Here is a 144,179-nt window from a genome sequence, read left to right as displayed (position 1 = left end):
AAAGTGAAATGGTCACTTATAAAAAAATAACACTGAACATTTAATTGCCAATAATTTAACTAAATATCAAATAGATGCTTGTTTTTAGATACGTTACTCACAAAAATAGGTACTTACTACTTTTAGGTCACCAGCTAACAGCTAATCAAGGCTTGTAAAAAAAATCATCATAAGATATTGCAGTCAAAACTGGAATGTAACATTTTTAATTCAACAACTACATGCATCAATAGATAAAAAAATCTGATAAAAAAGAATGATCTGAATTTAAACACTTTATGAAATTCGGTGACGTAACTTTCGCATACATGACTGAGTTTTCCGACATGGTTTGATATAATTAATTTTGTAAACTTCAAGAGTTACAAGGTTTTTATAATGGAAATCGCATCGAGATAGCGTAGTCTGTTCTGTTACAGCCTTTTTATCGTCCCACTGATGGGCACAGGCCTCCTCCCACACGGAGAAGGATTGAGCATTAATCACCACGCTTGCTTATGTAATGAGGGTTGGTGATTTCAGACTTTATAATCCAGGTTTCCTCAAGATGTTTTCCTTTACCTTTTAGTCAGCCATTGGAGTCTAAGATGTATCTACTTAGAAAGTAAATACAAACTTAGAAAAGTTGCATTGATACGTGCCTGACCTGTAATCTAACCCACACCCTCATACTCGAGAGGTTGGTTCTTTACCCACTAGGCCACCACGACCAGCGTAGTCACAATGTCACAATATGTTTTTAACTGTACAACTTTTCGTAAACAAAGTAGATGGCAATTGTTTTTGAATTGGTTTTGAGTTCTTGGCTGTGACGTTAAATTAGGAACTTTCTAAAGAATCAAAGCGTCCGTGGTGCTTCTTGCAATATTCCGACAATTTGCTTTGTAAAGTTGTGAAACAAATCACTGTTTCGTTATGGTTTCGATTTTATAGCTTTGTTATGCAAATGAACGATTTGCATTTTTTGAGAAATGGTCATGTTTTGAATTTTTAAGTGTTGTGGGAAAGTGAAGAAAGTGGGAAAAAAATATTCAGTAAACTAATTAATATCAAAGTTATCAAAGAATAAAAAACAAATAATGACTGTTATTTTTCCCCATATCTATTGTTTACATTCTATGAAAACATTTTCCATGTTCGATTTCCAACTCATAAAATCACTCGTTAGTTTTAGAGCCATATACTAGTACAACAGTTTCATCATACAAAGCTTCAGTGTTGCCTGAAGCAAAAAATTCTTCGCTCGTTAGTAGTACGGGCCCTTCCTGGGCATTGTTCAACGTAGCTTCGTTTGCACCTTTGTGCGTCAGTCCAGTTTCAAATTCAACTGATATGCGATTGTTAGGATCAAACTAGTTTAGTTTTGTGTCGATTTTGTGTTAGAATTTACTGGCTTTTTGGTTTGGTTGAAAAAATTGAGACTGAAAAGCTCGGTTAACTAGGTCTTCAAGGAAGTTCTAGTGAATTGATTGATCATTCCATAGCCAAATCAGCATTTTTATAGGTTGCAATGTAGGCAGTGCTTCAAAAGAATATATTATGATGATGGTCATTCTCATTGCATAGTACCTCTAGTATTTTTTGTTCTCTAAAAATAAATATCTGAATAACTGAAAACTGCAATAATTAAATAAGTGAGATAACACGAAGATATTTCCCGCTCTCTGAATAAATTTTCACATTTCAAAATATATGAATACTGCCTTTGTAGCAGTAATTTGCTTTGTTGTTTTGTACTGAGAAAGATTCGAGGTAGAGAGTACAATAATTTAGATGAAATTATTTCAGTTCAAAACTTTACTTTTATGTAGAACAATTATTTGGAACAGTGCTCACAAAATGCACAGTTTTATCGCTTAATACTGAAACACTACAACTGTTTCTTTTATAAAAAATGTATGTGATTTATTTAAGCTTTTTTTCTTTTTATTTATTTAATCGAAAGTGTGAAAAATATCTTTAGTATTCTTATTGACGGACTTTGAAAAACTTACTAAAAATGTCAACTGCAGTGATAAATAAAGTCTTTAAATGACACACTTTTAAATCTATTCAACGTAGAGATTCTATTCCTATTTATAATTATATTCATTCTATCGCCGAAACCTACCATCAAGATCCCATGCGATATTACGCAGTAAGGAAGTGTATCCTGATTTATTTCCTTAATTAATTTTGATTATTGCAACCGCCTTCAAAACCACGTAATACACAGGAATTATTATAATTACTTCGCTAAGGAAAATCTTCTTCAGTCAAATTAAACAGAAGAGGTGGGTATTATATCTTGTTTAAGAATGTTAATTTACAAAGCTTCATAACAATGTGTAATGATTGAAGGGTTTATTAAAATGTTTACGTGTTCAAATACGTCTTATGTAGGTACATAATTATGTACTGATGCAAATGACTTTTACTTAGCAAGAAAGTTCATTTATGTCGATATACCTATCTGATATAAAAATGTAAAAAAAATATGGAAATAAAGAAGGTTAACATTGCAGTATATAAAGGACTAATATATCAACCTCCTTTCTTTATACTCGTAAAAGCAGAAGAAGTTCCCATAGTTGTCCTTATGATCTATGAAATCTACGTATAAGATATGGACGACATTCAACTGTTTTTTTCCTTAACAAATTAGGGTTCGCGCTTTCGATCACTTCACCATTTTTTTTTGTTAACCCTAATATATAAAAAAAAAAAGGATAACAATATTTGATACGTTCCTATTTTTACACCTAACCTATATTATTAGAAAATCGCATACTTATAAAACAGCAATTTCAATATCGAAATTCAAAGTAAGAAAACTTAATCCGAAACTTTATGAAAATTGTGATTTATACCAAAAGGGGTTCGTGGAATTTAACTCTTGAAGATTAATTTTTGATTTAGTATTCAATAGTAGTTTGCAGACCGTTAAAATCTGAATAATTGTGGGACAGAAGATAAGCTGTAGCGTAATTGTTTAATCGATTGGTAATAGAGATGTCATTGTGGATATAGACGACCAAAGAAACGATGGATGGATTGAAATAAATTCGAAATGAAAAATAATGTTTCTTGTGAGATGGCTGTAGATGGTGGCATACTGCGCCGACCACAAATAAAATCGGGTTAAGGGCAGGAGCATGATAATTAGAATGAAAGTTTGTAATTTGTGGATCAATGTGACTGATAAAAAAATCACTCAAAATCGTTGTTTTTTTGTGTATTTTTTTTTTGTTGTAGGACAAAACAATGTTATTACAATAGGCATTTGGTTTAATAGCTTCAATTTTAAAATAGCTTTTACTTGTATAGGACATTAATTGCTTGAGCACTTAAAACGATTGGTATCATAATGATGCATGAGATAATAATCATTATTACCATAAGTGGCAATAACTTTATTTACTACACTAGGCGTACTCGCGATTTCGCCCGTAAAAATGCTAAAATCGTGTCAGCAAATACTTAACCCCGATTTCTCTAAGAAATATAGATATCCTTACAAATATTCTTAAAATATGCCAAAGTAACAGTCATAGTTGTATGTTTATTTATACTTGAAAAGCCAGGAAAGCACCTAGGTAGCAAGTTTATAATATTTGTTAAAATTTACACGCTACAATTAAGAAAATTCATGATCTATGCTCGCAATAATCTTAAATGGTTTTACATAAAATATCCCGTAACCCCGACCGTTAGTCATAAATTCTATAATGTCTGTTTTATTCCACTTGGGCCCTTAATGAATCCTATAATATTGTTGCTTATGATCCTTGAATTTGTACGGTACAATGTAGCTACAACAAATTTTGTTTGCGCACTTTTTAATTTGATTTTTTTGATGACTTTTGAAATTTTAATCCGAATGGTATTGCGTTTTTGTTTCGTTGTTTGTGTTATATACCATTGTTACATTACGGTTCGCTTTTATTTTTAGAAGCATTTGAAATGATAAAGGCATTTTTCACCAGTCGAGTTGAGTTGGAGAAGACTTGTTCAATTGACCTATTTACAGTATGTAACCTATGTAGTATTTAATTTTTTTACCAGTTTCATATTTTTCCCTCAGAGAGTTTATTCTTATCCTATTTTTGTAGGGATCGATTAGGCTTTTAATATGAAAGCCTAATCGATAGAAGCAGAAACAGACTGAATCTTACAGTCTCCTGATTTAACTATCAACTAAACATACAAACATCCAAACTGAGAACCTTCTCCCTTTGAGGAAATCGGTAAAAATCGAAAACAATGCTAAACACAGGCATTAATAATACCCCCATGTCATGTACTAGCTTATCTACACTAATTGTGACATCAAAAACAGATTAATTAGACAATACAGTTATCTAATCACCGATACATGCTTAGTAACTGTAACGAACGTACTTGTAACTTTAAAGGTTACAAAACATAAAGGTACAGTCGGCTACAAAACTAGTTCAACTTTGGGAATTTTCAAAACTGATTTACACCATAAAGTCGATAACTTTCTAAAGTATTCAACTACTTTTTAAGAAGTTCAGGATGTTAAGTTTATATTAGCGTTTGTTTTGTTCAGAAATTATGATCGAAAATGAAATTACGTTCTGCGAGATAGTTCGAAAGAGTTACCGTGGCCCTGGTACGTAGATGGCTTTAGAAGGAACATGGGGTGGATGGGGTTTTAGTCAGTAAAAGTCTGATACTCCGTCATGCAGCTGCCCCACAGCGGGACGGGGTCATTTGATGATTTCCATAAAAAAATGCATTACTTTGTTAGTGACAAAATTTTGATGTGTTATGCTGCTTTTGAGAGTGACTGTACGTATCGATTTGTAACATAACAAGATAGGTTGACACAATGATGTGTGACGATATCTTTTAGAGATGGATCTCGACAAATTGGGGGATCGCAACTGTATCTTTTGAGAAAATACTTTGAGATTGTAGGTATCGTATCGTCGCTTGGTATCGTGTTACCTATTTTGAGTTACTGTGTGTATCATTGGGGAGTTTTGATAAATTGGTATTGGAATATATTGTGTTATCTAAGGGTCAGTTCACACCGAGACGCGACGCGACGCGACGATACTCAAAGAGGCCAATGATTTCGCGCTGTGCCGCGCTGCGCCGCGCGGCGTTGCGAGACGCATCGCAACGCCGCGAGGCGCATCTTTTAAAATCGTAGCAGGACGACGCCTCGCTGCGCAGCGCGAGGCGCAGCACCGCTCTTGCACGTCGCTCGTCCGGCGATGCACAGCTACGTCACGATACGTCGCGCTACGCCGCGAGGCGCCGCGCGGCGCCGCGAGGCGCAGCGCTGCGTGGTGCAACGTAATCTGAATTCTCACAATGTAATGTGTATCTTTTCGTGTAGTGAATAAAGTATATTCTGAGTCGCTCTGTGAAAAATGTGCGCGCAGCGTCGCGCCGCGTCGCGTCTCGGTGTGAACTGACCCTAAGGAAAGACGACGAAAAAGTATACATAGAAAGGAAAACTTGCATTGAATTTGGTTTACAAACTGCATTACCTACTTACTCAAGTATGAATAGGTACAGTATTTTTTTTATTCTTCAACCAGCACAGTGATACTGTATTATAATTATGCTGGATAAAACATTGTCACATTTTAAAATTATCCATCCGAACTATATGCATCACTGAACAAATGGAAATGATTTGTTTTAATGTAATTTCCCAAATGATGAAACTTTGCTTGTAGATAATGGATTTAAAATTTGAATATTTCATAATATAATATTTAATGTTATACTTTTGCCTATATGCTTATATAGGCAAAAGCATATTATATGAAAATATATTTCTAAATTTGTTTCATGCAACGAGCATACAAACAACTTACCTAGTAGATAATCTCCTTTTTATGTAAATATAATGTTCAGAGTATAATGTATAGAAATGAATAACTGACTGTAATAATGAAAAAGTATCTTTGCATTCAACATTATAACTGTACTATGAGGTCTTATCTGATACGGATCAGTTTTCTGTGAAATCTAACTGACTTTTACAACTGTCATGCTTATAAGTATTTTTTGAAGCATTTTCTATATTTTTTCATTAACCCTATATCTCATACACGTGGGTGCAACGTGCACTATCTACATCAGTAGACATTGTTCTGTAGCCGGCATTGTGCATTCAGTCCGATGCAGTGTTTATCTTCGTTTCATCTAAAGCTTCGTTTCAAATAATCTTTTATTATTGTTTTTTCTTCTATTTTCTATTTTTAGATGCTGAAGTGTGAAGTGGATATAAGTTTGTGTTTGGGTGATGGCAAAATGTGCGAGAGGGGTTAGATGAGACAGATTATGTTAGGTATAATATTCTTATGGAGACTGTTATTAATTTTGGTAAATTAATTTAGTGATGTTATGTAGATTCTAGGTACTTATAGTATTTACCTATGATATTTTTCAAAAAAGTTATATAAACTTTTGACACGTGTCTGAGAGCATAAAATATGCAAACGCGACTGTTTAAAGTTTTGTAATAACACCACTGATACCAAATTCTTGTCTCTGTTTGCTCTTGCTTATAAAAACGTTGTTATTTTAGTCTACTCTAAAAATTGTACGAAACAAATAAAAAGAGTTTTTCCAGCCTTCCTAATCATAAGGAATGTCTTAGAAATCATCGTGTTAAACCATCTGGCTAATCTCAAAGTTGAATTCCTTATAATATTAGCACCATAACCTAATTAAACTCTCTCTAATATTCACAATTCTAGTCAAAAATTAACGGAAGGAAATGACGAAGAATTAATAAAAGCTATTAGTAAGAACAACTGTTTTTGTTTGGAAATTATTTAATTTACGAAATACCCATTTCTAGCTAATCTTTGATTTACCAATACAAAACACAAAATATGTCTATAGAACAAACGCTTACCGAGAGTAGACCAGGTATTTCAACTCGTTTGGGACTAATTACAATTAATTTGAATTTGACTAGCCTAGTTATAATAGTCGCTTTGAAAAGAGTCCCAATTATTCCGTATAAAAAATCGAAAAATATCTTACGATTTCTAGAAGCGCTTACGATGATCATAAAAAGGTACACGTACATTAACAAAAAGGCACTCAGACTATTCAAAGCTATAGAAAAACGAAACTGTCCCATTTCAGAACTTCTGATAAAAGTCACGTCTGACCAATTTTTGGAAATGTTCCCCATTTTCCCGCCACAAAACTATAGAGCTTAGGTAACTATATGGAGGTAAAATCGAATGTTTTGTCACAGCTCAACCCATTGACGCGTGGCCATTGAAAACTATATTGGATTCGCATCAAAAAAGAACCATTAGATTCAAAAGTGTGCGGGATGTTTTCACGCGTAGTTTAGAAGTTTTGTACAAAAAAGACCTATAGTATCGAGGTTCTTAAGCAATTTGTACACGTATGTACCTGCCTAAATTGACTGAGCATTTAATATGTACCTTTTATTATCGAGTACTCCTTCTCTTAGCTTAATAATCGGTAAAACAGTAACATTTTGAAAAACTAATAAAGTAAGTATAAAAGTTTTTAGTTAAAACTACGGCAACAAGTACTACAAATATTTTCTTAAAATGTTTTTTTTTACAATTGAACATTGTTGGGAATTAATTTAGCTAAAGTTATTATCTAGCCATTTCTTCATCATTGCTTGTATTCAGTTTATGCCAAATTTGGGATTTGTGACTGGTAGTTGTAGTCATTTCAGTTTTTTTAACAATGTTTTACAAGTCAAAAAGCGATTTTCCAAAATTAATAGCACAGTTTGAAACCCACAAAAATACACGAATACTGTTTGTTTAACCGCTGTAACAGAATATGCAATAGTGGTCCAATAACAGGCTGTCACCGATGATGGATGACTCCCGTACATATTTGCTGTCTGACTGATTACACGACTTGGCTAGCCCGACTGTAATACCACAGATTGATAGGTTGACGAAAAGTTTTTATTTGTTATAATGGGGTATTTGTCTTTACGAGTATTTTTTTATTAAATAATAGGAATGTTGTGGTTTAGGGAATTAAATATTGGAATCTTCTTACTGAAAATCTATTTTATACATAAAAGACGCTACCGCTACGCCTCTATGAATTACATGAGGCTTAAGTTTAAGTCAAATAACAATATTTTATAAGTATCATTATCTGCCTAGCCTTTTCCAAACTATGTTGGGGTCGACTTCTAGTCTAACCCAATTGAGCGGAGGGTTAATATTACTCAATATCGACAAACACTTTTTTTTCAACGACCATTTTCCAAAAACTCCCCAAAGACACCACGCATACTAGTGGGAATGCTAATTATTTTGGGGACATCAATTAAAAGAAACAAAGTCGAGTCACGTTCCCGCCTTGTTGACAGACTGACTCGGGAGTCTCCACTAATTGTGGGCGACCATTAACTGGCAATTACACTAAACGACGAAAAAAAGGGATTCTAAAAAATACGCCGTTGGAAAAATAATCTGATGCTTTTGAAGGTTTAAGAGATATTGTCGGTTTGTGAGTTAAGCCTTGTCAGGTTATTTGGATTATGGTATTTTTGTATTTTGGTGTACTTATTTTTGTGTCTTCCGGGGATATTAGTGTCAGCAATAGCAGTCAAGCGACTGATTAAAAATGTCAGTCTAGTGATGTATCAACAATTAAGTTATTTATTTTGAAGTATGTAAAGCGCAGAAATTTAGCAAATTAAAATTGCCATTAATGATAATTTTACACAATTTTCTTACAACGGCAACGGGCGCGTCGCATTTCCTGACCAAAATAGATTTTTCGTTTTCTATTCAATTCTTTAGAATTTCGAGTATTTAATGTAGCAATAAAATTTCGCGCTCTGTTGGTTTCCTCGTAATCGTTAAATAAAAGAATTTGACCGCCTTTTATACCTACTCAAACATTTCTTCTTTGAATTTTATTCTGGTGCTGCAAGAAACTTTTTTATGAAAAATTATGTTGATATACCTAGGTACTTTTGAGCTGTTTAATGTCTTTGCATTTAAAATGATGAAATTATTGGGTAAAAAATTAAGGTGTGCACAGTTTTCTATGTTTAGTGCACTGAAATAATGTTTAGTGTAAATAGAATTGAAAGACGATACGCGTGAAATAATTTTCACATAAACTTTGTCTTATCTAGGTATATTTCCAATATTCATTTTTATTATACAGATTTGAAATTAAATGTCTTGAAAGAAAACCAGAGGAGATTTTCACAATACTAATTGAAATCAAAACTTCACTGCCATTTATGAAATTTTATTTTTATTCTTATACGTTTTATTTCCTCGGCGTACAAAGAAAAGAGATAGAGCTGTCCTGAACAACTGTGTTGTTTTGTGCTCATAAACGTACTACAAAAAATGTGCACTAAAATTCTTATTATTTTTTGTAGCTTGCATGGTGACATTTAAGAATATGTTTTATATTTATATCTATATGTTTTTAAGTAGTAAGTTTATCATTATCATAGGAATGTTACTACACTTCAAGCGAGAAGTAGACATTGGTTGTGACAAACCGATAACTTAATTATCTCTGGCCCTTATAAGTATCCAAATTGTATTTATAAAGCTTAATTCTCACAATATAGTTTGTAGCTTACTACATTAAATAGCCTACGCATTAAAATACCATATAGTAAGCAAACCTTTAGTGTAGACTACACCAAGCGGAGCGGAGCGGAGCGGAGCGAAAACATTTTTAAGCAATCAACAGAATTTCGATATTCAAAGATCAAATCTCCGTAGACTCTCAAGTCTTCAAGCGGACAAATTCTACCAGTTGTTTAAAAGCTTCTTCGCTCCGCTTCGCTTTAGTGAAGTCTCAGCTTTAGTAGAAAGTGAGGTCCTGAAACTATCAAAACCGGTAGTAAATGTAATTTGCAAAGTTATCCAGCGAGTTGAAGGCTACGTTCCTCGTTAGTTAATAAACGATATTACTTGCACGATTTAGTCGCACTTACTGAGTTGCTAATCGCTTTATTGTTATAAGTTTCCTGTTAAGCAACATGTTGGGTTTCGACGTAACGATTTCCGATTTCCGAAATAGCTCTCTTTTATGCCGGTAGAAAAAGTTTTGGAGATGAAATTAGTTGATCCAAGCAAAAGTTATTAAATTAATATCAGCAAGCTTATTAAATTAATATCAATTATATACATATAAGTTATTACAAGACCACCAAAGTTAGGAATTAAAGAATATTATAAACCGCTGTATCTAAGTAGGTAAGTATATTTTCTTAATTTTTTGCTGGACCGTCTTCCTGCATTCAAGTAATCAAAATAATCCCAAAGATACTTCCACGAGAACTCAAAGCTTCAAAATCATTCGCATAATTCACTTATAGTTCGTAAAATCAACCAAGTTTGGGCAACAGTTCTAAATGAAATTAACTTCTTACCCGAAGAAAGTAGGGAAAAGAAACTAAAAGTTCATTTGTAAAGTTAACTGATCCTAAGGGAGATGGTTAGTGAAGAGCAGTAAAATTGGGTCACTCACAAGTTAGTAACATTAGTTAGGGTGCATTATAATGAGACTAAGTATGAACGTGTATATTATATGGCTGGGCTGTATGTCCGTCTGTCAACTCTGCGACTATAGTGCCGACTGGTTAATGATTTGAATATGGAATAAATTGTGCTTATACTTTTTATGCGATAAAACCATTTAAAAGGAAACCCAAAGGATTAATATTACAAAAAAGTAGCTTCATGCAATACTAATTATTGTCGTCAAAGCAAGTAACTTATTGACAGAGCAGATTACTTAATGCTGAGTGCCTTTTGTTATTCAACATCAAGAATAACAATTAATGACAAGATATTCGTATGATGTCATTTCTTAATTACGAAGCTCTCTTTTCATCAATTTATCAAAGAAGATATTGAATAACAAAATATTTTGTAAACATCCTTTCTTCGACCAAACAACACTGATATGGATGTAACTACTTTTGTATGAAATTCTTCATCAAAATATTATTATTAGTTTTGCCTTTCAAAGCTTCCATAAAAGGCAGTTTTCTTTATAATCTTTATACGGCAATCTTGTGTTATAAGTCCAGTAAACAGACTTGAATAAAAACCTTTGATTTGTAGGCGTACAAACTTTTATACTAGAAGAAATGTATAAGAAGCTTTTTGTGGCATATAAAAAGGCCTACATCTGAAAGCAGAAATGTTCAAATAAGTCATATAAAATATGACGTTAATAAGTATATTATTTATTTAAAGGCCAAGTAGTTTATTCAGTATATCTTTTATAACTTACCAGTTAAGTCTAAAATCAAACGAAAATCAAAAGTATTTAAGTAGGCACAATAATTTTCAAATAACTTCTTTCTGAATAACTTAAGCAGTATACTCAAAGATTAGAATAGAAGTGTACCACAATGTTCAACACTAAATAAATAAGATAACACAAAGCAACTTTTTAACTGTAAACCAATTTAAATTATACGTGTTTCCTAAGCCTCATCTCTGTAGAAAACATCAAGAGTTCTTTGAGCCAGTCTAATGAGGTTTGCATATGAAATGCACACAAGTTAATGCGATTAGAAACTTTAAATATATTCCACAATGTAAATTGAGCTAGGACTTAAAACTCTCATGGAAATTATAATGCAAAGGTATTCAAATTATCTTATGTATGCATTTTATGCAAGCCTTGGTGGGAAGTGATACAAGTTTTTCCTTGTAGTAAAAGAAATGTCTTGATTTGTTTTACCTTTGAAGTACATCATTTTATTATCACATTTAAAACAAACATTTCACTTTTGTTTTAGAGGTTTGAGATTGTAATTAACGACTACAAAATGAATGTCTACTTTTAACAGAGTCCTTAAGACTATTCAAACATACATCGAAAGATAATTTGTTAAAAGATATAAGTATTTCTTCTAACACAGACGGGTAAATCTTAAGAAAGAAGTAACTATATAGGTAACTACAATAAAATAGTGAATTTAGTGCACGGTTAATGGTTACGTGTAAAGACGAGAAAACCTAATTCCAATTTGGGACGTTGGTTTTCAACAAAACCTTCAGAAAATATAATAAAAGGTGATACCAAATGAAAGAAAGGAACCAGAGAGTTGAAAGGAAAAATAATAACGAATGAGTGAACTTATTTCATATGCTAGTTTACACCAACCTTGTTCATAAAGGTCTAGGTATACCTATACTTATATTATAAAGAGGAAAATAATGTATTTTTGTTTGTAATGGATACAATCAAAAACTACTGGCCCGATGTTAAAAATATATTCACTGCTGGAAAGCTACATTATTCCCGTGTAACATAGGCTATATTTTATCCCAGTACGGGCAGTAGTTCCCACAGGACGCGGTAGAAACCGCGGGAAAACGGTTCGTCTTTATATAAACATGTTATTTAAATCTCATATTACCAACTACGGCACAAAAGCGTAGTACCGAGTCCAAAGGAATAGCTATCGTAGCTGCCATTCCACAGCAAATGCCCATAACTTGAAACTTTAGCGTTTGCGTTAAAGTGTAAACGCGTGGGCCGTAGTAAGTCTCACAAAACGCACGCTGTAACTAAATGTGACTTAGTGACTTGCTGTTGGGACTGTTATTATTAGTTAATAATCAACTTTTTAGTATCTATTACTAGTAATTGACCACTCAATATTTAATTGGTTTCCCTTGGTATGCAAGTAACTTATACCTATGTCCTTTTTCAGGCTCTTAGTAGTAAAAAAATATCGGTTCAGTAGTTTTGGCGTGAAAACCCGACAGACAGACGGAATTACTTTCGCATTAGTAATTTAAGTAGGGATTTGTATAAGGTTTTATAAGCCATTGTCAGTGGGTTGCTTTGATGTTGAACTAAGCTCGTCATACAGAAATTCATAACAATGTATGTTGGCAAAATCTTGACAACTAGTGGGTGAACTTTCACCTCCGCTTACAATGTCTTTGATAAACCCTTATCCTTGTTTTGGGGTAAGTATTTCTTGTTTCATACATATATATTAATGTATAGTTTCAGTTCATAAACTTTATTGTCTATCTGAAATCTAGCGACGTATTATAGGTCAAATAAATTAATAGATAGTGCCATTTCTATAAATTGATTTAATAAAATATCAAGTCGTAAATTCAATAAAATATTAAATAACTGTTACTAAAATAAAATAACAAAGTCACAATAAAATTGATTAATAAATAATATTTCAATATTGTACAAATTGTCGTATTTTAATTTATTTCGTTGCCTTTGAGACAGATTCGTTTGTGTAGCAGCAACTAGTGATATTAATAGATTTTCATTTACTCTTTATTAATTCTTATTATTGAGAGAAACAAAGCGACAATATTATTGTTGGAGCAACTTCTAGAAAATATTAAGATTTGAATATTAGTACCAGTTTATTAAATTGCTATTTATTTCTGACTTGATAATATGTTTCGTCATACACAATTCCTCTCAAAAATCAGACTGAAGTCTAGATTTTTAAAAGGACAAATCCATAAGCCATTGTTTCTTTAAAATATTAGTCATAATTTATTATAGAATTGATGATTATGTTAGACTCAAAAGATAGCAAGACAAAAATTGAGAAAAAAAAGTAGGTATATATGCCTTTGCCTACTGCGGAAATCCCAAACCACAAATATTGAGTTACCCGTTTCTCTTACCAATCAAAATTGATATCACTATTCAATATATTAAGAGCAATCGGCGTTGGACAGACCTACAGGGATTTCACACATGATCTCATTCAATTTATTGTGAAATAATATTACTTTTTGGGGATGAAATGTATCTAAGAACCATCGCGGGTTGGGTAAGTGACGAGTATTTTAGTCAAAGTAGGTATCTTAAATCATAAAGTTGTGTTGGATAGTTTCTGAATGTGTTAAGTAATGCATATTATCGGATTGCCCTGGTAGATAGTCAACCCTGGTAAATAGGCCGAAAATTAATATAAGGAGCCTTCAAAAGACTCACAGAGCTACTAACTGTTTTAATACGCGAATGTAAAATAATCGACTTGCCATATCTAAATGGCACGTCTTTAATTTATGTCCCCATAGTTTTTAGTATCTAACTATTGCATATTTTAAAGTCCGTATTTTACTATTTAAACACCGTAAACAGCCGTTTTATACTATCACTGCGACCACTAAAACTTTAATATCGTTAAGTACATTAATGAATTGAATTATATTCAAGCGAGTCACGTGTTACTAGTTATGTTTTGCGGTTGTTTAATCAAAATAAATTAAATGTTACCACAAATTACATGTAATTTATATGTTTTTGAGTATACAGTGTGGAAATCAATTTAGATTTTATTGTCAGATCCCGAAATTATTTATAGGATATGACAAAAATATGTTGGAATAAATTCAGCATTATTTTCCGATTTGTAAAATAAATGACAATACAATTATTTACAAATGAAAGCTATTTTCACCAGCAACAAAAAAGTACAAAATTAAATTATAATCAAAAACTTTTCCGAGTCTAATCTCTTTTTAAACAATTGTTACATTTGTATCTCATCAATCCTGAATGAAACAAATGTTTCAATGTTCAGGTGCAAAAAATCTAAACAATTTCCCAAAAGAATTAAATGTACGAGTTTTGTGAGGAAAAGTTGCCAACTTGAATATTACTTTGACTTTGTGTTCTATTTTTTACGTACATTTGAAGTGAAATTGTTGCGATTCAACAAGTGTTGGTGAGCAATCTTGGTTGAAGGATTTCTCTTGATTACTTAATCTGGAGTGAGCTACGAAGATCGTTTTTTGCAGGTCTACTAGAAATTGGTGCTGTAAACTCTCTAATAACTCTAGTTTTTCCCTTGCGCAGAGAAAACCAAAATAACTTTATAAGTTTTAAAATTACAGTAACTTTTATTAAATCTTCTTTCTGCGTTTTAGCTTTGCCCCGAAGACATCATAACATTGTGTATGTTAGATAAGTTAGTTTACACACGTTTTAACAAGCAGTCGTTCTACCTCAGCTACCTAGCTCAGTTATGGCATTTAAACCATGTATACCTATGTTGTTCTTACAGTTACCTACTAAAAACGGATTTCCGATCGTTCAAAAGGGACTGAAATCTATCAGAACGAGTCTGACAAACTGTTTCAAATATAAGCACCTGATGTGTTCAAATTATTGCTTCAGATTAGTCTTCATGAAGTAAGAAATGGGCTCAACAAAAAGGTTTGCTTTTATTTCTATCTTGTGTCAAGGCTTTGAGTAGGAAAACCTTTTTTGTTTAATGGTCTCATGTTTCAAAGTGAAAGGGTTTTTTAATAGTCGTCGTTTGTTTTCGGTTTCTTTCATAAAGCGTATGTGAGCTAAACTATTTTTTTCCCGGGTTTCTTGCTAAAAATGGTCATTATAACAAAATACTTAACATTAATAGTCTTTATTCTGAGCTTTATAGAAACTGCCAAAGTTCATAATAAAGCTAAAAATAACTTACATTAATATAACCTTTTCTTACTCAATCGTCTTGTTATTAATAAGTCAGCGAAACTTATTCAAGTAGTACAACTTTGTAATATGCCAGCTATATTTGTTATTACAATATTGGTATAAAAACTTCTTTTATTAAACCTAAAATAAATGAAGGTTGTGGTTATCCTTTTTTTATTGTTTTTTTTTTTCTTTGATCTCAACTACGAGTAAGTTGGCAGTTTAAGTAAGCAATTTATCCGTAAGCCCTTTTTACGAACGAAATAAAAAAAGCAAAAGGAAATGATTATTTTATCGTATAACCAAAAGGGTAATAGTTTTGTTCACCTTCGTTTCCATTCATGCAAAAAAAAACCTGATGCGTTTAATTTACGTGGAGCACTAAGCATTTGTAGTACTAAGATTTTAGTATTTTAAATATTATTGTTTATTGATAAAAAGAAAAAAAAAAAAAATTAATCATAAAATGTCACTTTTTAAGTTCGGTTCATTTTTAATTTTATCCTTTTCAGTTCAGTAGGAACTAAACAAAGATCACAGGTGACAGATTGTGTAATGATAACGGAACTTGACGTATTTTACACTTGAAAAGGGTTTTCAGTAATTTTAATGTAGTTTGTTAACGTTCTGACATTTTTGCTGATATAGAACCCGGTATGAAGATGTTACGCCCATTTGATGTTCATATTTAGAAACTGTCCCTTTTCGACTTTTATTTACCTTCTTTTTGTGGAGAAAAATATATATTTTAGTTACGATTGCCTACTCTTATAACTACTCCAGTATAATCCTATTAAATTAATCGAATGTACATAAGTACCTTTTACTCGCAATAATACTTGATACAGTCAAACTATTAGGTTTCGAACAATTATGTTATCTAGATGAAAGTTATTTAAGCCTTGTAAACCCTTTGTTCGTTGAGTCTTGAAGATAATGCGTCTGGATTATTGGAACTAATATTGTCTCTAATGTAACAATAGCGTTATAAAAAGGCTACATATAAAAATGTGAATAAGTATTTTTTTAGTACGATGACATGTAGTTTCAAGTTCAGGATGACTTTAGACAGACGAGTATGAGGGTGTGGGTTCGATTCCAGGTCAGGCAAGTACCAATGCAACTTATATAAGTTTGTATGTACTTGCTAAGTACATCTTGGACACCAATAGCTGATAAAAAGGTTAGAGAAAACATCTTGAGGAAACCTGGACTATTAAGTCTGAAATCACCAACCCGCATTGAGCAAGCGTGGTGATTAATGCGCAATCCTTCTCCCGTGCCCAGCAGTGGGACGATAAAAAGGCTGTTACAGTAATAGACTTTAGACAAGACTTCTCACACAAACTCGTATGTAAGTTCGTGTACAAATGTTATATTTCTGGATACTAAAATTAGATTCCAAAAAGGTTATATTTTTTGTACTGAACGATTCGATAACGTTCCAATTAGTTATATCACGGTCTGTCACAGAAATGTATGAGCTAATAATACGTGTATTTGGACGGTCGCGCCCTGGAAATGAAAACCTGAATTTATTTCTAGATTTTCTGATAAGAATCGTGTGTTTTTATGACATAAAATTTCAGAGTATATTTTTATCTGGTATTTAAAAGAATCTTATAGGTTTTCTTTTCAAATGTTCAGTGTTATAATTTGCATTTAAAACATGAACTTGAAAGGATATCGAGTAGGGGAACTACTATACGTATCAATATAAAAGTATATATGTATGTATATTTTAGTCAATTCTTTTGTTTGCAGTAGTTTCGTTCCCAAATAGATAACAAATTCATAACAAAATTGATAAGTTAAATAAGAAATGAAATAGCTTTTAAATAAGGTCACATCTTGGTAATAAAATTCTAGAAAGTTACTAGATGAGCTGTAACTTTTTTATGGTTATATAGAGCCTGGACCAAATATTGCAAGAGGGATGTAATAGAGTTAAGGCACAAAATAGGTAAACTGGGAAATATAGTGTCCAAAAAAATGTAGGTCACATACAATATTGGCCTATTCTCACACCTTAAGGGATTTTCAGTAGTCCTTACCTAGAAATATTTCAAAATAAATGTGTTTTACCATTCATTGATAACCTTTTCACGAACTATCAGATTTATATGTAAAGAAGGTATTTATTATGCATTAGATTACCTTATTCAAAATTAGTGAGGGTTCGGATTGTAGGAATTTCTGCAATCTAGCTTACGACAATGCTTATCTCCGGATAGTGGGACTGACGGGCATTTTAAGTCCTTCACATTTAATTTATTTAATGGAAATGTAAATTTAAGGGAGACTCTTTACCGTGATGACGGTATACGACCGTTTTGTTGAGAGGATTAAATATAGTGTAATGTGTAAATAAAATTATTACGAACACATTATGTCAGTAATGTTTTAGGCTGTAATAATTAATGGTTAACTATCGTTCAAATTTTTGTTCGTCCGTTTTAGTTAGTTCAAGTTTTACATAACTTGAAGGTAAATATGTAATAGTTGTAATGACAACATGTCAAAATCAAGATGTTTAGCATTAGTGTGTAGCAACTCAGTGGCGAGGCGTCCTTATAAGCCGATTCCCATCGGCTTCCCTTTCGAATTTCAAGAAAGAAGCATAGGTATAAGTTATAATATAGGTATAGGTATAATTAATATAATCATTTAAACCACACAATTTAAATATGTAGATATAACAAAACGCCTACCACCGTAAAAAAAATTGTCTATAAATTACTTGAAACATTTTGCTCCTACTAAACAAGCCGCGGCTTCCTCCTCCATACAAAACTACGCTTGCGTGACGTCATCCACGCCGCGCCGCGCGAAGTTCGCAAAATAAGGGCGAGCGGTAAGCCGGCTCACGGAGCGGGTTCCACCAATCAAAACTCGCGAGTGAACGAGAAAGAACGCGTCAAGAGTAGAGTAGCTATATCTGTCTACGCGCGAGTGACAGCAGCGCTAAGAGCTCTCAAATATGTAAACAAACAAATCAGACAAATTCACTCTCATTCTCATTGTTCTTATTTTGTTTTAGATAATACCATTAACAATTTGTTCTTTGTATTACTTAATTGAATTTATTAGTGTGTGTATCATTTGGAAATAACATAGTTCGTGTGTGTACCTACAATATTTATTTTTATGTTAGTTTAAGTGTTTTAGTTACATTATGTCAACATAGATGGCGTTGTGCATTTTTATGCAAATCCTGAATCGCGGTGTTAAGATTCTCCGCGATTGAATGACCCTAGTTGGGAATTTATATTTTTATGAATTCACCCAGTATATAATTTTAATTAAATAGTTGGCAGTATCATTACTCCCTACTAATCCCCGCGATCGCACTGTGTGACATGGTACTCAGTACAAGTACAGTACTACAGTGTGTGTACCTAGTGAAAATAGAGATATCTACGTTGAAATGAGTTATTTTGATACGTAGACAGTTGGCATCAGGTTTCTTTTTAATGTAGGTACCTATAGCATTTATCGCATTAGACTGTTTTCCGACGACAGATTATTTACGTTAGGAAGGAACTTATTTTTCAAGGTTAAGTTTTGAGAATAAAAACTTGTTATAAAACTCGGGCACGCCGCTCGGGTGAATTACCTACCAATATTACGTCTATATTAAAAATACTAACGTCCTGACGGATAAATACCTACGATAAATATCAATGGCTAACAGGCCGTTGTAAATTAAATACTTAAAATGTATTGTTTCTAGTGCCAAGTTTTCTCAGATTCTAGTAGTTAATATACCTAACTAAAGATAATAAAGTTTTATAGATATTAATAATCTGCCGAATTCCTCGAGAAAACATGTTCAAACTATCAGTCTCTCAGTCAGTGCTAAAAGGTGGACTGAGAAATTACCTCCATTACCTCCCCATCCCTGAGTACTCCCCCCCCAGTTTTTTTTTTGCTGCGGCTTCCCTATTTCATTAAACCACCCTTCGCCACTGAGCAACCATACTATGAAGCAGCATCCTAAGTTCGTGTAAGTCATGAATGAATTATTGAAAACGTTCCGATGAGGTAGGCGGTGAAAGAGTTGTGAGTGAACTTTGCTTCTGTACGTCTAACGGATGAAAGGAATGATCGCGCCTGGCATATTTATTTCTTTGCACACAGTATTTTTCAAGTTACCGCCCTCAATATTGTCTTAATTTTTTAGGTATGTTGTTGTAAGTATAGTGTATGAAGCGAAAAGGAAAATTGATCTTACGAACGCCTCTTAACAAAAGCAAGTTCAGATAAGCCTTTCAATAGTTCTAATAATCTTTTGATACAATAACATCAAAACGCTAATAGTTCTCATTGTGTCACCCCTTTGTTCTATAAATGTCACCCCTAGGTGTCAGTTTTCTCGAGCTCGGCTTCAAGGGTGACTCGGGGCGAATCTGTGTTGCAATTGTCATGAAGATTGCTCAATGGGTGATAAGCGAGAGATGATCTACCATGGTAACACGGTAGAATAAAATATGTTTGATGTTATATAAAAGTTTGGATGGCAGTGAATTTGGATGGTATTCGTCGTGAAACGAAGACACACTTCGGAATATAATGTTTTCTAAATAAGCTTTTAAGGATTTCATTTTCAGTCAAGGTGAACCTTTATATGACGCGTGTCGTCCGTTATTAAAGTTTTTATCATTTGCGTACGCTTTAGGCAGGTTTCAGAAAAGGAGAAGTTTTTTTAGGGATAAAAAATTAAATATGTAGTTACTAATGTTTTTTGTTATCCAGAAAGAAGAGACATTATTTTAAAATTAGTATTAGAAAAAATACCTATGAGGAACGACAGACAAAATAGGTACCCGAGCATGTGCGTGGGCACTTAGAGCAAACATTTGTCACCGAGTCTATTATTTTTGTGTGAATTTTAAAATACGACCAGTCTTTTTGTTGTATATTCAGTGAAAAATGGTATGTTCGCGTTAGCTAACTCAGCTAAAACGATTTATGGGCTTTTTTTCAGAGTATTTTTTTTTTGTTGGACTGGTGTTATTTCACCCGGATGATGTGAACATAAATTGTGTGCGTAGGCAAAATATACTCATGTTATACCAGTTAGTATTGCTGGGCGAAAATAGTTTTATGATCAATTAAAAATAGAGGCTCTTTGCTACCTTCCAATTTAAATAAAAAAAAAACGCGACATTGACATAAAACCTCACGATGTTTTCCTTAACTATAAGCATACTATAAGTCATACATGAACAAAAGAAAATCAACGATATTTGAATCTAGAATGTCCATTTTCTATTCCCACAAGTTACCTCAGACCCGGATCTGATAGAGAATCTACCACCGTCTAGGCTAGCACTACTAAAGAGATTATCGATACGATGACAGCCGTAAGGCAGGTTGCACACTGACCCATTAACAAAGCGTCGGCTAGATATACGACTTTATGTCATGTCAGTATTGAAACAGTTTGTATTGCGTCTTTGCGAAAGAAATGTATGCTTCGTCAACTTTGATTGGCCTTTTCGAGTACTGGAAAATACACTAATAATATTTACGGAAGTAGAGTATGTGCATATTACAATGTTCCTTGAATAAGTTTTTACAATGGCGACGGAACGTTTGATAAAAGAGTATAACCATGTCCTCTTAAGTAAACACCCAAATAACTTATTTATAATTAATATATGAGCACTTAAACTGAGTTTGCAGGGTTAAATTAAATCAGGCTTGTAATTTCTCAGAAGGAATCTGCAACCAGTATTTATAATCCGTTGGGTAAAAAGTCAAAAGTCATTCACTATATTATTCATGAATCCAAAAATCTATAGAAGGCTTTGTTCTACATCGGAAAAAATATTATAATAAGCCGATATAATTCACTTTAAACTTTTTAACTGAATTATTCTTTCATAGCTCTGTAGCTAAGCTAGAAATTGAAGACCAATTGAAGAAAATCTTTGTTCCTTTTACTGAAACGCCCTTTTACCTCGTTATTGGGTTAACAGAGCCAATCATTTTACAATTGTTGTGATTTTGTATTCAAAAAGAGATTTTACATATTGCTACGATTCGGTGGGTGTGATTGTTGTTTAATCGGTACGTATAAAAATTGGGTAGAGAATATTTGAATAAATTATTTTGTGCTTTAAATTCTATTTTTGTTGTTCCTGGTTTATTTTCTCTTTTGGTAATTTATATACCTAATTCCAATAGCAACGTATTAAGTTCAATTTGTGTTCTTGCTAGGAACGATTAAGCGGGTTTTTGAGTGCATTAATCAAGGTATATGAAAAAATAATAAATTCTAAAATATTTCAATTTACACTTCCTGCCTAAAAAACTACAATAACTATACTAAAGTTGAAACAATGTAACAACCTAAAACTTTCCTTATTAAAAAATTTGCAACAGAATTAGTTGTAAACAAAATTTTATTTTAGAGAAAATTCTAATTGCTTTCAAAATTGTGTGCAGCGAGTGCATTTCTCACCCCCACTCCTAGCACTAACAATGGGTGGGGGAGAGACTGGCTGTTAATGAGACCTGGCCGTTCATTTAAAAGAAAAACAAAAAAATAAATGTTTGCTGAATGGAAATCACCATTTTTGTATTTGGAACAGTTGCTCTTTAATATTGGAATTGGAACAAAACGTTTCAATTAGCTATGCGCTGATTTGTTTTTTTTCTAGAATTTAATAGCTACCACTTTAATCGATTGTAGGAGGTTTTATTTTTGCACTATGACTTTCGCAACTATATTTTTAGATTTAGTTATTGTACCTATTTTTAAAATAAGGATTTTTCTGAAAGAAAAAATCAACTCTTTGTCTCTTCTTTAAAATACAAAAATGAAGTTTCTTCTAAAAAAAAAAGATTAGCTATTTAATAAAATATGATATCGAATTATTCAATATTACGCTCAAACATTATGACAATATTATACAGGGCAAGAGACAATTAGTAGATCCGTCTTAATGCCATTAATATTTAAACATTACATAATTGCCTTAGATTATGTCTTGTCAACTTTGACATAATAATATTGGGCATATTATATTTTGTTACAAATGTTTCCTGCTTTCTATAACATGAATTACTCACTGATACAATATAAGGTGATAAAATTACTACTTCATATACTGAATGAGTAAAACGTATTTCATACTTCGTTGTTTACAAACAACATTTCCTTTCCAAATTAAAACTTCACAACAAAGCAACGTCTTCCAAAGCTGCTTAATTCTACATAATCCTCTGTGGTCTATAAACTTTTAGGTTGGCAGTTAACACAAACACAGTCCACGTCTTTACACCGCATCTACATGTGTCATAAAAAACTCACTTTATTTTCACTTCTACGTCGTAAAGTGACTACGTTCTTCGTAAAAGTGCAAGAGTGCAGTTTGAGCAAATGAAAACATTGTTTCTGTTTCTACCACAATAATAGAGAGTATTTTTAAAAATTGTATTTTCTTCGAACATCTGTGAAAGCTTGTCTAGGTGTGTAAAGTGTGTTTTACGTGTCAACAGCGACTGAGCAAATAAGATTACAGCATGGAGGTATGCTATTGAAGTCGGGTTTACAACACTACTTTGAAATTGTGAAATTGTCTTTTGAATACATACGATATTTGTTTGATTTTATTTTGAGATTTTGTCAATGCAATGTGAAGGTGAACTCGGTATAAGCTTATGTATACTCTCGATGAGAAGTATTAAAATAATATTTAATGGCTTTAAAGTAATTTGCTTTTTAGACTTTGATCTTTTTTTAAGGCATTTTAAGTTATACATTTTAATAGTTATTTTATTTAAATAAAATTGGAATAGTTACCAAAGCCATTTGAGAACGTTGTGAAAAAATTTAAGACTATTTTTATATGGTAAAATGTGAGATCAGTAAAGAATTTGCAAAGATATATTATTCGTTAAATTATTATAATATACTTTATAATTATTTTCTTCAGTGTCTAGGTTTGTACTAGGACGTACACAGTAATAACTATTCTTAGTAGAAAGATATGGTTGCGCTTTAACTTATACCTACTGCTATTATGTAATTTTTTACTTTACCTAAAAAAAAATAACTTATACAAAGCAGATGATACCCAAATAAGAGGAACTTGGAACATGCAAGAAAAGATGTAGACTTAACTTTGTACAACTTGGTAATATTTGGCAATGAGTTTATAACTGATCAATCCATCAATAAACGGTTGATTGATTACGTTTTGTATCCTAACTTATTGATTTTTGATGAATCACATGATGCAGGATGTACGGAAAAACTTCGAGGCCTGATATAATGATTAGATGAAGTCTTCTTTTAAGTCATTATTGTGCTAAGAAAATTATTTTTTCCTGTGTACTCGTAGTTTCGTAGTCGAAAAGCGACATTTAACTTGAATAACGTTATGTACACGTCCTGGGATTTTTGACTTTCAGCAACTGGTTAGAAAGTAGCCTTTTCGATATCTAACAATGAAACGAAATCATTATTAAAATAGGTGCATTCAATCCCGAGATTGGACCCTCCAGCAAACGCCAAAACTTTCAGCTTTGAATGATTGGTATAAATTTACAGGTTGATGTGATAAAGCTTTACACTACTAGAACTTAGTTTTAGGCTCAAAGGTACACTTTTGTAGGTATTGCAATAATATAGGACTGTATGGTGTATATTTCACGCACAACTGTCGAGCTTCTAATAAATTTTGTAAGACTGTAATTCATAGCAAGGTCTGTCAGATTGTTCTGATTAAAATTTAAATTGAATAATATATGTGGGTGGGTGAAATGAGAAATACTAAATTTTGGAATTAATTTGGCAACACGGAACATTTTGTTTTATTAATGTAGGTATGTGCTGTTTTTGTAATGGTACTTATAAAGTAAGGAAGCTTTGCGTTCAGATTGGATTCTACTGTCAAAGTTTTTTCTTTGTTTTCAACTCCAATAGGAAGTCTAAGCTTTAAGTAGTAAGTTTTTAAATAGGTAATTCTCTGATATTAAATAAAGCTGTAGGAGGCTTGTTTAACAAAGACTTAAGTTAATAGTTTAACTTGAGCGTGACTAACAGCCAGGGAAAAATCTTTCAAAACGTGAAGTTTTAAAACCAGATATTTTTATGTATTATTTTATGTAATACTAGCTGTTGCCCGCGACTTCGTCTGCGTGGGCAATTTAGAATTGACAAAATACTATTTATGCCGTATAGGTGTATTCTTTTACATAACAGTATAATTAGGATTACTACTTAGCAGCAGTACGGGTTTATCAATCAAGGTGGTGTCGACGATGTGTGACTATTTATCTAAACAAAAGAAGTAAAGTTTGTGACGTTGTGGAAATCTCTGGATCTAGTCAACCGATTTGGAAAATTATTACGTAATTCTCACAGGAAACAAAGGTCTGACAAAGCTGTCATTTGTACATTTTCTTGGAGAGGCCTATGTCCAGCATTGGACTGCGATAGGCTGATGATGATGATGATGTACATTTTCTGCAGCAGCTGCAACAAATCAGGAGCCAGAAAGTCTGTCAAACAGTTTTACATACCATGGATAACGTGGTGTCTAGTTCACTGGGTTGAAGAGATCAGATGGGCACTCCAAGTAAATATTGGTACTCAAACAGATTCGGTTTGACTGGAAGCCAACACCCACATAATTGGGGAATAGATGGGTGGATGATGACTGAGTCATCAGGCAGGCATTTCACTACTTGTATTTCGGGGATTTTCTGTGCACTCACTCACTATGTTATGTTGGAATTCCATCGAAATGTTTGCATTAGTTCACGATCACGCAAAGTGTACGTCCGAGAGTGTGAGTTCTTGTGTTGGCACTTGAAGCCTGCAGTTCTTCCAAGATTTTCAGAATGTACGCTCGCAATTTGTCATTTCTTGGTGGAGCCAGCAGATCAGAAGAAATATAAGTGCTGTGTATACTGTGCGTCACTACTGCACACCGGTAAAATTTCGCCTTTATAAATAGCACAAACGTTCGCTCTCTTGCGGAGGACGTTTAAATACCATATTTTGTGTCACACGTAGGTAAACAGGACAACAGTAATATTATCACCGAACCGCTTTCAAAGATCTGATGAGCGAACAGACCAGAACTGACTTGATCACCTCGAGAAAATCAGAGCTCTATGAAGCGATCATTCGCTTTGGTTCCTACTGTTATTGTGGTTTCTGAAAATGTATTCAATTAACAAACGATTAATGTAATTCTTAGCAGGCCGGCTCTTTTGACTTGTCGAAAATAACGTTGGTTTTTTTGCAATGCACAAACGGAAATTTGATATATTACACATTCGATATTCACACTTCTACAGAATTGATGTAAAACGGTTCGACAGCGGGCTGCAGTAGCGTAGTTAAACTAACTGAAACAATCTTAGTGATCCTTCAATAAAGTTAGGGAAGCGGGTGTGCATGATGAACACTAAGAGTTGGTAAATACGTGATGAAGACGACCAAGTCCCCGCGACCAAAACTAATTCATTACTATTCTAATTTGTTCATGTACCACAAAACTCAAATGAAGGTGGAGAAAAGGATTACCAAGCTCCCGAAGGCCTGGGCATATGCAACACGTTGCATGGCGTCCTGGAAAGTTTCGTAATTCTCAGTCATCAGTTTGACTTGTTCATTAGAGAATGCAGTCTTCTTTCAGCGAAAATGTGATTGCACTGGTCCTGCTATGGGTGCAGCGTGAGGGAATGTCAGGCTTTGGCCCTGGTGGGCCTCACAGGGGTTTGCTGAATCTCCTTGAGCCGAAAGGTCGATGACCCACTCAAAACTAATCGCCTTCGGTGGCCGGGAGTCGTCTCTCAACATCCGGCTTTTGTGGTGTCTTACCGCAGTGGCTGGGATGAGAGGTGGGAATTTTCAGTCACTCCGCCGCCTCATTCTTTGTCATCCCATTTCTTCTAGCCTCAGACCATGGTTAAAACGCGCACTGCGCATTCAATATAATAACGCCTTCAGGGCGCTGTTGAGGCTTCCACCTTACTGTAGTGCGTCAGGGATGTTCGCGGATGCGCACACTGATGATTATTTCGCGATCATGCGCAAAAAAGTGGCATCAGTGGTACGCAGATCGAGGGGAAGCAGCAACAGCATTCTGAAGGTATTTTCAGAAAGGCTAGAAGGGCCTGTTATGGATAGATTTATCAAGCTGCATGTTAGACATGGGACTTGATAAATCTTCTAATAATCCTGGATGTATTGTGTGTATTATTTTATATTATTTTGTACTTGAGTGTTACTACTAACATAGTTTGTAAGTTTGTACTGTTTACTAACACGCTATGGGCCGTCGATGCCTGAAAATAAAAGATTTTTATTTTTTTTTTTATTTATTAAAACCAGGGCCGGATGCGATAGGTCGCACAGTTCACACAGTGGTGACACCCGGGCGCCACCTCCATGAGATCAGAGTTGGGAATGTATGTTTGCAAAAAAATAATAGTACATTTAGCGAAAACACGTGTGATAGCAATTCTGTTTTTGTAACTGAGTGATATTCAATGATATAAAAAGTGTTTTTTTTAGACACAGTCCGTGGGTCTGACTGTGACTGTTCGTAATTGTGAACGGTGTATTTGTGATCAGAAGTTGAAAGCAAGTATGTCTCTGGTCTGCGATGCGTAATTTGTACGTTTTCAGGGGTAATAAGGCATTTTACGTGCGTATTGTATTAAATCGAGAAAGCTCTCATTTCTTTAATCTGCACTTTGTATCTGAGCTTGTTTCTAAAGCTACAGAAATTTACCTTAACTCTCGCTTAGCAGCTCTTGCGAGGGACATATCTTTCTTCTAGGATCATTAAGCGTTACATATTTTGCACCACACAAAAAATATTTAAGGTCTACTTAATACTACTCATTCAACGTAAGTTGCTTTTAGGCCACCACATTAATGGAAGATTAGCTAAAATAAAACCCCAGCTCAATTTGTTTATGAAAAAAAGTTATAAATTCACAACTCTATCTATGACTTTACGTCTAATAATTTTGACGTTAATATTGTTGACTTATTGTGACAGGTAGTCATTCCCATTGATGTTAATTGTAGAAGTGACACAATGTTTTCGCTCGTATTTTGCCTACATTCTTCATTACTCAAAAAGTATATTAATAAGGCCCTTCTATTTATATGTAAGTGAATTCAAAATAATGTAGGTAATATTAAAACCAGGAACTTATTTTTAAGGATGTTTTAATATTAATGACAATATTTTTTTTTTATAATAATTAAATCTTAGACTTGCAATGCGCTTTCAGTGTTATGCATGTTTGTTATTGGATGAAATGAATGGATATCCATGTTTATGAGAGGTATAGCTTATTTGTCAGAACAACATATTAGGTATGTAGAGTTTTTAAGAATGTGGGGAAGTTCATAATTTCTTCGGGACGTGGGTGACACTTCCCATGGGAACTACTGCCCGCACCGGGATAAACTATACCCTATGCTACTCGCAGATAATGTAGCTTTCTAATGGTGTGAGAATTATAAAAATGACCCTGATAATGCGCTGATATTTATTGTAGTGTTTTTACAGTAGCGAAATACACACGTCGTCATATTATTTTTTCTTGAAAGTAAGAACATACCATGACAAAGTGAAGTCTGTTTTCATTGATATTTTACCTACTACCAGTTTTATGGCACATCTGTTTCTGCATGATTTTCTTAATCAATAATTTTAAGATATTATTTCTTTAAATTCTGTTTTTGCTCAATTTACAAATAAAATCGTTATTTTCTATGTAAAGATTGATAATATAGGCCGATAAACTTACAAAGTTCAACATTCAAATATGTGTCATTATTGCACCCGCTGTTGCAGAAACGTTAACAGAAATTATCGTTCATTGCTCATCCCCTGTAGATGATAGCGTGATAATATATATCCTATATGTTGAACCGGCCCCCAGGTAATATTCATGCAAAATTTGATTTAAATCTATGAAGTACTTTTTGAGTTCAGTGAGACCAAACATACAGACAAACAGACATACAGACAAACAGACAAAAATTCTAAAAACTATACTTTTGGGTTCAGAATCGATAATAGATCACCCCCAAGTATTCTTTTAAAAAAATATTCAATGTACAGTTTTGACTTTCCTATCATTTTATTATATGTATAGATTATATACCTACACTATATTGTTTTAATTTATATTATGAAAGTATCATCCCTACTAATATTATAAATGCGAAAGTAACTCTGTATGTCTGTCTGTCTGCTACGCTTTCACGTCTAAACCACTTAACTGATTTTAACAAAATTGGTACCGATATAGAGTGAGCCTTGAGAAAGAACATAGGATAGTTTTTATCCCGGACGTTTGAAGAATTCTCTTGGAAACGCAATATAACATTACGGGCTGAAGTTAGTATTTTATTTATATATCGAGTACCTGTCAAAATAGCACATCCCTAAATATATGTATCGTTGTCACAATTTCAAAACGAGAGCCGTCCAAACAAATCCTACGTTTACATAACATATACCATTTGCTGCAATCAATTAAACTCACAAAGTTAACAAAACCACACTTGTTGGTTTAGGATCACTAATTCAATTTCTGTTCAACGTAATTCAATTAAATAATGTACTGATACAAATCTGATCTGGAAGTTTGGGAGTTAGCAAAAAGGTAAGTTGATAAAAACTATTCAAGCAATTATCATCAAAGATAGATAAAATAACAAAAGCTAATACAAGAAGAAAACAAAGCATAGGTACCCATATAAATCGGCACAGTAATATATTAACTATTAATAAAAACTGCATCACTGTCAAAACTTAAATAAAATATTCCATGGAAATGTAAAATATCATCTGCACTAAAAACCCACTTTTCAACATGGTTTAACAACAATTAAAATAAGTACATATATCATATGAAAAATGATATTAATAAAAAGTGACCCTAATTAAGTCATTAGATGAAAAAGTCTTTTCATCTCAATAACATAAAACACAAAAAATAAAAACACCTTTAAATTTTAATGAAGAGAAAAACAGGAAAAATGTGGAAAGAACCTTATCACGTTACGAAGTCTGAAGCTTCTAATAAATTGCTAACTAATCTGCTAATTAGTTTGAAAATATTATACAAGCGTTTTTTTTTATAGCATAGTCATCATAAAGCTTGTATGTCAGGGAAAAGAATAGTATTTACCTACTTGGATAGAAAGGGTACTGTTTCATCATTTATGTTTATTTTCATATTATGGTGGATCTAGTCTTAAGAGTATATTTTGCCAGTTAATGGAATTCTACATATATTATGATGCTCGTCATTTGTTTGCCATAATGATTCATTTTATAAACATTATTATTAAATAACTGGGATGAAATGTGAAACCTGATTGTATATACTGCCATATGGAAGTCTGATCTAATGTTTACGAATAAAAGATAGAATTATATGAAGTAATTGTCATAATTCATACAAATCAATAGATAGATCGGTCAAACAAAGCCACTGACAGTTTTGTAAGCTCTGTAATATCTTTAATATTTGGTTCTTACTATATTACTGTGGTGCTACATGGCAAAATTGCTGTTGGAGTCACGTGCCAGCCTAATTCTTCCTAACCCTTTAGATTGGCTCATAAATCATTGTGTGGTACGACAATGATGTCATGGAGAATCGTGAACACATTTCCAAAATATCTAATATGATTCTGTGTTAATTTTGATGATGTTATTGTGTTAAAACATTAACAAATTTTAGTAGTGAGAGAAAATTATTAACACTATACAACATGCAAAACAAAAAAGACTAAAATAATAAGAAGAATAACAATTTTCTTCGATGCATATTAATTTTTAAGAAACGTTTCAATTCAAATCTGATCTTTAAACTTCATTACAATTCCATTGTTATTGTAGAAGTGCTAAATAGATAGAGAAATTAATTCGAATTATTTGCTTGACGAAATTAATAGTTATAATCCGTCATGTTCTAAATCCAACGAGCTTTAATTACAAACTCAACACATTATAAATGAAAACGATTTTGTTTTTAGTCAATGGAATTAAATGGAAAAGGCAATGTTTGAAAATAGACATCAGATTTGGAAACTGCTATATAAATGTGATCAATTGTAAAAATAAATTTTCATAAATAAATCCGTCATAATTATTATTGGTTTTGTAAATGTATAACAAAATTAAATAATGGGATTGTGATTGGTCACAGGTTTTTCAAACAGTACTTAATTGTTTTATTATATTGATTGATGTGAAAAAAATGGTGAACGACGACGAAAATTAACTTTTAAAATGGAAATAGTCAATTAGTATTAAATGCCGATTGGCAAATTAATGCGCGGGTGGAATTCGTTATACAAGTAATAACAAGAGTAATTTATTGTTAATTAATTGCTTTTTATTTAATTAATTTTTTGATAATTACTTTTCAGTTAATTCCGAAAATGATACTATCAAAATCATTCCACAACATAAAACAAGATCACATCTGATTTCTCGGAATGAGGAGACCATCATTAGTCTTTTTCCAACTATGTTGGTGTCGGCTTCCAATGTAACTGGACGCAGCTGAGTACCAAGGAGCGAATGCCTATCAGACCTTCTCAACCCTCTTACCCGGGCAACCCAATACCCCTAGGTAAGACTGGTTGTAACACTTACTGGCTTCTGCTTACCCGTAGCGACCAAGAATGTTCAAAAGACGGCCGGGACAAGCCCAAAACAGACGATGCTCTAATTAGCTTCACTAAAAAAGTTAAACAACTTAACAATACAAGGAGTAAATCTATAATAAAACTTAAAAGAATTTCCATCAGTTCAACCAAGTGAGAAAGGGGTGTCGACACTGTTTGTACAACGAAGTGGCTCGGCGGGTTCCATTACCAAATTTGCCTACATCTACTTATGTTACCGACAGTTTGCTGTAGTCGAAAGGGTAGAAATAAAAACATGATATTATTATCGTCAGTTTTGATTTTTATCCTGTCAAAATATTCAACGTTTTCGTCCTTAAGCAAGGTTAAGAATTAGGTCCTAGACTTAGATAAATTATTTAATGACATTTAATCTTACTAAATTCTCAATTTAACACAATACTTATTAATTGCTTAAGGGCAATCACTCCATATGAGTAAACAAACATGGAAAAAAATGTTCCGCATTTCCGTACTTATAAACACTTAACATTGGATTAAAAAACAACAATCCATGTTTTGTTTGAAAAGCTCCCATGTATGGGCGTTTTGGTCCAAATTTGATTTTCTTCATAATCATCATAAATAACCGCCATACACAACAGTCAACCATATTATTCGACAAAAACCTGATTAAATCCTTAGAATGTTGCCCTGTTGCTCTCCTATAACTCAAACTTAGTCAAACAAATGGTTTTGCCTTGATGATTTATTGACAAACAATTGAACATCAGTTTTTGTCCCAAAAGAGTTTTTGCTCCACCGAAAAGTTCCAATTCCGAATTCGAACATTATGCAGTTGCCAGTAAATATATTAAATATCCAACTGTACCTATCAATTCTCCAAAATCTTTTCCAAAATTAAAACATTCCAAATTCAAAACGTACGTCACACGTTCTTCACGAAATCCCGTTTCAATTTGAAATTCGCTAACGATGGCATTTCAAGAGCGTAGCTGTTACTTCTATCAATTTGCGAAGCTAACTCGGTCACAAAATATATATTCTGGCAACATCGTCGCTGAAGTTAATTGCCATGATAAGCGGTTACAGGATCGTTTGCCAGAGTCCACAAAAATTTTAAACCCCCAACGTTGGTACATAAAAATTATACTGGAGATAAAATGCGTCTTAAAAACGAAGGTTTTGTTATTGTTGTGAATATTAATGGGGGGCAATGTTGTTTAATTAACGACTAAATTAAAGGTGACATAAAACAAGACAAGATTTTGAACACACGATGTATCATCTGGCTTTGGATATTTTAGTAAAAGTAACAGATAGGGACAATATTTTTCTATACTCAACTTTAATACGGTACCCCTTTGTATCATAAATTTTATGTAGTACCTATCTTGTATCACAAAATAAAGTCGCTCCGTATAAATGAATAGAAAATTCCCACTAAAACCAAACAGACTCACATGTTGTCTTTCACTTGACTTTGTTTATACATTCAATCGCCTTAACTTGATATTGAGGGCAGTTCGTACACCTACGTAAGGATTTTCTACTATCTTCCTTTTGAATTATCAATTTAAAAGAAAAAGCTTACTTGAGAAATTGACATTCCGAATTGTATCGAGCCTAAAATCAATGGTTCAGAAAACATTTTGCCGAAAGTAATGAATTAATTTGACATTATCTCACTCAAAGAAACAAAAGAAACCTTATTAAATCAATTTACACGAAATGAAGGAATCCATGACAGAGATTGAAACGTTCTTCTGTTAGACAAATCATCCAGATAGACGATATAAATAAGGCCATTGAAATGTCCAATGGTTATACAAGAGGACCAGATGGTGAACAAAAACTATTTTATCAAAGAAAAGCAATTAAATAATGGTATAAATAGTACTGAAATATGAGAAAACCTTAAAGAAGTAAAAGGTAATTTGGTAGATATACATTTGCTGGTAGGTAAGAGATCATCCTAGAACCGTGATCTAATAAGGGGAATAGCGTTACGTCGACTAACGAGATCGCACCTCACTGCACAAGTTTGAAAAATAATTAAAAATTATACGAAGGAACTACAGCGAGAAATAGGAACTACACTAGAAGTGAAGAACAAAACTATTATGGCACTTTGTTCTAATTGTAAGAAGCACTGCTTCGCGCTAATTGTCTGGGATGAGATTTTTTAATTGTTTTTTCTTTTTTAAAACTAATGCTACTGAAAGATTTTTTAATCATGGACTAACATTATTTAAGACTATCTCTAACAGTTCACGAGCAGCGTATTCATTATTTTTGGAATACTTATCTAAAATTTTATGAAAGGCAATATCGGTATGAAGGAAATTGCTCTCGTCTGAACTACTAGTATCATGAAAACCTATATCAAGTTTTCCTATCTAAAATTTAATTATTGTAAACAAAATTAGGGTGTCATTGTCAACAAGCTGTTATAATCTACTGGCGTTCTCTAGGGAGGAGCCTATTTCACTGACGCTGTCAGATTATGTTTTACATGTTCACGTGAATTGCCTTTAAATTATATTAACCTTTATCTTACAACTAGTAACTGTTACTATGTTGTAATAAACCTATCGTATATTTCCTTAACTTAAATGGGTTATATCTATGTACCTACTAAACATTTATTATTATCATCATCACAACTGTACATGCGTTAGTCTGTCAGTAAAACCTGAAGCTAAAGTTGATTGAAATTAAGCTAAAGGCATGGAAGTATTCCGAAGTTAGTAAGAAGTAGTTCTTCAATAAGTGTAGCCGCGAAAACCAGCTAGTTTGATATATTTTCGTACACGGTTTTTTTACATCCCAAGAGTGATACTTGGGTAAAATTTTATGTGTTAGTCCTAAGTGCATTTTCATTCAACATAATCATAAAATTGTTTCGCATACACGGCCATAATGATAAAAGGTTGCAAAACGAGGTTAATGTAAAGGGATTACAATTTTTACTTCGATAGAAAGTAAAAGCAAACGCCTCTGAATCTGATTTTGGAAGTACCTTTAATTCCGTGGCTTATGGAAAAAATTGTTATGATTTTCTAAATGTTCATTTAGGCAAGATAGTTAAAAAATACTATTTGAGACTGGTATCATAATAAGCCAATAGATTAATTAATTAATTAATTTATCTATTGGCTTAATTTTTGTAATCTATTGGCAATTAATTTTAATTGCTTTCAGTTTTAACATTTTCGGTAGTAATAAGAATTTTTGTTTATATTATCACTGTTTATTAGCTTGATCTTAAAACTGTACCTAATTTTGTTAATATTTGAAGGCACTAATATATAAAACGTTTAACTTGAATGAATACGTCTAAAGATAAACACTTAAATACTAACTACTGCGTAGGTTTTGAACCTTAATATTTTATTTCATTTTTAAAGGTCCATGCGGGCCACATGTAAATTTATTCTTTTATGTTCTATATGTCAAAGGTATTCAGAATTGTAAACCCGTAACAACACTGTTTTAGCATACTAATGAATTTTAAATTGTTACTTTTCTGTATTTAATATAGCTATATATAGCTAAATATGTAATGATAACTATAATATTGTTTGTTATTTAGAGCGATTTACGTAACAATAGGCATACCATAATAATAGCCCCACAAGTCAAACCCCGTATTTAACGCCCATGTAGACATCAGTTTAGTCAATAGTACCATTATCAGTACTATTTTCGTAAAACAAGACTTTTATATTCTCGAACCTTCTAAAGTACACTGAACTCTGTGGAATTTCAGTTGGTTTGTAAGCTAACAAATCCTTGCCTTTATGTCCACAGGGGTAAGATAACAGGGATTCCATATATCTATGACTGTAGTTAACCCTGAGGTATATGAGACTAGTGTCAAAGCGACCAAAATTTACTATGTAGTAAAAGTAGGGTTAGCTAGAGAATTTTGAATTGATTGAGATTTTTTTTTTAAATGACCAGAAAATAGAGGGATGGAAAGTGTATAGATTTGAATTATGATTCCAAATATTGTGATTATGAAAACACGCAATCTACAATAGTTATAAAAATTAGAATGTTATATTCGTCAGCGAAATGTATATTTTAGAGTCTTTAAATTGAAAAAAAAAAACTGAAATTATGAAATGTTATTGTATAAATGTTTGTCTTGTACAATGAAAAACAGACCTTTGTTTTTTACCATTTGTTTGTTTATCTTTATTTTTAATTAATGCCTCTACACCACATTTTTATTTGGACCCATTTTGGTTTAAAATGTAATGTTTTCGGCAACGCAATAATATTTTTGGACCAAATGGAACTTTTAAATACGGATACTACGCAATAACCATTGTACGTTATCTTTACAGTTAAACATTATAGCAAAATGTGGTTCTACCTTTCAGTTAATAGAAATACCTACAGTGTCGAAAGTGTAGTTAGTACTCAGGTGTCTTTGAAATTTAATAAGCTTAGAAAAAAAGGAGAACGTTATGAGTACCAATGAATTTTCTACAGATTGATTTCATTACAGACTTGAAATTATTGAACCAAAAAAAAATACAGACAATAGCTTGCTTGTTTCTAATTAAACAAATTTCAACCCTAAAATCACAGAACTAAAGTTCACAACTGTACACCAACCAACCTTATTATATTATTACAGCTATCATCAAAGCAATATTTGTAACAAAGTTTATCAAACTTATACCAGATTCGAGTGCGGTTGGTAACGTTGTTACTCGATTCGATGTTACCGCAAAGTCGACGACGAATTGAGCCGTCGAATCGACTAAACCACAAATGGATGCCACCTCCCTAGGGCTGTCATTTTATCAAATGCTAGCACTATTTTGTAGTGTGGTCAGAATAAATGTAGGTGACTGGAATTGGATGAAGACTTGCCACGTGGCTAGAATTGATATTAGATTGATAGAAATATTCTCAGTGTTTTCACTCGGAGGTGTAGCTATTGCTTATAAAAATCGGCAAAGAGCAGCCATTAAGAAATAGACTCAAATATTTTACTGTGCCTGAAAGACCATTCAGGTAAGTTCACATACATACATTTACACTAGGCTACAATTCTTCAGTTTTTAACACAACACCTCACGCAACCCGCTTATTAAAAAGAAAACGTCCCAAATCTATTACGTGACCCACCTCCGTACACAGAAATCACTGTCGAAATCAGTCAATAACGCCAGCTCGCAAATCTATATCAACGTCAGGTGCCCAAATTATGCAGTCGTATACGATTCCTGTATCATTCACCTCGTCTCATCAATCATCTTCATTCCTCATTCACGGTTCATTCGTTCGTTCACCCCTTCGCGAAACAATCGAACGGTGTAACATTACAATCATTCTTTATAACATTTCAATTTTCTATATCGAATCAGGTTCGAAAATGATACGATTAAATAATAAACGTCATTTTATTTAAAAGCCACGATAATTTTCAAATCATACGTTAATGTGTGCTTCCGGACTGATTAAATATATTAAAAGGATTTTATAATTTAATTGAAAACCCAATTAGTGAAACTGAAACCGTTTTCTGGTGTTATCTGCGAAATAAATTAATGATTATCGTTCATGCACATATTTTTGGATAGCTTATTGCTGTTGTGTTTAATTTATAATATCGATAAATATGAATACAAATTATTTATTTGCAAGTTGGCAATATATGTATGTCACATTTCACAATGAGATATCAGTCACACTTCACAATGAGTAAAATGTTCTCTTTATTTTTTTATTTCCTTTTCTCGTTTTCCAATTTATCACCTTTTACGTTTTAGTTTCTTCATATCTAACGAACCTTCGAATGTAATCGAATACGAAAATCCGCTATTATCCCAACACTAAAGTCAGAGCGAAATTGGACCCGCGTCGTATGAACTGTCAGTATAATTCGACAAAATGCAATCCTTACTGAAAATCATTGAACTGAATAATGGCGATGCTATTTTGATACTTAATTGAAAATTGGAACATGGGTTTTCCTTTACAATAGTTGTTTGTTGTTTTAGTAATATTATTTCCTCGTACAAATTAAATAACATTGGAGTATAAAATAATTTTAATCTATTAGCCGAAAACCTTATATGAAAATTAAGTAGAATGTATTCAACTGTTCCAAATGTCCCGGGTTTGCTGCTCAAATTAAATTAATATAGTTAACTTTAGCAAGTGGTACTTCCCGAACAAATGATTACAGTATATGTAAAATAGTTATGTCAGAACATTTACAAAGTCTTTCTAATTAATCCATATTCCTAGTTAGTCTCCAGTTGAAATTACAAGGTATTTTGTACTTTCTCGACCATTGTCGTTTTTACCAGAAATTGTTCCGTTAGCTTGGTTTAATCTGAGTCTACACTCCTCGGGGAATGAACTAATATTTGCTATAACAGTTGTTTTGTTAAGAAAAAATACCGAAAACTGTACTCTTGATTTAGTCTTGGAAATTAAAATAAAAGTTGGTGTTCTTACGAGATTTGCACGTTCACATAGAAAATCTTTTATTTAAATATAGGATAGCATTACATTATATTTTGTTGCTTCGAAAATCCTTTGTAATGCAATATTGGTAATGCGATATTCTTCTCTACAATAAGGATGCTTTTAGCAAAAGATGAATAAACATGTGGCTAAATTATTTTCTGAGAGCGAGTAAATATGAACTGCTAAAAGATATCTTACTTACGCGCATAATGGTGTAAAGAGAAAGTGTGTTACCCTATTAACAACCACTACTGAACACAGTCTTCCTCAATCAAAGCATCAGTTACCTACTTCCCAAAATATGGATAATTTTATTGTCAACAACAGGAAAGCCAATAACCAAGAAATAATTCCAATTTCGTAGTTCATGAAGGTAAAATGCGATAACAGGCACGTTGGCTTTTCACGTACATTTTCCTTTACATGTAGAATCATTTGCATTTCCCTTTGGGTAAAGCCAGTTACCGAAAGGTAAGCATTAGGTAATGTTCGTTACCATTTGTTATTGTTTTGGTTGTGAAAATTGGGGTAGCATTGGCACTAGCTAACATATTTTTATATGGATATATCACTACCTACTATATATTTTTATTGTCCTAAATAAAATATTCAATTCGTTATAATAATAGACCACATAATTACCTAAGCGAAACGTGTTTATTTTTTTACCCAACATAATTTTTTCAGTATCTAAAATTTTTTCACACGCAATTTTATTAGATTTTCACCTCTCATTTTTATTTCCAAAAATATATTGGAAGATTTATATCGTCAATACCTTTTTAGTCCCCGTGGGAATGCAAAGTGAATTTCCATATGTAATATGATACAAGTCAGTGGTACTTTTGTACCTCTAGACTCGCGACAATTGACGGCACTAAGATATGCGCGTAAATAAAAATATACCTTCTTATATTATAAAATATTGTAATATTGTATGCTTTCGTGAATTAGCTGCTGTATTTCTTTAAATTAGCGGCCCATCCTAGCTTTGCGCGGGTAGAAATATACCTATTATTTCTTTTCTCATAAATTCCTCCACCAATTGATGGAAAGCGCGTGAAAATCTGTTAAGCGGTGTTTGGTTAACCGTCAACAGATAGACTTTGAATTGAAAATCCAAACTATATACCTATTACTGATTAAAAAGAAACTTCACAAATACCTATATTTTTTTAATAGGATTTAAGTTTTAGTACTCTTAAGTAACCGGATGAAACGCGTCAAGGACAATGCGTCATTCACCAAGATTACCCACGCATAGGCATATGTGCTAACTAAACTTCACACAGCCTACAAAAGCTCACATTTCCCTAGAAATTCCCAACTTAATACGAACCATTATTATTAACTCACAGTATACTAACACAAAATTCTGAAATAACAGTAATTTTCACACAATTATTTTTAATTGAGAGTACATTGGTGGTATTTTGTGCCTTATTAAGGCACGTTAGGTACTCAAGCGGTAATGTATACGTAAATTAAGGCATGTGTGGAAAATATCGGGGAATGTGAGGCGTATAATATAATTAAGGCAGGGTGTAGATGTGCGGGCGCGTGAAATTGACGCGTCCGTCGCAAACAGCATGTGCAACTGCCACTATGATATTAAATTCAATTTATTTGGTGTTTATTATAGGCGTTGAAATTTTAAGCCTTTGACTGGGTCGTTATTCAAATTGGTTTGTTGAATTTCGTGTTAAGTTTTGAATGAAAGTTTTTGATGTGTTGTACAATTAATGAACCGACTTCCCAAAAAGAAATCGGTTCTCAATAAACGCGTAATTTTCTAATTCGTTTAGCTAACTATTACAAGGCGTGGTGTTTTGATAAAGAATACGAGTTGATCTCATTTAAGCATTAAAAAGTTCTGACATCTACCGACATAATCTCACTATTATAAACCTCTTTTTGTTCGTTCTTTATATCTCTGAAAACTCATCTACATTGACGCACATTGTGTTTCGAGAAAGTTTTTATATTCTTGCCCTAAACAAACTACATATTTTGATGCCTGTAAATACATCACATTTATAGCGCCTGTCTTTAAAGATTTCAGTTGACGAGGTCAGTGTGCACTATACCTATTCTATTTTATTTAAGTTAACTATTTTTAATCAAATATGTATATGTTTAATATTCGTTAAAGAAAATAGAACCTAAAACCTATTTTTCTATATACATTAATTAAAAGCTTAGTATAAGACGATTAACCCACATCACCTTATTACGTAGTAGACAAACTCATACACCCACTCACACCGACACTCACATGTACACTCAAATTTTATTAAATATGATTATAATTTAGTAATAAGCTACTGATAAACTCTTTAACTTTTTTAAGCTGTGCCCTTTAGAATCCATATTTTATTTAGACTGTAAATATACCACCTGTATAACATATGGAATGCTAATAAAGATTTGAGTATATTTTTAGCAGATTCATTATATTTAATACAAGCTTGGTGTTATTAAGGTTTTAAGGAACTAAGTGCCTATTTAGAACGAAAATATTCAAAAGATGTGCGTAAATTAAGATAGATTACATACAGCCCAGTTTTATTAGGTCTATATTTAGACGGTTACCTACATTAAATAAACGTTTATGACAAAGATAGGTAACGTCACTCTTGCTTTGTATTTTGGAGGAAAATGTCTCATGAAGCTCTTTATAAACAAGAATTTCAATGAAAACGTTTTTACTACAAACATGAGGCTAAATAGCCTTTATGTCAAACGGAGAACACACAACAGAAAATTTTGTGAAACTTAATATAAGTAGTTCACAAGAAAAGCTTACTGACTGAAAAAACTACAGAGAATGTTTTCAAGTCTATTTAGGATTTTTTTGTAAGCTTTATATACTGGTCTACTTATGATATTTGATAGGCTATCAACAATGATCCTTTGAAATTGCCATCGATTTGTTAAGAAGCTTTTTGGCTTTACTTTAGAAGTTATTTTGTTGTATGGTCTTAAGTTAATCTAAGTAAGTGTATTTTGAAAAGAATGCGGTTAACAATAACATATCAATACTATTTTTAGATACTTGTTTGTCCTTTTATTTGAAAATATTCTGTAAGAGTAAAATTCCTTAAGATTGAGTATGTTTTATCTTTTTGCTTCTAATAAAGTCTAAAGTTAAAATGTAGTTTTGCACTGAAAATGATACGACCCGTTTTCTCTATATTCGCCAGCTATATTATTATATACTGTACGCTTACTTATAAGAACCCAGAACTATGTCTGAAGTTTCCATATTTTCCGTTAAAATAACTATCGTTTTAATAACAATATACTTACAGAGAATGTTACTTTTTAGTATTTAGTCTCAATAAAGTTAGTAGCTACGTGAAAAGCAGTAAGAATTTCATAGCTTTTAACTTTTATTTTATAGCAAAGTTAATTTTAACAGTTATGATTTGCATTTTCGTAGACTTTGTTTAATTAATTTTATTCAGGTTCAAAACTAGTTGTTAACTGTTTAGGGAATAATATTAATATTTATTTAAATTTTTGACCTGTATATTACCTGAATTCAAGATCCTATGTGACGATAAATTAAAGAATTTTTGGAAAATATTTTTCTCAGGTAAAATCGATACATACTCGAAGAAGATGACGTTCTGGATAGAGCGAAGTGGAAGAAGAAGATACGGAAAGCGGACCCCGTCACAAGACGGGATAAATGCTAAGAAGAAGAAGAAAATCGATACATACAAAAATGTGTAGGCTTTTCTACGATAACAGTACAAAATAGTATGAATTTCAATATTGGGCTACAAGAGAAAAATGCCTTTGATATTCTGAAAGCTTTAACATAACTTTCCTTTCTAAATATTTTTCTCAAGAATGTAAGCAGGTAAATACCTAAAGAATTTTTAGAAAGGACTATTACAATTATTTATACTTATACATACAATTTATAACATTTAAAGTAATGTAGTAGTAAAAGTCAGTTTTTACACAAATATAGCCATATTAAATGTAAATTCGATGTAGAACGTTGGCATTCTTGTTGATTTTTAGAATTTATAGTCACGTAAAAGTTTATTCCGACCTCTTACTATTAAAACTTGCAAAATATAAAATGGTATTTACTTGTCCATTGATTTAATACGACTTATTTTTATTAAAACATCCCGAGCTTGCCTGCAAAACCACTTTAACCTGTTGTGGTCTATTCTGATACCAAGAAGATCGTCAGACATATTATAAAGTTAGAATAGATAATAGAGTTAGTTAGAATAGTTAATAAGAATCTGTAGTGCATACGTCACTTCGCATTGCTAACCCTACGTGTGTCGACAATGACCCATTTCTTCCGCCTGAGAGAAGAATAGGTGTTTCATTATACAATTCTGTGTCACTCATTGATTGCTATATATTTGTATAATGTTATTGAAAACGGTGGGAATGAATTGTAAGGGAACAGAGAGGGCCTCAAAAAGGTTCGTGAATGATCAATATGTGTAGGAAAGAGCGCTGAAATTCAGCGTGCTGATTGGAATAAAATACTTTCAAATAAGAACTTTCTACGACTATTAAATACGTGCAATGAGATGTAGAGGTAGTGTTGAAAGTGAGCAAGGAAACCCAAATCTTCTGGGAAAGAGATCTTTGTGGTCCAAATTGGACTTGGTTTCAGTAAAATAAAAGCCTTATTAAAATAATATTTCAATCTTAAACCAATGTCATCAAAGAACCAATCAAGCCTAAACTCCATGTTACAAAACTTGTACTAATCTATCATTAATTTGTGTTAACATGAACATAGTTAAGGAAAATGCTTTCCTTGACATATAAGGAAGAAAACACCGCTTCTACTCTTACATTGTTGACTTTTACTATACGATTATGTACTATGATACCTTAGAACATATTACAAAGGAAGTAATTAGTCCAGTGTAGTTTCAGTGACTCATAAATGCAAATATGAAAAGTAGATAGTTTCAATTCATTAGTGACATTTAACGTTGAAGTAGTATTGTGACATACTACTTCAACTCAAGCTTTGATGATTGAGTGATTAAATGTATGTTGCTTAATATATACAAAAGATAGTTGCTTCTACTAGAAGATTTTTAATTCAATTAATTCTATTCGTATAATGGTATTTTTTTATAAAATAAGGAAACTAGGTTGTAAATAACAAGAAATAAATTATTATTGAGTAGCTAAGTATTGTACTGTTTGTGTTACTTGTGAAGTGCGGTCTTGCCATGTGTATGTAATATGCAAAATACGAACTAAGCGTAATGTTAACGGACGACTTGCTTATCAAGACGGGAAATGCAACTTCTTCATGTATTCGACTTTTAAGAAAGTTATATCATAATATTGTAGTTTTGGACTTATTTTTATTGGACTTCTCATTACACTCACTGGTTCAAAAAACAATTTACAAAATCTTCACTTAACGCATAAAAAAATTACAAATACTTCAGTTATACTGAAAGCAGTATTTCAAAAGGCGGTTAGTTCTAAGCCTAGGAATAATTCAGTCAGGGTTTAAAACGTCGGTTTTAACCAGCGGTTAGTTAGACCACAAGCGTGGTAATTAATTTTAAACGAGATTAGAACAAGCTAAGTAATAACTTCACTTTAAGCTTTAAGAAGACTACTTAAACCTCGCTTAAGTTGAAGATTTGTGTCAAATCTTAAAACCACTTGTACTTTTTACAGAAAATATTAAAATGTTTCATGTATTTTTGTTGCTCTGATGAAATTGAAAAAGTTTTGATTTGTCGAAGTCCTTTTGGTAATATTAAAGAAACACAGATATTTTTCAGATAGTAATCGGTTCCTTTATACATTTTATCGATGAATGAGAACCTTTCACAATGGTGGTTGGTGAGCTATGATATTAATCATTTTTGTTCATTCTTTCCTGTGTTGTATTGTTTTGTTGGGAGCAATATCTAAGAGAATATTAAAGCAATTTTGTTGGAGCGAGCAGAGAGAAATGTTTTGGTTTGAAAGCTTTTCTATTGATCACTGGTTTCTGTAAATTCGTTGTCACTACGAAGTATTGAAAACACGGTCATTTATAATTATGATCAAGTTGTCATATTGGTGGACTTATAAAAAATAAAGTTTTGATGTTATTACCAAAAAAAGTGTCACAAATTTCCACTAACTTGACATTTAGAAACTGTAATAAAAAAGTTAAACAAAGCAAATTAAGTTACTTGACGCGACTTTTTCTTCGAGACTTGCCTAAAATTAAAAAGTTTATTAAAACTTCGTTAAACTAAAACGTTATTAAAAAATAATTTTATAAGGATATTGAATGACTAAACCTAAGGACTTTCCTTAAGTAGTAACGTAACTTTTCTAATATTTTCCCGACAATCGCTTTGGTAACGTTTAGAAAAGTTTTTTATAGTTTTTCAACTCAGTGCTTGTAGGCTTTATTAGTTCACAAGTCAAAGTTTAGCGGTAAAAGTGGGGGAAAGTCATTAATGAAATAATAATGGAACTTAAGTTAATGTTCGTTCGTTAAACGGAGGATTATCTTGAACGACGTTCTGCCGATTACGCACTTGACGTCGGATTAATTAATGTTGGTTAAAGAATTATATTTCTGAGCTTTTTTGGCTGAAATAGTTATGTGTTTAATTTTTTTTTATATATTTATGTGATGTTAAGTTTTTTTTTGGTAATATGTGTGTTTTTTTGGCTGATTTTTGATATATTTTCCAAAAATACAAATATTCATATTATTATATGAATTTAGACTTCAATTCAATTGAAATGAAAATCAATTAGGTATACAGTTTAAAAACATACAACTGTAAAAAGGTACTAAAACCTTAACTAAACTGTACTTTTTAAGAATTTATAATAACAATCCTAGTATGCAAATGTTTTCAAATGATACAACTCAAACTGTAATACAGGACCACAGAACTTTTTAAGTAACAGCTCAACTTTCTGTGGAGTAATCTAGAAAATTATTGGATTTTCAATTTAAGTCCTTATTTGAACTTAATTTTTTACACCGTATATTCTGTTATTAAATAATTGTATCAATTTAACTTTGTACATTAAGTGTTTAAGTTGCACTTTAAAAATTATTTTAAATATTAATTGAAACATGTGAATAATTATTTTAATATTTTTTAAAATACTTAATTCTTATTAATTTCGTAGTTTTTAATTTTTCCTTAAAAAAATATCTGTGAAAAGTTAACTTATATAAAATTTTCAATAGTTTTTCCAATTTTCACATACTTTTTTGAGTAATTTTAATTTATTTCGAAAATATTTTCCTGAAAAACTTTTTTAAAAACACCGAACTTCCTGAAAATGTTCAAATTTTTTCTCAATTTCCACTCACCTGGTTCGTATGTAGTCTTGTTCCTCGTTCAAGGCAGGCACAGTCGTTCGCAACAAGTGGTGTTGTGCAGTGTTCGCCGGATCCCGCCCTTATATACCACAGGCGGCGCCGTCCCCTACCATCTAATCACCAAAGGAATGCTACTAACATAGTTTGCATTTCAATTTTAGGCAACAAAATTTGTTTGATCACATTATATTTAATACTTTTTTTTAAAAAAAAAAAAATGTATTTGAGGTCTTATTGCGTATGTGGGTTTGGAAAATGCGTAGGTATCGTAGGTGTTACGTTTGTGGAAAATGTGCGGGTTTCGCGGGCCTGAAATTTTAATGTCAGTTTTAATAATATCTATATAGTTTTAACTTTACTTTACTTACTTTAAAATTTTAACTTTAAAGGTCCTGAATATGAGTTACAGAATGAAAATGTCGATAATACGTCCTGTTTGCTGATGGTAAATTAATAAGTAATTCTGCCTGTCTATTTGGCTTTGATGCAAAACTACGCAACGATTCAAATGAATTTTGGCACACAAATGGTAAATATACACACCTAATCTACTTTTTATCCGGATGCGAAAAGTAATTCTTTCAGTACGCGTGTGAAACCGCTAATCAGTTGCAACAGTATTAAATATATAATACCCAAATTAGTAGTAGTTGTGTTTTTTTTTCGGTTTCCTGCCTACTCAATAAAAAAACGTGACACTGGAAAAAATATTACTGATCCTCGAAAATGAAAGCCTCCAAATTTACGTCAGTTGTTTAAAGTTTAACACCTACTTAATGGACTTCATTTTAATTAATTTCTTATTGAATTATTTATTTGTAACTTGCGTAAATTATGTACTTATATCTTCTTGTTTTCATCCATTTCCTAGAGTTTTCTTCTTGGTAAAGTACATTGAAGTGTCAATGGCCCAGTCGCTAAAGCATCGGCCTAGTGACTGAGAGGTAGTGATTTCGTGAGAAACCTACCAATTGCAACTTGTGATGCGAACCGTCAAAAATGTATTAACAAAACGCTACTACTTACCAACTTAACAAATGCAAAGATAATTGGCGAGAACTGTAGTAATTGCTGGAGAGAGTTTATTACGTGACCTCTTTCTCGCAAAAACACATAGGTAGTGGTAAAACGTGGCCGTTTGAAAGCTGTCTTTTGTAAATTTTGACGTACAAAAAGAAGTAGTAGCAGTTTTGCAGCCAAATTTTCCAAGTTTAATATCAAACATTCACCCAGCATTCTTTGACACAGTAGCTATATGGTTCATTAGGTAGACCCTCCCACAAGCAAACATACAAATATATAGGTAGACAGTAAACTACAACAGTTAATTTGTAATTAGTTGATTAGGATTTCATAGATCCTTATCTTTTCATGGAGGTTGTAAAATCCACTCTATTAACTTGGAGGAACAATTACTGAGTTTGACTATTTTCACTTACACCAAAAAATATTTTATTATATTGTGTTACAGTACCTACATCTGATATTTAAAGTTTAGGCAACAAATTAAATATTATAATAGAAGTTAATAAGTTACACCTATTTTTCTTTGCAAAACGTCTTCATCCAGTTTTATTTCAGCCGACTGAAAACAGGAACTTGAAACAAGTAACTCTAGAAAACTACAGAACTCTAATATGTCACGTTGTCTTGACCCGGGTAGTTCTTGTACCTTCGCCCGTGACCGGGGTAATTTAACTACCTGACCTTACCTAATGCTTAGTTGCAGGGTAGGCTTGTAGTATGGGCATCTGATAATTTCCCATCATAACAAAACAGATCTCCATGGACGTTTTAATCTTCAAACCTCGTAAGAAAGTAAGGTTAGTCTTCAAAAACTTTTATAAGGTTATCATTAAGATACCTGTGTCGTAAAGGAGGAAATCAAGTCAAAACAAGGGAATATTAAATATAGCTTTAAATAGCAAACTTGTCTCACATATTTCGGCAATCAAAGCTCGTCCTATTTCAGACAGTGTTTGTGACATTTTGTAAACACCTTTATTTCATTGACTGGAAGGTTATTTTCTAAGAAAAATGCTCTAGACAATATTTACTGAGGATGGCTAAATATAAACATGTCGGCAAAAGCTTGACCGTGACTCTGTCACTTACAAACTTATGTTTCGGATTTCGGCATACACGTGACTATTCAATACCATATCTTTCGATAACTTTTGATATAGAAAAAAAAAATATTCGCCGACAGTAAAACTACCACTTACAGTTGATTTTGAATGTGTGTCTATTCAAAGTGTTTTTTAAGCAATCACTATTGTAATCAGAAATGATATTCCTAATGAATGCTGTATCTATTTTGGATATCACCTATTTTAACATTTTTTTAGCTAAATAGCCAGTATAGTACGATGATAGTTAACCATCATCAGTAATAAAGAGCCTCTCATGTAAGTTGTCTAATACACATTGTTTAACTGTAATTTTTCAATAGTTGGGAAAAAACTATATAAATGTGTACGGGAAGAATCGAAGATACAAAATGATAGTCGTCTTGTAATTGATTTGAGTGAATTGTCATTAAGTGCTAGTACAGTAACTATTCAACCGTAATACGTGTGCGTTGCAAATATAATATTGACGATTGTAGACTCTTTTGTAGTGGTGTATAAATAAAAATATGTATTAAGAAGCATATTGTTTGTTTGGTTCTCAGACAGCATTGGTCCAATTCCAAAAATATTTCAGTATCAGGTTATCGAGACCAGATGAGATATTTTTTGAGGAATATTGTACATTTTTGTCAGGGCAAAAAAGTCTATCGTGTGCTATTGCTATTTCATTACATTGGTAGATGATAAGTGCTTTGCATTGCTTGTGTTGGCCGAGGTAAAAATATAAACAGGAGATAATATTTTTATCATTTCTCTACCAACCCTAAGTCCTAAAATCTCTTTTCAATAACACCATGTGGACCAATAAAAACTAATGAACAGCCCAATATGTTTGCTTATAATTTAATACGTCTAACTTTTACTACGCCATGATGAGTCAATGGTGCCCATGGAGTACAAAATGACTAGCAGAGATGTCATAACGCAAAATTTCCCAAGAAAGTAACGCGCCAAAATGCGGGTGTGCGGGGGACGAGGAACGTTACTGTCTTCGCCCTTAAAGAAGGCGTTCTTTGGACCCGATCATTTGTTGCAATACCAAAAGTCGTTGACAGTAAGTCTGACACCAGTCTAACCAAGGGGTATCGGGTTACCCGGGTTACTGGATTGAGGAGGTCAGATAGGCAGTCGCTTCTTGAAAAGCACTGGTACTCAGCTGAATCCGGTTAGACTGGAAGCCGACCCCAACATAGTTGGGAAAAGGCTCGGAGGATGATGATGACCAAAAGTCGTTGACAAAATGTCTCAATGAACCCGAACGCCTCGTTAGTTCACTCGTAACTGATCGTTTTGGTCATGCCTACTGTACATATTTGACCTAGAAGAAGGCGCCTGACCTACCTGCATTATGGCATCTCCGCTTTACTTACTACCTCTGAGTGAATGGTGCGTATATGTGGGACATTCTCACCATACGTGTGACCATGGATGAGCTTCATTAATTGTTAGTTCACAAATATGTATTGTACTTCATTAGATTGTCCCCTACCATGGGTATAGCCTGGATTTGTTTAAAAAGATAAATAATTACTCAATTTACTTTACAGGGTAAGTCTCTTTATCTTCTGGATTTTATTTTCAAAATATAAATCAATATATCCCAATTTTCCTTGATGGGGTATGTCAAAGGTGTACCTACTTTTAGTTAGAGTCATATATTGTCTTATTTTTTTAATATTCTTGCATATGTGGTTGCTCAATATTACTTTGTTTATTTTAAAGCGATACGAATTCATGTACTTTCACGCAAAAACCTTAAACATCAAGCAACAAAATGTTTTCGACTTTTCCGCGAAAGAATAATCAACAAGGCGTTAAAGTTAAGGCCCATTTAAAAGTAAATACTTAAGAAAGTTAGATTGCAATAATTTAAGTATTGTAATAATACCAGTTTTTGTCCGGAATAAATTTACAAGAAGGCTCTTGCGAAGGAGTTTGAAACAAAATAATCCTATTTTGCGTAGGCCAAAGTTGTCTGGTGTTCAGAATCCTACAGGTATTCTTAAAGAGGGTCATTAAAAATGGGTCAGGATCCGACAAGCCGCAAAGTACTTGGTATTTGTAGAATTACAAATGTTAAAACGAGAACAGAAAGTTTTGATTGATTCAAAAGTAGTTTTTGAGCTTCAAAGTTGGGTTGTCATAACTTGAAATTATCAAATGATTTTAAGTAGGTATGATGTCTGTGAGGACTCATTTTGGTACAGTCTAGAGTCGTAATTTACAAAAACATCTCAACTTGTCTGAACATTTCATTTTAAAAAGCACGACCTATTCGAACCATTAATCACACACATTGGACATTTATATAACATCCTAAACGAACACTGCAAAATTTATCCATTGTCTAGATCTGAATGCAAAAGGAAAGTATCTCAATGGCTCTTAACTAAAACCTATGCTGAAACTGAAGACCTAGTAAAATTAACAATACTATAATAGGATTTATGTCATACATTATTACGTATCTCACTCACACCCACACATTCACTCTAGAAACGACACATCACCTACACGCCACACTTTACACTCGCTCCTCTCCCGCAACACACACACACACACACACCCTGACACACCCTCTCACACCCTCACACACACACACACACACAAAGCTAGCATCCGTAAGCCACCAAAATGCATGCACTTTACCTTATTAATAATATAGAATACTTATATAAAATTTGTTAAATCTTTAGACTTTTTCACGCCAACTCACATGAACTGTAACTAATACTACTGAATCATTTGTATTGCGAGGGCCCTGGTACTCAAAACTCAAGTTAAATCTTACCTTGAGTACCAGAGTTCAACAAAAAAAATTTTGTGTACCTGTATTAGTGTATAGTGTTTTGTTTGTAATGTGTACTTTTATATGGAAAATAAAATATTATTATTATTATTTTTTGTTATATTTTTTATTCTCCCTTTGGTGGGGGTAGAAGAATCTGATCACACGGGCCTTAGCCAAGCGTGATCAGGGGTTTAGGTGATACAGTAGGTAGATGAAACAGAAGATGTAGTGAGAAATTTTCTCGTGATTCGGCATGTGTTAAGTATAACGGCTTTCTGGATTGTTTGGGTTATGTACTGTGGGATCTGTAGTAGGTCTAGGCTGCGTTTAAGGCTCTTTGGCACAACCCCCGTTGATGACATGACTATCGGGACTATATGTATAGTTTGTGCCTGCCATTGACGTTTGAGTTCTATTGCTAAATCTTGGTACTTTGTTAGTTTATCGGCTATTGTGGATTGGACGTTATGGGTATTTGGGATGGCTATATCTATAAGGTAAGCGTTTTTGTTATTTTTATCAAATAATGTAATGTCGGGTCTGTTGAAGTGTATAGTCTTGTCGGTAATGATGGTCCTGTCCCAATATAGTCTGTGGCTATTGTTTTCGAATGTTGTGCTCGGTTTGTATTTGTAGTATGCAGTTTTTCTTTCTATGAATTTAAGTTTATGTGCAAGGTGCTGGTGTACTATGGATGCTACCTGGTCATGCCGGTGTTTGTAGTCAGTCTGTGCCAGTGATCTGCAGGCAGACGTGATATGTTGTATGGTTTCGGCGGTTGAGTGGCAGCGTCGACACGTGTCTGTGAGAAGGTTAGGGATCCGCATTATATGCTTCTGGTAGTTCCGGGTATCAATGACTTGGTCCTGGATTGCCATCATGAAAGCCTCAGTCTCAGGGAATAGCTCGCCACGCTGCAGCCAGGCGTTCGACGCTTGTTTGTCGACATGTGGTTGCTGCAGGTCGTGGTAGTGCCGTCCGTGTAGAGACTTCTGCTTCCAAGCGGCAATCTTTTCTTTAACGTCCGTAATCTTCTCTTTTTTTTGTGGGTTTCGGTCTGCTAAATTGAGTGGAGTTAGGTGATTGTCTGCTAATGTTACAACGTCGTGCAGCGTTGATTGTTGTGAATGGTGGTAGAAATACTGTCTGAGATTTGTTATTTGTTTGTTATGCAGATTGACTATGTCTATAATACCCCGTCCGCCTTCACGTCTCGGTAAAGTCATTCTTTGCACACAGGATCTTGGGTGATGCTTTCGGTGGCTTGTCAGGGTTGTGTTTATGGTGCGTTGCAAACTAATTAGGTCACTTTGGGACCAATTTATTATCCCAAAGGAGTACGTAAGGACGGGAATAGCGTAGCTATTGATTGCTTTCGAAGCATTGCGTGAATTTAATTGTGATCGGCATATAATATTAAGACGGTGTTTAAAATTCTTTTTCAGGTTTACTTTGGTCTCTTTCTGATTGATTTGTCTAGCTTGCTGGAATCCTAAATATTTGTATGATGCATGTGGTTCTAGGGGTTCAATTATGTTGCCTGAATCTAGGGTGTAATTATTTTGGATGACTTTACCGTTACTGACAGAGAAGGTTTTGCATTTATCTATTCCGAATTCCATATGTATGTCATTCGAAAAAGACTGTGTGATGTCTGCAAGACGATGTAACGAGTGTGTAGTGTCACTGTAAAGTTTTATGTCGTCCATATACATGAGGTGAGTGAGAATTGTGTGTTTGTGTGGTGCTTCAATAGTGTAACCGAGTTTTGACTTGTTCAGCATATGGGAGAGCGGATTTAATGCAAGGCAAAACCATAGGGGGCTAAGTGCGTCCCCTTGAAAGATGCCTCTGCGTATCGGAATTTCACTTGTAGTAGTAGTCGTGGGTCCGATTGTTTTTAATGTTGTGGTCCAATTTTGCATTGAACTTTCAAGGAAATGGATTATTTGCGGGTGTATTTTATATCGTTGTAGAACATTAAGAAGCCAGCTGTGTGGAACTGAATCGAATGCTTTCCTATAATCTATATACATTGTATTTATATCCTTCTTCTTAGAAATGGCTATTTTCATTGCTATTGAATCTACTATTAACTGTTCTTTACAACCTTGACTGCGCTTGCGACATCCTTTTTGCTCCTCTGCAAGAATATTATTGTCTGTTGTGATGTGTTTATGTATGACTTCTGCAATGCATCCTGTGAGTATCTTGTATATTGTCTGTAGGCAAGTGATTGGACGGTACTTTGCTGGGTTTTGGGAGTCGTTAAGGTCCTTCGGTATCATGTAAGTTAAACCTTGTGTGACGAAATGTGGCATAGAATTTGGTGTCTGTAGAAAATCGTTAATGTGGTTGTGAAGTTGTGGGTGTAGCCTGGTGAATTTTTTATACCAATAGTTGTGTATTCGATCACTACCGGGTGCCTTCCAATTATGAGCTTTATTAAGCACTTCCACGAAAACATCTATTGGTATGTGCTCGAATTGCATCGGTATTATTGTGTCAACTATTTCAGCGTCTGCGTCCAGCCATTCCGCATCAGCATTGTGTCGTACAGGTTCAGACCAAATCCCTGACCAAAACCTATGTGGTTCATCCGCCGATGGCGTTAGCACCTCTTGTGTGTTTCTGCTTGTATTGTTTTGTGTGTTAGTTGATAGGGTCCTATAAAATTTTTTCGTTGTTTACAAACAAAGAATTTTGCTTTTTTCTTAATGTACATGTAACGTATCTTTTTAACCTACTCGAAGCTGCGTTTAGTTTCTGTTTAAGTGTATCGAGAAAGTCTTCATTACTCAGATTCGGCTCTTCATGTTGTGAGTGTATTCGATATTTGTTCTTTATAGTGTCTATTAATAAGATTAGCCTATTGCTCCTAGTACCTTTTGCATATTCTGTCATTCTACTTATATCTCTCCTCAAAGCATCTATCTTCTTTTCGAGTCTCTTCTGCCATGCAGGTATTCTTTTTTGTGTTGGATTAAGTAGAACATAAGAATCTCTAATTTTAGCCCCGTTGCAGACAGCAGCTGTATAAGCTGCGCAGTAGGTAATGGTATGTGTCATTTCGAAATTTTGGTCTGCTGTGATATATTCGGGTAGTATGCTTCTATTAATAAAGTCTACGATTTGGGCTAGTTTTTTAGAAGTTTTTTGTTTTGGTATGTAAGGTCGGTCGGTAGGATTTATATCACGAAACCCGTCAAGTGCGTTCTTAAACTGATCTTTAATGTTTTCAATTTCGTGGATATTGGGTAACTGATTTTGATGAGACTCTGGCTCGAGGTTCTGAGTAAGGGTTAGACTTGTTTGATTTAGTGAATGTAAAGCTGTGTTGTGTAGTGACTGTGACTGTATGTCTTCTATATCTTCTGACTGTGCTATGTGTTGTGATTGTATTGGAGGATATTCGGTGTTGTATACATTAATAGCTTCCGCTACTTCATTTCGTATTTCGTCTAGCCTGTGATCTGGTATCATTTTATTATTAATTATCACGCGGAGTTGGTCAGAAATTCTCTGTTCTGATACTCCATTTAGTTCCGGGTGTTCTGTTATAACTGCTTGATGAAGGGGCTGGCGATAAGCTGATCTATTTTGTTCTATTTCAGTTATTTTGTAGTAGTTTCTAATGATTGATTCATTTTGTTGTGTGGTCCATCTTCGTCTCTGCCCACTGGCTTGTTGAGTGTTAGTGTGTGTTTGTGTATTTGGTTCTGTGTGGTTTTGATGTAAATAGATAGTGACTTCGTCTTTTATTTGATCTAGTATTTCTTGTGACAGTAATTTATTTCTTATAATAGCCCTGCATTGGTCGCCTAGTCTTTGTCTAGACGCTTGCATATTAGGGAATTTCAGAGAGAATTCAGCGTGAAGCTGTTGAAGATAAATGTTATTAGTTTTTAGTTTGGTAGCTATTAAGTACGTGCGCCAGATGAATTTATTCATTTCTACTGTCCACCGTTTTCGCGCACGGTTTGTGCCTGGGGCGGGTGCAGGTTCAGTGGCGAGTGCCTCCTGCACAACATCCTCAGGCGTAGGCGTATCAGATGATACCTGTTGTTGAAAGACTGCATTTTCGTTTAAACTAATTGTGGAAGGGGAAGACGATAGTGAAGGGACATAAGAAGCGGTGCTTGGACTGAATGGTTCTATTGGGCTATTTATCCTATCTACTTCTTCATCGGCTGTAGCATATTGAATGGTGGGAGTCCGCCTGCTCAACTCCTCACCACTGACGGATCGCATGCTGAGACACCCAGCGTCAGCTCCAGGTGTGCCCCGGCGATCGCCCCCGGGCAGCGGCCCTATACGTTTCTTTTTAGATCTGGTTTCCATATTGGAGGGGTTGGTTTGGGACCGTTTGTTGGAAGGGTTAGTCAAGGTGTTAGCGACTTTTAAGTTTGTACCTCCTGGCCTTATTCCAGGGTTGGGTCTAGGTGTTACGACCTCTATATTAAATGCTCATGCCTCCTCTAAGCCCCCCCACCACGTCAAGGTGGCCCCACGGGGGGGTTATTATTATTATTATTAATCGCCTCCTATTCACCACTAAACGTATCTCACTTTTACCAATTTCTACTCCAAAACTCACAACAGCCACAGATAGTAAGGGCCATCTATTTTTTCTAACCTGACAATAGCGGCGGCCGACTATGAGGAGACTAAGAGCAAACAAAAGAAAATATGATTGGTGCGAGATGACGATAGGCGCCCACGTACCAACCCGCCGCTAAGGTATCGGATAACCAAGTTCCGACACGACCGACTTCCTACCACAATATCAAAGGTGGGAAAATGGAGCATTATACTAGTTTATAGGTGAATTAATTGTATAGGGTTATTATGAAAACATGTTTGGGCGTAAGGTTCAAAGGTATCGTTTTCTTGGCGCTGTGTTGTCTTGTTAGATTCGTGCAACTAGTGTCTGACCTTTCGTGAACGACTGCGGAGGCCTAATGAGTATTGTTTCTGATTTACATGTCGTACAAACTTGATTTATACATACTTGACTTGAGCAATCTTGAAACTATGTTTAAGTAGGTTTAGATACAGTGGCAAAAAGATAACTCTGTATATCATAAAAAAACTTAAGCTCTATATATCAGTAGGTACTGAAAATACATGTTCATGAAATATACAATTTCTAAACACTACTGTGCTACTAAGTTTTTAAACATTCCATAATTTCTATTTGGCAGAAAGTTTACTGCTTAATAACGTTTAAGTACCGACAAGACCTTCAAAGTGAGTCCATGAAAGTTTATTCTAATCTAGACGGAAAACCACACTGTTGCATTCCAATTTTGAAGGAACATAGACAAGATGGCGTAAGGGTTAAAAAGATCCGTCGTCATTTATTTATGTTCTTGCCTCGTGGAAACCATTCCGTGCACTCGGATGAAAAGTAGCCTATAGCCTGTAGCCTTCTGCAATGAATAGACTATCAGACACTGAAAATATATTTTTTTAATTGCATACTTTAAACATCAAAGACAAAGAACATTTTAGACATATCCTTTTAACTTTGGAAGTGTCACATATCATTATTTTATTCAGGTTTTAGGTTTTTTTTTTCAGGTCAGAATAAAAGCCAACAAAATTAAATATGAAACCATTCATAAAGATTCATACTTAAGTAATAGGGGTGAGTTTTTTAAGTAATACCCGATGTAATACCGACGCCGACTGGTAATTCGCTAAGCTATCAAATGAGATAGGTCAATAAGCCTCAGAGTGGATCGCAAAACGTTTAACGATCCTAGACTGTAATATACGCTCACGCGATTTTTTCCTGAATAGAGTATTTCGTCATGGTGCAAGTAGGTACTCTTGGTACAGAAATAATTTCAGGACTAGTTTCTGCAAAGAGTAATATCTAGCAGATCTGGGAACACTGGTTCTCAGCTGCAACCGGTTAGATTGAAAGCCGACCCCAACATAGTTGGGAAAAGGCTAGGCAGATGAGATCTGGGAAAGTAAATGTTATTTATAAGAATGTCAAATAATTTTCTGTTTCCATTAATGTAATCTTTAGCTTTTAAATAAGCAAAGAACTCAAAAAATAAACAAATTGTGTCTGCCTTTCCATAAAACCTGAATAGATTGTCACGTTTGACTTATGCTTTCAGAAATTCCAGGCAGTTGCCATAGCAACTCAACCTAGGAAGTGTCCACTTCAAACAAGTACTTCCCGTACCAAAAGGTCTCCCTTATCTGCTATCACCACTGACCAATCAGTGTTACATAAATGACGAACCTCCCCACGCATTAATCAACAGCGGTCTATTAGAAGTATTCGTCGATCATCGGAATTTTGACAGGCAGATAACATCAATAGTTTTTGCAAAAAAATCACAGACAAATTATGACGCATGTAATCAGAAATTAGCATTTAATAACCGTTATCTATATCGATTATCTAGCCCAGTTTTGACATAGTACTTGGAAGCACTGATTTCTAATTAGTTCGGCCAATCACGTTGTTTATTTGGTAATCCTCTTCAACTAAATGTCATATTAGAGTCACTTTTTTGTTATGTAGATTGATAGTCATTTTCAAATTTCAGAAGTACCTAATTTCCCAAAATTGCTAAGAAATATATATATAATATCATTGATGAAATTCGTTTTTTTTTTGTAATAATCTGTTCGTTACAACGTAAAGTGGAAATAAAAATTTAAAAACCTTTGCAAAGGGGTTACTTATTGACATAATGGCTTTGACTTAATGTTAAAAAAAAGATTATTTTATAACACTTTTATTCAATTTCTGACATCTCGATGCGTTACGCAAAAGGTACAAAAATAAAATTTTCTGTAAGAGTCTTCACTAAAAATAAGCAGTTAAAACAGTTCCTTTGTACTATTTCATGTTATTACTTTTTCCGTCATATGTTTACAGTGTACATAAATAAATTTAAAAAAATACCACAATAAAACAAACAGCAAAACAATTACATTCTAAACCAAGCAATGCAATCGAAAATGCAGATAAGTTACGTGTCGTAAACAGAATGGTCGTGATAAATTGTAATAAAATCTCTTGATGGGCTTGAGGGCTGTCTCGGCGACAATATGCGTGCGGTACTTTAGATACGTTTAGTGCCTATAAACCCTTTATGGCCTGTAATACTGAGCCTATGGACTAAAGTGTTTAAATTATTTGTTAATCTGTGGGTAGTGACACATCTTGAGTTTGTTCTTAATTTAGAATTTTAGATTTTATTTCATAATCTTGTCAATAAGAAGTTGTTGTAAATAAGAAGTCGTGGTGGCCTAGTGGGCAAAGAACCAACCTCTCGAGTATAAGGGCGCGGGTTCGATCCCAGGTCAGGCAAGTACCAATGCAACTTTCTAAGTATATCTTAGACACCAATGACTGTGTTTCGGATGGCACGTTAAACAGTAGGTCCCGGCTTTCATTGAACATCCTTGGCAGTCGTTACGGGTAGTCAGAAGCCAGTAAGTCTAACACCAGTCTAACCAAGGGGTATCGGGTTGCCCGGGTAACTGGGTTGAGGAGGTCAGATAGGCAGTCGCTTCTTGTAAAGCACTGGTACTCAGCTGAATCCGGTTAGACTGGAAGCCGACCCCAACATAGTTTGGGAAAAAGGCTCGGAGGATGAATCTTGGTTTTTCTCCGCTAACGTACTACTTTATGACGGTACTAGCTTCCGCCCGCGGCATCGCCCGCGTAGAGTTCGGTTATATCGCGTTTCCAAGAGAATTCTTCAAAAGTCCGGGATAACAACTATCTTATGTTTTTTTTCATAGTCAACTCTATCTCTGTACCAAATTTTATTAAAATCAGTTCAGTGGTTTAGACAGACAGACAGACAGACTTACTTTCGCATTTATAATATTAGAAGGGATTACCATTTATTTTAAGTAAATGATGGCTTTCTTTTTCCCCTAACCTGTAATGATATCTAATAATACCGTCCACAGTGAAAGTTAAATAAAAAAAGAAATATTTGCATGTGACATTTTGACGGAACCCACATGAAACATTTTCTTAAAACGGTATCCTCACAACTTTTGAGTTTCACGCCACACTCATGCTTCAAAAATAAAATATAGCACAACCATTTTTATCTTTTCAATGCTTAAAGTCCACTCATATTTCAAAGCTTCTCGTGATCGTAAAATTGTACAAATATTGTACAAAGTAAATGTCATCGTTTGCAACGGGATATTTTATTGTTATTCGATCAAAGTATCGACTATATGTAATTTAACGTATTATTCATCTGGTTCTTAAAATAGTTTAAGCGTAGGAAAACGCATTTTTCATTTAAAAAAAAAAACAATACGAATTAAAAGACATTTTTACTTGGCAAAAATACATCAAAAGTTAGAAAATAATTTTCATGTTACGTATTAGGTATGCTAACAAAAAATAACAGATATTTCTGAATTCACAGGCAATCTCATGCAAGTCTCTAAGGAATAGGGTTAACAATCCTCTTTGGGGTTTGTAAGAATACCTAAACAACTTGTTTATGTAAAATATTTCTTAACATTCCTAGGCAAATTGTGTAGATATAAAAAATAGTACATAAGTAATTCTTTCAGTCAGCACATTAACAAGTGCTTTTTGTATACTTAACAACTTAACAACTTTTACCTGAAAAGCTGCACTGAAACTATTAACACGTAAATTGCTCTCGTGCAAAGAAGCACGGAAGTTCTAAATTAATGAGTTCAAAGTCCGTTCCTTACTAAACAAAGCACGATTAACAAAATATACCTACCTGCTTATTTATCAAGTTTTAACACTATCGCATAACCAACAACACTAAAAGAATAATAGGTCGGTACGAGACATTTCCAACACACACACACACACACACATACATAAAAGTCACACGTCTTCTATATAAACACTACGTTAACGCTTCGCCGTCGTCAGTATAAAGGGGACGAATTCAGGAATCACACGCCAATGAGTCGAGCGATTGAAAACATGCAATACAAAGGCCCTTACATCTCGAGTGGAAATTGTTAGGCACATTTTGTAAATTGCATAAACATAAGTTGGTATCTAGGTAGGTAAACGGTTGCTATGCCATTTCAGGATCGTAGCTTCAATGTTTGAACATTCGTGCCAGCATTGAAAATAGGAAAATCGAAAGAGTAAGTTAGGAATAGGGAGTGTTTTTTTATGCAGCTTAAATCCCTCGCAGTACCTACTTTTACATAGTGTTCTTTCGCTCTGAACATAATTTTCAATTCAGTTTCATTCATCATTTTTCAGATGACCGGGTCGTTGACTTACTTTCACATGATTTCATTTGAATATACCTATTTCGAGAAAACATGCGTTATATTTTGTCATGTAAAAGTAGCGTATCACATAAATCCTATTGTGTAACTTCATATAAAATGTATGATGGCTCTCTACGTAAGTTTTTTCGTATAGAATTCTCTGCTCCTCAATAATCTTCGGCTTACCAAATATCAAAGGTTGTCGGTACATTTTTACAATAGACTTGCTTTTACGCGATTCGCGCATGTTTGTAAACTTACATACAGAAGCAAGAAAGTAGGTCATACAAACTTTGGCAAAAGTGATGTCAAATTGCTCAAAAATAGTATATTGACGTGTTTTAAACACGCTCTACGATAACTCTCTCTATATAACTAAACAATACCTAAATGTAAAAAAATGTTTAGGTATCATGTAACTGTTTGCAAGATACGTTTTTCTAAGTTTTTCTTCAATTATTTCTCGATTTTATTCCCACCCCCACCCAGCGTTAGAAGAAGAGAAAATTGTACACATTTTTCTTCTCCTAACTTCTTCATTTCACAAAAAGTTATTTCGTTCGAATTATCAACTTTTATTAAACACGTAATGTAATTAACAGACAGTGCATCCACAATTTCAGGTGCAAAAATCCAGGTCAATTAGCACTAAGGTCTGACATGAACCAATTGGCATATTACCGGCATCGGACTGCACTTAATGCCATCCCAAGGGTTAATTAATTGAGAGGAACTCTCAGTGTCGGTAATTTGTACCCCTAAGTGTGCTTAAATTGTATTAATGAACTACGTAACGTAAGTTTAGTTAACGCTTCCTCGAAGGGAAGAATGGATTTTTATTGAGAATGTTTATAAGTTTTGTAGAAGATACTAAATTAAGATGCAAAAATTACAGTAAAATAGCTGTTTTCTTGCAAGTTTGGGTACTCATATCCTGTAAAATTTACAAATGTATCAGGTATTTTTACTGTCCTTTTAGGGTTAGAAAAAGATTAGGAGTGGTCGTTAATTAGCTTTTCAGGATTTCGTCAAATTATGTAAGGGCTATTTAGGATGCGGGACAGGGCTTACAAGTGATTTAATTATATACCTAGTATAAATTGCTTTGGAGAACAATAATAATACGATATAAGCTACAACAATGTACTTAGCTATAACTATGTGACTACATATTATAAACAAAATTACAGATTTCCCAAAATATCCGTATCCATCATGACCAATTTGTTGAGGAAATGTGTCATCACATAAATACTGTCGGCGTCTACATTCGGATTGACAAAGGTCTAGTTTACGAGCCGACGCATAAAACGCGTGAGCTCATGCCAATAAGTGATCACTTGCGTCTTTACAACGTTACGTACTTTGTAAATAGTGATTAGGGTTCTAACTTAGTACATAGGTATATACGGAATTGGCCAAATCAGTGGGCAACTAATTTGTATTTGTATGTACCTACCCTTATAATGATATGCCAATTTTCATAGCTGGATTGCTTCTCTGGTTCGCTTTTTGTAAACGCATACCTCAAGTCTGCCTACACTATGGATCTGCCAAGCGGTCTTTTTAAAATCTTATTATTCTCCTATTCTTCGAAATTCAAAACTTCATTACAAGGAATGTAGGCTCATAGGACACGTGTCATGTCTTGATTGTATTGACGACCATTTGCAGGATCCTTTCTCAAGATCTTACAATATGCATCAATAATAAATATTCGTCCAATATTGTCCTGTGGTTCCAAAACACAATGGAGATGGCATCTCGGTGTGAAACCATTGTGAGACGGGACCTATCCTGACTTACGAATGTCACGGGGGTTCAAAGCCGAAACGGAACACCTATGTGTAGACTTAGTGACTGACTTACTAAGTTCCGTATATGTATATCTACTGATTGGCAAGGTTCATAATTCTGCCTAGTCTTTTCCAAACTACGTTGCCACCTATATAACATGTTAGGGTCGGCTTCCAGTCTAACTGGATGCAGCAACAATTCAATTATTTGGCAACTCGATGCCCGTTACAAAGACATGTAAGTATTTATATGTTATAGGAAGCATAACAAAAATGTTTGTAAATCGTGCATACTTTTTATACCAACAATACAGGTCAGATTTAGATTCCTCCAATGGTTGTATAAAAATATAAATGGTTAAATATGATAAATGCAATTATTAAAAAGAAACATAATTTTGCCCCAAAAATTAACCCTTCAACAAATTACTTCCATCAATCTAAAGTCTCAAGTGATGCAACACCAAAACGTATTTAAAATTTTATTTTCCCGTAATCATTACAAATTGCTGTGATATTTCAGCTGAAAGTGAGGGTTGAATGGGCAACTAATGAACCCTATCATTTAGAATCGCGAAACATTACGATTTATAGGAGCCCCGAGAGGCTTATGAATCTTAATCAATCTCAGCGACAAGTTCCAAAATAGGTCTTTTTGTTCTATACCATCATCTGCGTAGCCTTTTCCAAACTACGTTGGGGTCATCTTCTAGTCTAATTGGATGCAGCCGAGTATCAATGTTTTACAAGGAGCGACTGTCTATCTGACCTCCTCACCTCAATCCTGTTATCCGGGCAACCTGATACCCATTAGGATACCCAGATAGACAGATTGTCAGTCTTCCTGACTTCTGACTACCCGTCACGACTACCAAAGATGTTCAAATGGCAGCAGTTTTGGTTCTATACCATAAAATACTAGCCTAGAATTACATGACTTTAAGAAAATATTCTCTTTCCAAATTCCGCAAGCCAGAGTGATTTGCAATTGATTTGTGATCAGTTTTCTAAATGCAAAGGTTCTGCCACGACCCTCGTTACTCTGTTAAATCATATGCATAGTGACAGTTGATATAGGTACCTATGTATGTAAAATCTTATGTGCTGTTGGTTCATATGTCATACTTTTGTATAATTTTGTAAAAAAATACTCAGTACATTCCACTTATTATAAAATTCAACGATTTCATTGTTTGCTTTGAACACGCTTACTCCAGGAACTACAGATCTTTGAAAAATTCTTTCAGTGTTCGAAAGTCTCTGTTTCGATGGGAGACTATAGGCAATGAAATTATCCAGGTGTGAGTTAGTTTTCATAGATCACGGTAAACGGTACCTACTATTTTACTATCCAAATAATCTCCGAACTAACAGCTGTCTCCATCCACTTGTTCAAGAAAATATGAAATTCATTTTAGTACCCTTTAAGTGCTAAGCTTAATTAAATTCAATTCTGTTTCCGTTCACAGAGACAACCTGTCACTATTAATATGTTTAAAGCGACCTTTCAATTTTCTAATTTGTCAAAAGCAATAATAATTTCTGAAATAGAACTTGTCTATGAATTGATATCTTGTATTAAATTAATATCTTTCAAATTGGTGATTAAAGTTTAATACAAATTGCCTTTTTTGTAAAGCACATTTTGTAAAGGGATGTAGGTAATTTTTGACGGCTATGGTGTTGTGGGTATGATATCTAGGTCAGTTCTCAATAACATATAGATAGGTTATTTTTATTTCCACCCAATAATGGAAAATGCTCACTTGCTTCATATATTGAATCAAAAAAGCGTAACTAGCTAGAAGCTAAACTTTGAGTATCTATACTTTGGTTTTATAAATAAATAACCAAGCGGATTTTGCTAAAATTTTTGAACTAATTCGTTCATAATACAAGTAATCTTCTCGATATAAATATCTGTTTCATAAAATCGTATTCTACTGTAGAAGAAAGTTCAGCAAAATATACTTCAGTTATTGTAAGTGAAAATTGAAAATACTACAACTGTCTGAACACTTAAGAAAAACACATGTCCCTTGCATTTAAATGCACAAATTTTAAACTTGGCTGTTGGGTCTGTAACGCAAATAGAATTTGTTCAGTTACTAACTTCCCTAGAAACACTGTTACTGTTACAGCCTTTTTATCGTTCCACTGCTGGGCACAGGCCTCCTGTCACACGGAGAAGGATTAAGCATAAAACACCACGCTTACTCAATGCGGGTTGATGATTTCAGACTATATAGTCCAGGTTTCCTCAAGATGTTTTACTTCACCTTTTTATCAGACATTGGTGTCCAAGATATACTTCAAGAAACAGGATTCAAGGATTTTTTTCTATATACATATATGTTCAGCCTAGACTTTCCCAAATGAGTACATCCCAGTTATTAATATGGATCAAATTTATGAGTTATGGGTAGTGTTCTTCAGGACCCGGAAAAAACTATAGCAAATATTATATGAGTAAACTAGTGACAGCTGTTTTGTTAAAACTGAATCATATTTAGCTTTATCATTTTGCGGTTGTGGTTTTGCAACTTACTCAAAGTTGCAACGATTGGCCGTGAAACTGGACAGAGAAAATTCCAAAAGTAGCGTTTACATGAAAGATGATATTTTATACTTCCAGGCCTTTTTTAGGGAAAACGAGAAACGTTTGGACTCACTTGCACGTTGTCTGTTTGTTTTGGTATGACGACGATCACGGCAATAAAAATACGTTTTCATTCACTGTTTATCAAGCTAAATAGGTACTACTGATATTTTGGCACACTTTACATACTGTCGATAAGCGAGTACAAAAATTACTTGAACTATGTAACAAACAATAAACATTTATATTTCTTTCTGATTTAGTTACAGGAAAAAGTCAATTTTAAAATTGTTTTCAAGAAATCCCAATTTATTTAAAAATAAAGGTACGCTTACATACACTTGATAAATATAAGTAAACATATAAAAACCTGCGCTATATAAAACCAACCATGCCAGTAAGACTGGCATTAAATAATAAAGTTTAAGTTTATAATGAAAATTACAATTATCAACCATGTTCTTTCCTAAATCACCATTAAAATAAATATAATTTTTAGTTGTTTTCAAAAAGCACTAATTTCCGTAGAAAAGTCGCCAAGTGCATATTATAAAAAAATGGTATAAGCGACATTGGGGTGAAACGCCCATGCATCAACTTACGCTTGTCAACAATTCTTCACAATTTGCACGCGCCCTTACCAACTATACTTATAAGAACTACTTATTCCGACATTCCCATATCCAGTGTATATTAAAAACAAAACAGTGTTCTTAGAATGTAAACCGTATGAGTAATAATTATGCTCTTTGACACAAAGATAACAATGGTATTTATAAATACTGATACAATTTTTTCTGAATAAAGTACTTACTTATTGCCGTTTTTTGCAATAGGTAAATCAGTTACAGTTTCACTGTGGTCTTGAACATACGTGGTGCCAAGATGTTTAAATCAATTGTTGTCTGTGCTTTAATTATTGTTGTAAGTGACAGTTCATAATATGATTTCATTGTAATATTGTTATTTATTAAGAACGGCAACAAAGTTCTTGTTTGTATAACTCTTATGATAAAGTGATAATTCGTGGTACTTATCCTAAAATTTCTTCACATTTTTATCTTTTTTTGAAATCAATGTAACGTGTCGCCCTTTTCAATTTTTATCTACCCCGAAATATATTCATAAATAGAATACTGCGATTTACAGAAGTACCTACATATCTTACATGTTGAATTGTAAAATAAATATTATTTGATTATTTCAGGCATCCCACGCCGATGTTCTAAAGAAGAGAGACAGCAAAGGAGCTAGTCTGGTAATGAATAATTCAAAATAGATATGTAACTAATAAAGTTCACATAATATTATTATTGTACTACAATAACAATTGCATTAGAATTTAAAATAATAATTGCTTATTATTTTTAGAAACCTTTATCAGTGTGCTGTGATATACCAGAGTTGGGAGATCCGAAAAATTTGGAGAAATGTTCCAACCCTAAGATGCCTGGTCCGGTGAGTAGAATGTATATTTTAATAATATTTTAAAAATTATTCTTATTTTACTAAGACTTCTCAATGGAATGTGCTATTCCTTTTTCTCTAGCAACATACTATACCTACAAAATTGCATAAACAAAATAACTATGAGTTATATTCTCCTCAAAATCTGCCGGGTCATGTTACTAACCATGAGAGGCTAGAAACTAACAGTGCTAATCACTTTCATTGCTAATTACAATTACTAGTTATCCTGTCTCAAATAAATCTGACCCACCTTTGAATTATGTACGTACATTAGACCATCATAGCTGCTTATTTTATCAATCAGAACTGAATACACCTTATTTTCCAGTGTGATGACATCCAATGCATCTTCGAAGCATCAGGTTTCCTAATCGACAGAAACACATTGAACGCGGATGCCTACAAGAACCACTTGATGAAATGGCAAGAGGAGCATAAACCTTGGAAGGTGGCTGTAGACAGAGCTATCGAGGAGTGCGCTAACAACCAGACGAGGCAGTACCTGGACTTTCCTTGCAAGGCCTATGATGTCTTCACTTGTACCGGCATCGCTATGCTGAAGGTAAGTTTTTTATAATAGCACAAGAAAATAACATTAATAAAAGGACTTCTTAAAATGTTTTTTAATTCATTTCTTTGTAAGCAAGCATGTATATGTGTAAAAATAAATAAACAAGAAGACTAATATACAAATTGTCAGCGTAATTTTGAAGTCATATTAAAGATTTTTTGGCGCAGTCGCTTAAAAATAAGTTAATCGACGTCAAGACTGTGTATTGAAAGTGGACAAATTAAATGAGCATTGTTCTTCAGCTGTTGCTGAATTACCAGAAAAAAAACGACTGAAATAAGAATTCTTTGTTCATTTCAGTTTAACATAAGTTTAGCAGCAAGTTGCAAATAAGTAGCATTGCTACTCTGTTGTTAAAGGGGTATAAGTTATATGCCTGACTATTTTTTTCCTCCGAATTGACTCATTGTTGACCTAATTTAAACAGTAAATATGAAAACAAAAACAACCAGTTAAGTATAAGAATTTCAATTTATATTTTTTTTGTTTCAGAAATGTCCTGAAGCAGCTTGGAAATGTTAACAGTGCTGTAAATATGTATATTATAATGTAAATAAGTACTTTTAATTTTCTCTGTGTGTTTTTTCACCGGCATTGTTTGTACAATGTACGTATAAGGTATTCATTTTAAATTGATTACATTTTTTTTGAGCTTTTGAACGTTTCTTTTATTATGATGATGACTGTCATTAATAATAATATAATAATGTCGGGACACCTTTTTCACACATGGTCGGTTAGCCCCATGCTAAGTTATTGATTGTGTTATGTGTGCTAACACAACTGATAAACTACAAATAACTACATATTGTTACACCCAGACCACGGCCAACAAGCATGCTCATCCCGGGACCTCAGGTTCGGCTGTCCGTCATGGTGACCATTGCGCCATCGAGGTCGTCATTAAAAATGATTGTTTAAATAAAGAATGATTCTGTGAACATGTTAGATTTCCCAAAGTAATTGGAGTATCCATTACTTTAATTTGAACTGTAATAAATATTAATAATTCAATATGTCGTGTGCGTCAAGTTAAAAGATTCATTAGTACTTTGACATTTTGATAAACATAATTACATTTATTGTTTTGATAGTAACTTTTATATGTAGACGGCTGAATGTAATAAATCAGTCATAAGAACGCTATTTACTTGAGCATATAATCTTTTCCTCCAAGATGATTCTTCTACCTTTATTGCTTTAACACATTTCCCACTTAATAATATTAAGAAGTTATAAAAAAAATCGAACCGTCGATTTGGGTGATAATCCAGATTTAGACACGTGTTACTATCCCCATTTACCGGGTCCAGTAAGTATTTGTGTACAACTTGACAGTGCAAATGTACCTACATATTTACTTATCCATGTTCAGGAAAAAGTGGGTCAAAGAGGGTGAAAAGATCAAGTGTTTGTTTAGTACCAGCTGTCGTGATTGACCTTGTCACGGGCTATTGAATTTATTGTGACTATTTTGGATTTTGAACTTAGGAAACTGAAACATCTAAAATTTTAGACCGGATGACTGATAAAAAATAACAAGAAGTGGGTAAACACCTGATCCTTGGTTTTCCCTTATTCTTATTTTCCAGTGAAACAACAACTAGATGAACCATGCAAAGCTTATGATGTGTGTACATGTACTAAGCGATTTCGGCCCAACCCGGAAATCGAACCCGAGACCTCGTGTACAGAAGCCGCACTTGGGACAAAAACAAATTAATGTCAATCCCATTATAAATACCTTCTCTCATTTGCGATAAAAGAAAGAATACCTAATTTTGATTCTTATCGTAAATTTCCTGTAATAGAATCTGTATCGTGATCAGCCTTCCACGAAAGAGATTCAATGATTTGTAAACAGATGTAAGAAATGCTGATACGCAATTGATTTTCAAAGATTGAGGGTTTACGCTATTGGAAACAAAATTGCGATTATGACGTAAATGTATGGAATTATTTATAGTTTCAGAGATGTCCTGCAGTAGTACGAAATGTTACTGCATACCTACTTTATATTCGTGTTCGTACCAAATTGAATAAAACTTGGCTTTAAAATAATTCTTTAGCGACTATTTAAAGCTTGTGGCACATTATAGCAGCACCGCAACAGCACGGCTCCACACCAGCATTTAAGTTGTCATTCAATTTAGAGCATTAAATCGTGTATATTATAATATATTTCGTAATGTCAATATGAAAAAGCCAACGGCGAGCAGTCAGCGTGCTTGCCGCTTCCGCACAACTCGACTCGCCGCCCGCGTGCTGCAAGCGAGCGGTCCTCATGCGTACAGCGCGCCGACGGCGTGCTTATTGCGCGCCGACTCCGAGCCGGCAGCGAAACAACGTCATTACGTCGTGTTCAATCATAACATCAATCATAATCGTCTTAAAATAATATTGAGTTTGCGGTGACAGCAAGCTTAAACGGCGAGCGGACGGCGAGCGGACAGCGCGTGGTTGGCGCGCTGGCAGCTAGCCGTAGTCTTAATTCGAGGCGACGCCGTGCTGCAGCCGTGCTGTTGCGGTGCTGCTATAATGTGCCACAAGCTTTAGACTGTTTTTTATTGGCATATAGGTTACATTACAACATTGTTTTACATAGTAACAGAATATGTTCCTCTGCGTTAAAAAACAACTTTAATAAATAAATAACAATACAACATTAATGAATAAATGTATCACACGAACTAACAATGCATCAATTAAATCCAATATTATGCACGCATTTATAGTCACAGTGTCAATTGGTGATTAACGATTTTATGATACACTTCCTTATGAGTCACCATAATGTAGTTCAACACCTAATAATAATTATTAACATCATCATCTTCCTGCCCTGTTCCCAAGTCATTTTGGGGTCGGCGCAACATGTCTTTTTCTTCCATTCCTCTCTGTCGGTCTCTAACACTAATTATAAACATAATTTTTTAAATTCGCATCACATAGGTTGCTTATGAAAATCTATGCGAAACGCATAAGTATGATGTAACTAACACAGCTAATTGTTAATGCATACGAGGACAATGCAACGCATAGAACAATATAATGTTTATACTAGTATTTTTATCGAGTTTATAGAGTTATCATGTTATCATCATGTAAATGAACTAAGGACCCGTCCCGGCTTCGCACGGGTGCAATGCTAAAATTAAATATATTATAATAGTATTTCTTCATTATTTAACGGAGCACCCATTATGATCCATTTATTTAAAAAATATTGCATCAAAATCCGTTGTATTGTTTTAAAGATTTAAGCATACATAGGAATATAGGGACAGAGAAAGAGACTCTGTTTTATACTATAAACATGGGATCAAGAGCAGCTCCCTGTGGCACTCCGATTGCGTTATCTTTATTGCTTCAACAACAAGTACATTAAGGTGCATAACACAGCATTATCCGTTGGTTCATTGTACCGCACGTAATTATACGTCGCGAACAGCCGCCAAGGTCTTAAGAACACTTGACACTGATTCAGTCAGCCTGATCATAGGCCTCCTTGAGGACATCCGACACACTTCCACGGCCATTGTTGTTATTATGTCCGATTTAATGGTAATTAATTGGCGATTTTGGTAGTGTAATTAGCTTTCGTTTGTTTGAATAGTGATTAAGTAGACTGTTGACTACAATTGAGAAAGTTTGCAGTTAATGTTGGCTAGGATAGTGATAATGACCTAAGAGGGGTTAGGCTTATGTCACGCTGTATTGGAAAAACGGTCACTCCTTTGCGAACCAACCGGGGCTAATGAGAGTTCACCTTACTGTTCTTTGCTTAATGACTAATGATAATTGTCTAGAAACTTATAAATAGGTTTGTTTTTGTTTACATCTTATTATACCTGAAACCAAGACTGAAGACAATTCTAATGACTTAACGATGCAAAGTTATTTACTCAATGAAACATCACTTATATTCCATGTTTTAACCTCCTTGTGGAAGAATGCTGTAAAAAAATACTCTTGTAAATTATCACTCTATCTGAAAATTATGAACTAATTTGCAATTATACAGATACATGCAATTACTAAAGTAATTACTGCTTGCACAATTCAAAGATGCTACGATTGCAGCTAAATGCGTCTGCCAACATTACACAGATAAAACAAGACCTAGTTTATCACCATCCCAGTGTTTTTTGACGGCCTCGGCAGAAGTCTAGATACCTCAGTACTTTGTCAGTAATGTTCAACTTCCATATTTTGAATGAATTGGAGACCCTATTTCATGATTAGGCTTAATTTCATTAGTCTGTCTATCTTTGCGTAATTGTGAGAAAATCTTAGCATACCAATCCTCTTATTTTGTCTCGTCAGAATAAATCACAAATAAAACATAGGTCATGTTAAAACCTTGGTAAAGAACCTTTAACCCTTAGGGAAGACACTTACGTAAGGCTAGGTCTTGATTTTCTCCTAGAAAATGTGGATCACGTTCAGTTAGAAGTAATTATTTGAGCTAATGAGAACGCTATGGGTGTTAACGGTCCATTTGCTACAACTAAGTTGAGTTAATACTAAGGAATTACATTTCGAAGTGCAATATAAAGTGCAGTTAATGGATTGTTAATTGATATTTGAGTACTGAAAACGGAATAATTTGTATGCACATTGAGTCAACAGTCTAGTTTGCTAATGTATTAAATTATTATACTCTGTATTTCATTGCTGGATAAAGTAATGATAATGCGAATTATGCATTTTTTAAGTGTCTATCGAAAGTTTGTGTCATCGATATTTTATAGGAATCAAAACTAACTTAAGATGTTGTATTGGTAAACATCTTTAATTATTTTTTTGAGACAAAGCCCAGTGATTTACATATTTGAAAAATTTTTGGTCGAAAAAACAATAAGTATTATTTAGGGATTTAATAAAAGAAGAATGGCTTATAATACTACGGTATAATATTTCATCGTGACATATTATTAGAACAGCGATCTGCTAATACTTGTCGATGCAATTAATATATTCCCCATAGGCTTGTGTGACACGAGACAAATTATTTATTATTGAAGATCAAATTGCAGTTTCAATTTCAAGTTACGTTATGTAATTATGCAAAGGGGGATCCCGCTGCTATTTTTTTAATATAACTTTTTTATGTTTTTAAGTACCTTTATCTCCTCTGAATACAATTATTCCTATACAAGACACTGTTAGATTTTCTTTTCTTTTTTTACAGTATAGTGACTCAATTAAATAACGTCTGTACTTTTGACCACTTCGCCGTCCACGATGTAGACGCAATAGTTAACCAATCGGTGTGTATCACATATGACTCATGGGACAGGGAAGTTATTTATATTTCGAATAGGAATTCAATTTCATTAATAGGTCAATTAAAACTATTTTCATTTCTCTACAGTCCAACTTTCCCTAATTCTTCAAGTTACTCCCGATCACTCCTCTTCCCAACTTCATTGTCTTGTCTCGAATTTGAAACATACTCTATGAGCACCTTGATTGTTTCCCGTCTTCACAATGGTCACGGCCGGCAATGACTCGGTATATAACTGCTGATGGCCACGTCATATCGTCACTTCACCATACAGCTGCATCATGATAAGATCCTGTTTTGTTTTCATTGCTGTGCTTCAGGTAAGACTTGGGAAATTAGGCATAAATGTTGTCTTTAGTCGATGTGATAGTGTTTGCATTGTATTCTGTTGTTTTGATTGCTTGGGAATGCTTTCGCGGGTGATGAAATGTTGCATGCATTACATTCCGTGCATAAGCAATACAGTGTAGTAAGATAAAAGAACGATCACAATCTATTTTGATATACCAAAGTGATCTTAATTCAAATTATTCAGTACCTAATGATTAAATTCTTAATACGAGAATAGAAGCTGAGAAGTTTGTTTTCTTAATTTTACTTAACAAGAGTGTTTTAATTAACTTTTTTACAGGCGCTAGGTGTGTCTGCACAGGAAGGTCCCGGAGGCCCTCCCGGAGATCCAAGGCAACATCCAATCCTGAGCAAAATACCTAGAAAGTGTTGGGCACCACCACCTGGAGTAAATATGATTTTTTTATTAAAAAGAAAGTGAAAAAATTGTGTGAAAATATTCGCTGCTAAGATTGATATCAAATCAACGGGCATTATTGTCCCACTTCTAAGAAAAATCCTCTGCTCACACAAATTCAATACTGTTGTCTGATACTTGTAGTTGAGAGGCAAATATTTTATCCAACATGCATTCAAATGAATTAAATGTTAAGTAGTGACCTTAAAACATCCCCTTACACTTAAATAATATTTTTTGTTCTGTTTACAGATAGACATTTATAGATGTTGTCCAATACCGAAGCTGTATCCCGATGAAATTATGGAGCAATGTGGCATCAAGAGAGCATCAGGTGAAGGCTCGGAGGAACTAGAGAAAATTCAACCTGGTACAAAAGTATGTTTAAATAGTAAAAAGAACTCTATTAGTATGAAGCATTAAGTTCTAAGTTGCATGGCTGCTACTACCGTTTATTATTGCAAAAACAAATAGTTTGTATGTCTCTGCGCATAGAAAACGTCTTTCGAATTTTCACCAATCTCTGAGAGCCAGACTTCTGCGTATAAGCTAATTTTCAGGGTCATTGACAACAAAAGCGATGCCGTATGAAGAAGTTCAATATTTCACTGAATAAATAAACAGATCTTTATTCTTCTACATATTTCTATTTTAGGCCCCCTGCAAAGAAGGAATCTGTTTAATGCAAAAAGCTAACTTGTTGCAAGAAAACAACAACGTAGACTATACCAAGCTAAGGAGCTTTTTAGACCAGTGGGCTGATACCAACGCTGAGTTCACCGACGCCATATTGGCTGCGAAGAAGATTTGTGCCCAAGATGGCGGACCAGCGGGCCCACCGGTTTGTGAACAAGACAGGATATTCTTTTGTTTGACGTCTAATATATTATGGGTAAGAATTTTTCAAACTTGATGTTTGATAGCTCCCTTCAAGTATTTTTTTTATTTTCTGACGCTCGCTATTTGACACCTTGTGCATTTTGAGTGGGTGCCGTGAAGTTCTTACTAACAAACTTCGGACAAAAATAAGTTTTTTCTGAGAACATGGTCGGCCGCTGTCAGCTACTGCAATCTGTGTTCCGGGTTCGATTCCCGTATAGAGCAACTAAAGATTTTCCGAGTACGGGTGTTGTGTGAAATTATGATGTATGTTTGTAAATGGACTCCCGATAATCTTCTTTATGAATATCAGAGTATTGACCAACTCAAAGAATTTTAGACTTTTTACTATTTAACTTTTGTTTCAGAACTGTAATCTTAGAAAATTAGATGGTTGCGATATCCTGCAAGAGCATATGGACGAGTGTAGACAGTACTATGTTCAAGATGAACCAGAAGAATAAAAGAACTAAAAACCCTTAGTTAACCGTATTAATTATTATACTATTTTTTGTACTTAATTATTTTTATCATGTAAATATACAAAATCTCACAGCAATTATCATTATTTCAATTTTACCACCATGTATAAGTATTAAAACACATAATGTTAATCTTATAAAATCATTTATTATTTCGAAATAATCATCATCGCAGTCCACTGCTGGACATAGGCCTCTCCAAGTGCACGCCACTGAGATCGATATTCGGCTTCTCGCATCCAGCTCCTGCCAGCCGTCTTGCGCAAGTCGAAATAATATTTTGATTTTATATCGAATAAAATGTTGATTTTATAAACTTTCACTATATTTCAATCTTAAAGTGAATATATACTAACTGGGTACAATCATAATATAGGTAATTGCAATAACAAGTCAGCCAGTCGTCATGCACTGCTGAACGTAGGCCTCTCCCTAGGAACGCCATCCCTCCCGGTCTTGGACAGCCTGCATCCATGCACCGCCCACCACCCCCTTCAAATCGTCGATTATTTAATAAATGATAGCATTCTTCGTTCTTCTTCTACTTCTTCCTGCCCTGTTCCCAATTTTATTTTAGGTTGGTATAATATGCCAGACAGTATTATAACATGGAAAATTGTAAAAACAGTAAGAAAATAGAAAATGGTTATATATTCTCAATTTTAAAATAAAACACCAGAGAGAAATTCCACGATATGCGGATATGATAAATGGTGATATTCTGTTAGTCTAAAACGACCGGCCTGAAATCCATGGGGTATAGAAGCTATTTCATATTATCAAATTAATAAGATTATCACATCAATAATATATTTTGAATTTATGTTGATTTTAAAGATTATTTGTTACATCAAAGAACATAAAAACATTGTACACTAACATTAAACAAGCCATCTTATGCTCTCTTATGTACTGTCTTATGTGCTCTCTTATATACTCTCTTATGTACTCCTGTTATGAACTATCTTATCTACTATCTTATGAACTCTCTTATGTACTCTCTTAAGTACACCTCTTATGTACTCTCTTATATACACCTCTTATGTACTCTCTTATCTACTATCTTAAGTACTCCTGTTATGAACTCCCTTATGTACACCTCGTACACCTCTTATGAACTCTCTTATGTACTCTCGTATGTACTCCTGTTATGAACTCCCTTATGTAATCCTTAGATCCTCGATTTCTCAAGGTTCCCATCATCAGATTCTGACCTGGTGACAATGGGACCACCTCGGAAGTATACCCTATCAAACAAAAGAAGAACCATCAAAATCGATTAATAAAAATAGTGGTGTAATCGCGTAACAAACATACAAAAAAATACGGTCGAATTGAGAACCTCCGCTTTTTTGGGAAGTCGGTTAAAAAGAGAACCCCATGAAAAACCATGGGCTTCTGTTTTTAACCGACTTCCCAAAAAAGCTGGTTATAAGTAGGTTATACTGACATTATCACGTTATACTGAATCCAATCATACATACGAAGTTTCTGTCGAATCTAGGTGGTTTTTTGGCCATCTCCTTTACAATAAAAATCATAAAGAACATTTTTGAGTACTGAAAGTTAGAATCGTTATTTATTTATTTCATTAGTTATGCGTTAGTCATGTTCATAAAGTTCAAACATGGTGACTTTTATTAGTTAGCCAAACTTCCTAGAACACATTACAAATTTTGATTTCAAAGAACAAAATACCTTAAGCAAAAAAATGCCTTACACAATTTTCCGGATATATCCCAACCGGACCTATCTGTAAGATGAGTCGGAAGAATTTTCAAACAATCATCTCGTCGGTTTGTCCCACAATGGCCATGACCGGTTGTGATTCGCTTTAAAATGCTGATGTATACGTGAAATCGACATTGGTTGACTAAGGTTCACCATGATAAGATCCTGTAGCAGTTTCGTTTTGGCTACTATTATTCTGGTAAGAAAAAAAAACCGGCCAAGTGCGAGTCGGACTCGCGCACGACGGGTTCCGTCCTATTATTTACAAAACGTTCAATCCAGAAGATCATTAAGTAGGTAGTCTATATCAGTGGATCTTGCTGAATGTTTACTAACATAATTGTAATATTTACAGGTAATACTACTGGCCGACCAATCTGCCAGCGAACCAGATTCAGAACCCTTCACACCCCGGGAAGCTCACCACCTTGGTCTATTTCATCCTTATCAGGAGAAAATTCCAAGACACTGTTGGGCCCCACCACGTGATGTAAGGAATTTTTACTTCTATGACGTCATATTTTCAATTTCCATCTAGAGTTACCGCGGCCCTGGTACATAAAAGGCCTAAGAAGGAACATGATGGGTTTTAGTCAGTAAGAGCATACGATTAAAAAAAGGTGTACAGGAGAGCTGACCTGTAAGCTAATTTAAAAAAAAAGGTTGCAAAATTACTACATGCATATTGATTACTAGCTGTTTTCCCTCAGTTTCACCCGTATCCCTTAGTACCTAGTGCTCGTACTCGATTAAAATATAGCTTATGTAACTCCGAAATAGTCTAGCTTCCCAACAGCGACAGAATTTTTCAAATCTTTCCAGTAGTTTCGGAGCCTTTAAGGGTACAAAGATGTGTCCTCTATATTATATTAGTAAAGATAGTATATATGTAATATTTTTACTTTGTGTACAGATAGACCCATATAAATGCTGTCCAATACCCAGACTATATTCTGATGAGGTGTTGTCAAGTTGTGGCGTTGAAAAAAATGAAGAAAATGATACTAGCGCTGTAGATCGTCACAATCGACGTCGAAAAGTAAGTTTTTTGATTCATAATTTTCATCATAATCATCAAACTATGATTTTTGATTTCCAATTCAGAGCGGAGCAGTTTTGGCGCAAATTGCAGAAGTGTCTAATCTTTGTGGCTTGCCAATTGTATATGGAATTGTGAACAGGCTCGCGAAGAACCTGTTCTTAGAGAATATGCAACAATTAATTTTTGCAACTGGTCTTAGACAATTAGTTCCCGTACACTATCAGAATAGCTGTAATTATTAAAACAGATATTTAATTCAAACACTTTTTTCAGGAACCCTGTGAAGACGGCAAATGTCTGATGGAAAACTCTGACCTGTTACTTGCAAATAAAAGCGTTGATTACGCAAAGCTTAGGGTCTACTTAAATAAATGGGCAGTTGATAATCCCGAATTCACGGATGCTATTTTGGCAGCAATTCCAATATGTGCCAAAGATGGAGGATCAAGTGAACCAATTTGTGAACACGATAGAGTGTTTTTCTGTATGATTGCAAATATTTTGTGGGTAAGACTTTCAAGTCACAATAGTTATATCTTGAAACCGATGGCATGGCAGTAACTTCAGGATTAGTTAAAATCTTTAATCAAGTAAGATAAATAAGTTAATTAATAACTTACCATGGGTCATCGACCGTATGTGAAAAGGTATCCCAATATTATACGGTACCCTAATTGTTTTTGTGTATTCTGTCCTTTTTAATTTACATACCCATCGGATGATATTAAAAAAGACTACAGGGATGTTTTACTTTACATCGGGCTCTTGTTCTATACATTAAAACTTAGGTTATTCAGAATTCCTTTTCAATTAAACATAAGCCCTATGCTGCAGCATCAGTTGATTTCAACGGATGACTGATCAGTTCATTGATTTGATTGTTTCAAGTTACCTTAATGAATCGGTTACTTTATTTCTTCTATCTTATTCTACAGAACTGCAAACTTCGAGATGAAGAAGGTTGCCAGATCCTGAGAGAACACATGGATGAGTGCAAGCCTCACTACATGAAACCAAAAGACCAAGAAGAAGAAGAAGAACGCCTACAACAAGAGAAACAACAAGAAAAATCTGAACAAAACAGCTAATAAATAATTTCTATTGCATTTTTTTTTATTTTGCTGCATATATGTAGACTAATTTGTACCAAATCATCCCATGACATACTGAAAAAATAAAACTGAAACCATTTTCATTTTGTTTTTATTAATCTGTGCACTCCACTTGGTAAATACCTAATCGAATTGATACATGGCAAAAATTATATAGCAGCGTTTACACGCTGGTAGTACAAAAACAAGTATTCAAATAAAAAGATCAAATTAGGTAAATACTGTTGGTAAATATCCATACAGATGAAGACAAAGAACGTAAGAAGCAAAATGGAGAAATAACAAATGCTGAATCTTTTCTCAAAAGGATATGCCAAAGATTGTTGACTGACTGACAAAATGTGTCGAAGAATTTTGTTGTTGTTAATGTTGTTGACAACACAAAACACAGAGACCACTTAGTACTATAGTGTGTTAACTTCACTTTGTTCTAATTCATCGTCATGATAAGATCCTGCGCAGCTCTGCTTGTAGTAGTGTTAGCTGCGGTGTTTCAGGTATGTACAAGTATCATTTAGTTTCTAAAGGTTTTGTATTGCGTGCAAGACAAAAATCTCGAATTCAATACTCAGTTCTTTAAAATCATCAAAATCATCATTTAACATTTTCTTAACTTCGTTGAGATCGGCTTTGAGGATGACAAGGTTTAGCTGATCACTAGTGCTTTACAAGAATCTCGAACTGTACCTGCAGCTGTTACATTTTTTCTTGAAGAAAGATCATTTTGTTGATGCTCAGAAATAATCTTTCCAGGTTATGTATTGTGGCCGTGCTTATCCGTTTGACAATAGTTTGGAATCTGACATACCCAGGGATCAAGAAACGCAGCTCATGGATATGGTTAATCCATATCAGGACAGTATACCTGTACGATGCCGGAGTCCTCCTCCAAAGGTAAATCTTCTTCAGTCATGGTTTATCTATTTCCACCCAGTATTGTTTTGGAAGAGTTGAGAATAAATAGTTACTTGTTAAGCTGGAACTGACCTCTTTGCTCGTAGTAATAATCGTATTCGAATATCTATTACCCTCGCAAGAAATCTAACGTATTTTAGGTCAGTCTGACTTCAGTCCGGGACGAATCTCACCTTCCCTGAAATAATAAGACCAATAAAAGCTGAAGCTACATTAGGTATAAATTATAGAGGTATTGTTATTTTTTCATTACAGATAAATGTTTACGAATGCTGCCCCATTCCTCTGTTATATCCTGAGGAGATGATAATATCTTGTGGCATAAAAAGAAAACCAGCAGCAGAATCCGGCGCTTACAAACCGAGAAATCAACGAGTGAGTAGACGACGTTATTCCATACATCGTACAATCAAATGAGGTTTTAGACAAATTACTCACGGTATCCCTGATAGTGGTTGACATTATGACTTCTTCCGTTTTATTAATGAAATTGGAATAACCAGGAACCAATTTTGGGGATTTCATTTAGAGCCACGATACTAGATCAAGATCAACTTGTAACGCTAATCACTTTTTCTCTATTTTCCATACACAGAACTGCAACGAATCAATATGCTTAATGACGAAAGCCAACTTGCTTTTTAAGAACCAAAGTGTGGACTATGAGAAGTTGAAGGTCTACATAGACCAGTGGGCGCAAGCAAATCCCAACTTCACGGATGCTATCATGGCAGCAAAGCCTATTTGTACCAGGCCTCCTTCTTTAAGAACGAGTTTCAATCAATGTGACCCCGACAGAATCTTCTTATGCTTAGCCGGAAATATTTTATGGGTAAGATTTTTCAAGATTATTTTTATTTTAACAAGTTTCTGATTGTATTTATAATCCCCGAACAAATAAGCTGAGACTAATAAATAGGAACCTTCTTTCTCATTCATTTAATCTTCATTCTAACATTTCGCTCGATCAGCTCGTCTGGTGAATTCTTACAATGACTTTAGTAAATGCAGAGAATTTGAAATGATTAAATTGCTTTTCAGAATTGCAACCTCAGAGAATTTGAAAGCTGTGAAATTCTTAAAAATCATATCGATGAATGCAAGCCATACTATCTTCAACCTAGGAATCCGGATCTACTAAATAGGGATATTAGTGTCTAAGAAAACATTTAATCTGCAATTTTATTCAACAATAACTGTGTTACCATAATCACTAAATGCAGTAATTGAGTATTTAATTAAATTAGTTTTACTTTTATTTATCTATCTCCTCTCCCTCGATCCATATAAAAAATTTAGACTTGCATCTCTTAATCTCCTTGGAGCGAAAACGATTAATATAGGCACATCTGTCCACAGAACACAAAACACTTGGCTAACCGTCAGGCTATTCAATTATGATGAAAGAAAGAAAGAACAATCATTTATTCTTGCGCAGACGCACACGTAACACACAATGAGAAAAAAATAAAAATAAAACAAAAACAAGACACAAAAAAAATATTTATAAATAATAAAGCAGACAAGTACCTTATAAGGCACTGAATAGCAACATCTCTGGATTCTAACCAGTGAACTCAAAGCCTAGCATTTCACACACTACATAATATCAAACATAGATAGTTCATAAATATTGTCATCAGTAATTTGAGTCTCTTTACCTTTCTAGTCGGTTATTTCATCAACATTCTGCTATTTCAAAAACTATAAAAGTGGCTGTTAAACAACGGATGGGGCATTCGTTTAATCGTTTTCCCACGAAATACTGGTGAATTAGTGAACATTTTGACATTTCTCGCGGTCACTTTAAAAACCCTTGAAAAATTATTCCTTTTGTCAAAACCGTGTACACAGATAGAACAAATGAAATCATTCATTTTAGTTACGATCTTCAATTGTGTAAGTAATGGTTAATTTATAGTTTTATTATAATGTTTAATTGTAATGGCAGTACGAAATTAAAATCTGAAGACTGTTTGATAATATGGTAAATATGACTAATCGTTCAATTCTGATTACAGGTGTTGTGTCAATTAGAGGAAGGATATCTATCTCCCGTACCTGATAAATGCTTAGGAACAACAGAAATGCTGGTAATTAAAAAAGCCAAAATGTTATGATAGAGAATTTCAAATTGTGAATGTTGATATTACCGCAATTTATAAAACGAATGCACCCGCAATAAGGTATTTAGTAAACTGCCATCTAGCGGCAACTTGTAGAACTTATTACGCGACGATTAGCGAATGAGTGCTCAGTATTTTCGCCAAGGCGCTAGTGTTAGTAAGACATATTTTTCATAAATAGTTAGATTTTAGTAAATAGTTGTGTAGATTCTACATTAATAAAAAATCATACGTTTATTTTCAGTACAAAAATTGTTGTGTATTTCCACCTTTCTTCACACGGGAAGTCGCCAAGGACTGTGGAGGAGTCATGGAAGTGCTTTTTATGGACACAAAGCATAATGTTACTGGATACAGGAGACGGGCTTATGATGTAAGTATTCTTTTCCATTTCAAAATTTTTCCACTTTACATGCCGCATAATAATAACACATTTCTAGTCTAGAACCTATAACTCAATCTTTAAAACTACTTGTAAAATACAGATAGGCAATGCTTCTGTTGATACAAATCAAAGTACTAAATAAATAGGTTAGGGCTTGAACAATTTTAAGAAGATTCAAGTGTTTTCAAAAATGTAGCAATGATTAGATATAGTGAGATGTTTGGACCCCTGATTTGACTTTCTACGATTATTCATTAAGATGATACAATTCTATTTTTCAGTGTGACTACTGGAGGTGTGTCCTAGACAGATACAGTCTATTAGATAGTTACGGCGCTGTAGATGACGCCAAATTTTACGAACATCTGGATTTGTGGGTATCTCTAAACCCTGTGTTTTCTGATGCAATGGCAGATGCTAAAGCCTTCTGCAAAGAGACAGTTAGGGCCTACCTACCTCTTGATCCTTGCGAGTTCTTCCATCTACAAGGCTGCGTGAGGAATTATTTGAATGTGGTAAGTTTTGAGTTTCATTTGTTGCTGTTCCTAGTAAGATTCTTTTTATTTATAGCGGTTTTTGTGACTTGACTTTTGGTTTTTGGCAAATTCAGACTCGAGCTTCATAGGAAAAATCTTAAATGTCGAGTCAGTTTTATAATTTGTATAGTATGAATCTGTTACAGATTGTGATATATCTTTTAGTTATATCCCACCGTAAAACTTACGTTCATTGGCTGATTTATAACTATTTCTGTTTTCAGGAATGCCCAGTAGTCATACCAACTAAGGACTGTAACGAAAAGAAAGAGTTCTACAGAGAGTGTCGAGAGTATTACCATAGAAAATAATAGGATCACTGAAAAAAATTACTCATGTTTGTTTTATTGATTAAGCGCCAATGTACTTTTGATAGTTGAAAAGATAATCAAGAATTAAAATAAAATAAAAAACAAAAACTTACTCAAAACATCGCATTTATTCTAATATTGAAACTAATAAGACAATGAAATGACAATATTCCACGTCAAACTTACTTAATTACACTACTTAATTATTAGCTATTACAGTACAGTTTATGCATACATTCAACATAATTCATCATTAGCATTCTTTATACACACATGATATGAAACAGAGTATAGTACGTCCAGCCGTACAATGCGTATTGTACCGGTCAACGAGCCTACTCCGTACTGATACACTTATTAATACTGTCACGTAAATGCTCATAGAACAACTTTCATTATCACACGCACCAGTATTCCCTTATCACTTTCCTTTTAGGAATGTTATTTAAACTAAGCTAACAGTCTTTGTAACGCCTTCAAGGGAGAAGCCGAGGGTTGTACCGACCGAAGTATAGTATCATACCAGATGGGTTATGCCTCACGAAGTACAGGAATGGTCGGTCGAACTTCAGTCGTGCTGGCAGGGCACTCCTGGCTGGCAGACGTGCCTGCCTTGGCCTGAGGTGCAGAGGCAAATGCATAGCATCACCGACGTCATGAGGATCGTGGAATGCCCTCTGGTAGTCCCTTGGTTCATCCCAATCGTTTAACCACCTAGCACGACGTCTTTGTGAAACGCTCAAGGTTTCAGGATATTCCTCAACATGATGCTGCTCTCCGACACCATCTTCTCCGCAGGTGACGAACGTGTTTAGTTGTACCATGTCTGATAAGTAAAGATCCTTTGAAGGTCCATTCAATCCACCCAAATCAGCATGATCGCCATCAAACAAGTCCTTTAGTCCCATTTTCCTCAAGCTCATTGAAACATTAAACGTTGACTTATGAGAGAATCTTGGAATTTGAAGTTCTAAGCCAGTCCGAGGGAGTAGTGTGCGTAAAACTCTATTCCATGTAGGTGTAGTTGGCAACGCATCAAGCAGTCTTTGTTCTAGTTTCTCTAGATCCTCGGCATGTACTACGTTTCCTTGTTGACCAGGCATTAAGAACAGTGTACTTATGATAGAGTTGGTATTTCCTAATGCTGCTGCTGTTGCATCAAGTACTGGATCGTAACCAGCCAGGAACCCGCTCTTGTAAACTACAGCTGGTACAGGCACAAGTCGACGCTGACGAACGTTTGGTGATACTACGAAGTACATTTCACCATCTCTGCCTTCCACAGAAGTGCCCGTGCAGTCAGTCTGAAACATAGATAAAATAAATATAAGAATTGTGTCAATGAAACTTTGTAGTAGGTACATCCCTAAAAAAAAGAATGCAGTGTTGGTTTGGCACTTAATACGTCAAATCTCAAAGATATCAGAAGAATAACTTCTAGGTAGTTGGAACTTTAACAACTAATGCTAGGAAAACCATCATATTTACCTCGAAAACGTTCGCAGTAAACGCAGCTAAAGGCGGCTGCATGACAATGTTGTTTGTTTTCATGTACTCTGGAATCTTGCCCCATGTGTACCTCTTGACAAGCAAATTAGTTCTTCGCCTAATAATGTCACTTATCAATTTAAAGTTGATCTCCTCAACATGGCCGTTATAGAAGTGTTGAGCCCTTTCTTTGTAGAATGTTAGTATTTTACCCTTATTTCTGTCACTGTAAAGTTCTCTGATAAATGCAGAAACTGCAACCCCTGACTCTGGTGTAGTCTCAATCGAATCAGAAATATTTTTCAATGTGAAATGAGGATTGAATGTCACCATGTCATCTAATTTCAGAATCTCATTCATTTCTCCCGAGGTAGCTCCTCTAGCTCCCATAAAAATCATGGCGAGCATGGAAAAGATGGAATAAGGCGACAAAACAAAACTCCTCTTGCTATCTATATCGTCAATCATTACGTTCCAAAACCTGAAAGCTAGTTCATTAGATAATTCTGAGAAACGCGCTATATCTTCACCTAAGTCCTTTGTAGTCACTTCTAACCCCTGGTTTTCTTTCGAGAATTCTAAAACAATATCTTTGTTCTCATTATCTGGAATGTAATGGTTTTCAGCCTTAACTTTGTCTTTTGGGATTTCATTTGCTTTTGGTGGAGAAAGAGTCGGTACAAGCTTCCATGAATTATTCCTTTCGCTTATTAGTTCCTCTTCATCGATGTTTACTTTCTGAATCTTTTTCTTGAAATCGTCTACTTTAGGCAACGGCTCTGGGAGCTTATCTTTTTTGTTACTGATGTTATTCTTATCAACGGAGTTGATTTTATTGAATTTGGACTGGCTGATTTTATGTGGTGGAGCAATAGTGGTTGTTATATTTTTCACTTCTGGCAAAGATGTTGTAATTTTTACATTTTCGTTTTCGTTCTTGGTTTCGATGGTCTTATTTCCATTCTTTGTCTCTTTTTCTGGTTGGTTTTGAACATCCATTTCTTTGACATCTGTAGTTTTTTCATTAGAATTTTCAACATGAGGTTTGTTGACATCTGTTGAGTCTAAAGTTTTGTTTTTTTCCGAAGCACTGTTTTCTACTTTATTTTTGTTACTTGACGAAATCGAGATTTGCACAAAGTTTTGAGCATTATCTTCCGGATGTTCTTCTTTTTTGCTATCTTCTTTCTTAACGTCGATTGGTTCAGGAATACTTTGGACTGGTTTTTTGTCTGCATTTTCAGTTTTTTTACTTTCGTTATTTTTTAAAGGTGAATCAGTATTTTTGGCGACTTCATTTTCTTTGATAGTTACTTTTTCTACTAATGATTCGGTAGTTGAACTTGTAGTTACGGGAGCTTGTGTAGTTGAACTTGTATCTTTTTTAACTTTGTTAGACGTTTCTAGTTCTGTATCCAATTGTTTTAAACCACTTTCCGTTGTAAGCTCTTCCTTTATCGCGATAGTAGTGACTTTGTTCTCCTTTTCAGTTGTTTTTTCGGATTCAACTATAGACTGTGGTGCTTCATTTACCACCTGAGATAATAAATCACCCATGGACTCTGATAAAATTGGATCAATTGTAGTGGCTTCAGTAGCAGCAGCAATAGTTGTTGTGAATAATTCTACTTTCTGGATATCATTGATAATAATATTAGGCTGTTTCACATTCTCATTGGTTGTATTTTGCGTTGATTCAGTATCTTTTGTATCAGTTTTTTGTACTTCAGTTACCTTTGTTTCAGTCTTATTGGATCCCTCGTCTTTTACCTCAACATCCTTTTCTTGTTGATTTTCTTTGTTTTCGTTGGCACCATGGGGATCAATTGTTGATATTTTAATAAAATTATCGTTACTCTTTTCGGGTGATTCTGGTATTTTGTCATCAGTTTCATTTCCAGCACCGGTTGGTATGTCCATATCTAAAACTTCTTTACTTTCTAAATCTACTGCATTCACTTTGGTTGAATCTAACAGGTCACTTGTTGTTGGAATCGGCTGAAAACTGCCACCAAGATCGGAAGCAATCTGACTGATGCTCTGAGCAACATCAAACATTGGAATTAATGGTTCGCCGTCTTTCTCATTTTCTTCGTTTTCATTACCGGTTGGTTGATTTTCCTCAGTTTCTTGATTATCAGCAGAAGCAATTTCTGTAGATGACACAGTCGTTGATGGAGACACCGATTGAGTTGTTATAGTAGTCACATTGATCTTGTCAGTATTTTGATCTTTTAATGTACTTGGAACATAATTCGTTGTACTGATGACAGGTTTGCTCGTGGTTGCAAACGTTTGTATTTTAGTTGGTTCGGTAGATGGTGCACTGGTCGTAGTCGTGACAGACCTCTTAGTTGTACTTGCGTATGCGATTGGAGCCTTTGATGTTACTATTGGTTTATTTGTAGCTCGTTCAGTTATGTAGTTAACAGTTGAGACTGGAATGAAGGTACTTATTTTTTCAAATTCTACTTCATTCTTCTCAGTTGAAGAAACTGCATTTGAGTTTGGTTGTACTTGTACATTCGTTTTTTCAGGATTCTCTTCTGGCAAAACGCTAACACTGTGCTTCTTTGTAGTAGCTTCAGGTTTAACTGTTGTTGTCTTTGCAGTTGTTCTGATAAATGGTTTAGGTGTTGTAGCCTTAACAGTCGTTGTTGTTGATGGTCGGGGACTTGTAGTAACTTTAGTTGTTATTACACTTGGACCTGAGCTTAGTTTAGTAGGTGAGTTGACAGTCGTCGGTTTATTTGTTGTAGTTGTTGAAGCCTCTGGTGCTCTAGTAGTAGTAGTCGTTGTTGTAGGAGGGTTCGTTTTAGTTGTTGGTTTAACAGTTGTAGTAGTAACTTTACGAGTTGTAGTTGTAGGTTTTCGTGTTGTAGTTGTAGGTTTACGAGTTGTAGTTGTCGGTTTACGAGTTGTAGTGGTTGGTTTAGGTGTTGTAGTAGTAGTCGTTGTAGTAGTAGTTGTGGTTGTTGTACTCGTTGATGGAACCTCCTTAGTTTCTGCTTCAGCTGGCGGCAATTTCTCCGTGACCACGACTGTTTCTTGACCCAATGTTGTAGAACTGCTAATTTCTTGATTATTGCCCTCTTTACTCAAAGAATTTTGGTCTTCTTCTATACCTTCAAATGTTTCTGTCTCTGGAGGTGTCACAGCACTAGAAGACTTGTCAAAAACAATGTCAACTCCTGAGTTCCCGAAAATAGAGGGCAGAATTAAACTCCAGGAGTCAGAAACATCAGGAGTATCTAGTGTAGGTTGAATTTGAGGTTTGTTTTTGTGCGCTTCCATTTGTGCTTTCAAAACATTTTGTACATTTGTGACTACACTATGTACTTTAGTGTAGGGTGGCTGATTGATGTTGAAGGAAACTGTTGGCTGGTTATCATTGGCGAAAGTAACTAGACCTTCAGCTTCTTCGCCAGCTGCGACAATAGCTTGAATTTCTTCTAAAGTCATGAGCCTTTTGACGAGTTCTCCTGATTCGTCGAAGGTGTAGAACTCATAGCGGTCAGGAGTTAGCAGGTTCACTGGACTGCCGACTGTGGCTGGCACGCTGGATGGCGGTGGCAGCGAGTTTCCGACTGCATCGGCGACGAACGGTAGCTTGTTGCGTCTGGAATTTATACAAGAACTATGTAAGAAAGTGCGAAAAGACAATGGTACTAACGGTTTGAAAAAATAAAAAGGGATAAGAAAATTTTAAAATATCTTAGTCGTGTTTCTAAAGTTTTCTATAGTCTTAATTTTATTTTATACTGTGTTGCAAAATACCAAAAATAAAATGTAATCCTTACCTATTGTCATTTTTGTCAGCCAGCACGCAGCTGGCGGCGAGCACCATACATAGCAGAGCTCGCATTTTGAGCTCCCATACACTCAGTATGCACCTGAAACTAAAAACAAAATAAGTTAAACTCCAGATGAAGACTTACACAATGGAAAAGTAGCGTCAAGTAAATTTTTTCATGAAGTCTGTACTAGACTTTCAAACTTGGGTCTCTTTTTTTGGGTAAGGATATGACATTGTTCATAGTAGTCACACTTCTTTCTATAATTTCAAAGCCCTTAATCCACTCTTTTGTACTCTTCTTTAAGAGGTCATTAACCTGTTTTAGTCAGAACAATACAGCACAATCAATCTTGGTTATCGTATATCAGTAATCAAATGCCTGCCAAAGACAATTATACTAATCATACCGCTTGTCTGATTACTGAAGATGGTAATCTGATATCATTGATGTGCAAATTCTATTGGTAATGTTATTGTGGGGTGAAAGGTTTGTGTATTGTATTGGCTATTGTTTTGCGATTGGAAATTGAAAGACATCATTTAGCTAATGCGAAAATTCGATTTCAAATCGCAAAACAAATCCAGCGAAATCCAAAACATAGGAAGTCCAAATCTGTAAATGCAGCGGACAACACGTCACGGAAACCATTTTTTTAAGCAAATATGAAATACCCATGTTGATTTAATTAATGTCATAATCAACATTTATTTACTGTAGGGCAACAGGATATAATATGTTTTAGGTTACTTACTCACAAGAAAAAGGTATACTCATGACATATACCAGGCCTTCCTATTTAGGAGCCATATGGCTTCAAACACTGACACCTAACCATTTTGTACCTCATATCGAGGTAAATGATATCAAAACCTTAAATCTTTTTAAAGACATTACCTTTCCCCTAAAACCAAAACCAAATGAACTAGATAAAGCAAGTTTACCTGCTCTTGTTTCTAAATACAATAAACCATTTCGTATTGTTTGGGAGTTTGCCAAAATGACACAGAAAGAAATGTACGACCTACTAAACTATGTAAGCCGAAACTGTGGCACAGAATCGCAAAAATCTTATTGTGAACTTGTTCTGTGAAATCATCCTTTTGACTTGAAACATGATGTTGCTCCGATATGAACATCTGGTTTTTACGCTTGTTTGTGCTCTTTAAGCATGGGATTTGTGACTTCTTTTCACCAGAAAAGGATTTGACCTAAAACGCATGCAAATTAGTTCATCCGTTGAAGAGCTACAGTGCCACAGACAGACATACATACAAACAGAAAGACACTCTTTATATTTCAGGCATTACAAATCTAAGCTGATTCTCTATGTATTTCTCTTAATGTAATGAAACGTATCAAACGACTTGGACACATTTTAAGCATCGGATGAGGTCATTTTAGGAAAGTTGCATTGCAGATTTTAAGAATAACTCTAGAATTATAATATGTATTACGTTACTCTGCTTAAGTATTGTCTCTTATGTCCTCATGTACAGAAGTATAACGGTCATCCAAATGGTACACTACCCGTGGAAGTTCCGCATTGAGACAAATATTGGACGCAAATATTTGCTTTGTGCCGCGGTATGTGTGCTACTAATGTGTGGAAACAGAGTAGTTTCAAACCTATTGTTTTGGCTTCCGTTAGTTTGCCAATAAAATAATTTTGCTTTTAATTTTATGTTTAAAATAATTACAATTATTTTTCATAACTGTTAATTTATTATGTTCCTCGGCTATTTGTGATTACCTATCTTTATTTTTATATACTTTTATGGGTATATTACCTACTTATTTAAGTACCTAAGTAAAATGCCCATATTTACAAAATCCATCATAAAAGAACCTATATTAAAAACTCACAAATTCCTAGCACCCATTTTAATAAAGAAACAAAAACCAATAAAGCCAACATAAAAAAAAAAACATTAAAACTCATAAAAGGCAGTTAACAAAACGAACTGTAAAATTGTGAATAAACCTGCTAAGCAAGTAAAGCTACGGTCATTGTCACTCAAACTAGAACTACTAGTTTACGAAGACAAGCTTAGCTACATCTCCATTGCTTGTTTTGTCATGCCTCATTTCAACTGCTGTCTTATGTACCCAGTGATGTATGCTACTTCATTTGGAATGTTCGGTTTTGAGGCATCGATTCATTGAAGGTTGTTCCGTTGTATTTTGACAAGTTGTTTGCCGATATGTAGGCCACCGGGTTCATGAGATGAGAGGTCATTCAACTTTAATGTGACATATTTGTTATGTAAGGTAATGGAGTGAGTTTTTAAATTCCGTTCGTCGCGATCTTTCTTTCAATATGAATTTAGTTAGATTTTTTTTTTTGTATTTTTCTATAATCTCTTAGACATGTATGGTGGGAAAAACATGTCTAGTAGATTCAATTAAACCATTAATTGAAGCTGCGCTAATGTAAATATTATTTCATTTTATAGGGTTACCAGTTCTTGCAACTATGTAGTTTTCCCATTAATATTCTCATCTAAATAAAGATCTAAGCATGAATATTGAACGGAGCTGATTTCTCTTACATTAAAAATTAACGACAATTATTGATAATTATATTGCTTATCATTAATTCATGTTAATCCAGCGGGCCTATTAGGAATAATTATGCTTAATTACTAACATCATAATACGGGCATTGCTAATGCAATTACTACTGGCTATCAGATTACTATCTATCTATTATAAAAGCATCTCAATATACTTTGGTTAATTAAGATAGAATCCTATATTGACGGAACTTATTTTTGTCAGCTCCCTTCATTTAATTAAACTTAAAGAAGACATACATATTTGTAATGTAGGTAAGTAAAGTTAATTTTGATGTATTTGGGTAGGGTTAAAAAAATAGATTCCATACTAAGAAAATTACTCACAAAAAACCACATAAGCAACCAACGACCTCAAAGGCAATCATAAAGAAAGAACATACAAGCTAATCTGCTCTAAAACTACAATTAACTATTGCTCTCAACATTAACTACCACTAAATGGGAGATTCCGACACATGCCTTGTTACCTCACACGGTTTTGACAAGCAGTAGATGAAGCAGCCACTTGTTACGGCAATGTTCCACGGTTGGCTGGTCTCCGACAATCGCGTCGCCGTTACCAGCCACCGATGCGACGGTAAGACAGTTATTCTGAACGGATTAGGGTATAGACGACAGCGGTATTGGAGCGGAAAGTGTTAAACAAATAAAGATAGTGGTGCTTCAAAAAACGGATTTATTTGGATATTTGGAGAAGTTAATCAAATGTTGATTCTGGGGTTTTTGTGCTTTTTGTATTGGATTTTTATGAGAAATAAGAATAAGAAGGCAACGGACTACTTTCTTGTTCATTTTAGCCGTTTAGGGGGCTTGACACAGACTTGTACTCACGTGTCAACTGTATAGGACCAAAAACATAAATACGTCTTAATAACTAAACCGACCATCAGTGATAATCTCTCAATTTGCACCTACCAGCACTTACACAATATACATATGTATGTATATAAATACATCCAAAGGTTGTCTAGAACAGATCGCTTTCATTGATAAGACCGCCTTTTGTACTCGTCTACTACTTGTTTATTATGTCCTTCTATGTTTGTTATTAGTGTACAATAAAGAATATTCTTTCTATCTATCTATTCTATCTATTATTTCCTTACTTCCCGGTACTTTTCCCAGTCCGCCCATGACTCATGACTTACGCCATACAAAACAAGAACTGACATTGACACGACATGATGTAATGTGAAGTGGGTCGCACACTCATTACAGAACAATGCACCATTAATTAATAACAGCGGATCAGTTTATCGATCGATCGATACGGTTATACGTAATTGTGAGGTAACTTTTTAACTGTTAATTAAGTCGTGCTAGACATATTGTGTCTTGATTTGAGTAATAAGGCATCGGTCGAGTGATTATATCATGTTTGTGATCTTATAAAGAAATGCAAATGTGGTTAGAGCTTGTTTTAGTGGAGTGAGTTATTCTCATAGGGCCTGTGACGTTTCCATTAGACATATCTGATAATATCTAGGGATAGACGTCAATGACAGACTTTTACGACCTTTTACGACGAGAAATCCTTCCTAGCTGGACATATCGGACATAGATCAATTAGTACCAACCACGAATAAACTGTTCAATATATCCTCAAACATTCGCCTCAATATCCAATTTTCTCCCTGAATACACCCAAGTTGAAAGATATCATTTTTATTCCATTTAATACCAATAGCCAGACAAGTTATCCACCACTTAACAGAGCGAAGTTGAACCGTCGCAATGAATATTTAATAGGGAGGCTGCTGTAAAATTGATAATATAACCGCATCTATATATCGTAGCAACTAAACGTCAGACGGTCTATCACGGACCAACTGCTAAAATATGCAACGAATCAGCCCTCGGCTTTTAAAGTAGGACGAGATTTCAAATGAAAGCCTTTTTAGACTTCAAATGTCGTGTTTTACATAGATGCGAAGGAATGGTGGAATTGGCTTTAGGGAACGTATGTGTATTAGTGACTGAACCTAAATATATTTCAGAATTGTTCAAAAGGATTTAAAGCGCTAGGGTACCTAAATGTCATCTATTTTCAACTTTAGCCTCCTTGGCAAGATGAAGCTTCATTATAAAATTAGAAGTTTGAACATTGTACCTATACATACATACATATCAACTGTCTTAATTCACTATGTAGATAGAGTTGGACGAGAAGGTCATAAATAAGTAACCATATCAAAATTCATTACCACTCTCAATTCTACCAAGTACCTCGAACTATCAAATCTAACTACCTAAAAGCTATTCCTATCAAATATTGAAACCATTGCTGTTCCCGGCTGACATACAGCAAGTGTATGTAGTACAATCAATACCAATCGAACGTGTAACCGCTGTCAGAATGCAAGCGAGTGTAATGTATTTGAAGCACACCTGAATCTAATCCTGTTAATTTACGAATACCACTATTGTTTGCTGCAATTGGTAGATTGATGGCTATTTAAAATACTGGTTTAGCATTTGGGATTGAATTTACACCGTATCAGGTATTTCTGTCCAGATTTTCACTTTGTTTACACTGACTGATCAAACGATTTACAGTTTATACATTTGATATTGAATTAATTCTTCATCTTTCTTCAACATAGCCATTCCATAATTTTTAGGTGCTTTTTTCTTCGAAAAATGTATTTTCTGTTCTATAATTCCGTGACTGAAAAGTATCTTGCGGATTTGGTCGTATTGGGCAAACTTCCAAAAGATATGCAAAAAAGTTGCGGATTTTTCGTAGGTACCATGTTTTGACCTTTAAATCCGCTAACATGAATATTGTTTTACTTTTTTTGCTTTACGATTTCAAAAGCCTTTTAGTGAATTACTTACATTGAAATGCTTTTGGAGCTGAAAGCTTGTATGATGATGATAAAGATAGGTTTTTGCAACATGCCTACCTATAAATAAGTTTAAAAGAATTAGACAAAAAGTCATCCAATTTTGGCTATATAAAGGCATTTCTCAAAACTTATTGTATGTTTCTGAAGTCGGCCAAATTCAGGGCTTATTTAGTGCTAGAGGATTATTATGAAATTCTTGTTAAACCTGTCTTAAATAGAAGGTCACTGCCTGGTTTACTGCCTTAATATGAATAGTATGAATACATTTCTGTGAATTATAATACCCTTGTAATACCTAAGGAATAATGAGCAGATTATTTTGGTCCACAGTTAAGTACCTCCGGTGTGGGTCCAGTGGGTAGACTCACGAACATCTTAACTGACTCCCGAAAATAGCATATAGTACATAAATTCAAATGTTTATGAAAATCTTACTTAATATTTCATGCGAGCAAAAATAATTGTTTTCAACTTTGTTTCCATACTTACATATTATGTTTGTGTAAGATAAAGGTACACAGAGAAGTCTCTGTGTATACCTGTACATACCTGGATATGGAAGAAAAAAAAACATGCTCAGAGAGACCCAAATAATATTGGGATGCCTATACATAGGTGAACAAAGAGGTAGAGCCATTTATCATACACATTAATTTATCTAAGGCACTCATAAAATTGTATAATCATTAATACCCATAAAATTCACTGCAACTTTTCAAGCCTTACGAAAATTCAGGGAACCGTATGTCTTAGTAAAACCGAGTATTTCCAGTTCAGTAACGCCCCCGGCTAGCACGCCCATACATTTGAGCTAGAAGTCACCGTAAATCTCTAGTAATAACTATAACTATGATTTGTAGCTCAAAACTACTACAAAATCACTCTTGTTACACCTAAATAGGATGAATAAGTGTTGTGAAATAATATGTTTTAGGTGGGGTCAAATTGACCTGTTTGAGGTTAGAATGCTGTGTTATTAGGATTTTAAGGAAAATGACTGGGAGTTATTACCTAGGGTTCCTTTTGTTTTAGAGCAGGTTTTTGTCAAAATCTAGTTCTAAAAACTTCTGGAACACTTAGCGTTTGTTTTATACTAGATGTTCCTAATTCCAAGAATAACAACTCTTTAAAAGCTTATTTAGCATTTGCCAGTAACAGTACGGTTTAAATAATTAGCCAGTATTTTTATTTCTTTCCAATTGATTTGTTCAGGTTGAGCGTGTGCATGTTTCTAGATCTACATAAGTATCGTTTACATGAGACACGAAACTACATATAATAAGTTCCTTCATTCTACATAAAAAGTGATTGTTTTTGTCGATTACACTAACAGTATTACTTGTTTCACTCGGCATCCATAAAATTGCATGAATCTAGTTTTTTATCCTATTCCTATTTTACTTATTTTATCCTATTTTTTATCCTACATATAGGCTATTTATAGCCTATATTTTTCTTTTTAAAACTTTATCGTATAACTATTTCTATATCTCGATATCATTCCTAGACACACAACCAAAAACAAACTCTATTTCTTACCCCCATCATAAAGTTCAGAATCCAATAAACATGCCAGGATCGCCGAAGCAATGAAGTTTAATCTAGCTGAACAAAAGTTATGATAACTTGAAGTTCTAAGTAAGTTCAAGTGAGTTCACGAAACGAACATGATTAAGTGTTAAGAGAAGTCTTCAAGTATAAAGTTTAAACCAGACACTTCATACTTTAATTGGCTATGAAATAAGTAATAGACGTCAACTGTGATTAAGATTGTTTTAGTCAGAATTGTTGTGAAATTAGTTTTTGACTCTTACTTGAATTTAGTTGAAATGAATTAACGAAAAAGTGTTAGGGGTGGTGTTAGTGTAGTTGAAAAGTAATTATATGTATCGATGACCTTGATCAAAAGCTAAGGAAAAGTCTTTACTCAAGCAAAATTCTACGAAAAACAAAGAGGCGTAACATGGACATCGCGTGACCTTATACTGTCTTAGGAAGGAGAAAACATCCCTAATCAAGCGTGGAATAATAAATAACACAGTGATTAAGTAATAATTATCTAACTTAGTACACTTACCTACAACTGGGAACAATCAAAATATACACGAACATCCGCCTACATACCTACATTCTTTGCAAAAAAATGATTTCTATTATCATTCACGAGCTCCCAACCCAAAGAACAATCCCTATTCAATATTCACACGAGACTAAATCATATCAACCGCCCAGCTAAGTAAATACCCACAAACACGACACTAGGTCACTCGCTGAGACCTCAACCAAGAACAAAGTTACTTCAGAACTCAGACAGAACTGACATGAGACTGGCGAAACTTCCTCGTGTAGGTACTCGTACTAAGTTCGCCAACTTACCTCCGAGGTGAGTAATGACACTATCAGCGATATAAATGTAGGCTGTATGGTGTCAGATGTATTTTTGGATGGTATGTATTTTTGTCTTTTTGTTTGGGGTTCATTTTGGTGTGGGGTTCCTTGTAAGGTTTAGGTAAAGGGTGCCTGAAGGGTTAAGAAATGATGGAGTTAATAGATTTGAGAGACATAGAGATTCAAAGTAAATAATTGTGCAATAATGTTTAGTTTTTAAGCGTTAGTTAAACATTTTTCGAATTATTAATTAACTAAAGTCTATATCTATCATTTGCTAAAATGAGCTACAAAATACATGAGACCTCATTAATTAAGCTACATGCTCAGATACCCAAACCACACCAAACATTGGGAACCCGCTGCCAAATATCGCACAAGTTCAACAATGTAACCCAACCTCGCAGCGTGCATTTCAAATAAATATCATCTTCCAAATACAGTTACCCTGCCATATTGTCCAGACAAACACAGCTTCCTCGTTGTAAATTACATAAACAAATGTCAAACAAATCTAAGTGTTTTACGTTGTAAGCACCGTTACGACTCCGCAGATGAGACCTCATTTGGAAATCGTTTAAACAAAACTTATGAGCAGACATTTTAACAAAACATGAATTATTAATACTAACTGTCGCTAGAATACTTTTGCGAATGTCCCAGAAAGCTAAAGGCAACGTTGACGGAGGTGTGGCTGATGAAATATCTCTCCTTTATACTGAATGCGGAAATGAAGGATGTAAGGAGGATATACTGACGTATGTTATTCTGTTGGCTGAGATAAGACCTCATTTCTTCTCATCCCACATCTACGGGTTTACTTGGCTTAGGTACTTATATAGGAAAACTGAAAGATTTATTACAACGAACTTAACATACACACGAAATAAAAGATCTTAATTTGGATAACATTGTTTTAGTTAACGAAGCAATTTATTGTTCATGGAGTTAGCTATTTGCTCATATGTGATGTAAATTCTTTGGAAATATGGAAAAAGATACTACACGGAAGAAAACGAAACAACTTATTGAGAAACAAACGCAAGTGTAAATAAAGATGTGAACCAACTACTCCATTATCTGGCCGCAGACTATAAATTCAGTTTCGCATCTAATCAATAGACCGACATTCAGTACGCGAAGACAATTTCAATAATAGCAAAGATAATATAGCGTGAAAGTGACGGTTACAGAAGATATTATGCAGGATTGCACACGATCTCGTAACACTCATGTACCTACCACTTGGTGCATTCGTGCATAAAATGGCGTGCTCGATGCTGATTGAAATAAAATGCCAATCTGCAATACACGTGGGATGTGCCGCATAGCAGAGTTTGATTCAAATTTTATACCTACCGATATTGTAGACTAGTGAAATTGTATTGATGGAAGTGGTAAAACCTATCGAACCATTTCGCAAGACCGCTGAAGCAATTAACATAGAGATTGTATCTGATCACGTGCCGTTCGAGAAGTGGTTGTTATTATAGTGATCATGCAGCTAATAGTTACCGAAGAATCTGTTGTGATCTAAATCTTACATAAGCTAATAAAGTAGGTATGCAAAATCACAATGGTGTAACAACCGTTTTATATACCTTAGATGTTATCGACATCAACAATGAAACTAAAAGTGTTTATTCAAATCGAAATTGGGATCACATTACAATCGATTAAAACTCAATCTGATTGCTATCAATCGCCTCTCAAAAAAGCACAAATGAGTTCAAAGAAAACGAAATCAACAACAATCAATGCTGCTATTAAGAACAGCCTAACAAAAGATGTTCATTCACGAAGACCTACATCTTGTTTCAATCATTAATAGAATAGAAAGCTTAGTCAACAAGTGTAAAATTATTTACAAAGACAGACTTTATCAGATGAACACTAATGTCAAACTGATTTACGGAAACAAAGATTAGCTTCAAAAAAATAAATAAACTGAGCTTCTTCAAATTCAAATATAAACGAGAAAAGTATAGAAATAAAACAAGTCACGGTCCATGATGAGATAGAACAAAATAAACCAAAGATAAACCTCGACGCAGAACAGGCAGAAATTCTGGAATAACCACCTGAACAGATAAGCCGTTTAAACGCTTGTACCTCTACAATAAATATCAAAGATCTATCTGATCCACCATAAAATGGAACTCTATAAATCAATCCATTACAAACAATAGAAAGTCTTAAAGACAAGTGCAAGCTTATTCTTACGTTATCAGATGAGCACAGAACAGTTGACACTATTAAACCCACGGAGAACAAAATGACTAGCGGAGTTACCATTACAGAAAACCGTCTAAGAAAGTAGCGCACTAAAATGCGGGTGAGCAGGAGACGAGGAACGTTACTGTTTTCGCCCTTATACGCCTTCTTTGGACAGGATCATTTTTTGTTATACCGAAAATCATTTAGAGATGTCCTAAAGAACCCGAACGCCTCTTTTTTTTCGCTCATAACTGATCGTTTTGGTCATGCCCACCATACGAATTCGACCTATAAGAAGGCGCCAGACCTATATACCTGCAATAGCATCTCCTTACTTTCCTGACTCCGTGATAAAACCGAAGTAGGCGAACAGTCTAGCTGAAAGTAAACTCAGGTATAACGGTAACACTACCAAGGTTCAATGAACTAGTGCACCCAAAGCCTCGGTATTTGTTTGCGAAAAAACGTCATAATTACCTACGAATCGTTCTAAAATGTATAAGCTTGGCTTTGAGCATGACTGTGGTCACGATTGGCGAATTACTGAGCTATTCCGTTACGAGAGATTATAAGATAGCTTTGGGTAATTTTGGTAGAAACGAATTGGGGCATGTAGAAGTTAAGTCACTTTTTTTGAAAATGTTAGTCATTGTTAGGTATTAAAAAGCTCTCTCCCTTTATTTAAATAAACATCTTTGTAGAGGATTCTACTTCAGTGTTTGATTTTTCTTTGACCAACATAATATTATTTCGTTACAAGTAATAAGTTCCACAGTAAGATACTCATTAATGAACAAAACTAAGCTTCACACTGATAGTAATCTACATTATTCCAATCGAAACACCACACCACTAAGCCAATACACAATACGGCCAATTAATTCAGAACCAGATAATAATATATCCTACTAACTTATTGGGTCAAAGTTTCGCCGACCCATATAAACAGTAACCGAAGCTGCAACAACAATATAAATAATTTATTTTTATAGCTCACCAATGTCGATAAGTAAATTACATTAACGCTAACTTTAATTAACTTTCCTGCAAGGGCTAGTTTACACAACTAGCCAGGCGATTATTTAAATAGGAGTGGTAGTTCCTACCGGGAAAAATTACTAGCACAGTTTGAAGCCTCGTTTAAATTAGCAGAGTAACTATTTGGACGGTACAGTGCTAACATTTTGGAGTGCTTACATTGGACTTTAAACACACAATTTTCTACACCAGTACTTATACTACTTTACCAAATATAACGCACCGTAAAGTTTTGCCGCTTTAAGCAAGCTCATTGTATTATTAAACAGTTCAACCCTAAAATTCAAGGACCTTCAAACTTACTTTGATAATTATTTAAATTTCCGTCTGCACCAACTTTGCTGGAATTATCTTATTTGCATTCTGAACTTAGGATTATAATTTTGCGACGTGTTTTGGCTGTTTAAATACAAAATTGTTTGGTTCAGCTGAAAACTTGTTACAAACAAATTGTACCTAAAACATTTTTTCCTGTTTCCGTCCAGTATAATTACGTAATTACATAAAAATCTAAGTACCTATAATATCTACATATGTTTTAGTTCACTTTTCTTTTACTCGCATCATCATCCTCCCGCCCCTATCCCAATTTTTTTGCGGTTGCCGCAGCATGTTTGTTCCTTCTGTGCTCTTCGATCTGTCGTCATCTCACAGGTAACATTCTTTCTAACCATATCGACTTTCAATATTAAGAAAATAACATCAATAACCCAGAGGCATACTAAGCCTATCCTCTTTCTACCATTTGTCACATCTGATTCCGGTTATACAGCAGAAAGGGAATAGGTCGATCACCAACACATACCGGAGTGACTACGCATTTGTGACGTCACTGTCATATGGACATTTGTTTTGGTCATTCTTGACATGCAGTGGCGATTTCACTGGTGACTCATTCGCGCATTTCCGATGTAAGAAAGTTTGTTTTGTACTTGGTGTCACAATGGGTTTATTGACCAGAGGTAATGTGATAGCTTTTTACTTATGCGACTATGTTTTAAATTTTAAATAACTTATTTAGATAGCTAGAAAAATTAACTTGAATTAAAATGCAGTAGTTGAGAGTATATGTATACCTTTTAAAATTAATCACAAATTCACATAATGTCAAATAAAATACCTTATGTAAAATCAAAAAATATTAAAAGGCCTTTGCTTTGAAATACACAATTTTTATTGCAATCTGTGTAATTTTGTAGAAAACTTTAATTGTAGGTTACACTAAAATACGTGTTTCTTTGATAACTACGAACTACGATTCTCCGTAGGTATCCCAAAGAATTCCAATATAACTTAGCAAGAGTTACAAGGAAAGGGCGGGTTGCCACAAACCGCTGTCTCATACTACCAGTTCTTTAAATAATCAAACATTTTTCACATGTAGGTATATTATTGAGAAAAAACCTTGTCTGCTTATATATATGGGATTCATTAGAAAAAATACACATACACGGTTTTCCCAAGTTCTCCTCTGGAATCAGAATGTGAAACTTACAATAATCATCGCTATAATAATATTGCGAAGGAAAAATCCCTCCCATTGTGTCCCCCGATTGGTTTGAAAGGAAAGTATATTTTAACAAACATTAGTTTGTCAAACATAACGTCAATAAGAACGTGGTGCTTGAAAGCCATTTACAAAACTACCTCTCATCCCTGCATGACATATACAATTGTACATATTCACAAGACAAACAATTTCCTCGTGACACCACTCGAATACTGAGATGGTACAGTCGCTCTCATAAGTGTCTTACACCGAGGTACACTCAAGTCCAAATTTCAGTACGTTGAGACAAACCGTCATGCTAGACGAAAAGGCTTTTAGTGCTCCACACTAAAGTCCGCACACTGTAAACTAAATAGTAGACCGACAGTTATATTAACCATTTAACAATTTATATACACAGTTACACACTCGGACAAGAAGAAAAATAGGACCAACCAGTGCAAAGGCACAGGTTATTTCATAAGAAACCTCTTCCAGCAGGCCTGTTAAGCGGGGAGCGTTAGAATAAAAAAGCAAAGCAAAAAGAAATCTTGATTCCAATCAAAGTTTTCAATCGGTCTGATACCGGCTAAATATCTGATCTTTGTAATGCGCGTACTATCATACATCTTCATACTGATTTCTAAGCCCAAAGAAAGTATCGGCCGACTAAAAGTCTGCAGTATATACTCTTAGAGCTCCACACTAAAAGGTACTTTAGTAACTCGACGATACTCGTTACTAAAACATGTTACTAATACAAGAGCCGCCATTATGACGTCGCGTTTTGGCGGGAATCCAACGCTGTTTCGAGGATTGAAATATTAGTAGTCACTGTGAAGAGCTCCAGTGTTGTCTGACTCGAAAATGAAGAGATTTATGTGGAAATTATTGTGAGGAATTTACATTGCTTGAAAGTGCTTTTAAGTACAAAATACAATTTTATTAAGTTTAATGGTACATCTGATCTATTTATCTAACTATATAAATTCAAAGTTGAGAACGTGTTCTCAGGTTTTTTGCATCGATATTGCTATAATGAAGGGGTAAAAATAACATGACTTTTAAGTTTTATAATACTGCTTCTAGTAGCCAAAAACTGTCCTATGTCCTTTTCCCTTGTCTAGACTACATCCCCTCTAATTTTCAGCCATTCACGCGTGAACGATTATTAATTGTATATACATAGATTCATTTAACAAAAGATGAACCAGGTAGGATAAATATAAAACGTTAAAATCAAAGCCCTCACTCTACTTGTCAATTTAACTTCTCAGTTTTTAGGTCACGACTGTCAATTGTCGGACTTTGCGGTATCAATATTGAAAGGAAACTTTTGTACAGTAAATATAACGATTGACTGAAATGACTGAAGCTGTATTCTGTTTAGAAACTTTGTTTTGAACTTTTTTAATACTTAAGTTATTTGTAAAATTGAGCTGCCAATTAAAGAGAAGACATTTGTTTTCTTTCTAATATACAACTTTTAAAAGTATTAATTAACCCGTTGTATATCAGAGCTTCCTCAAAAAATAGCCACAAACAGCGACCGATGGAGAAAGATGAAAGGCTATAAGTAAGTAAATAATGTTAGAGCACAGATATACGTGAGATGGAATCGATTTTCTATCGTTCGATAATTAGCCACATATATACGGTAGATCAACGTTCTAGCTAGGTTTATGAGCTTCTTTTCCGTTTGCAAATTATAGCTATATTGCTTTTTTAACAAGAGCGTCTTTTTTCCACATTTCATATGCCTACTAAGTACCTAGTGATATCCTACTATAGTACCTAATACTACAAAAAATATATTAAATAATTACAAATTATAAAAATATATTACAAGCATTGATATTATGGCTCAGAACAACGTATCAACCCTTCCCCTGGGATTATCTTTTAAAAAGGCACTTTGTATTCAAAAAACTTTGATAGCTTTCAAACACCATTTGAATACACTTTTAGTGCCGTCAGTACCAACATAGCACCAACAAAAAACTTCATAAAAGTAGGTGTTATTCTTATGAAAAGTTCATTTAGTTCAATAAAACATAATTTAAATCACAATTTTACATTTATCTTTTAAAGTACGTTTCTACTTTTTTGGTTTTCAGCTTTATTTTAATATCAAAATATTTTGATTCCGTCTCTACATGTAATCTATAAATTTGTGATTATGTGCGCTAAATAATAAACTACTTGAAATATTGTCAGTGTATGCCTTTAATATAAATATAGGTATAGAAATCATATAGTAGTAAAAGCTTTAAAGAGATTTTTACAAAAAAATGATCGAAGTCTTTAAGTATACGAGTAACACGAAACTGTATCAAGTAAAAATTAAGTCATTATATTAATTAAGACATTTCTATTAAAAACCGAACCACACTATCTTCTCCAACGTCCACAGCCGTAAACAAAATTATCTTCACACACATCCATATGTTTATAAGCATATTAAAGGCTATCAGCGCGTCGATTAGCCCTCGGGGAAGCGACCGTGAGATATAATCATGGCTAATTATACTAAGGTTCATTGGATACGGAAGTTAAAACCACACTTCGGTCATGTGGACAGAGTCTGGATACGTTGGCTAACTGTTTATATTGGGATTGAAACAAAATTAAAATATTGACGTCACCAATTTTTTCCACTTCTTATTAACATCTTTCGATCAACTTGATCAATCCTTAACAGATTTGCTGTAGGGTTTTTTTGAGAACTGGTCCTAACAGACATTATCGTGGAGAAAATATTACACCTTTAAAATAAGTATTTGTATCTCGTTTTGGGACAGTCTTTAGCTCAAATTCACAAAATTAACATCAATCCACTTTGAAAAATCATTCTACTTATTTAAAATGTTGCATCATATCGTATCTTCATCATCATCATCATCATCATCTCAGCCATAGAACGTCCACTGCTGAACATAGGCCTCCCCCTTTGATCTCCACAGATACCTGTTGGAAGCGACCTGCATCCAGCGTATCGTATCTTACTAAGTATAAACTTATAAAACAACTGAATAGCGCAGATCGTTAAACACACACATGCCTCAGAATTTACATTCAAGCTTCCTACAAAATCATTATTACGAAAATTTACGCTGCAAAATAGCAATGAAACAATGTTGGAAGCCAGCTACAAGGAAGTGATACATCTCTAAAATGATCGTGTAATCTGTATCTGGAATCATAAGCGTCGTGAATTCGTTCCGCGGTCCTGTCGGCTGTAGATAAATTATCTTTCTCATCTGCCGTGCAGTTATAAACCTGTTCCTACTAAATGTATACTTATGTGTTAAAGTTTGTGCTAGGCTTCAGGGGTTATCGACTCAGTACGTGTTGGTATTGGGTTTAATTAATTAGACTTAAGTTTAATATGTTCTGCTATGAAAGGGGCAAAAGTATTCACGATTTTAGTGGCTAACTATTATAAAATAATAAAAAATATATGGAAGAAGAAGACATGGAGTGTGTTGTGTAAATTGGAATAAGGGCAGGGGATGTAAATGTTGATAACAGTAATATTGTAAGATGAAAAATGACTTAGTGTAGTGTCATATGGCTACCTCCAATAATAATATAATTGATTACGTTGATTTGTTCTTTTCTTATACCTATTAATAACATTATACCTAGTTCATTTGCTCAAAGTCACAGTCCGATATCAAACAGAAATATCTCTTATTTTATTCGTTCATTGTGAATTTCTTTGTTCCATTCATAAAGAAATCAAGTCGATCGGGTGTCGGGAAGTGGGGCGGAATTGACTGGCTTCTACGTTTTACTGTGAGTGAACTTAAATAGAAGATTCAATAATGTTACACTAGTGAACTGTCCGATTTTACCTTGGAAAATTGACAGAAAATCATGGAAAAGCGAGCTCATTTTTATAAGTTTTCTGTGCCATGAGTCATATGTGATACACACCGATTATTTAATTATTGTGTCTGCATCGTAGACAGTGAATTGGTTAGGCTAGTTTTATGTTGTGTTCAGATTTTTCTTAAAAATGATACTAAAGATTTAATTGTAAAAATATTTTTCAACAAACCCAGTCCTCATTTTATGTTCGTTATTTCTAGACTAACAGTATGTTTTGTATAATGGTCCTCGTATATGCTTTAAACTAGACATTTAATTTGAATTTTATTCGGCTGACGTAATTTTTCGGAAAAATTCTGTTAACAACCAACTTGGTAAAACTTCAAATAATTTACCAAAATCTTTCAACTACAAGAAATAGAAACATTGTTCATCTTAGCTGAACTTTCAATCAGACTTAAAATCGATACATTTAGCAGATAGTTGTGTAAACTACAGATTCGCTAACGAACGCCGCGGCGACGTCCGACGGTGCAATCTCCGGTGCAACTGTCGCTAACTATAAACTGGGGGTCCAAGAAATATGCTGGTAAACCTTCGTAAAGCTTATTTTTTAGTTTGGAAGTTAGTCTGTTGTTTTAGAAGTTAGGTCGTAGACTGATTCTTTTTTTGTTATTGACTTTTAAAGGACATGAGTATTTTATACCTACTTACTTTTTATTAAATGATGAATGCCAAAAAGACATTTAATGAATTCCAGATTCTCTATGATAACTAAAAATAAGGTTAAAGCTAGTTGTTTTTAAACTAGGCCGAAAGCTGCTGGAAACCAACATGAGACCACATACAAAATACACACGGCCATAAAAAAATCTTTTAAAGTGCTACATAACTACAAACTAAATAACAAGGTAAGAATAGTACTCAAAATAAATGTTACCACAAAACGCTCAAACATACAATAATTATATCAAGTTACTACCATTCACAAGCATATATTACGTACCTACACATACATATATAACAATTATCAGCCACTACACAGATGCTCATCTAATCCTATACTCACATATTATGTCTGAGCGTCCGTACCTAATCTAGTTTGAACCAGATTTAACTAGCTTCTGGGATATTTGCTACCGTCCCACGAAATAGCCACTTTGGGTAATAAATAGGGTTATACTGTGCTATCCTATCGTCGATCTATAACTTATTCTGTGTATGAGTATTTGTGGGTTGCTCAACTAAGTTAGGTAATGAATTGAAAGATTCTTGGTTAGATATTGTATTGCCTAGCTTAAGAATTGTATTAACGATACAAATCGCCTACTTGGTATGGCCCGTTGTCCCAATATGGCTGATTTTCTTTACTTACTTTTTTGTCAGTAACCATTCTACGATTTATCTTTTTTATCCCCCTTTATCGGTCCATATTTTTCTGATCGTCAAATAGGTTATACATCTTACCTACACCTTCAACCTCTATTGTCACGACACTAAAACATATAATCCGATTTCTCAAAACCCTTTTCATATACATACTTTGATCATACAGCCCTATCTATGTAACTTTTATTTGCAAATTATAATAAATTGTTGAGAAAATTTATCCGGGAACTAATCCATCGCCGGCACGAAACTGTCACTCATTAATCATAATAAAACAAAACAGCCGTTGGATACCTATCTCTTGTACAATAACGTAAGTGAACATCAAAGTAATTGAGGCAATTTCATTTATTATTTCTCGATTAAGCTTTAAGTATAGTGAAAATATGGGATAGTTAATTCGTGTCCTACAATGTGAGAACAAAAGGGAGAAATGAGGCCAATATCTATATTACCTACGGTTGTTTAAATAAAACAAACGTAATTGGTTGTAAACACGTCAATACGATGTGTTTGCAACGAGAGCGCTGACAGACCTGCGACCGCATGATGAATACGAAATGAATGAATTAAATTCTTTATTATTTATTATCCGCTGATGTTTATATAAATATTCGGTGTATGTAAACATTCTTCTTATTATTTAATGCATTTATAACGTCATGCCAAGGTTCGTTTCCATTATTTTAAGAAAATTTTACATATGTTTTCGTAGCTGTTTTTTATGACAATAGCCGCTTCTTTCGCTTCATACGACATAAGCTGGTCATTGGTAGCCACTAGACTTATATGTATTTCTAAGTACTGAGTATTCAGAAACATTTAAGTTTCTACCGACGGATGTATGAAATTCCATAAACCTTACCTGAAGCAAAACCTATTACAACCTCTAAAGACTTTTATGTCCAACACTTATGGCCATCTTGAAAAGCCAGAAAAGATTCACGGATGAGTGTCGCTTACAAACTTAATTCATAACTGTAAAACAAATGACTGACAGGTTTTCATGAAGAAGGCTAGTGGTACAACGTTTATTACTCTTTTCACTGTATAAGGCTGCATTCATTTATAGATGGCTTACTTAGTGTAAAGCCTAGGAATTCTCGAGGTTGCACCGCTACATGCCAGCTTACTAACGAGGAACTAGCCTCGCGGTGAATTCTAGAATTTTATTTTTAATGAATAGGCGATATAGTTTTCTTTTGGCGCCAAGTGTTGGTTTCTAAGCTTGGAAAGTAAATAGAAATGTGGTCAAGGACTAGGATAGCATTATGAAGAGTCTATGGAATCAGGATCGCATGGATTCAATGACCATATTGTTGACAATTTTATGATAGATAATACGCCTCTTCAAACGCCTATTAAGATATATTTTTACACTAAAGGGTGTGTTTTTAAATACATAATTATATTATTGATTAGCATTATTGATTAAGAAGCGTTAGCATGTATTTAAGTCAAACAACTTGGCACATCTTTCCTCCAAATTCCTCAAGAGGTGCAACTTGGTATAATTCTACATTTTATACTACGTCCGAGTCCAGTATCGACTTCGTCATTGTAGCCCGGCGCACGTCTAACCCGATTTCTCTTCCTTTTCATCTGATTCAAAGGGAGCTGCTTCCACAGAGAATCGGCCTACATTTCATTAATAATGAATACATTATGGCATTGTGATAGTACAATAGTGTCTCTATGTTAATTCTGTAGGACATAGAAATGTTGGTAGAATGTTCGAACGATCGTAAATGTACGTTTCTCTGAGGTTTGTAGCAGAAAGTTTAGTAGTGTGTGTGGTGTGTAAGGTGTTAAAAATTCGTATGCAATTGCATTACAGGTTTTCCAATTTCACCTGAGAAGGATACATAGATAGTAGGTATGTAGAGTATAGGATGATAATATGTGTTTGAGTTGCGATTAATCAATTAGCTAACTCTACTAAGCTTCTAAAATTGTACACATAAGATACAATTTTAAAAATTATTCAGTAAAAGTAATTTTATGAAAAACTCACTCTATTACCTTATCTGACCTTTTACTATTGCCACAAATAAAACACTAACAAAATTGGTTCACTAGCATTAAGCACAGTAAACAAGGCCGGAGCGTGGGCTTTTCTGACCACCCAAACACGAAATATTGACAACACAAATATAGCGGAAAAAAGAGAATTAGTGGAAGATAAATTAACATAAAATGCGTAAGCAGAATATCTAAGTTCATTCACCTCTGACCTACACGAATTTGAGAGCTTCATACTTAATCATTTCGATATTTATGACGGTAAGGTAAAATAAAAAGGCTCTCGCTCTGAAATTTAATATGTATTCTGAAATCGATACATACTCAGAGAGACAGAAATAAACTTTGGGTATTTTTAATATGCCTATCTTTTAAGGCTGAAGAATTTGTTCGCTTACTAAGCCTAATCTCAGGAAGTAAATACTTCTCCGATTTCTTTTTATTATGGAGGGATGCTTTATCTGAGCGCTCGAAGCATTTCCCAGTCACAATAAAATTCGGACGTTCAAAATAATAAACCATTATTATACCTCTGTGTACTTCATTAAACTCACAGAAAAACAAAATATATATTTATCGACAAATCCACAAATTATTCAGTACAATTTCAGGCGACCCCATTCGTATTATTACGGCTGTTTGCACAAACTGCTTGAAAACAAACCGTTGTTTATCGCTTTTATATAAAATGCATGTGACATGATACGGGTGATACGGAACAATACGGGGTGATATGGGATGATACGGGGTGATATGTGTTACATGCATGTTTATAACTGCATAAAGATTGTTGTACAATGCACTTGCAACAGGGAAAGTACTGGAAAATTTAGAGTTTTAAAATGGTTGCTGTTAATGGGATGAATTTCCGCAGAACCTTGTGACTTTTCAATTTATAAAGTTTTGGTAATAATTAGCTATGTGCTAAGCCCTAACACATCGATCTCTATATATATATCTATAGAAAAAGCTCAAATTGAGCCATATAAGAAAGAGATAGATTTTCATCTTCACAATCATTAACATTTTACAAGCTCGTACATCTAAGTAAGAACCTTAATTCAGTCGTACATCTCAGTACCTAAGCTCCATACATTTATAACAATCACTTAGCGTCGAATGATTCGATTTACGTTCCATTTATCTGATTGTCCTACGAAATGTACAAAGAATAACTACACTTTCCGAATAATTGCTCCGTAGGACGGATCGTGTCTGCACCGACGTTATTTAGGTTAACATTCTGAAAAGTTCTAGAAAGTTTTGCTCTGGTTTTAAAGCAATTGTTTGTGAATGCGAGGGATTTATTTGCACGTTCCTTGGCTTGAGAGGTGTTTGTTATGTTTGGTTCTTAGAAAATTCTAGAGAAGTGTCAGTTTTAATGGGAGATGATATGGTAGCTTCTATTTCTCTGAAAGGTTAAGTCGTAACGTGCCATCATCTCGAAAGATGCTCAATCTCAGACAATTTCGATACTTTTTTCCTTAAGTAAATATCTAGGTATTAATCAATATAATATGAATGTATCATTGAACTTTCAAAGCAATATTCCGATGTTACGCACACCATATGGCCAACATTTTCAACCCTGCTATATAAGACCGTATAAATACCCCAAAACGAACATTTAGGCTGTCTATTTATTTTAACCCAGTTCCCACTAGAGGCCACGTTTACCCACATTAGGGCAAAGCAATCTAGCCACTCTAGCGGCCCTCGGATGTCTCATTTCACGCGCGGTCACAGTCATATCTTGGCGTAAAGTAACGGAAAATTGCTTCTCACACTCCGCACTCAAGTCGTCGACGTCTCGTCGGTAAGTCGTAGGTGTCACGGAGATAGGTTTAAGAGCACGCTTGCGGTTTTGCGACCGACTATGAGAACTTTTTTTTGGTGTTTTGGTAGGCTTACTTTTTGGGTTGAATGTTGTCTTAGGATGTCGTAAGGTAAAATACAGTTGTAGTTTTTGGTATGTTATTTCACAGAAAATATATTGATACAGAAATACGAAATGGAAAACACTATCATAATACACTTTGCTAGTATAATATTTTCTGTTTACCGAAGGGCATGTTTTCCGATGTTCTTTAAAATATTATATTTACTAACAAATTCCAACCACAAACATTTTTTAAAAGCCTAATAACAGCCGCGTAAACCACAGCATCGGTATTCAAACCCTAAATCGCGACAGGACAGTCGCTCATTACGACTAATGACGACAGTTTGCGGTCGCACATCCGCAGGTACGCGTCGATAGCGTGCGCCCAACCTAATGGGGTAATGGAAACGTCGGAAAATTGCCTCGAAGCGATCTTATCGAAGATATAGAATTTTTATTGGTCATATCCGTTCGCCCTTGCTAGTTAACTTCGTTTTAGCTCAGATTAACCGGTAATTAAATAGAAGCCGGCTTTATTTATTTTTAGATGAAGATGTAAAGTAGATTAAGTGCGAATTAAGGGAATAAGGTTTACTTTATAGGGTAATATTTCATAGTAATAAAGTGGTGTGTCTCGTTTATGATTTACAGGTTTTTGAAGACTACTTAGTCTTCCGTTGTTTGCTGTTTGTCTCTGCAGATATTTAGAGATTATTTCGTCAAATTAAGTCAATAGATGAATCTAAGAAAGTAGCAGTATAATAATGGATTTAAAAGAACTAAAGACTCTTCAATTAAAATATTTGAAAAATTACATAATTATTATACTGACGCGAAACTTTTTTTTGTATATATTTCCTTACGCAAAATATTTGCAACATTGTCAGTTTTCAAATCCTGCGGTTAAGACAGTCTTAGCTAGTTATCTCATAAAATGAAGTAGTGTATGTATTATTCAAGACTGTCAGCACTAGCTTCCGTAGGACAGTGAGATAGTGCGGTATCTTGATGCAACGCCGCTCGCCTTAAAATATAAAGACGTTAATATTTCAACAAGATTTACATAATAACAAAGTAAAAACACTGAAATTCTTTAATAAACTTTGGTACCGGAATGCAGTTGAATTGTAGATTTTTACATATAAACATATCCGTAAAATAAATATTATGTATTACAATTATGGAACGTTTAATAAATAATAGTACGGAACCCTTCGTGCGCGAGTCCAACTCGCACTTGGCCGGTTTTTTAATCCTATCTGTTAAATACACTAACAGTATACACAAATGCAAAAGCTCGTAAAAAACACCTCGGAGGACAATATTTTTTAAATAAACCTCCAAGAAGTTTCTCAGCATTTTCGCCTCATTTAATCTTGGCAACACTCCGGTGTTACCCTCTCCACGTGCTCCTAATTAGGCCTGAGGGAGTAATTGGAAGGCCAAAGCTTTGGGCCCTTTGGCCTTGTTCGAAATTCTAGTGCGAAGTGAACACTATTTTGCTTTTTGGCTGTTGAGAGCTCTTAGCGTTGCATCGATGTACTTATAGCTTGGGGCTTAGAGGAACGTTGGGTACAATAGGTTTGAAGTACCTACTGGTGAATATTGGGTTGTCATTGTTTTGTTGGTGAAAAGGTTGGTGAAATGTACTATATATAGGGATATTACTTTTTGATATTAAACTGTTGATTAGGACAGTCTTTTTTATTCGAATAGAAGACTGTGCCTTAAAATTTAAACTATGTAAGTTAACTTGTATATTCATGCATATTAACCGGAAAGTCACCCAATTATTTCACTTACCGAACCCAAATAGCACTTTCTTTATTAGTTACTGATTTTTAATTATGTACAGACATGTTAGCAAACTTTTAACACCTTATAAAGATACACCTAACCCAGATACATAGTTCTCTTCAAGCGCATATTTGGCACAGTCTAAATCCCAGCACTGATCCTAGCAAGAATCCCTCACAAGTCCGAAACTCCACATATCTAGTCCTAAAACTAGCTTAGTTCTCAAAGCTACCAGTCAAAGTGTAGACTGCAGGAAATACAATAGCCGCTCGGCTACCGAATACCCACTATGTGTTACAGTTCAAGATATCCAGAGGTATGATATAACGTGACGAGTTACAAGAAATAATTCAAAATGAAGAAATGAACTTACAGTAAACATAATAGTGCTCTGTTAGCGATCTTACCTATATAAAAGCATATTTTTTATGGGCATTACACCATTTAAGGTCATCATTTAAATAAGGTATAGTTCTCACTTGACCAAGTTTTCTTATTAATGAAATACACACAATCTAAGAAATGTTCAGCCCTCATGGGAAGGTGGGCTTTAGCGTTCCTTTCATCTTACTTTAGTAAGATGTATGCTCACCCCTTATCAAATGGGATGTAAACATAGCAATATGTGAAACGAGAAAGACAGCCTTACTTCGCGTCAGAACTTCTATATTAGGTAAATACATACACACGCTTTGAAATGCCCTGAAACACGCATGATAATGACCATTATCTTATATGGAGCTTTTCAAGGCATTTTTACAGTCCATTAGGCATACTGGAGTACTCAAACATGTAATGCAACGCATTTGCACGTAAAATTCTTGACAGTAACATTTAGAGGTACTTTTAGCCCAATATGTGTTTAATAGGACTCTTAGCAGGTATAAATTAACTACTATTTGATTGGCTAAAAAAATATGAATATAGATAAGTATGTTTAGGCTATATTTTAATAAATCGTAAACTTTACTCACGTCACGACTGATGAAAAGAAGTTTTATAACTTTTTCATCAGTCGGTTCGGTAGACTGATAGAGAACGCCGAAGGCGTTAAGCGCCATTGTACATTATATGCAAAAAGCATTAAATAAATAAATAACCTCTTCCTTATTGCTGAAAATTATTTGAAAATTCTTTTCACATTAAATAAAAAAAATAATGCAATAATTCCTGTTTGAATTTAAAATAAAATGAAATAAAAGAAACGAAATTAAAATCTGAATGCTAGAATATTCCAGTTAATGAATTCAGAATAGACATCAATGTTCATTACGTCTGAAACAGTTTCCATGTTCCGTCATTCACAAACAAGAGCAGTTTCGTTGAAACTGAATTAAACAATATTACTGTTTTGATGGGTAAACCTGGTTTAAATGTAAATAATAGTAATTTTGTTTACATATTTTTTCGTGTTTTTAATTTATTTAAATAGTACCTAATAGCTGTTTCAACTTGCCTGAAATAAAAATTATCTACCTGTATTTTTTCTGATTGCTGATGCCGTGCATGTTGAAAACTGACAGAAAAATATTCCAAAGCGAATTTATTTTTGACAATAGGCACGCATATTGCGGAAAAAATGTATTCAAAAGCGGAAAAAGTTATATAATATTTTAGTTGGAATAAGCAAATTCTCGATACCTAAAAATCAAAGTTGGTTTTCGTTCTGAAAATTCATCCATTGTTATATTTATCTAGCTTCGTAGAAATAGAATGCAAGTTATATATTGAATAACAAAGTCACAAATGGCTTTCAGTTTGTCGAGGAAATTAAAAGGAGTCTTTGCCTACCCTACGGGGAAGGAAAACGTTGAGATTTTCTCATTTCGTTTCTTTGTTGATTCACATTATTTACCTACCTTTATAAACACCTGATACTGACGGTAGCAGCTTTTTCGATGTTTATTTGTTTTATCGTTCACTTCGATATCGCATCAAACAATTTTGACTCGTAAATGTTGACTGAGCAAAACAAGATTTATTTTCAAATTATGGAAATGTACCCATGTATAAAAAATAAATGTAAAATAATTCAAAATAAATGTAAAATGTTTGATAAAATGCCGACTTTACATAGGTACCACAACCTTTTTCTTCGCAGATTGTTTTTTTTTTATTAAATGCGTAGTAGTTTCAGCAACTAGTTTTAGAAAAAATGTAGAAAGAAATGTTTACCATGGTTGGTTAGGAAAAAGACAAAGTACTAAGGTTGCCTAAGATAAATTATCCCATTACGTTATATTAACATTGAAACGAAACTAATTAACACCCGTACAATCAGAAGTAAACAAGGAATGTTTAAACTGTGCAACTGTATAAATATTATTTATTTATGTCGTTTTAACGTTAATTAAACGTTTACTATGCGTAGTGAAACTTTGTACGTGGGATGTGTTTTAACTGTGTCCTGTTGTGTTGTTTAAGTACATATGATATGGAGTGCTGTTTCAGACTCCTACTGTTTTGACACCTTGACGACATTTTTATTATTTATTTTTATAGACCTAGATAATTTCATTTATTATGTGAGTATCCGTCTGTACCTACTACAGTGTTATATAGAAACAAGTCATTTAAATGTACATTAAAATTAAGCTAATTTTTCATCCTGCCCCTTTTTATTTTAATCAATAATTTAACTTTATTTTTCTGAAATTGTCCTTAATGTCTAAAAGAAAAACGTTTAATTACTGAAGGCATTTTATTTAAGGGAAGTAGAAAATCCAGTATCAGAAAAGAATAGCAAAGAACTTTTTCATTCGTCAAATGTTTTCTTTCTCTTTGTGTCTATAAGTAACAAGATAATTAATTACCCATTGTTTTCATAAAAGTAACAATCAAAGACCTTTGTTACCAACCTGCCTTTTTACCAACTCCATAGGTACTTACATGTAGAAGTATTATTTTCCAATTATAGTCAAATATCTAACGTATAGATATGTGTTCAACCCCCGGTTTTCCCGCGGGGGTCGTTTGGGGTAACTAAAGAAATATATCCAACGTATTGGCAGTTACATCCACGTTACACCTGAGCGCTGATTAACAACCTATAAACACCTGGTTAGATATATAAAAGCCTCCATAAAGTACATTAACAGTTTGAGCAGAAATAAAACAAGATTTGGTCAACGAACATGACATCAATACAATAATGTATGGCCTAGATAGAACCCTAAAAGCTCCGAAAAACATTGCCATATCAACCCAAATAATACCTAACCAAAAAGCCTAAACTCGGATATCCCTAAATAATACATACAAATTAAAACAAAATTCAAATTGAGAGTCAGTGTTACAAAAGTTGACGCATACAAATAGGAATATTTACACTTTTGAGCGTTCAGTTTTAACATACAATGTTTGCATTTTAAAATGATACACCATTCATACTTTCAAGATTTGAATTTTGACAAATTGAATCATATTCATCTTAAAAACAGAATAATTATTTTACCAAAGCTAGCGATTTTTTTTATCTTTGTTTATTTACATTATTAGCCAAATATTACTACTTATTTACCTCAAAAGATCTGTTTCCTTACCGGCTTGCAAATAATGATGATGATAACATAATTAATCGTTTCACTTTCAATTAATCTTTATATATCATAAAGAAAAAGCCTTACAAAAATCATTGCTTAAACTAGTGAGGTGTTTTGACTGAAGTTTTCTCGTTATATTCATCACGACTAGATGAGGCGAAGTGGAGTGGCCCACATTCTGCACAAAGGCGGGTCTGATGACGATGACGTAACGATGACGGCCAATTTAATTCTAAGACAAACTCGCAGGGCAAAACCAGTGCTTTTATTTAGTCTTTTGAGACGTAGATAGTGTATTTGTAATACAGTTACTGCAGCTAAAATTGCATGAATCGTCCCACGGCTGGGCACGTGCCTCCTCTCATATGTAGAAGGATTGAGCGTTAATCAATGCGGATTGGTGATTTCAGACTAGAAATCCAGGTGTCCTCGAGATGTGATGATTATGAAGAAAAACAAATTAATAAAACTTATAATGTAAGTTTAGTTTATCGACATTTTTTCCTAGTCGTCCTTTTTCGTATTTCATCGACGAGTACCTACTAATTTAAAATAAAGAAAAACTAAGGATGGAAACGTTTTTCTTTAATTACGATTTCCAAGTTTTCTTTAGAAATGAAAGAATAATAGAATGTATCGTGCGGACATCTTGCCGTGTCAATTTAAGTAGTTCAATTATACTGTACAATTTGCAGAGCAAGAATTTTCTAGTGCAAAAGTTCAGAGGAGTGTATTTTTCTTTATCTAGTTACAGTTGGAAAAATTGCATCTGGAAGATCGGTAAAAGATTTTGAAACTTTTAACTATCATTATGATAGCCTTTCAGGTAAAAATAGCTATTGATAATCACAATGACTTAAATTATGTTTTTTTATGTTCTTTCTGAAAAAACGGTCAGTACCTAAAAGTAAAACATATCTTTTACATAAAGAGACAATTGTGTCAGGATATAATGCTGTATATAAACATTGTATGACATCTTTACAGTGTATAACTTGAATTATGCTCATAAACCATATCGTAGCTGTCCATAAAACCGAACAATAAAGAGAACTATAATTCTACAACAAACTATTTCAGAACTTTGCAAGGATGCTTCTAGAAAATTTCCCTAACTGAAATAGCAAGTAACAATACAATCTGGGTAATGGTACTGTAACAATAAAAGTAAAGTATTCTCTAAGGGATGTCTGATTATAATAAAGCAAACTGCTTCGTCTATGTCGTCATTACGGGAACACAATCATCATTTCAGGGACTCAATTCTGCAAATTTTACTCAAGCGACGTACGATTGATGTCCAACTGAGATTCAATTACGATTGAAGCCCGTGTGACATTACGATTTTTTTTTGTTTTATATAAAAGTTATCTGTGATTAAATAATGAATCATATTGTCTGCGATTGATTTACAGAATGTAGCAGAATTTCTGCTAAGGTTTAAACTGCTATCAAGATTCAATTGATAATTAACCAATTGACACATTATTAGCTGAACGGGGGCACCGTTCAGTTCGTTCGCATTTTAAAATAAATGAACAGTTAAAATACATCATTTTTATAATTAAAATTCGAGCCCAATTATAATTTAGCTGCAGCCAATTTGCTCACGTCATAATTATGATATTTGACGTGGAAAATAATTGGGGAAATGTACACTTGAGCGACAGTGACGTAAGGCTACCGTTTTTATGATGCTCTTTTAATTAATTAGGGCAAAGTACTTACAGGTTGTGGCGCGTCTATTCTGGATATTGATCTGAAAAATAAACAAAATTTTGGTTAGTTAGGTTACAGATTAGGTACTTGAGTTAAAGAATTGGATCACTTAAAACATTTGTTGTCTTATTTGACACGCATTCGTTAAATCACGAAATAAGTGTGAAGCAGAAGTTAGATAGGCCTTAGCGTTGCAATAAATGTCTACTAAAATACCAAGATGCAGAAAAACAGCAACTTACTTTAAAACTAAAACTCGTAAAAACTCTCGAACCATTAATACAGTGAAGCAAATTGTGATAAAAACTAAAAACTAAACGATCGGTAGAGTTGCAAGCAATAGTAATAAATAACTGTTACTAAATAGCTGTTTCGCACGTCACCTCTCTATGAGATAAACGCTGTTTCACACTTCCTAAGGTTTTGAGCTTAGAACGGAGCTGGGAATTTGAAATAAATGGAGTAGGGTTATTTTTATGATTTATAGTGACATGTTCTGCTGATTAGAGATGACAAAGGGATAAGATGTGACGTCTTGAAACATGCGTTTATCTGAGATGCTAGATCGAAACACAAAATTATTTTAATTAATAAGATAGTCAGTTAGATTTGGACACGCCGTAAAGAATTCAGAGCCAGTCTTTTAAGGTTTCAGAAATACGCATGATGGCTAGAAGAAATAAATTTAAAAACAATCAATATAATCAAAAATATTCTGGAAACCTGCCGCTCAACATTAACAAATCAAGATATAGTTATTATAGATCTTATATCGACAACGCAGTCTAGTTAAAGCTTTAGCATCCATAGACAAGTTGCAACGCTGGGAATTCTGTGTATGAGATAATGTATCGTTACATTCCAAAGAATTTGCGTTCAGCACATCCACTTTATAGGATCGTGATCAAATGCCTTTAGGTATTGATTGATTCGTGCAAATTCATTGTTACTATTGTTCGTATCGTTGACTGTACCATCATGTGTTTTTGTATGCTGGGATATTAGGACTATGTTTTATTGAATGTCTCTTTATATAAGTACGCAATATATAAAGTCAAAAAGTATAGCCATACGAAAAAACTAAAAAAAGGCTCTCCAGTTGACTTGTATCCTTTTTATTTACATATGACCTTCGCAAAAAGTTTTACAGTCCATTTTTTACGGTCCTTTCCATCAACAGAACCCACTTGGAGTTTCCTCTTGGAAGTTCCACTCATTTAAATTTGAAAATGGAATCAACCCTTTAGAGTAGACCATAAAGGTTGCTTATCCATTCTCATAGCTGTTCAATTGATAATGACACTTATTCCACAGCTTTTAAGACTTAATTTCCAAACAAATGGTATGAAGTGGATTTTCTGCATTACGTTGGCATTAACTGATATATGCAGTAACGAGGTGTAAGCACGTCGAAGCTCGTTTAATGGGCGGCTACTCTTGTAACCCTCATTGTTCGTGGTTATGTAATGCAAGATCATTGAGTTGATAAACTGATACATGCTGTAACGATATCCGACCGCTGTAGTGTTTTTATAGTTAAATGTAGATATTTTTGTATAGAGTAGCCGGCTGTCATTGAACATCCTTGGCAGTCACTACGGGTAGTCAGAAGCCAGTAAGTCTGACGCCTAGTCTAACCAAGGGGTATCGGGTTGCCTGGGTAACTGGGTTGAGGAGGTCAGATAGGCAGTGCTCCTTGTAAAGCACTGGTACTCAGCTGAATCCGGCTAGACTGGAAGCCGACCCCAAAATAGTTGGGGAAAAGGCTCGGAGGAGGATGACGATTTTTGTATAGAGTAGGTAAAGCATTGATGCAATTGTTAAAATCTTTACATTAAAATAAGTACAATCTTACTAGCTTCTCATATCACTTGTCAGTGGCAGAATCGTCGACATCGACGGGATCGATTGCCAGAAACCAAAATAGAATAGAATAGAACGTTAATACAAATTGAGAATCTATATAAATATAATTATGAAGAAGGTGGAGATTTTAATTTTGAAACTTTTAAATATATTTTGTGTGTAAGATAAAAAAACTCAAATAACTTATGCTTAAAATAATTTATTTTAAAGTAAAGTTGTAATTTACAATAGGTAAAACATCAGGCACGTGACTAATTATTTACTTTAAATTTGTTGTAAACTGTTTATTAACCACTTGCAAACAATTAAAAACTTTTCTCCTTCTTCATCATCTTTTGTAAACAATCCAAGTTAGCTATCTTTTAATTTAGATTGTCAAAAGTTTTCTCAATTATTATTCATGAGATTCTGAAAGTATTAAAAACAGTGTCTTTTCATTTTTTCAGGAACTGAAAAATGACTTTGCAAAACATCGTTTAATTAAAATAAAATTCCTCTAAATAAATATGAAAAGAATAAAAATATTATGTACATTTTCAAAATATCAATTTACCACTTGTTTTCCAATAAAAGAAAAAAAGAATCATAGGCATGCATTTGAAGTTCGTTTTTCAGCCCGCATCAATATTTTTGTGTAAACATTTTTCCGTACACACCAAATTAAATTTTCTGGCTCTAAAAATGGATTCCACTGGTCATTTAGAATTAATTTGATTTGCTCTGTTACAAACAAATTCCACGAAAAATCAGACACATTTAAGTTTTGTTCTAAATATCGAGTTTATCATATTTCTGTAAAAAAAAATATACAAAATTACATGTCAAATACACAAGTAACTCATATTGAGTTACTTGTGTATTTCCTAAGTTTACTGTTATTAAGAGCTTAAGAAGGATCATGGTGGGTTTTAGTCGGTGATGAGATGCACCAAATGTACCCGCCATTTGATAATTTCCCACCAAAAAAATGATACAGAGCTACTCATAACTCATCGTAAGAAATCCCTATAGACCTCTAATTACACGAACATTTGAACATGACAATTTTATAGGCTTCAAACCAACGTTTGCTATGCGGAACACTAAGCTCAGTCCTCCGGAGACTAACAAATTGGATCACGGAGACCGCAAACCAATTTTGGTCAGTTCGCTCACGTAATCCCTCATTGATTCATACGATAAACATAGTGCTTTGCGGAAAGAATGGCGACGACGTAATGGGTAGCTGCCAAATGGTATGTTATGTATTCTCTTATGAGTGGGTTGGGTCATGGTTTTCTTTTGTCATGTAGTTTTTTTCTGATAGAGGTTTTTGTATGAGGGCAGATTTTTTATGTAGCATATAGACAAAGTGTGCAAAGGAATTGAAAGTTTTTAAATTAATACTAGATTTGATTTGCTAGGTAGCAACATACTTAGTCGTTTTAAGTTAATATGACATGATTAAGTCTACTTAAAAAATCTTCTTTATTTACTTACAAAACTCTTTCGCAGCTTTAAGAAAAAAATAACGACATTTCAGCATAACGAACAAAAAGGAATCGTGATTCTTTATTCAAATTCTCAACTTCAAAACAAAATAAAGTTAAAACAAAAACAATTCACTGTCTTACGAACTTTAAAAGTATGAACTGTAAAACAAGACTGACTTAAGGAGAATCTTTGAAAGAAGTTTGGAACTTGCCAAATGTTGTTTCTGGTGTTGGTGCAACCTCTTGGGTGTTGTTTGTTTACTGCTGGCTGAATAATGAATAGTATTGCAGCGCACTGCGTTTGAATGTCGAAACCGCAGGGATGTGACGTCACGGGCAGGCTTAGCTTGATACGCTGCGGTCGTTCCAAGAAATTGTATTTTTGTCATAACAGCATCGGGGCATTCGAATCGTGCATTGATTGATTTGAAAATGGAAGGCGTAATTAGTTTTTTTGCCAGTGATGAAAATGGTGTGTTTATTTAAAAAGGTTCAATTATTGTTTGCCATATCAGTGCACAACAGAATAAAATAAAAAAAATCACGTTACAGCACGGCTCCCGTTTCATGTCAGCAAATAAATATCGAAAAACCAAATACTCATACACACACACACATACACAATTTTACACTGGAATAATTACACTACACTCACACAAACGCAAGTACAGTTTGCTCCTCATTTTAGTGTATCTGTCAAATTGTCTGTTAATATGTAAATTGTACTCTGGTGTTGACGGCTGTTGGATCCGTGATACTGGTTATATTAAAGCAGTGATCGTTAGGCATATTGTGTACTGTGTGTCTATGCATATTTACTAGTAATTACTTGGTTTGGCTGACCTGGCTGCTTTGTGAACATAAGGCCTAAACTGTAAAGTGGTTTGATTTTTCGAATGTCACCAATGATCTCCCTAGAACACATGTGAATCCGTGAGAACAGCCATTCAAAACATAAAATGCCCCAAAGAATTTCTAGGTGTATGTATATTGGTAAACCCTTAACTACTTACTGCAGTTTTCACAAATATCCGCAGAAATGTAGGCACTTACAGGTGAACAGTTCCCGAACGTACAAATTCTATAAATGTTCAGATATCACCGCAATTTGTACGGACACGAACTACATTACGCGGATATATCCGAACGCTTCAAGATATTTTCTACGCTCATTTTCCGAATATACGGGCACGTCAAAAACCATTTCTCCTGTACATTGTTACTTAGAACTAAGGTGTTTCGATTTTCGAAGTGTCGATAACACTGTTTTATGGCTATTTTGTATGGCAGGAAAATCTCAAGCGAACCTTATTTTACGAGAAAGTGTTGGCATTTACCTCGCATCTCAATCTTAAGTGCCCATACGAGACTGACGTGGAATAGTAATAAGATAAAGATGGTGAGACATATATTTATTACTGTGTAGTTTTATTTGGCGTTATAACAATTGTATCGATTATAAAACAAAAAAGGAAGACACTCATCTCGCATTATTTCAATCATCTGGATGGACTAGACGTCACGTATTGAAAAGAAACACATGGAGATGAATGAGAAAAGATAAATAGGCCTGTGATTGAAATCGCATTATAAAACAAAACACTAACGTAACAAACGCTCCAATAATCCTAAAGAAGCAGTAAAAGAAATTACGAAATAGATATCTTTGATTCAGTTCAGTGTTGCAACTATACAAAAATGAAGACATTCACACATGATTGCTTCAATAATAAAATAATAACTATCATTTGATATGCAATAGTTCATTGTCTGGTATATAAGAACAAATGCTGACCTTACTATTATGATATTGCTGACGTGTTAATAAAGAATCCAATTAATTTTGCACAATTTTGACTGATCGTTATTGGAATTTAATGATTCTTACTCATTAATGATGATGTCGTAAGACTCGCTATTCTTGAAAGAAGATATTGAACATTGGTCATCAATAGTTTTTTTTTTTGTCAATATCAGAATCTTTTGTTCAATGTTTGATCAATCAATTCATAGCATTTAAAACAATCAATAAACATGTGTCTGATAACAAATCAATTCCTTTTCTCGACGGGAATAAAACTAGGAATAAGAACTCATTTCTACATCCAGTGAACACTAAAAAGGTTTGCTTTCAAAACTCTTCAGTCCACAGATTCACAAGAGAACTTTCACAACATAGTGCAGTAGTTGTCTTTGCATAAACGTACGGCATTTACTAAGTGCTGACTGCAAATATGTCATAGCTGGTACTACATGCTGCACTGAAGTACAATATAGCTTGGTATACCTTGTTGGTGTACCTCTATTGGCGCCAAATATTTGCAATTCTACGCCGAAAAGTTCTATAGCGGACTCTTTCGCTTGACCACTTAGTAACTTTTGCGTTTTCACAGAAAACCTTTTCTGGTTTTAACCTACTAGAAAAGCACTATTTCTCTAAAGAATAGGCCGAAATGAACTTAATGGTACACAGACGACAGTGTCTCCTGCTGTACATTCGACAAAGCTACGATACAAATATTGGTATGTTGGCTTATTGGTACATCTGAATGTTGGTATGTTGGCCCCACAAACCTTCTGTTTACCTTGTCAACTGCAAACACTGAATTATGAGCACCACATTTTAAGCGTGAATTATTAAAACAACAAAGTGTATAAAAGCAAAACGAATAGTTTCTAGACTTAATTGAATTTGTATGCGTTGACCTAATTAGTTTTGTTGAGGAATCTTAACAAACAGTATAAAATATATAATATATTTTTTTAATGTTTTGAAAAAAGTAGGATGTGTTATTTATTACATCATGTTAATTCAGATTTTTAAGACATTTAAAAATAAATGCAACGAAATAATGTATTTATGTGTGCAATAAAGAAAGAATAATAATAATAATAGAAGCATATTAATGTTTTATTTAATACAGCATTTCTCTTAAAAATAGCAACCTACAAATAAATCCTCTTTTTACGAAAAAGCTGTTCAGTACCTACTTATTTACAAACTATTTTTACAACATCAACACATTTACCAAGACCTACTTAAACAGCAGTTTTCTTTGCAAAATGTTAAAAACACACCTCAGTAAATGAAACCGGGAATGCTCAAAGATTTCACAAGATAGCATTAGGCGAGGACGCTTTGAAACTTAATTATAAGCTAACAGGTATAATTTGTTCGCCCTTAAAGTCATTTAATAAGTTTATAAGAGCTTCGAGTTGTTTCTATTGCTTTCAAAGATTTGAATTGAAGCTGGTTTTGATCCTCATGGATTTAAATAAGCGGTTTTCCAGCCTTCTTTGAAAGTTCTTTAACTGAACTGGAGGATACCTACAGAATAACTGTAAAAATATTATGTGTTCTTACGGCCTTGCTTATGTCTACATATTTTTTTTAACCAAAGACAGTCAATAGACTTTTAATCAGTTCTTTGCATAAGTAACTTCGTTCATTCCTGTGATAAATCATTTATACATATTCAATCGTAAATATTACGAACTCGAAGTTTACGAATCGCTCATAAAATGTACATATCTGTAAAGCTTTGAATCCTATCACCGTGAATATAATTTACCTTTCAGATAAAGATAGATTCTTTGAGCTTTAGAGCGAGCAATTTCCGTCTTAGATATAACTATTTTCTTTTATTACTTTAAACTAATGCTACTTTGAATCTTCTTTTCTTATTAAGAAAGCATCTTATCCATTGAATTTGCAACAAGCTTTCAATGCGTTATATAAGAATAATTCTTGGTTTATTGTTACAATTTAACGTTTTATAACATAATGTGTCTATTATTAACCCAGGTTAGATATTACTGCGATACTGTTAGGCTGTATGTTGTAATCTTACGCATGTTAGTGTCACAAACACTGATAGGTAAATTATAAGCGAGCATGCTCCACCTTTGACCATCACAGTTGACATCTACACTAACCATCAGGTGAGCCGATACCGCCCATTGGGATTCATTTTAAAATACTATAATTTTAGCAAGAATAAGAACAAATTACTATATAGCACCTAAATTATCCATTCATCTTAGCTACAGTACCGTACCATCTACAAAATTAGCCCACCTTTACCAAATGCCTACAAGTATAACTGTGGCGTACCGCAATTGTAACGGTCTCCACAATTATCCGACCAAGCATAAATGTCTCCAATTAATGTCACAGAACAAGGAATTAAACAATACTTCGTAAATTATCCATTTAACAATATATTGTACGTTTTACGAGCAATTATGGAGGCTGCGGCAGTATTATATTCCAATATGGGACGACAACTAGCTTTACCAAATAGGGAAATGATGGCAAGCATTTCTTAACGGAAAGTCTAGAAACTGAAGAATAGAAAGGAAGATTAGCTTGGATTGATCAGTCAAAGCTAATAGGCAATTTTATTGTCTTAATTTAATTTTTTAATTTTTTATACGGGACTGGACACGCTTTTAGCCATGACAAGTGTCCCAACCTTCGATCAAGTAGTGATCAAAAACCACATCTCAACTTCTTCATAACTCTTGTTTCAAATAGTAGGTATTACATCTACCTTCAGCTATAAACCCTAAAATATAAGATCAACCTATCGAACCTATCCACAAAGGACGATGGGCGTTTTGGTACCCTGTCCAACAGTGTTGATTCTAGTACCATTGCGTAGGTCTTGGCAAGGCAAAAAATGTTTACTATGACGACTAGTCCCAAATCCTTGTCCGTTTCGCGTGACATCGACTAATAGACTGTAATGTTCAAAAATCATCAACGTAGATGTAGTTCTTAAATCCAACTGTATTGAATAAAAATTGGTATAGAAACAAAAAAACTGGAATTTGGCCTGCTTAGAATGTTTGCCTGCCGACTGCTTTAAAAAAAGGACCTAGCAAACCTTTGCTGTTCACGCAGAACTAGCTTATGTATTTGATGAAAGTCTTTCAGTATCTACAATCAAAAAGTTGAAAAGTCAGGAGACGATGTTTATATAGTACATACTACGACTCAATCTTGCTCCTCAAGAGTTTCTGAGATAATTATGAATTTCTGCTTAAAAAAAGATGAATAGAAATGTTTTGAACTTTTGTCAAATCAGATGACGATTGTGTTTCCGTAGTATGACTCCATAGACTATTACAACCTTTAGATTATAACAGAGTGTATCTCAAACAATGTACGATGTCTATTAACTGAGTTTAAAATTGTTACACTGACAACATATGCCTCTTAATGAATTTGCATATATGGATGACATACTTGTTGCTATGTCGATTCAATTTTTATCATTACTCGGATCGGACAGCTAATTGAGGCCAGCCCCATAGTTTTTATTATTCATCACGTAAATACCTTTCTAATGATATATCATACGTTACTGTTGGAGCGGGTACCAAATCCCATACAAAGTGCCCATTGTCCAAACTCCTTTCAAATCATTCTAAAAAAAAACAATTGAACATCGATTGTAAGTTCAATAAAACAATACCAGAAGAAGTGGTCCAATCTGCACGCAGCTTCGTCGCGGGGCACCGCAGCATAACGGTGCTTCAAGACAATTAGCTAACCGTGAATGACTGCCAATTAACTTCATAGCTATAGCTTGTACACCATCGTATTGAGTGCTGTCACTAGAAATGTGCAATTGATACGGAGTTAATAACTATTAACTATCTTACTCGTATCGCTAGGGAACTTCTTTGCGTATCCGGATAAAGGTAGCAGTATTATCATTTCTAGATTCACAATTTTCTTTATCTTAAATCATCCGTTCAGCCGTTGTCGAGAAAGCGATTATCAACAACTGAAACTCAATTTTACATTGGTGTGAGTTAAAAAGGACATACAATGTAAAACTACGTATAGATACATAGAGTATGAAGCAAGTAAGCTATGAAATGATAATATACCCATACCTATTGTATTATTGTTACAAGCAATGTAGAAATAATATCGAAATATTTGCTACGTTAACTCATGATGGATAGATCTGTTGAGTGATGTCTTAGAAATACTTTTAGGTTAAGTGTTTTGGAAAAAGGTTATTTCACGTTTGCAAGTCTGAAAGAAATTGCTATACAGGTTCCACTACTTTTTCTATTCAGGGGAGTGTGTCTAAAATATCATATCATAATTATGTAACTAAACAAAGCTATCCAAACAAGGATAATAAAGGCCGAATATTAAATATATTTCGTGGAAACAGTGGGAAACATGATTAAAGCAAGAAATCGATATAAAAATAGAATTCAGAATTCTTGGAATCATGACAAACAATCAGCTAAATATAGAATCACTCAAAGATTAATTATTAAAAATTATCCAAAGCGATAAATAAATATCACTTCTATGAAAGTCAAGGCAAAGCTAAGTGCCTCACTTTTTCTCATTTCTCTTGAACACTAAATATGCAAATGGTATTAAAATAATATTCCTGAGTAGAACATTTTTATATTAAAGATGTTTTGATAGCATTCCTTGAAAGCCTTACCTATCAGTTAATTGAAAATGTAATCTAAAGTTGAAAAATAACACTCACCACTAATGTTTTAAGTCGTATACAAATACATATTACAAAAAATATATGAAATATTAATGTGTAGGTATATGTTTTTAGGTTTTACATCAAAACTATAAAAAACAATCATATTTCTTCTAAAAAACTTTTCGATATTTCTGTAAACCTCGTGTACTATCCATTTACTCCTCGTATCGCGATACCAAAGATATTTCCTCGTCTCTTAATGATGCAAGCACACGCAGTATTATTGCATCGCACGCAATTGCAGTGTCATGGCTGATTTTATTGTAAAAAACTTCACTGTCAATGGCCGTGTTGCGTCTGTGTTCGTTTTACTAGAATGATACTCGGAAACGAGACTGGCAGGCATCGGAATATGTTTTAGAGAAAAACATGATTATGAGATAAGAAAGTGTTTATCTTTTTACTTAAACTACAGAAAATAATGCTTAAGATAATAAGACTTAAGTGCCAAAAGAAGTACGCTGGAATCAAAATACCTAATATGCAAACACAAAATAGTCACAATTTCGGCGCTGCCCTAAGCTTAATTACATAAATCTGATTGCCAATTCTGGGTAAATTCCTCAATCATTATTGAAATCTGTGTGACTGGCGAAATCATTGATAGCATGATTGAATTCCTAACCAATTCTTAATGTTTACGAGCCCTTCGCAAATCGAGCCTTTAGGCAAGTCATGGCTCCAACATTTTAATCACCAGCCAATCATTGGATTTGAATCCGAGTTTTTGCACGAAGTCAGATCTCACGTGACTTTGAGGCTCCGTCAAAATCCACGATCAGTTTATTGTTTTTCTAGTTTCTAAAATAATGGTGGCCAGTAATAAACGAGATTTTTATTTACAAAACCAGGACGAGGTAAAACAAATTAGGACAGAAAGCTGATAATTTTATTTGTTTTTCATAATTGAAACAAAGAATGTTATTGTTTTCCGTATTTCTGTGATTACCGGTTTCTTTGAAACCCACGGGAATTTATTAAAAATAAACTTCAGATTTTATTGCACATACTTTCGTTGAAATAAATAGTATGAATTTCAGTACTTGACGTCTCCAACTGCACATTACTTTACATAGTATTTCATACGTCGTCACAGAACTATTTCATTTCCATTCAGAGCGCGGCGAGTGGTCGGTATGTATGTCAACCTTGCTTTACCCACTGCACTAATGACTACTCGTGTTACATTTGAACTTACTGCAACTTACTGGCTTCTTAATTGACTTCCTTGCTCACCTGGTTTCTGAGAGAAATTATATTTTAGGTCGCAATTAGGAATGGCGTTTCTAAGTTTTACTTTATATAGAGGTTGCAATTTTAATTAAGATTATTCTGGATGCAATTAAAGTATTTGTAAGATCTTCTGATTAGATTAGAGCTTTTATTTATTTTTGTAAATCAATTATTGAATAGTTCTGCACGAATTAAAGTCCAATAATAATTCTCTTGCAATTTCGCTTAGTGCTATAACATTAATTTAAGTTTAATATTACCGATCTATCTAACTCAAAGAAATATTTTATCTCAATAAAATACAGCACTATCACGATAAACTCAATTAAACTCATATTTCATAGTTTAACAAAATCTGGGCTAGCTTTCAAAACAATAATGTACAAGCAAACGCTATCTCATTTTATTTAGTCACGAAGTACTAATCTAATTTCTAACTAAGCTTTCTCTATTTAATCTAAAACATTATCTTTAATTGTAGGACCTTTTAAAATATGAAGCATTAATTTTAAAAAACAATGGGCGTTTCTTCTTTCCATCGTGGCATTTTTCTGTCTGACTATATTTAGCATAAATCATAAACTTTAACTAAACAGCATGTTCTTTGACGAATGGGCCAAATTGAATGACATAACAGTAAAATTGTGACAAAAATTTTACCCGAACAATATTTCACCGATATTCTTGGGTCAAGAAGTCTGGAAACGACCTGACCCATGCTTCTATTCGATTAGATCCAAACCTATACCTATCGAGGGACACTACATATGCATAGATAGAATCTATGTACCGGAGATTTGCAATGCAAGATTTTTTGTGCCTTCTTAGCGAAGAAAAGAAAATACATAACAAGACATGCAAAGGTTAAAAAAGTACAAAAATACTCGTAATGTGTCATCTATAAAATCTCCAAAAATATAATAGAATCTGATAGCTTACTCTTAACTAAAAAATAATGATACCTAGTTATCAAAACAACGTTATATTGTTCATCAGTCTATGCAAACAGCTGGTACTAATGTGGACTATGCGGTCGAAAAGTTTGACGCTCAAATAGGATTTAGTTGAACTACCGCGGTTAAACGAACTGGTGAATTTTACCTCGTTTGCAAACTACGGGAACTGTGCCCCGATATATTTTTGTTCCTAGAATTTTGTGGTGTTATTATCCGCTTTCTGCATTCGTAGAATAATGATTATTTTTTTATAAACAACGGAAATGGAAAATGGCCAGTTATTTTATTATTGTTCAATATTTTTATAGACAAATAAGTTCTTTATTCGGAATTGGACCCATTGATGAGTGATATGGTTGGAAGCCTGACAAGCCACACGGCTCAGGACTCAAAGGTCCTTTGAGTCGCAGAAAGCCAGATATTTTCAGAGGATAGTCAGATTTTTGAACAGCAAGCTTTCCAAGAAAAGTGTCCATACAACAGAAAACATGACATGACATTATGTGAGGGACTGGTGATGACATCAAAGAGTAGGAAGTGTGATAGAAAAATACAACCGTATTGTATTTTTCTATCACTGGTTAATTTGGTTTTTACTGTGACTGCCGGATTATTCGAAAGAGCTACCACCGGATTCTTACACAAATAGCTCCAGAAGGAACATGGTGAGTTTTATTCAATAAAGTATGACACTCCCTCACGCTGCAACCACAGTGGAAGATGTCACTTAATGATACCAACAATAAAATTCTATTTCCAGAAAAAAAACACATATTTTTCTCTCCAACACTCATTCACTGATTCTAGCAAGAAAAACCCCTTGGCAACATCATAAAGTCTTTACCCCCGGCTGAAGGAAATGAAAGGGTGAAAAAAGAAAAACAGGTGACGGGAAGAGCGCAGACTTGATAACTGAATCAACACCTAGAGATGCAGCGAACTGGGAGGCGGTAATGACGACCTACTAACTAAATTGGATACTGAATAGGGAATACTGTTTTCTTCTTCTAGTTTTTTTATCTTGTTTTTTTATGTGCATAGTTAAGAGCACAGCGTTAGTTTATATAGAAAATAAATAAAGATTTTTAAGTTATTTTTGCTTGAAAAAATAAGTCTTTGTTAATCTTTTTTTTTTCGACGTTAAAAATCATCAAATGATCCCTCCCGCTGTGAGTTAGCAGCGGTGAGGGAGTGTCAGACTCTTACTGACTAAAAAAAAATATTTTGAGTAATAAACTCTAAGTTTTCTTCTTTATTTATTGTTCGGTATTTATGTAGGTAAGCTTTGTTTTCATTTTGCCTATTTACAAATTAAGTGTACATAAAGGGATTACAATATTTTCGTGAGAAATAAACCAACTGTCTTCTAAGCGTTCTTAGAAAAAATATAGTAAACATAAAAAAATAAGAAAGAAAAAATATTCTCGTAATAGACGTTTTCTTTCATAATCTCGTTATTTCTAAGGAGATGATATCTCATTCATGTTTATAGGGGTCTTCTAATATCCGCAACATGAAAGATATCTTCGATAATGAAAGTGTGGATACAATGACACTTGACACACAAAACTTGATCCCCACTCAACAGCTTCGATACACACGATATCCTAACATCGATACGGTAATTGGAAACAACAGTATCGATATAAAAAATCGATTTGAAAAATGTGAGTGTAACGGTAATGAGAACGATTGTTTACAAACATAATTAGATGCTAAATGGTAAGAAAAAGTCGCGTATATACAATGGGTGTGAGTGTGTTTAATTAATAAGTAACAGTTATTGTTTCACAACGGATAACTGTGTGGTTATAAGGTAATGACCGGGCGGAATCATTCCCACGGCAGTCCGCAATTTAGATGGCGTGCATCCGAAAATGCCCGATATGCTCCGATGACTACGTACAAATACTTTATTTTTATCTCAGTTCGTAAAGTCTGGGAAAGAATACAACTGGTTGTTTTTTCGCTGGCTCAAGTGTTTTCTGTGATGGAGCGAGCGATTCGTTTGACAAGTGACAATAGCAGATGTTCGCGACAAAGTTCGATGAGGCTCGTGAATTGGAACGTAAACCTGTTGAATTTTTACTTAAATTCTGCTGCGTGAGAATAAATAGATTTATTTTGGGGATTGATTGTTTGAGGATAATAAGACAAGGTAAGCTTTTTCACGATTTGGATGAGTTTTCAAGATTGGTTAAAAACAAAGTAGAGCTACAGTTTTGTTCCTTACAATAATTTAGGTACTATGCAGATGGCTAGTCAGTAGTAAAACCTGTGGACAAAGCAACTCTTTAAGTGTAACAAGTACCGTAGGTTTGGAGACTAAGCATCTGTTTTGTTCAAACAAAATGTTTAAAGAAATGTTTTCTTAGCTTTTTGACATAATTCTCCTTGCATACCTACCTATGCGAAATTTTCTCTTTGTAATATTACCTAAGTAGGTATTGGGCTGAAAACAAGGTTTTTTTTGTAAAGATGTTTCTCATATACGGCTTATGTGTGAATATTCACATGCCGCTGTTTACGATGTTTGTTTAAACCTTCCCTGCATTCTGCTTAAAATTTCATAAAAATAAATTGATGTTTTGTTTTATGCACGGTGGTGGAAAAATATAAAAAATACAAAATAACCTTCGTTATCTAAACAAGTATTTCTTTAATCCTGTAAATCAGATAACTTCAGAACTTCTAACAAAACATAATTTATTATTAAAAATAAATTCCAGAAGAAAATTACCTAGGAAACGATAGTTTTTGTTACAAAAGTATATTTGCAAAGAGCATAATAAATGCGAGTTGTTAGTTCGCAAACTAGAAGTGCCCTCTGATAAAAAAATATCATCTAGTATTAATGACGTCTGCGGCACTATTGAAAGTTAAGGCTAGAACACATTTACTTGTTTTGTCTCTAGAAAAACTTTTACATTTCGTTTGTTTAACTACTGGATTGAACACAAAACAATTTTGGTGAACGACTTAATTCCAGTTCTACCTACGTCGAAACAAGTCATTACAGAACCACGGAATTCGAGATTTCGCTAATCAATTCCAGCCAGTCACCGCTCAGCATTTCCACTTGAAAATGGAACCATTTGAACGGAATTCAAAACTGGAACGATTTAGAAGGTACGACATATGGCTGGTGTATGTAGGTCCTTACCGCAGAGCTGAGCCCGAGGGTTCGTACCATAAACACGCCTCGCCTGGACTTTTTGCTCACTCGAGAAAGTCATTACTGCTTGTACGTGTTTTCATTATAACTCCGATGCGCCGAGCCGTTTGTAACTAATAGTTGCTTTATTGACTGAGCACTGTAAGACTAGTAACGCTTTTTAAAACATTTTCTTCTAGCTTTATTATCGGTTTACTTAGTTGTTTGCCGACCATGAATTAGAAGATAAATGACTTACGATACATTACATTCGAAGAAAAAGTAATGCTTTTCCACCTCAAATACTAGCTAACGAATTGTAAAAACTAGATGTTCAATACCAGCAGCTTCATAAAGACTTATAGAAGAAATAAATAGTAAATACAATTTCTAATTCAAACTTTTCAGTGTGGCCTTCGTTAGCGACGGGACATCTCTCGGACAACCCGATTTAATTAACTGGCAACTCTCAAAGAACTATCTGGTTACATTTACATGTCACATAGGTGATTAAATCTGCATGTATGAGAGAAAACCTTTATCTCAAAGGGCTTCACCTCGATCTGATTTCTTTGATCATTCAAATGTGGACATGAAATATTTCTGTCACTATCTGCGAACATACAAAGGGGATCTAACAAAATCTTTTTGATATTTTTCATAACTAGTACTCCCGGGATATTTTCGTTGAATATGTTTTTATACGGCGAAATTATTCTGAATATGTTAGGATAATGTTTTGCGATTGTGCTTTAGGCATTACGTTGGGACGATAAGTGGATAACAGACATAAATAACGGTTTTATTCTGAGAATAGAGGAACAAATTATTACTGTAAGTAATGATATCTTGTTAAAATATCCTTAAGGATACCTGACCCTACAATATAGGTACATATCTTATTACCATAACAAAGACTACTAAGATAACACTATTGTTCCACCATAATACCCATATTCCCATTGGTTTCCCCATATACCCACTGATATACGTATTAATACTGAAATGGGATTACGGACTGCAATCCAATATTGGCCGTGTCGCCTTATCAGGTATTCCGACGGTAAATTATTGGCACGTCTTCTAGATAACAAATTCGTCGTACATGTCCGTTGGGAGGCTGCGATATTGACACCGTAATTACTATAGACGTTGTTATTCTATATACTATTATTTATGAGGCTGTTGACGAGTTAAACAGTAAGAAATGAATACAGACAGACATGTGTTGCTGGGGTGTTTGTTGCGCCACTTTCTTCCTAGCAAAACACATAGGAATTTGTAGAGCGGTCATTTTGGGAGCTGTCTTTTAAAATTTTTGACGTTTAAAAAGGGCTGTTTTGCAGCCAAGTTTGAATAAATGATTTTGAGTTTGAGCTTTGATTTCTAAATAATACATTTTTTTTTTATCTCCAGTACTACAGAAGTATTTTGATATAGGGCACAGGCGACCAACGATATGAATAACAAAATAGTGCTTAATGTTCTCGAAGGTACCAAGCTGGAAGCTTTGTACTTACTAAGGAGTATTTAAGTGCGCGCTTAGCATACTAATAGAGTCAGCGTATTTCAGAGATGCATGGCGAAAATTCTTCTTTTTTAAAACGTATTTTACGGATTTCCTACTTCATCATTCAGAAATCTAGATCTTTTGCGAAGTTGGTTTATATGATATAGTACACAAATAAAACGATAATGATTTCATTCAACTATAAGTTTGGCTGATTAAACAGTTTACAATGCGTTTAAAAAACAAAGGAATAAATGAAAGTGTCATCCTGCAAAACTGACATGAAACACGATTCTCAAAGCTTCAATTGTTTCACAAACCCGAGAGCCGCGCTATCGATGATGGCACAATAAAATTAAGTGAACACTGTCCACGAGTGTAACACAACCCGAAATACCGAAATATAGCACAACGGGATCCGTGATTGACAAAAACCCGAAGCTTTCGTCCAAAGCCAACATTTGTCCGGCAAAAAAATAAAAGAACAAAACATAACTTGTCGGTTATTTAACTTTGGTGTGAAAGAACTCACGACTATTTTTATCTCGTTCCAATGATAAGTATAAAACTAAAAAAAGTACATTCGTGATTCGATTACCACGATTATTGAGTCGACTTTTATGTGCGGCTACTTTTTTTACTTACAAATGCATACTTCGATGTCTATATAATTTTACGCCGGCTAGGGTTGGAGAGAATTTAATTTCGAATCGTAACTCGAAGCGTTCGGTGTTCAAATATTTACATAGCATTACAATAACCTTTGGCATTTGAAATCATAGACTGGCACCCGTTCGCGTTGGAGTTTAGGGGTGCTTCAAGTTCTTAATGTTTAATGTGGTTCAGTAGTGTTTTATGTCACCCGCCAGCCCTAAGCTACATAGCAAAGGCTGTAATGTGTATCGGAGTGTGGAAGGACACAAAAAGGATCTATTTTTCTCTTTCTATCGTCAGGAACCAGCCGGGCCACTTTTATCGCTGTTTTACTGTTTGCAATTTAACTTGAAGCGTTAAACTCAACGCGGGCGAACAAACAACAATAATAATCACATTTTAGCATCAATGTGTGTCAGTTTTAGTATAGAAAATTTGCTACAACTTCATTTAGTGTGGAAGTCAAACTCATTTTATAAGCTTTCAATAGTTCGTCTCTACTGATTAATTAAAAAGAAAAGTACTTTCTGAACGATTAGAGAAAAATATATAAAAGGATAAAATGCTTTCCGGCTAACCTCAATGTTCCTAAATAATAAAATTAACAGAGAATTAAACAATGAACCTAAAAACAATAAGATTCCCCGCCTGTAGGCTTTATTTCGATACCTGAAACCCAATACTCCGGACCAATTAGTTAATTGAACATAAATAATAAGAAGTTCAGACTTTCAAAACCGACGAATTATATTTTATTAAGAAACCTTTTCCAGAAAGGTCGACAATGAGGACCTTAAAATTAATAGATTCACGGAACCCCAAAGCTCGGGATGGAATGAAAATATTACGATAATGCTGTATATGGAACACAATCATACGCCTCAACAATCCCGATAAGAAAATAAAAAAGCTTAGAAATGAATTGGACACATAAAAATGATATATAAAACCCATAAAAAATAACGTCCAAGGATAAATCGTACCCTCAGAATGGAATATATTCAGTGAGAACCATGGAGTTTGTATAGATTTTACGATGGTCGGTAGAGCAATTTGTGGGCTACATCCTACGGTATAAATTATGATATTGGAAACCTGTCAAATCTATGAAAGTCCGCAGACCGTTAGAGTAGTGACCTAATTTTTATATAACCTGCAATGCAGCTATAACTTACATCACTATTTTTACACAAGAATAACGTAATCTTGAAAAGTGTTGATGAAAAAGTTCGTCTTCAAGTTTTTGTCTATGATAATAGTTATTGTTATATGAGGAACGGTATATTCGTGTGAGAATCAAAGTTATGGCCTTTAAAACAAGGATGGCTATTGATTTTAATAATGAGAATTTTATAGCCTTATAAACTACACAACTATACAAAATGTTTGTTTCAGACAATTTGTAAACTTCATAAAGTCTCTTCAATTCAGTTCAAAATTAATGATTTGATCGCAATATTTTCTCACTAAAAACATTTAGTTCAATACGTTTAAACGCCTCGCATGACCATAACCTACCTCAATACTATAGTTTCACTGCGAAGGTTGTAGTAACCACGAGTGCATACAAACTTGTTATGTGCAGTCCGGTCATAAATACACAAGCAACTTGACTCTCTTCCTATTTTAGCTGCATAATACGATCAGTCGAACTGTGGTCGAACTGATGGAACCGTTGTGTTTAGTCAAAGTATTGCACTACCAAATTGAAAAGGTATGAAAGTTGTTAGACCATTAATGATGGCGACTGTACAATGACCAAGTTGGAGTTCGACACATGAGTTCGTGACCGTTCGATGTCTATTGTGCAGACTGTTCAATGTCTTGAGTAGGATAGTTTCTTCTTGTCTTTTTTATTTGTATGTGAGGTAAGACTTATGTTAACGACCGTACTTTGGACACGAATATCTGGCTGCAAAAGTATTCATTTGTAAAAATTGTAATATAACTTCCACTAGTAACGCTGATCAACTAGTAATTATCAATATCGATATACCTAAATGCAAAACTATTATCAACATGATATCACTTTTAATAGTCCTATAGTCTTTTGTTAACATCATATTGGCTAAGGAAGTTCAGAAAACCCCTTATGAAAAAAGTATTTGAGAACCAAATTCCGAAAAGAAAACTCAAATGATTCCTCTATCATTTTTACCTCCACTCTAGAAGCAGTTCCCTTTAAACTGGCTTTACTGACCCATAAAACGTAGGTATCCTTTCATTTTTGAGCACTTTGCACTCCCGGTAAAAGCCCGTGCATCTTTCACTTTCCGCCATCGTAAATGGTACATATGCAGGTAAGTACTAGCTTTTACGACAAAGGTTTATAGCACGGAGGTACTATTACATACTATTGTTCTAAAATCGAAGGTTCCATAAAGAATATAGCACTTTGAGGCTTGATACAAAATATGATTGTCAACCTCTTTTATGGTGAGATTATTTGATGTGCGTTGTAGTAAAGCTGAGTGAACGGTAGCTTATGGTGGACCTTGAGATAAATTGAAGAATATCAGGCTAAGGTCTTGTGAAGATGACAATCGGGTCAATTTAGTACATACGATTGTGTTTTGTTTATTTATGACTAGTGAGTGTATTGTATTGTAAGCTCTACAGCTTACAATGACTTTTGTTTTTTACAAGAAAGCTTCATGATGATGTAGATACTTTTTTTCTATGCCAATGGTGTCTTGTTCAAATCGCCTTGTTGTTTTAGTAAAACCAAATACCTATGTCAGTCAACTTATCGATGTATTAGGTGGATCAACAGTCACAAAGCTATAAAAAGAAGAACAAGAAAACACCCAATGCGTTGCAAACTCAATCCTACACCGTTGTCTTTAAAACAAAGTGCGAAACAAACAAAAGAGTTTCCATAAGATCCGAGTTCCTAAACATGAGCTGGAAAAGACACTTTTATACCGAGAGATTTTCTTTAAGACACAGTATGGACAAACTTCTATACAGGAGGAGTTTAAGGGTCCGTTCAGACAGACCGGCTCGGAGAGCATCGGCGCTCATTTTTCTTTTCACACAGATCGGAATCGGCTCCGATCGGCTAAAAGAGCATGCAATCGGAGCCAAACGTCTGCAAGACCGAAAAAGAAAACGCGATCGGAGCCGGTCGGCTCCTCTTTTTATTTCACACCGGGGCGCCTGCAGCATTCTTAATGACAAAAGCAGTGCACTTGCAAAAATAAACCTCACTACAAATACTAAGTAGTCGATTTTCAACGTGTTAAGAATTTGCTCTCCTCTCCAAGCTGGTCTGTATGAACGGACCCTAAAGCTTAGGACTCACGAATCGTGACGTCACAGAATAGTACGTGATTCCAAAATATTTTCATGCTGTATATTCTGTAATGCAATCTGATGTTCACGATGTTTTCGCTTAGCTGGTGATCAGATTGCGGTGGTTGCGATACATCGGCGATGATAAAAATGTAGGTCGACTTTGATGTTACGTTACCTATTCTTTTCTTCCTAGATGTGGGGAAATTATGTCATAGATCACGCTTGAAATTGAGGTATCGAGCTTTTCTTAAGATTTTTTATCTGAAGCTCTGATGCAAGCACTACTGCTAAGCTCGGGACCCTACTGTTCTTAGAATAAGAGACTTTTTATTGGAATTTTTCTTCAAAAACATCTCATTAACAGCCCCCTTCTTCTTCCCATCTTGTTAATTTTACTAGGAATTCGTTGTTTCCGTATCGACTAAAACGAGACTTAACAGTAACTGACACTTCCGGGAAAGCAGGATACTTTTACACTTTAGATTTAGATTTTAAAATAGTTTTTCTCTACTAACAAAATAACCTTGTTTCCTGTGTGAAGAAAGATAGTCCAATCCAAAATAAAATCGACACATTCATAGAACACATTTTTTTTCTACCATAGAGAAATCGGACCAGTTTCAAGATAAACAATACAAAGGTTGGACAATGTTCTAATCCAAGGCTTTATAAAGGAGGTCTTAAACTTCGGTACGATAGCAAAACTTCTTGTGTAAGTTTCATACAATATCATAGAACATAGATCCTGATAATAAGCTAAGACTTCAGGATATTGTTAGCTTATCTGTGTAGTTGGGGTTCAAAATAATGAGGGTTTTCTAAAATGGCGTCCACGAGGTGGCAGCACCGAGGCGTCAGGTCCAAGTACCCGTCAAAGTGCTTATCTTTACTATGAACCGTGAACGATTTTAGTGATTTTTATTGTATAATTAAAGCACTGCATTAGTGTTTTACAATTACAGTTGAGTAGATAAAAAAACTAAATCATATTGTGTAAACAAATTCTAGTACGTTGCGTTATCTGCCGTTCAACGAGCTTTTCCTTAGTACCAGTGACTTTTGCACCCCTCTTTCTAAGCTCAATTTTTAGTTCGGAAAACTTATTCCAACCGTAGTCCATAATAAAATCAATAACACTTCCAATATAACAGAATTTCAATAAACAATTAGTTTGGACCCTACAATTCCATACTATTTGACAGCTGTTTGGACCAGACGCATACGTGGCGCCACCCTGTGGCAGAAAAATTAGAGAAAACCCTCATTGCATTGGTTATGAAAATGGCAGTTGAATAAGTTTGAGAAATGATGGCCTAATTAGATGTCATCATTGTGATATTGAAATAGCTTATTAGTATCCTATGTCCTATTTCTACTATAAATCCAAGTTTTATCCATATTTTGTCAGAACTTGTAGTTTATTCAACATAATGAAATATTAACTGTCACCTAAGACTAAATAGTAAGGCATTCAATCCAAGTAACATTCATGCCAATGTTAATTTGTTAAAACACTACCGAACCTTTCTTCATAACAATAACAACCGTTCCAAAAATTACAGCGATCGATCATCGCAAAAAGCATTATTAAACTATCGTATTTCCTCAATTGTATTTATCCGCGTGATTACAAATCTCATGTTAACATCAATTTATCTACATAAATTAGCTTTATATTAGTAGTATCAATATTATCATCATCTGACTAGCCTATTTCCCAAGTATATTGGGGTCGCCTTCCAGTCTAACCACATGCATCTGAGTACCAGTGTTTAACAAGGAGCGACTGCCCTATCTGACCTCCTCGACCTAACTGTTAAAGCTGCTGATTTTGTAGGGCAGGTTTACATTTTTTGCTTGTTTATTAATTTATTTCAATATCTTCAGTGATTTTATTTACCTTACATACCCGGACAACCAAATATATGCTAGTGCTATCAATAATTTATACCTCAATATATAACAGCAACAATAGTTCACACCGCAAAGTGCACAAGAAATAGGTCGTTGACTCAAACGGCTAGCAATGGACTAAAAAATGTTGTTTTTGAACGATCTTCGGTCACGACGGCACATACTTCGTGACTGTGTAATGGGTGTCTGCGAGAAATTGACAACAACTCTGGGCTTCAAGTACTGTTATTTTTTTAGGAACGAGTAACACATGACCTGATTTGAAGCCCAATTATGGTGGAAACAATTGAAGATTGTTGGTTTATTGATTGCTAGAGACTCTTCTTAGCTTTATACGACTTCTATTTTTATTTATAAGAAAAATTACATTTAATGGTCACCAAGACCATTAAACTTAGTTAGTTGAGTTAACGTTGCCGGTTAATAATAGCTCCTTGTATGATTATTGAAATAACAGTTTCCTTCTTATATTTCTGATACAGGTATCCAAATAACAAATAACGAAAACCTACTTTATTTACTCGCCTATCCCGAAAAATCAACAGCGTCAACAGTAATTAATTTCATTCCATAAATACATACTCATTCCATAATAACAGTCGTAACAGAAGCAAACAATTGAGCAGCATAACTTTGGAGTTACAAAAGTACTAGACTAGGCCTGAATTCTTCAGGGAGTAGAATACAGACTCGTACTAAGAAAACTTCAACGTCCCTAGCTAAATAAAAGTCTGGTAAAAAGTCTGAGATCAAAGTTCAGGCATAAGGCTCTATGCTCACGAGTTACAGTGTTTATGGTTCGTGACACTATAATGGACCTCCTTGCAAGTTCAACTTACAATGGAATGTGCTAGAAACATGCGTTTGCTCGTTTGTATTTCGAACTTTTGCTGATTTTCAAATGTTTCGTGTTGGTTCTCAGCTATTTTTAATTATTAGAAGGTGTGAAAATATTGTGTTAGAAAAAATACTAGGACACGATATTGTGGGTAAAGACTGTGTATCTGAGAATTTTCTCATGATACAAACAGTTTCTGTGAGCATATTAATTAAAAACAACGGTAAAACCTATAAGATTTAGTTAACGATATAGGAATTATTAAAAGCTTGTTATGAATATTTATTTACCATAGAACTACTGAACCCTTAAACATATATTCTAGCTTTCAATAAACTTAACTGCTTTTTAAAAACTTAAATATATGCAGCAAAATATAATTTCAACAAAGCGAATTAAAACTTCAAAGACATATAAAATTGCATTAAAATGGAACGAAACTCTACAGCGGTTACTTTGAAAGAAGTACCACAACAAGTTAAGTCTTAATTAAGCTCTTAGTAATTACAACGAAGTCCCTCTACTAACGCAATGTAATTATTTCAGCGCTCGAGTAATAACACAGCAATTTCATACCTATAAGAAAACTTTTTCAATATAGGCTATGAGGAAAAAAGTGTATAAAAATACAATCCTTCACAAAAATGTACGCCAAACTTTATCCTATCATAACTTCTTTGTGTTCCCGAATCAAAAAAGTTCTGGCCATCTAGAAATTTCTATTTCCCCTATGAGACATAAACGGACATAAAAATATAATGTATATCCGCCTGACGCTCTTCACAGAACGCATCCGTTGCAAACTTTTTTCAAAGCTCGGAAAAATAAAAAGTTTACAAAACAAATGAACTCGGTTTATGCTCAGTCTATGGTATAAAAACTTTAAGCACACAGATTTTATAAACTTTATGAGAGGTGTACAAATATAAAAAAATATAACTTATTTGTAACAATATTAATTTCAGTCATAATTCTAAATAAATATTTAAAAAACTTACCGGTATCAACACGATCGCTTGCAAAAAAAAAACTTCAATGCAAAGAGTTCATTAGAGCATTTTCAACTTTCGAACATAAATCACGAATATTCCCGCCTATTTTTAATGTCCAATAATATTTGAATTTAAATTCGGAGCGTCGAATGTCATGCGTGGTTCTGCGAGATCGGCGAGCGTGGGTCGCGCGCGCGGGCTCCGGCTACTAAAGGCGGCAACACACTGCGAACGGCGTCAGGCTGCGCCAGTGCCCCCTCCGGCTATCACTCTACTTTCGGTTATTCTCTCGCCTCCCTCGAGACAGAGACCGATTTATCACGGTGGCGTATCTGTGTTAGCTCCCAGACAATCCAGACACAACTCGAGGTTTGCCGTGCAATCTTTCTTATACAGATCTCACGTACCGCAAGAATGTACTTGTTGGTTCAAAGAAACGTCACTGACCGCATAATGTCGCAGATAATGAGTTTGGATGCAGACGAAAATTGTTCGTTAGCCCAAAAAGGCGATTTAGTTGCAATCGGGGCGGAGGCTTAGCGAAATCATTAATTATGTCAGATTGTTAACTGTTTCTTGCGTGACAGGTCGTTGACCTTTCCCACTGGTCCAGTTACAACTGTCCAAACATGTAAAACACTCATTAGTGTTAAACATTATATTCATAAACTATAATATACGAGTACATTAAGTTTTTGTGCTTAAGCTTGAAATCTGTTATTTATGGTTTCAATTACGAATTGTACATCGATCCTAAATAATCCTGAATTACGAGCGAGTTCATTACAACTTAAATTGTGAGCGTACTTCATAAATTACGATTAAGTTATTCGTCGAATTTACTTGCTCATGTTCACCGCATTATAATCGGATCCGTATCATCATTAACGTGGCTACACAATCATTAATTAAGAAAGAGGCGATCACGCTGCTAATATATTTATATGAGTATTAATAAATGAATGGACAACATGACCGGGCTGATTGGCGTCGGCCTAATTTCTTCGGTGCAAATGCTATTGTTATGTTGAGACGGACAGACGAAAGTAAATTTCTCCTAATGGGTCAGCCTGAATACATGGCAAGTGACCACATTGGTATGGTAAGGACGTTTGACGTGCACTTGTAAATACTAAACGTACTGACATATCAATTTGTGAAGTCATTGTGATTAATTAATTGAAGGAGGTTGAAGATGTTTTGAATAGTGTATCAAAGGGCTTAGAGTCAACACGAAAGAAAACAAATAAAATAAAAAAACTAAAGTAAAAGAACAGGCTGTTCCCCAAGGTTTCACCCACGCTCCGGGAGAATCACTTCCCGCAGCCGGTTAATCTAAAAACGGACTAATTATCTTTTCTACCAAAATATTTACGAAATTATGAGGTACCCTTTGCGAATCGTGAATGGAGCGCTTTAGTAGCACAGTACTCCTTTTTAATTACTAGCCGTAGTATTTTTTCCCTTTTATTTTATTCAGCAGTTTTTGTATCGTTCGCGTTGTTGTTATTTTTCGATAATTATAAAAGGCTCGGCGTTCTGCCAAATATTTTGCTCAAATAGATACAATTTGATGAATAGCCTTTCGAGTATAACAATTCATTTTATTGAAAAAAGTGTTTCAAGATTTATGATTTTATAGAGAGCTTTTTTGAAATATGATTAAGTACTTCTTATTATTTGAAGTATTATGAAGTATTAGAAGTTTGAATGTATCATAATTTCTAAACGGCAATACGTATAATAAAAAATCTGTAAATAAAGTATTTAATTTTACAAGGTAAACTGGTTAAAAAAGATTTAAAATTGAGTTTATTAACCAACGCTGTTAATACAGGTATACCTATAAATAGCAAGCTCTCATTAGAACAGGTCGCTATGGTTAAGTGGCTGGCTGTTCACAAACAAAAAAACAACGCTATCTATGTAAATAATCCTTACTAATATTATGCATACGAAAGTTGATACATAATATACCTACATATTCCCCCTTCACCCAAAAACTACCTAATGGATTTTAATGAACTACAACTATTTAGGTAAACTATTTAATGAATATAACAACAAACAACATTAACATAGCTTATATCAGAACAACATATACATAGATAGACTATTTTATAATAGTCTGAAAAGTAGTTTCCTCGGAACTCGTGCAAAACTACACGGGTGGAAGCTAGTCTACACAAAAACCACGACCACCTCAATAATACTGATACTATTTACTATCATCATCATCCTCCTGCCCTTATCCCAATTTTATTTGGGGTCGGCGCAGCATGTTTTCTCCTTCCATACTCTTCTATCTGCCGTCATCTCACAAGTAACATTCTTTCTTACCATATCTACTTTCACACAATCCATCTTCCTCTTCCACTATATCCGTCCACTATTTATTATCTAGCTAAATAATATAAACAATATAGTATATTATTATCTTATTTCGCGATCTGTAGAATCAGGAAGCTGACATTCCCATCCTTTTTACGCAATCAGGTCCGAGGTCTCGAAGGGTCACTTTGACGATGATTGAATAACCCACAGAGGGAAAGTTACTAGCTTTGCATAAAACATGTTCGTCTGTTTGTTATTGTACCTATAGAATCACAGATCTTGATGCATTTTGGTGCTCAAAATTGTGAATATTTTTAGATAATGGTTTGTGCTAAGGTGAGCCGAGTGTTTTACATTCATAATTATTAACTATCTCCCATTTACAACCCTGCGGAATAATTCAGGAATATCACGTTTGTAGGTACATGTCAGGTTTCCAACCTAAATGAATCCTAAAATAGTCATGTCGTCCTAAAACCTTATCAAGTAAATACATCGAAATTGCCTATCACAATCTGATATGAAAAATACCAATCAATTGTAAGAAGCCAGACGCAAACACAAACAGACTTATGTTTAGCAAAGCATCTGAGTTATGACCTACGTAATCTTCGTAAAACCAACAAAGCGGTCCCGACCTCAGTAATCTTGTCAACGAGAGCTTCCCACGAGAATTTTAAAAAGTAAAGTACAAGTTAAAACCACAGTATTGTGTCCTTCATCTAAAATTTAAAACAGCTACCTCTGCTCAGTTAATTGCTGGCGAAACAGTCTGCAGCATATGAAATGTTGGTCTTCTCAATTGTTCGGGAAACAGTCCTTTATGACGGTGGTAAAAATATGAATATGTTGTTATTACGTTTTCCTTTTATGTACACACATCCTGTCGTGTTATTTTTGGTATGATTTTTGTCGTAGGCGTCTTCCAATGGGCCTCCAATTCTGTGTGAATCCCAAACGTAATGTAACAGCTATTGTTAAATAGATTAATAACATTATTAACACTAATTTGAATTTTATACAAATCCTATAATATAACTCATTTGCTCAAAAGTAGTAGTAACTACAAGCATATTTGACTAATGAAAGCCTCTAAAATTAAACTTACTTTGAACGTCTACAAAACTTATTTAAAAGCCTTCTTGAAACCCTGTCTATTGACTTAGCTATGCGCGGCACGTTTTCTTGAAATATATGGAAATTAGTGAGCCCCACTTTGTTCTCCAGTAATTCTGTGATCTATTAGTAACAACCGTGACTTGATTAAGCCCCGATTTGTAAAAGAACAATGCCTACAGGGTCACAAGACAGTCGCTCGAATTTCTGTCTAACTAATTTCAAAGTGATTAAACTTTGCCCTTTCCAGTACTAATGAGCTTGGCCAATTTTGTAATAAACATTTTACTGGGATTTGCGACATTTAAATTGACTCTTGGAGTATCAAAGGGTACTAGAAGTGTAGCTTTTTTGTTGCCTTCGGGAACTAGTTTCGCTAAGCTGCTACTGCGCGTTTTGTCGTTCGCTATTCATTCACTTCCGTTAAAATAATCTTTTGATATTGAAGCTGGGAGTGGTTTAATATTTTCTGTATTTTGATTTATTTCTGTAGGGATTCTTTGATGGTGATTGAGTTTACTGAGAGTTAGCTGTATAATCAAAATATTTTAGTCTTGATTGAAGTTGGAAATGGAAAACTTATTTATAGGGCTACTTCTGCGAAGACTGGGAAGTCAAACCAAATAGTCATCTCATCTCACCTTCATCTTCATTAAACTTATAAAAACCTTCTTCCCAATCTTATTAGAGGTTGTCGCAGCATGTCTTGATCTTCCATGTTTCTCTGCCTGATGTCATCTGACCAGGAACATGCATAACATCATGAGTTTTTTTCTTTAAAACTGCAGCCATGACAAAACTAAAAATAAAACTAACAAAAAATAAACCACTTAAAGAGATTATCGAATTATAAGGAGTTGGAAATCCAGGCCACACTGCTTACTCCGGGGAAATCTAACGCGCTTGGCACCGCAATGAGTTCCGTCATAAGAAATAAAACCTCTGACGTCCTTTATTTTCTGCACGTAATTACATGTCACCCTATTATCTTTGAATAATGTGAGCACTAACTATCCCCGAAGAGCAATTGCTATAATAACTCTTGCTGGTTAATTTGTTATTATATTTTTTTCTGGATTATAATAGGCATTAATTTTGTTTATTGCAGTTATTATTGAAGTG

The 144,179-nt window shown here is 34.2% G+C and overlaps 6 protein-coding genes across 7 annotated transcripts in view; 4 read left to right on the top strand and 2 right to left on the bottom strand.

Annotated features, from left to right (window-relative positions):
- Positions 1 to 45,062, bottom strand: part of LOC110373329 (diuretic hormone class 2) — a 52,454-nt gene extending 7,392 nt beyond the window's left edge. For both annotated transcript variants that reach the window (XM_021330575.3, XM_021330584.3), the window contains exon 1: positions 44,961 to 45,062. The gene's annotated coding sequence lies outside the window, so the exon portion shown is untranslated. The remainder of the gene's footprint in view (positions 1 to 44,960) is intronic.
- Positions 45,063 to 64,346: 19,284 nt separating this feature from the next.
- LOC110373312 (uncharacterized) lies at positions 64,347 to 66,261 on the top strand. The gene is made up of 5 exons (XM_021330551.3): positions 64,347 to 64,484; positions 64,768 to 64,818; positions 64,932 to 65,018; positions 65,359 to 65,592; positions 66,094 to 66,261. Exons 1-5 carry the CDS (start codon positions 64,446 to 64,448, stop codon positions 66,121 to 66,123), a joined length of 441 nt encoding a protein of 146 aa, XP_021186226.3. The 5' UTR covers positions 64,347 to 64,445; the 3' UTR covers positions 66,124 to 66,261.
- Positions 66,262 to 71,098: 4,837 nt separating this feature from the next.
- LOC110372522 (uncharacterized) lies at positions 71,099 to 73,077 on the top strand. Its single transcript, XM_021329288.3, has 5 exons — positions 71,099 to 71,211; positions 71,523 to 71,630; positions 71,892 to 72,017; positions 72,295 to 72,531; positions 72,887 to 73,077. The coding sequence occupies exons 1-5, from the start codon at positions 71,173 to 71,175 to the stop codon at positions 72,980 to 72,982; spliced, it is 606 nt and encodes a 201-aa protein (XP_021184963.3). The 5' UTR covers positions 71,099 to 71,172; the 3' UTR covers positions 72,983 to 73,077.
- A 1,808-nt stretch (positions 73,078 to 74,885) lies between these two features.
- On the top strand, positions 74,886 to 76,861 carry LOC110372686 (uncharacterized). The gene is made up of 5 exons (XM_064035636.1): positions 74,886 to 74,930; positions 75,087 to 75,221; positions 75,645 to 75,770; positions 76,047 to 76,280; positions 76,709 to 76,861. The coding sequence occupies exons 1-5, from the start codon at positions 74,886 to 74,888 to the stop codon at positions 76,859 to 76,861; spliced, it is 693 nt and encodes a 230-aa protein (XP_063891706.1).
- Positions 76,862 to 79,565: 2,704 nt separating this feature from the next.
- Positions 79,566 to 81,265, top strand: LOC110373114 (uncharacterized). Its single transcript, XM_021330270.3, has 5 exons — positions 79,566 to 79,699; positions 79,822 to 79,893; positions 80,171 to 80,299; positions 80,593 to 80,826; positions 81,072 to 81,265. The coding sequence occupies exons 1-5, from the start codon at positions 79,664 to 79,666 to the stop codon at positions 81,156 to 81,158; spliced, it is 558 nt and encodes a 185-aa protein (XP_021185945.1). The 5' UTR covers positions 79,566 to 79,663; the 3' UTR covers positions 81,159 to 81,265.
- Positions 81,266 to 81,267: 2 nt separating this feature from the next.
- Positions 81,268 to 139,952, bottom strand: LOC110373011 (uncharacterized protein). The gene is made up of 5 exons (XM_064035492.1): positions 139,614 to 139,952; positions 115,195 to 115,225; positions 86,447 to 86,545; positions 82,647 to 86,265; positions 81,268 to 82,462 (listed from the first exon to the last, which is right to left on the bottom strand). The coding sequence occupies exons 3-5, from the start codon at positions 86,509 to 86,511 to the stop codon at positions 81,635 to 81,637; spliced, it is 4,512 nt and encodes a 1,503-aa protein (XP_063891562.1). The 5' UTR covers positions 86,512 to 86,545; positions 115,195 to 115,225; positions 139,614 to 139,952; the 3' UTR covers positions 81,268 to 81,634.
- Positions 139,953 to 144,179: the final 4,227 nt, after the last annotated feature.

Source organism: Helicoverpa armigera, chromosome 7, assembly GCF_030705265.1.
Source record: "Helicoverpa armigera isolate CAAS_96S chromosome 7, ASM3070526v1, whole genome shotgun sequence".
Lineage (NCBI taxonomy): Eukaryota > Metazoa > Arthropoda > Insecta > Lepidoptera > Noctuidae > Helicoverpa > Helicoverpa armigera.
Note: the sequence above shows the minus strand (reverse complement) of the source record. Positions and strands in the feature narration are given on the sequence as shown.

Excerpts from the sequence above, each read along its gene's own strand:
- LOC110373312 (XM_021330551.3), top strand. The coding sequence starts at position 64,446 with ATGTTTAAATCAATTGTTGTCTGTGCTTTAATTATTGTT. Across the intron at positions 65,019-65,358 it reads ACCCTAAGATGCCTGGTCCG|TGTGATGACATCCAATGCAT; the intron begins GTGAGTAGAATG and ends CTTATTTTCCAG. Across the intron at positions 65,593-66,093 it reads CCGGCATCGCTATGCTGAAG|AAATGTCCTGAAGCAGCTTG; the intron begins GTAAGTTTTTTA and ends TTTTTGTTTCAG.
- LOC110373114 (XM_021330270.3), top strand. The coding sequence starts at position 79,664 with ATGAAATCATTCATTTTAGTTACGATCTTCAATTGT. Across the intron at positions 79,894-80,170 it reads TAGGAACAACAGAAATGCTG|TACAAAAATTGTTGTGTATT; the intron begins GTAATTAAAAAA and ends GTTTATTTTCAG. Across the intron at positions 80,300-80,592 it reads ACAGGAGACGGGCTTATGAT|TGTGACTACTGGAGGTGTGT; the intron begins GTAAGTATTCTT and ends TCTATTTTTCAG.
- LOC110373011 (XM_064035492.1), bottom strand. The coding sequence starts at position 86,511 with ATGCGAGCTCTGCTATGTATGGTGCTCGCCGCCAGCTGCGTGCTGGCT. Across the intron at positions 86,266-86,446 it reads GCTGACAAAAATGACAATAG|ACGCAACAAGCTACCGTTCG; the intron begins GTAAGGATTACA and ends TATAAATTCCAG. Across the intron at positions 82,463-82,646 it reads TTACTGCGAACGTTTTCGAG|ACTGACTGCACGGGCACTTC; the intron begins GTAAATATGATG and ends TCTATGTTTCAG.
- LOC110372686 (XM_064035636.1), top strand. The coding sequence starts at position 74,886 with ATGATAAGATCCTGTAGCAGTTTCGTTTTGGCTACTATTATTCTG. Across the intron at positions 74,931-75,086 it reads TTTTGGCTACTATTATTCTG|GTAATACTACTGGCCGACCA; the intron begins GTAAGAAAAAAA and ends TAATATTTACAG. Across the intron at positions 76,281-76,708 it reads TGATTGCAAATATTTTGTGG|AACTGCAAACTTCGAGATGA; the intron begins GTAAGACTTTCA and ends CTTATTCTACAG.
- LOC110372522 (XM_021329288.3), top strand. The coding sequence starts at position 71,173 with ATGATAAGATCCTGTTTTGTTTTCATTGCTGTGCTTCAG. Across the intron at positions 72,018-72,294 it reads AAATTCAACCTGGTACAAAA|GCCCCCTGCAAAGAAGGAAT; the intron begins GTATGTTTAAAT and ends TTTCTATTTTAG. Across the intron at positions 72,532-72,886 it reads TGACGTCTAATATATTATGG|AACTGTAATCTTAGAAAATT; the intron begins GTAAGAATTTTT and ends CTTTTGTTTCAG.